This window comes from Melozone crissalis, unplaced genomic scaffold (assembly GCF_028551555.1).
Source record: "Melozone crissalis strain CALT ecotype California unplaced genomic scaffold, PUWL_Pcris_2 ptg000027l_1, whole genome shotgun sequence".
NCBI lineage: Eukaryota > Metazoa > Chordata > Aves > Passeriformes > Passerellidae > Melozone > Melozone crissalis.
In genome coordinates this window covers 52,748,847-52,893,025 of record NW_026535805.1, presented here as the reverse complement: position 1 = coordinate 52,893,025, position 144,179 = coordinate 52,748,847, and the positions used below count along the sequence as shown (strand labels likewise).

General features: G+C 40.7%; 1 protein-coding gene across 1 annotated transcript; it reads left to right on the top strand.

Annotated features, from left to right (window-relative positions):
• Positions 1-55,771: 55,771 nt before the first annotated feature.
• Positions 55,772-135,748, top strand: PTCHD4 (patched domain containing 4). Its single transcript, XM_054279883.1, has 3 exons — positions 55,772-56,323; positions 80,514-80,994; positions 133,970-135,748. The coding sequence occupies exons 1-3, from the start codon at positions 55,898-55,900 to the stop codon at positions 135,601-135,603; spliced, it is 2,541 nt and encodes an 846-aa protein (XP_054135858.1). The 5' UTR covers positions 55,772-55,897; the 3' UTR covers positions 135,604-135,748.
• Positions 135,749-144,179: the final 8,431 nt, after the last annotated feature.

Genomic DNA, 144,179 nt, shown 5'->3' with positions numbered 1-144,179 from the left:
TTTGGGGGGGAAAAGGCAATTTAATAAGCAGTTTCTGCAGCTCCTGTCACAGGAAGGAAACTTTGGCATAGGAAAGAATATACTGTTCTTCACATATTTTCAATCATGCAAATTTTACTGAGGAATGTGGTCCTGTGCTGAGTGAGAAATAGATACCCCTAGATGTGTTGAGAAATGATAACATTTAATTTCTGACATGAGACGCTGTATTAGGAGAAATAAGAACACCTGAAGCAGACAGGCAGGACAAAGCTGCTCATCAACAAGCCAGTGAAACACAAGAAAGTGGGGCGGTGTTCTTGAAGCCCAGTTTGGTGGGCTGTGCTCCTCATCCTGGCAATGGTCCCTGAACTGAAAGCCTTCTCACAACCCATGAGCAGGAAACAACAACTATACAAAGAATTTGAACAGGTCATTGTCATCAGCGGTAGGGGCACCTCAAGATGTGCTTTATCTTATCCAAAGAGCCAAGACGCTCATCCCAGATGCAGCACTAGAGACCCCAGGAGAAGGGTGAGTGTCCCATTTGGAGCAGCTGCCCCACATTCGGAGGGGTAACGTTAGGACAGATTCCCCCCACTTCCAGAGGCGAGGGGGATGTAGGCACTGCACAAAACCACAGGAATCATCCAGCACTTGTCTTTGGTACTAATTTGTGAAGCCTCTTTCTCTGTTTGTTTGTTTGATGAGGCTCATTAGGGGCTAGTTGAAGGCTGCCAGCTCAGACTGCTGAGCAGGCTCTCAGCTGTGCTGAAGAGGCTCCATTCCAGCCAGCTCCACGCACATACCCAGGCCGGATGTTTGCTTCCTTTCATGATGCTTTTCTTTGTCTACTTGATTGTGGACTTGATTTCTACAAGTGCTATAAAAAAACCCCAACATTCTTAGTCTCAGCTGGATTCTTGCAGCTGTGGGGAAAGGAGGAGGCAGGGAAGCAAAGACTCCATGTTTCCAAGAGCCAAAATTCCTGCTCCATAATTTGTGCTGATTGCTGTCTGATACTTAAGGAAGGAGTTAATTACTGTTCCAACTCCATTCCCTTCCTTCTACGGTACTGAACAGCTATTTTTACTTGTGGTCTACCTGTTTAGCGTCCCGTTTGTGCTTGCAATAAGAACACACTTCATTGTCTTTCCAAATAGGAAGCCAAGGACTCTTGCTTTAGCTTCAGGGCTATAATGTCAAGTACTTGAAGAACAAGGAACATATGGAGCCCAGTTATCCAGTCCCCTTTAGAAGCAGTAGGTGCCTCCACATATACACAGTGTTACAAAGCAGAAGTAAAATTTACATGGACATGTGTATTCAGGTGCTTTCCCTCCTCACAGGCGTATCCTGGGAAGCAAAAGGATGCCAAAATTTGGCACCAGCTTTGAATTACAGGGGGCATAATTTCCCTGGTGGCAAATTATAACCCTTTCTCTTCAGCCTTTTCCTTCATCCTCTCCTACACCCTCTCCACCATCTTTTGTAGAGTTTCTAACTTCTGGCTTGTTCTCCAGCACTTTTTCTATTTCTGTTCATTCTCCTTCTTCCAGGCCTTCACCTGCCCTTCTGTCCCACCCCTCACTTTGCTGTTACTTTGGATCTCAGTCCCATCTCTCCATCCCTGGGGTTCAGGCTGCCTTCTCCACTCTCCTCTGTCAGGCTGCCAGCTGCAGGGAGCACTGAAAGCTCAGGAGAGGAAAATTCATCATCTCAGTGCTGGAGCTGGCCATGTGCAGAGCCCTGAAGGAGCAACGACCACAGGTGAAAGTCAGGCTTTGCTCTGAGATACTCTGCACACAGATAGGCACGACCCCTGCAGTAGGCCCAAACATCCTTTACAACAACAAAAAAATCAGCTTTAAATCAACCCTAATGAAGATCATCCTAATAAGAACTGGAAGTTTAAAGCATGGCTGATTTGGCTTGGGTTTTCATAGGAAGGATAAAAAGTGTGCTCACAGGACGCTTCCCAAAATCACATGCACACACCAAATTTTGAATCTTGCAAGAATTCTCTGTGCAACTGTTGTCATATTTGGTTTGGTTTCACATTTTTTTCTGTTTTTTTGGTAGGAAAAATCCTGTATTACTTTCTTTTTGCTTTGGAAACACTTGATTTTTTTTACTGAGCCTTCTGTAGAAAAATCAGCTTGACAGTTACACTTTTTCAGACATGGGTAAATATCAGCAGAAACCAGCAATTCTGGCAATCCCTTTAACACTGGAAAAGCAGGTCATTTTTTCAGCAGGCAGTGGCTGTGGCTCCCTGTATGCCTTGCCACAAGGTAGAATGAAATCCTGATTTCCCTGAAAGCACCTGACTCCTCACATATAAACAACTTTTTCCTAAAAATTAAATTGATATCTGTATCTTGCACATATAGGGAAATGAGGAAAGCCCAGCTCAAAGAAGATGGGCCCAACATTCTGAACCCCTTTGGAATAGACAGATACTGGTCCCACCTGACTTGGAGGAGGAAAGAGAAACTGTAACTTCTCTGATATTTGGATTTCATTATGTGGCAGCTGGTAGAGTCCTCTGAAATGAGTTTTTCTTGGAAATATAATAAAGTAGAACTGGAACATAAATAGAAACCATGAAAAAATATAAATCAGAAGGCACTGAAAATGCCAATACATTAAATTTTCAATTTAATCAAAGTCATGGGTCATTTAATGCAATATGAAGAAAAAATATGGAGAAATGAAATCATGGCAGTTTCTTATGCTGCAGTTTGTCTAAAAGACGCAAATTATATCGACATTCTGTAGATCTCAAGTTGTTTTAAACAAACTGACCCACCCAATCTAAGGCATGAGGGATTGTTTGGTCACTATGAAAAAAACCCCAACAGTTACAGGGATGTTTGCCTTTTCTTACAGTGTGTGTGGAGTCCAAGAAAGTGCATGACTCCCAGGAATAAACTTCCTTTGGCATGGCTCAAATCTAAACCCCATCTAAACACCATCAATATATTTCTGCTGATTTTGGTATCTGTGGTATTGGCTACAAATGAATTAAGCTCTGAGCACTGCAACAGCAAATGTTTGACCCCAAGGCTAAGGCATGGTATTCTTGTGAGCACTCATGAAATGCTTGGGATCAGGAATGGGCTTCACTCTTCTGATTCCCCCCACTTTATCCTTTTTTGGCAGGTTTTCTGTGCAAAAGTGCTCAAAAACTTGAAATCATATTTTGATGCTGTGGTAGGAAATAGGGGAAAGTATAAACTTGCTGCAAGACCTAACAACTAGTCATGGGAAAAAAAGGAGAATAAAGTTAATGATTCATCTGAGTTTAGACTGCTAAACTGGAACACAGATGCATCTGGATTTTAAATGTAAAGGATGTAAAAAAGATGACTCCTGCCCCATATGATATTCTTTATGGTCATTAAAAAACCAAAATCATAGAATTGTTTGTGTTGGAAGGGACATTAAAGAACATTTAGCTCCAACCCCCTGCAATGGGCAGGGACAACTTCCACTGGCCTGGGTTGCTCCAAGCCCCATCCAACCTGACCTCAAACACCTCCAGGGATGGGGCATTCACAAGTTTTGCTTTTTGTTTGTTTTCCCCCAACAACAGCATTCAAACCAGCTCCCTGCAATGTTTGTTCCATGTCTGCCTGGGGCAAGCCACACCTGCATCCTGCACAGAAATTCTGTGTGGAGGCAGCTGCTGCAGCAGCCTTTGCTCCAGCTTACTCTGGGCTTTGTTTTGCACTGAAACGGGAAAGCCTTGTATCTGCTTACCTCATCTAAAGCCAAGCTCAGAGTGCATTTGATTCTGCTGCTATCAGGGTGACTGCTGTGACTCTGAGGCTGTCACATCAGAAATCACCCATCCACACTGCTGATCCTTTACACTGATGGAGCGTAATGCACACTCCCTTCCCATGTGTTCAACCTAACCATGGGTTTGCTGTTCCTGAGCAATCAATGAAACACAGATGATAGATAACTCTTTTCTGTCTCATTATTTTCCAGGTTTATCTCTCCAAGCCTGGCTGCACACTGTAAATGGCAAACACAGCTACAGTACTAGTCAGCAGTGGAATGTGATGGTTCTGTCCTACACTATCTAATTTAAAAACCTGCTTTCACCCTTGGCAAATCTCTCAATTAAAATCCCAATCACAGCTTTTCTTGGCTTCTGGGTATCATAGGCTCAAGGGAAGAAACATAGTTTTCTACTAAAAAAATCAGGTGATGCTTCATCTCTGCCCAATATATTACTCATGGAGAAAAAAAAAAATTGCATTAAAAGAAACTCGGGCTTCTTAGAATGAGGAAATTCAGAGCTTGCAAAGATGCCACTCTGTATTTTCAGCTCAACAGGATAAAGGAATTGGACGTAAAATAAGTACCTTTTTTTGCAAATTGTACCAAGATCACTTTAAACAGCTAAATAACTACAATTATAATTACAAAGACATTATTTTCGGGTTTTTAGGGAAAAAACAAGGCTATGTAAGAATGAGGTGCAACAGACAGACTAGTTCTTTCAAATTTTTGAACATTTGGATGTGATTTGTCATTGTATTTTGTGGATCAAGGCATGCTGGAGGAATTAGGTTTCACTTATCTGAAACTTCAGATAAGTTACTGATTTTGTTCTTTAGCCATTTTTAAGCTTGGGTTTTAACATTCTACATTTTCAGCCACACTGAGACAGGGGTTAGGTGAACATCTGCCAGTAGTGCCACAACCAGTATTGGTGATTTTGAGTAGTGACTGGAATTGGAAGATTTGCTGAAAATTGTGAGCTTAAATAACAACAGAAAAACCAAAACATAACAAAAATAGAGTTATTTTCATCTGTCCTATTTTCTTAGGCATTCACATTTGCAAACTTTTCCATGCATCAGTAAGAGCTAGAAAAGAACTTTCTCATGCATTAAAAAAGAGAAGCTGAGTTTCCCATGTTCTAGGAGCTGGGACTGCAGAAAGGACAACAGAATAAATTCTGGGAGTTGCAATGTTCTGTAACAGAAATAGTTGGTGGGAGTTGAAATAGCATCACATTCCTTTGACTGCATAACTTTGATATTTAAATTACCTTGCTGCATTCTCTTAGTCTGAAAACTGAACCTTATGTAATTGAGAAACAATAATCTAATATCATAATAGAGTTTTATCATGGCCATTAGCCAGCATCTCCAGTGGAAATAAATGCCTATTATTAGTTCAATCTATCACAAGATCTTGCAGCATTTAGGACATTCCCTTGGGTCATCATTGCACATACCTCCTATAGTAAATCTTAAATTGTGACAAATAATGTCTTTTTCCTATGGATAGCCCCTCTCTTCTATAGCTATTTGTCTTGCAAAACATAGCAGATTTTTTTATGCAGCAAGGAAAATGGTGGCTAATGAATGGTAGAAAAAAAACTAATTTATCCTGTTAAAGCCAAATCTTTGTTTCCTGTTTCAGTGTGGTTTAGACGTGCAGAGAGAGCATGATAAATATTTTATGTGCAGGATCCAGCAAACACACAGTGATAGGATGCTGCCATGATAAAAAGAGGTGTTTAAACTTAGAGATAGATTCTGAGTCCAGCTGCCACGAAGCAATGCTTACTAACACTGGAACAGAATTTCCAGAAACCCTGGATAGCCCTGGCATGTGCACTCTTCTCCTCTCCTTCACCCTCCACCCTGACAAGGTCTCAGATGCCCTTCTGTTCCTCCTTAGAGGTCAGCTGGCCAGCAGCACAAGATCCTGAACGTGCCCTTTCTGCCACAGCTGCAGCCCCAGCTTGCAACCTGCCTGCAAAAGGACATTTGCCAAAAAGTTCTGTGCAAGTTGTTCCCACCAGGAAAATCCCCTACAACCCCAGCTGCATCCAATTCCTCACCGTTAGAGCAGAAATTTAACATCCCTCCCACCCTGCTTCCTTCAAGACCTTCCCACCAGGTCCAGCAAAGACATTCTGACACCTGGCACAGGGAAAGGCTGGCTGCATCCTCCCTGCCCAGCAGGACCCTCCTGCCAGCCACCCTTGAGAGAATTACTGCTAATTGCAGCAAAGAGCTTCCTGCTCAGACTCCTGCCACTGAACAGACCTCCCTGAGCACTGCAATCCTGTCACCTGGCAGTAAACTCACCTCTCCCTCCTGGCATCACCAGCTGACTAAATGGAGTAAGGACACATAAGGCAGGCTGTGCATTTGAAGCAGTCTTTGCAAAAGCAGATCCCTTCCCTGACCAAGATGTGGATATTTGTTTTGGAAAACATGGTGGCCACTCCAATATCAGGATATTAGGAAGAAATTTTTCACTCTGAGCATGGTAAGACACTGAAGCAGGTTTTCCAGAGAAGCTATGGATGCCCCATCCCTGGAAGTATTCAAGACTGGGTTGGATGGAGCTCTGAGCAACCTGGGATAGTGGAAGGTGTCTGTGCCCACAGCAGTGAGATTGGAACTGGATGATATTTAAGGTCTCTTCCAACCTAAACCCATTCTATGTTTCTATGATTTTATGAGCAAAAATTTCTCCAGGCCAAAAAAAACCAACTCCATGCCAAGTCAAACAACAGGATAACTAACTCTGAGTTGCTGAGAAATATGGAGTGAAAAACACTGTACCAGTGGGTGAAGATGGTGCATTCCCTTACCCTCAGTGTAGTACTGCGTGACTGCTCTGTGGGTTGAGCATGGTGGGTTAAAAGGAAACTCACATGTTCCCCCACACAGAACAGCAATTCCTAATGCACATTATGCAAGAGTGAAGGCAAGTGGCAAACTAGTGGAAGTAAAATCCATTTTGTTATGACTCAGTTGGTGGGAGCAGCCTGGGAGTCAGCCAGAGGTTAAAGATGGATTTTCCTCTTAAATCTGCTCAGCCTCAGTGGTGGGGCTGGATCAGGAGCAGCTCACTTCATGGTCTGCAGTGCCTGCCCTACTGCAGCCTCTCTCCTCCTTCTCCTCCTCCTCTTGCTCCCCTGACCCACCCAGCACTGTCCCCTGAGCCTGTTCATTGTCTCCTAAGGAAAATGCAATCTCATTTTCCTTTTCCTGCTGGTTTTGCCATTTATTTGATGTTCAGCACTGAGGAGAAGACCAGGGGACAAACTCCTTCCTTGCTGCTGGCTCAGAGCCCTTTAGGGAAACCCAACAATAGCAGACCAAATCCCATGGGATTAGGATCAGCAGAAACCCTGCCTGGGCATGGCTGGGTCCCTGCCCTGTGTGCCCTGGGTGTACCCAGGTGTGCTCCTGCACAGATCTCCAAGGCTGCCAGAGAAACCCCAGGCACAGAGACTGAATACAACATTGAACAGCTGATAAAGCTGCACAAAGACTGAATACAACACTCAACTGCTGATAAAGCTGATTCTGCTGAGCAGCCTCCCTGTTCCTCCCCTTTCCATGCTGGCTCTAAAAGCCCCGACTGCAGAGGGCGAATATAGAAAAATGCAAACAATTCTGTGAGCAATTTTGATATTGCCGTAAGTGCTGAAAGTGTCATTAACTGATCCAATGCTCTTGGATAGTAATTTTTGTCTTAGAAAAAGGCTGTTCTTACACTTTCTTTTTCCACAACATTTATATGTCTCAATTTTCTGCAACAGCACCTTAATTCAGCCAATTTAAACATTAACTTCTAGACAGGGTTGAATTATTTGCAGATGAAATAACACATAAATTGCATTGGTTTTTTAGAAGACAGTGCAGATACCAAATGGTACTTTTGTTCTAATAAGAAAGTCAATTTTCACTAAAAAGTGAGTAGCCATTAATAAAACAGAAAAATCTTGGGAGAACACTGCTGCTGGTTCTAATTGTTTTCTCTAGTAAATAAAGTGCACCCCCATCATGATGTCAGATGCATGACATGCTCTACCCTTAGGAAAGACACAAGGACTATTAGTGGTACAGTGGTTTATATCACATGTCAAAACAAGAAATTATCATTTAAAGTAATTTTTTAATAGAATATCAGACATCCAGATACTCTCAGAGCAAAAAAGGCAGAAATAGAGACTAGAAATAAAAGTAAATTGAAAAACAAAAAGAAAACCAGAAGGGAATATTAATATACTTTGAGGGAGGGAAAAAAGGCCAGGAAAATGCAAAGCAAGCTGAGGATTTTGTGTCAGCTCTATATGGCTCATATTTGGTAACTGAGAGCTTATTCTCAATTAGCACTCTGTAGTCCAGTGAAAGGCTAGATTCTCACTTCAAGCAATTAAATTAATCCTCTTTTTTTTTTATTTTTGCACTTGTTCTTTGTTTCCTTAAGTGCACAATGTCATTAATTGGTATCAACCCAAATTGCTTGTATCAGCTCATTCATCACTAAAGGCCACCAGCTTTCAATCCAATTCCTTTTCATTCACTGTCCTGGTGTAGTTATCTTTCAAGAATACACATTAATTTGTGCTCAGCTAATGTTTGGTTTTTGAAATATGTTTGGATGTGTGTGCAGTGTCAATATTTGATGAATTTAATCAGGAAATGCAAAGGTGGATTCATTGCCTGAATCATTAGACTTAGGGATTTTTTATTCATTAGGCATTTGTACCCACACCAATTTAAAAAGTACTTGGTCACCACACAGAGGTGATATAACATTGCTGGCAGGACCATTTTATTTATTTCAACACTTAAGCTAAGCCTAGTGCTTCCAACATCAGCTAAATTCCTTGATCCAAAGCCATCAGGCCCATGAAAATTATAATCAGCTATCTCTACCCTCTCTAACCTCCTTATCTCCCAAATACATTGTTTGCAGATAAGGCTTTTTTATTCTTTAAAACAAGATGCTAAAAAAAAAGGATTTTTTTTTAATTTGTCTTCCATTAGGGTAAAGCTCAGCCAGGCAAAGATAATGCTCAAACTACTTAAAATCTTGGAAGTGGTTTTGTTTAAATTCTTAGAGCCTCTTATATAGCTTGGCCTGCTTTAAATGTTTAGAGTGATTTAAGCCTCCTACAGGCTCACGACTGAAACAGGCACATGTATGCACTACTCATGGCATTTGTTCAAGGTCATTGGGAAAATTCACTTATTCTTTGTTTCCACATCATTTGGCTCAAGTCTCTTGTCAAACAATAACCCCAGAGTAAAGTGATTAGAAGAACATGATTAGAAACATGGTGAATACTGCTCAAAATTCTTGCATCCATTAGTGTCTCGCTTGAAAGAACTCTATCTTGTAGGTACAATAAAAGAAGCCTGAGATCAGTAGAAGAACTGTGTCACATAAATCTCTGCATCTGGTGGAAGAGGTCCCTGCCCATAGTAGAGAGGTTGGAACTAAATGATCTCTAATGCCCCTTCCAATCCAAATCATTCTGTAATTCTGTAATTCTAGGACCCGAAAATCCTTCATGTGTGAAAGAAAAAAAAAGGTATACGGTAATAGCTTTCAAATTTGAAACTACTCTTTTCAAAAAATACAGTTTTGAGCTCAAATTTTCCTGTCATATCTTGTAGGAAAACCTGTAGGGAAACTACCAGAACTTTGCCAGAGCACTAGGATGACCCTCCTTGGGCAGGGAGAGTGGAACACACCCACTGTTCCCTCCCAGCCATACCCATTCTGTGACTCTGTGATACAGTGAAATTGCAGTCAGAATCTAAATTCTCAGGATTCCTTTCAGCTGTTTTATTCCTTTAAGAAAACCTTGGCCTTCGAGTTAAAATCCAGCATGGGGAATTTGAATCTGAATAGAATTTGCTGAAGGATGACAGAAACAACAGGAATTCTGAAACAGTAGGGTTTAATGAGAGGGTTTGCTGGGAGACTCCAAATCCTGCAGATGATTGGTGAGTAACAGAGGGCATGTTCAGAAATTATGCTTTCATGTAATTTTACCATTTGTTCTGGTTATCTAAACAATGTAGCTAATCTTAGCAGCCAATATGAGCTCTATGAATTTGTATCTTGCACCTTCAAAATATCAAAAAGCCATTAGATTTGAAGCCAAAGAGCAAATGTAAATATATCAGATGTAAATATTTCAGATGTAAATGTTGCAGTCCATAACAATTTCAGGGCATTCTATGCCATGGGCTCAGAGCATTTGTGAGTGGAGGTCAAATCTAATGGCAGCTGCACTCTCCTTGTGAGATATCCCCCTGGTTCCAGCTTTCAGTCTGGGGTGGGAATGACCTTGTTCTTGTTTTGAAGAATGTATGCTGGCTGACTGCTGCTATGCAGATGATGGCTGGATGAAGGAGGAGGAATAAATAGGATAAAGAACAGAGTATGGAAAAATAGAAATGTGCTGTTCCTTCTTTTCCTCCTACCTGCAAAGAGCAGCAGGGGAGCAGTAAAAAACATCTTTGTCTTCTTGCAGAAATAGCACCAAAAGCTGTGCAGCTGCTCCTGAGCTAAGTCCAGTCTCTGAATAAATCTTGATAAATCAAGGAATTACTTCTTCAAAGTTACATGCACAACACTTTTTATTCTTGGTGATCCCTTTTATTCTTCCTTCAGAGTGTCTGCCACCATGGGGGATCTGAGTGCATCCCTCCAGCTGAGCAGAACTCACCCACCAGACCCCTCTGCATTGGTGAGTCCTGGAGCAGGCCAGCATTGACAGCTGAGGCGGTGCTTGGGCCCTGGCACTATTTAATTTATTAATGCGGGCAGAAGTGAGAGTGCAAGAGCTGCAGGCAGCAGCTCACCCTGGCTGGGGACACCCCTGGCCTCTGTGCCAGGCGTGGGGCTCCCACCGGTGTCGTTACCTGTGATCCCTGGTGGCCCCGGTGTGCCCAGCCCTCAAACCTCTCTGCCAGCAGCAGGAGCCCTCCTGGACTCACTCCTATGAGCTTGCCAACTCCCACAAGCAGAAAGCTGTTTTATAAACTGCAAATCAGCAGTGGAGAATGCAGTCACAGTTTATCTGCGCTGCCTCAAATGTGTCACTTGCTGGGCTGTAGCGAGGGAACAGCTCACATGGCTGAGTGGAAGTCAGCCAAACTTTCCCTGGTGGTGTTTTAGGGCTGGATGGGTTCTGGGCACACTGGGATACTGGGAGGTGTCCCTGCCCTTGGCAGGGGAGCTGGAACTGGATGGTCTTAAGGTCCTTCCAACCCAAACCATTCCATGACTGTACAAAACCTGCCTGTTTCATACCAAAAAAGGCAGGAGAAGCTTTTCTTCTCCTCTCTCACTCCCTCTCCTTGGAACTCTTGAAAAACATTTTAGATGTTATTTAAGTGTAAAATAACTCAAATGCCTCATAGAAGCAAGTCCTTTCCTCTTGTGATGTCTCAGAGCCAAACTGCAGCACCTCCCAAGATGGTGCTTCCATTTGGGGAAGGGTCTCCTGACAGGATGGGACATCTCCATGGCATCAGGGCAGGCTCTGGTCTGCCCCTCCAGAGCCTCAGCAGAGACACTCAAAACAGGGACCCAGCCAGGCTTTGGAGAGTTTGCTTGTCATTTTTCTTCTGTTAGGGTGACAGGAGCAAAGAACAATTGCAGCATTTTTAGTCCAGCTGACAAATTACATGTTAGCTCAATTTAGCCTAAGCACAATTTCCCAATCAAAGTCAAACCAAAACAGCCAAACAGGCTTATGTTTCCTAAAATTCATTAATCCTCTTTGTCTTTTGCTTCTCTATAGATTACTATTATTATACCACGTCCTCAACCAAAGAAAAGAACATGAGTTTTAGTTCTGTTTTCTGGTTGTATAGAGTTTTATTTCCTCTTCAAAGGTGTCTACATTGCAAGGTTACAAATATTTAATTAGCGAATGAAAATTCCAGGGACTGACCAAATGCAATTAAGCTATCCAGCTCATTTAAAAACTGGATGTGAATTTAAATAAGGCTCAGCTTTGTGGAAGCTGCCTCCCTCTGATGGACATTTTTGGTTTGGATGAAAACAAGAAGAGACTAATTTCTTACTAATTTCTTACTAATTTCTTATTAATTTCATGCTAATTTCTTTCACTCATCTCTGCTATTAATACAGATGTCCAGTCACTGTCATTGACAAATAGCAGGGATGTTGGTTTTTTTCTAAGGCTAAAAAATGCCAAAAAATGTCACAGAGAATAAAGGAAGAAGAGTAGGATCTAAGACATGTTTTGCTTGAAATCTGGTGTTGATTCCTCAGGGAGCAAGATCCAGAATAACCATCTGTGTGAGTGGGGAGATGCCTCAAGCTAATCATTATGTGATACCACATGGAGAAGTGGCTTTGAACTCCCAGATTGTTCCAGTTTTTAGAAGCTCGAGGCAGGAAAAGAGGTCCATGGGATCCCACACCTGGAGCTCTCTGCTGGAGGTGAAAATTGTATCCATAATTTAAAAGAATTATTCTCAAAGAAAACTTCAGGTTTTCTCTACAAAGAAGTATGCAACAAAGACTGTTTTGGTTATAATAATTCTGTGTAGGCAATTCCTATTATTTTACCATACAGATGAGGTGAAAAACTGCCCTAGATTTCAATGCCCAGAATTATTTCTGACTTTCATTTTATTAATGTATTATTTTCATGTATTTTTAATGTAGTGACTTATTTTTTTTTCCTGTGAAACACTTCAAGGACTTAGAACTCCCCTTTTCCCACCTGGTAGGAAATTCTATCTCATAGATTTTGAGTTCTTCTACCCTCTTTTCTGAAGTTATGGACCTCCTGAAACCTGCTCGATGGGAGAAATGACGACAGGACTAGTTTGCATCTAAGTTTTCCACCTCTGGAGGAAGTCCTTATTTAGTTTTCAGGTAGAAGATAGAGGAGGTAGAATTAAAAATTATGTACAAAGAATCACCACTTGACTTTTGTGAACATCTTAACTGTAGAGCTGTGAGTAGATTTGTTCATTTTCACATCTTATTGACCAACATACTGCAATGTCAAATTCTTGATGCTCACTGAGCTTAATCAAACCAGTTGTCTGAGGGCAGGAACTGGATTCATTTTGTCTTAGAAAGATAACCTAGTGAACCTGCCTGGCAAATAGGGGGATTTCTTCGAAGTCCAAGTGTCTCCCTTGGTAAATTTTAATGGAATCACAGAATGGTTTGGGTTGCAAAGGACCTTAAAGGTATCTTTTTCCAAACCCCCTGCCATACACAGGAACACCTTCCACTAGACCAGGTTGCTCAAGGAAATCCCCATCCAGCCTGGCCATGAACACTTCCAGGGATGGGATTTTGAATTTAAATACCTGCCTCCATCAAGATGTTATAAAATTATACCTGCATCTTCCTAAACTCCTTGATTGACTCTAAATTTTATTTTCAAAACCCCTAAGATACTGGGTGTCCATCTATGCCTCACCTTTTCCTTCTGTCAGCCCAATTCCTCACAGGCAACACTTGCAGACAGTGGAAGCACTAACTAAATCACAGGGGCTGCCAGGTTTTCCCAGATCTCAGAGAAGATAAATGATGCTGGGTAGTTCTTCTAGCTCATAATGCTTCTCATCCGCAAAGCATGCAGCTAATATTAATTCAAAACCAGAGAGATTCATGCAATAAAATTCTGCTTATAGACACTTCCCAAATCACAATAGAAAACATTGTTAGACAAAAGCCAATGAGGCAATGGCTCAGCCATTACACACATTGGAGATGTTTCCTAAATGCATAACTGCTGGATTGTTGAGGAAATTAGAGTTCCAACAGCCAAGGGATCATATATTTCAGGGCATAGTTAATTTTGCACTTGCCCTTGGAGACATTAATTTTAGATATGCAGCGTCTGTGAGCCTGCATTTAAAACCAGACACTTTCAAAGTATCTGCAATGTCTCTGACGTCCTTTAGACATTCATTTTAGGATGAAATGAACCCATCTAAAAAGGCCAGACTTCTCTTCACTGAGAGACAGAGGTGGGCTAATCAAAGGTAAGCATTGGAGACAACAAGTGTTGTCAGATAAATGCTCTTAGAAGTACAGTTGCTAAAGCCTAGTACTGTGCTGGAAGTAATTGTCCACACATTGTCCACAATAAATACATATTTTTCCTTTTGTATTTTTTAGGGGTTTTTTTTTAATCTTTAAATATTTTGTTGGGTCAGGTTTGTTTTTGTTTTTGTTTTTTTTTTTCTATAGTTAAGAGATCTGGAAGACTTTGCCTATATAAGTGTATAAACTGGGTTTGGGACTTGGGATCAAGTCCTGCCTATGAGTGCCCATGCTGCTTAGTGCAATGTCCACGCCAAGCATGGCCCATGGCAAACAAAACTCTCCCAGACATTGAAGAGGCCTGGAGCAGGGAACAGCATCAGCCAGGGACTGTTCCCAGTAAGCAATTTGGACTGGGGATGTGGAGAAGGGAGGAGATTCACCCTCTGACCTCAGTGCTAGAAAAAGATCCTTGGCTAATTTTATTGGATAGTATAAACGTGGGTATTTAATCCCAAAATGTCGGAAAGTGTTGCTGAATACTTGAGAAGAAAAAAGCCCAAATGGCTTTGACATAATATAGGAATTTGCTCAAGTTAAGGTGTGGGAGTGGTGGCACAGGATTATGATGTGCCACAAGGCCATAGTTTTACTTCTGGCTTGGACAAAGCTCTTTCTTTTCCACTCTCTTGCACAATGCAAAGACATGGAACAGGCTTGTGTGCTTTGGGAGGATCATCAGTCAAGTATTTCCGAGGAGGAAATATTGATTTTTCTTTTGAGGCATGATAAAATGAGAAGGTTGGAAGTGGGCTGGGTGGTGTGATGCAATGTCACTCACAATTCCTTCACCTGACACCCAGTGTCACAGAAAACACAAAATGCATGCTCCCCTTTATTGGTAAATACAGGTTGGAAAATCTGTATGAATAAATATGAGTTGCTATGGGCTCTTCACTCATTTAGTATCTTCCATGTTTTTGGGATCACCACCTTTATTTATGAGAAACGAGAAAGCTGTAAGATTCAGATTTTAAACTTTCTTTTCACACATTGTTTTTGACAGCTCAGATGACCTGATTTCCTGCCACCTTCCTGTGATTTCAATTCGAACCTGAGCACTTCTAGAAAAAAAATTCACTTGGATAAGTTTGCAAATAATTTTGCATACTTCTCTATGTTTTTCCATATTTGCATGATTCCACTAATTTCAGTGAGTACTCACACAGCTTTGCAAACTTAGGCACAAATTAATTAGGACCAGAGCTCAGCTCATTAAGTGCTCCAAGTGATTTATTAAAGTTGATGACACTGTGATGCAGTTTCACAGAGCAAGATGAAAAACTCAGGAGGCCTCATGGATACCTGGGCCAGTACCACCCAGTGGTTTAATTCAGCACCCAAACTTGTCTGCTTAAAGACAGCTCTGTTAACAACAGCCTGCTCTGTGTTGCTGGTGAAGGAGGAACAGCAGTATCCTGTAGCATCAGCAAGATTCAAAGAGCATGCAAAACAAGCAAAGGGACTTTGCTTGAATTGTTAATGAATTATGGAAATTCCAACTTTATAGAAGGAGCAGAGATAAAATGGATCATTCTCACAACCAAAGAGAGGAGAAAAAGCTGAAAACTGCATTTATCAGAAGAGTTGATTCTGCTGCTGAGAACATTTTGCCAATGAAAAAATGAAATGCCACGAATTATGGAGATTGTTTAATGTATGTGACTGCTCTGAATAGAAGAAGGTACAAAGGCATGTCAAAAGAGTGGGAAAATTAGCAGCTGAATTTGGCAGCTAGAAAGGAAAGAGGGCCATGTGAGAGTCATCATGACAGAATAAACCGGTAAACAGCCAGGGAGGGCTGAGACGTGGTTTGATGCAGGAAGAGAAGACAGGATGTGTGTGGTGAAAAAGCCTCTCAGAAGAATGAACACAGAAATTGTGCCCTGAAGGGGCTGGGAGGTGTGGGAGAAGTCCATCAGAAAGCTGCAGGTCTACAAAAAAAAATGTGGCTAGAACAGACCTCATTGGGCATGGCTGAAATTAAAAGATTTGAATTATTTGGGGTATTGTTCTTACAATGGTTTTGATGCAAGAACACTACCTTGTTTTATACTTTCCATAAAAAATAAGTTTTAGCACAAATTCTAATACCACCAGATGTTTGCCTCAAAGTTAAGTCTTCTGTGTGAGGAATAATGTTATGCTTCCTCACAGAAGTAATAATGTGATAGATTTAAATCCTTCTCTCCTTTGTAGCCAGACCTTTTGTTGAAGCCTCATCCCCATGACCTACCACAATGTTCCTCCTTGCGCAAGCTATACCCCCAAGGAATTGTAAGCCAGCCATGTAGCTGAGTTGGGAAGAGGAACAGGAGGCTACTGACCCAATATTCCCATGGGACACTATAAAAATAAAATCACTGAGTTCCAGGGCATTCGGGTTTTCAACTTTGCAAACTTATCTTTAAGAAAAAACCTTTTATGGGAAAAATAGCTTTAATTGGCAATCCAGTCTTGGTAAAAAAAAAAAAAAAAAAAAAAAATCAGCATAAATTCCGCAGATATTTCTGGAAAAGAGATCTGGCAAGGTAAGAAATATCAAGACCCAGGTGGTTTGAAATGGGAGGAGGCTGGAGTTACTTCCAGTGGCCAGGTGTTGTGGTTGATCAATGAGATGGAAGATGATGAAACCAGTGGCAGTGGGTAAGCAGGGCTGGGGAGGAGAAGAATGAAGAGGAGGAGGAGAAGGGGAAGGGAAAAAACTCAGCGTTTCATGTAGTGGACTGGGTTCAGAAGAGAGGGTGCAGGGAAAAGAGCTGTGAGCAAACCACTGTAACTTGAACATGGTACAAAGTGCAAAAGATTTTTGCTTCCTTCTCTTTGCTTTCAGAAGCCAGATGATCCCACATCTCCAAGGCACCTAATCAGAGTTAAAAGCAAGACATTGGGGAAAAAAGAAAAAAATAAAACCCCATAAATTCCATTCATGGATAAACAAAGCTATACCCTCCTGTATCCACACATCTATTAGTGTAAGTATTTAAATTGAATTAATGCTTTGGTCATAACTTCTCAGTGTGGCACGAAAATAATTCAAATGAAGGGGTCTGCAGAGACATCAAATTCCATTCTCCCAGCTGTGTTATGAAGCTTAAAGATGGTTACATCCATAGACCAAGCATAGAAGTTTGCTAGATATTTATTCCTTATCTGTATTTTAGAAAAACGTGCCTTTTTCTTACTCTCACAGAAAAAGATCTTTGTGTCTAAGTCTGTCAGTGGGATTCCTCTGAACCTAAACCCTTATTTTATAGAACCATTTTTATTCATAATTGTAGCTATGGGGCCTGATCCTATTTTCACACTAGAAAATGCAGTCGATTTCAATCCAGCCAGTCGTGGTCAGACTTCTGTAAATGAGATTAGAATTGAGCCTATGTCAAACACAGTAGAGCCAGAAAAAGATTTATTTCTCTCATTGAACTCTTTGGGTGAGGATTTGTCCAATTAAAATATATTATCTATTATACTTTGGACAGCATGACCAAACTAAACTAACACTTAAAACTGGATGTTTGGAAGGGACAGGTTTTTCTTTTTCAACATAAGACCATTTGAGAGTTTTTGTTGATCTGGGAACTTTTTTAAGAGCCAAAGACATAATTTTTAGGGCAGGATGACCTGCCCTAACACCTTTGGCAAAAGGCCTGGGCTGTTTTCTGAAGAAATGAGTGGATGTTGTTCTGCAGGGTGTTCTGAATTTGAGGCTTTACACTCTTTTGTAGTCATTGGTGCATTGGCTCAAAAATTTATTTCATTCTCATGCCTTCAGGAGATCTGTGTTTGTGTAGTGAGCAGGGGCTTGTTTTTACTTCAGGTTTGGGCAACTGATCTGCCAAAACTTGGCCTAATCCCTGTTGAACAGTAATCAAATAAACACCCTTCTCTAGCACTAATGAGCCAAGAGATGCAGTCAAAAAAACCAGCCTCACCCACAGGAGTGCATCTCCCATCTTACCAAACACCTAAAACTTACCACAGTAACTCTTGCAAACTTCCAGTGCCACCCCCAAAATGTCCTTGGGTGAAACCATCTCAGGCATGGTTTTCAATAACTGTGTCTATGTCTGCCAGCAGTTTCCACAGAGGATTCCCTGGAGCCATGCTCCCACTGCCAGGCCCATTTATGAATTTTCTTGTTTGACCTTGAAGATTTCCATTCCATCTCTGAGGGAGGTGGCTGCTGTGCATCCCACCATTTATGGGATAGTAATGCCTGGACAGTCACAGTTGGGGTCTGAAGTATTAAGTGTCAATAGGTACCTAAGTGCCTAGGGAAATCCAGGAGACATGATTAGTTTCAAGATATTCTAGACACCCAAATATTTTTGAGAGTTCAAGAGAGGTTTTTCATTATTCGTTTAGTCTATGTTGACCTTTGTTACTTTCCCTTGGCTTGTGCTCTGTTCCTTCCATTTCTTGAGGTCTCTGTGATGCTCCAGACATTTGGCTCTGTCTCTCAAGAGACACAAAAATGCTGGTCCTATAGTTCTCCCCTGTCTTTTGCAGATCTCTTCTGCTTCCGCTGAAGTCTTAAAATAAAATTCCTTTTCATTACACTTTGGCATCAAGTTTTGGATATGATATTAGGATAGTGGCAGTATTTACCAAAACTATAAAAAGAACATGAAAAATGATGTGATGAAGGAAGAAGATAAACAGGAACACAATACTCCTTAAACTAGACCCTTTTAAACTTAGATATTGCATTCTAAAGGTGCCAGCAGTGCAGATAAAAAGGAATCGCATCAAGAAATGTGAACCACAACTCCATTCAAAGGACTGCTCTGTAATTAGGTTTTTTTCCTCTTGGCAGACTCACTGAATAACTGTTTAAAGAACCACTGATGGCATTGGAAGCATGGATCCAGAGCCCTTGCCACCACAGCACCATGGTCATCCTGAGACCCCTCTGCAGGGTCCTCAGGTCACATCAATGCGCAGATACCCACTCTGAAAGGCAGATTTTGGTGTGAAATCTGTCATTCTTTTGTGGATCTAAGAATAGTTAAAGAGGTCACTGAACCCCAAGCTCTCTGCTACCTATTCTAGCTGAGAAATGATAAGTGATCATTAAAGCAGTCCTAAATCCATGCCAGTGCAAAGTGAAAGAGGTTTCATAAAGAAAACCTCTCCGTCTTTTCAGTCCATGTCTCACTCAAGTCAATTAAGAACCATTTTTCAGCCCAGGGTAGGAAACAGCTCTTGAGGCGGAAGGGGGTGAGTGATGAGAGTCACCTCATTTACTGCTCACACAGAGCCATCTGAGAGATGTACCTCAGGAAATGACAATTACTGCTGCCAGCTGCCCCTTACAGGGCAATTTCATCACAGTTAGCATTTGCATAGGCAAATATTAATTATTTATATTTAATGCAGCTTCAACAAAATTAGTGGAGCTTTTTAGGCTGTGCACGGTGACTTCCAGATTTGAGCTAGAAATGAAAGAAGCCAGGAAATATTGTTGGTGAGAAATACAAATGGACACTACCTGTGTTTAAATAGGATACATTACAGTATGAGTAGGCATTCATTATTAGTCATATTGCATACTTTAAGCAGTATTCACAGGGAAAATTAGTTTTAGACAGTTTACATTCACAATTCCATGTTTACTTGAGCAGGCAGTTAATGCACTGGGAAAAAATCTCAGCTAGTGTACCTGTGTTCAGAGGTGAATTTTGGGAGCTTTCAGGATACCTGGGAATAGGAGCCTCAGCCTAATCACAAGCTCAGTACCAGGGAATGGCAACCCAGCATAGAAACCTTGTACACAATCTTCTGTACAAGTACTTCTCTGCACAAGTTTCAGGTGATTTTTGTATTAAATAATTTTAATTCCTATAAAGTAAGTAACTGCAGACATTGCCTTTCTAAACAGTTAAAGCAAGTGCATCTTATTCAAGCTGACTTTCTGATCAGTGTGGGAAAGGACCCAACCCTTTACTTATTTTTTAATATTCTTCCCACATTTTCTCATGCTCTTTATTTCCTAATAAGTAGCAGCTCTTCCTTGACATTTTATCAAGCAGTTTTCATACTGTTTTATTAGATGTTATGCAGCTGAAATATTGAATTATACTAAAAAAAATGTTTAAATGATAGGCTTGATACACTGCAGATGCATCACAAAATTTACTTGTAGAATGTAGTTAAGTGCCTTTAAAAAACAGAGAGCTAAAGCACAAAACTAGTCAGCTCTTCACTGTCACTGAGAAACAGGGTTCCAGAAATACTTTATGTAGGGGCCTGGTGGATGGGAGACCACGTGGTCCTCCCTGGGCTGAATATGCATCCTGCTTTCATTGCTTGGGGGATGAACAATGTGGATCTCTATTAATCATAATAAGGATTGCAATAAATCATAACAAGGATTCTGTCCCAACCAAGGAGTGAAGCAAATTCTGAATCTGGGGCTGAATGCAGAGACAAGTTAATTCATCAGAGAATTGTCAACAAAGAATGTGCCTTAATCTTAATTACTGGTAGACCACCATGTTAGAGCCCTGAAACATGTCTAAGTGCTAATACAAAGAGCAAACAAGGTGTCAGCATGGAGTGAAGTGCTAATCTCCTATCCTGAGGTGATGCTGGATGCAAACAACAATTCTGCCTAAATTTGCAGGCACCTCAGAGCTGTCAAGCTCTCCTTGATGTGCTTGCCCCAGATGTAACATAGGAGGCAACCGCTTGAAATTGTTGGGATCTTCCATACCGGAAGCTTTGGGATCTCAGGATCCCATGGACATGGTATTTTTAAATTTGTCTTTGTGCATGAGGGTGAGAACATTCAGTTTCTTGCACTCAGATAAGGTAATCTGTACAATCTTGTGGTCAGGCCCCTTGAGGGATATTAAGACAAATATAGCTGACAATCATCAGATATTGATGATTTTAACATGTGGCAGAGCTGTCCAAATTCCCTTTATAATAATGGATAAAGGATTAGATTCTTCTAAGCTGAAATGCATTTTAAGACAGATGTTACATGATTAATTTCTTTAAAGTCCAGAGGAGGTCCCAAAGATGATCAGGGGGCTGAACCATCTCTCCTACAAAGACAGGCTGAGCTTTGGCTAATTGAGCCAGAAGAGAAAGCTCTGGGGACATCCATTGCAACCTTCCAGTTCTTAAAGAGAGCATGTGAAAAAGAGTGAGAGAAATTTTCTATACAGGTAGATAGGGATAGGACAAGGGGCAATGGCATTAAACTAAAAGTGGAATAATTTAGATTAGATATAAGGAAGAAATTATTTACTCAGAGTGTGGTGAGACCCTGGCGCAGGTTGTCCAGAGAAGCTGTGGCTGCCCCATCCCTGGAAGTGTTCCAGGCCAGGTTGGATGGGGCTCTGAGTGACCTGGTCGAGTGAAAAGTGTACCTGCCCATGGCAGGGGGTGGAATGAGATGATCTATAAGACCTCCTCTAACTCAAAGCATTCCTTGAGTCTATGATGGTTTTGTTCAAGTGAGAGAGTCTCCTTGACCTGTGATGCCGAGTAAAGTTTTACAAGTTATCCCAAGATGAAAAATCCATGAATTTGAGCATATTAAGTGCCTGACCTATCCCAGACACCACCTAGAACTAGTTTCTGGGCACATTTAAAAATGTTTATTTAAGAAAAAGTATGAAGTAATCAGTCAAAAACATTCTGTGCTTCCTTGCCAAGATCTTTACCTCTAAATAAGTGCCATCCTCAGCAGTGCATTGTCAATGTCATTTATTTCTTTGTCTAATTCCTATGCCAGAAACTTCTCTATCACTTCAGATCTTCATCTTCAAACATATTCAAGCAATCTGTCTTTTCCTATCAATTTCTGCCATCGTTATTTCCCTCTTTTAGATATTAAAGCCTGGAAGCTCATGCAAAGCAATTATTGCTCTTTTTCTAACTTGGCAGCTTTTGTCTGTAGTTCACAGTGTTTTCCTTTCAAACTTGTTTCCTCCCAAAATTTTTTCCTTCTTACTGCACTTCTTATTTTATTTTTGGTGCCTGTGAGATTTTCCTTTCTAAGGTGACCTACAAAGGATTTTTTTTTAATTGGACTTATACATTGTCTCTTTCTGGAATACAAAGATATTCTTTCTTTTTGTTTGTTTATTCATAGCAATTATTTTTTCTTGGCTATTTCAGGAATGTCAGTGCTGGCCTTTTCTGATTTTTCTGGATGCTACTTTGAATCTTCCCAAGGACATTTATTATTAGCTCTTACATTGCAGCTGACTGGATATGGGTGTTGAAAGTTTAATCTGTTATCTCCATAAAATATAATTACTTGTACCCACCAACCTTGAAACAAGCCCATATTTATATAAAAAACCCTAACTATTTCTTAGTGAAAGCAAAATTTACTAGCTACCTCATGCCTTCCAGAACTATTCTCCAAAACTGCTTGCTTCATTAGATATATATCATCTTCTTCCCTTAATCTCAGCTAGGCTTTCATATCTATGAACATGTGCCTAATATTAATAAAGTAAAATCCTACACCCTCCCACTCCCTGTCCCAGGAAGAAACATGTTGTACCTGATTTCCTTCAAAACTTTCTGAAGAAGATTTCACTGACACTGTGTACTTCTCTTGTTTTCAGTTTCTTACCCCAATATTAGTGCCTGAAACTGGTTCAGGTGAATCAAATCTGGAATGCCTATTTCTCTTCACTGAGCGTGAAGACCAGAAACTCCTGCAAAAATACAAATTGCATCTCAAACACAAATAGAATTGTTAGGCTCAAGGCCTTGTTTCCATCCTCGGTTTTCCCTTCCCCTTTCCCTTTCCCTCTCATCCTTCCTGGGCAAGGTTTTGTGGTTCGCACCAGACCACACCCCGTGCCAGGTACACCCTGGGTTTTGGCCTCTGTGCTCTCAGGAGCAGCAGGTGACTTTGTGTGACCTTGAAAGCTGCACACACAGGTTATGCCTGGACCCACAGAGATCACCACAAACAATTTTTGACACTGAAATTCTATAAAACCTGTGGCCAAGCAGTGACTTCTGCCAGCCCTTAGGGGATGCAGCTTGAGCTGGAGGGTACCCCTGCTACCACAACAAAGCATCACCCAAAAGAAAACTTCCTCCAGTCCCTGTCATTTACATTTTCCACAGCTGATTTTAAAACATATTTTTGTGACTATCAGGGCCTTTATACTTATTAGCTGTTCTTGCTTCCCAGGTTTATTTTTTCACTGGTGGATTCTCTGTGTCTCTTTTTGCAGTTTGTTTTATTACACTGCGTAGACCCAGATCATTTACTCCTCTCTTAAGAGCAAAATCTTTTTCCATGTAGACCTGAGTAATTTCTCTTCCTTGGTGATGAACAGTCAGGACAGTATTAGGTATAAGTCCTTTACAGGGCCCTTTTGCAGGGCCATTAATAAGAAATCCCTCTAAACGGATACTAATACTTAACAGATAGGAAACTGCGCATCAGGAAATTCACAGAACTATTTCACTCTGTGAAATATCTCTCCTCAAATTTTGCTATTATGGCTTTCATCATAAAACCATTTGGGTTAAAAAAGACCCATTAGATCATTGAGTCCAACCACTGAGTCTGACTGTTGCCATTTGCTGGAATAAAGAGCAATCCTGTGTTAAAATAAAGAGATCTGTGGTTTGAACACCAGAGAAGAGAAGTAGCTGTTGAATCGTGTCCTCTCCTGCTGTGGCCAACAAGCTCAATGACAGAGATAAATGTGTGCTGGCAGGGTTACTGGATCCATATTTTAGGCAAAAATTGAAGCCTCACTTCTACAAAATGCTGACAAGGCTATCTAGAAAGATGAACCATTAAGTGCAGGATCCATCCTCCCTCCCTTATCTGCTGTGCTGAGTGCTCTGCAAGGTGATATTTCACATATCAGTGGAAAGATCCATCTGATGAAGTTAGGAAAGTCTTCTGAGTGGAAAAAAATACCCTAAAATGAATTTCAGCCCTGTGTCAGTGTTTTAGGTGTTCTGTTGCATCTCATAGACCACCAGGCACTTATGTACTGAGAAATGTGCTGATTTCCTAATGCACTGAGCCCCTAAATGTGAACTGTTGGATGTATTTGTCTTCAGCTCAAGCTGAATCCCACCTTCATATTTGGTCAGCTGAATCCCCCCCATATCTCTGTCCTTGCAAGGAAAGGCTGTGGGCTGACCTGAAGGTGTGGAAGCAGGACAGGAAACTAAGACCTCTGTACTGGCCCCTTGGAGGACATAGACACAGTCCCTGAGACCAAAATATTGCCATTTGTTATTTCTTGATTACTTGGTCCTAACTGAAAGGAGCACATCATTTGTTTTTATATAGCTTAAAAAATATTTGTGAGCAAGACTCTGATTACTTTAATCCTGTCCATTCTAAGAACAGGTTGATTAGAAAATCACTTATTTTGTACAATAATTTATTTCTATTTTACCTTAGAGATTCATCCATCCATCAAGAGCAATTTCCAGGTTTTTCCTACCATTCCAGGAAATCCTGTCTGACTTGAAGTAAGTGGTTGGCTGCTAAGTGATGGTCACTTGTAGATGTCAGCACTTTCAGTCAGATTTCTGAGTGATCAGCTATTTTGAAAATTAGGCACATTTTGTCTGAAGGAGTAATTCCTGTTTCCTGTGCATGAGATGCAATATCAGGATAGTCACTGCACTCCATGTTTCCTGTGTTTTTATCCCTACACCCATTTTCATGGAGGAGTTGGCCACATTTCATATGTGCTAGCTGTTCAATGCTGGTAATGCTGATATTAAATTATTTGGAAAAGGCAAACTTATTTCACTGTTTAATATCACATTTAGGAATGCCCAGAGGAAAAAGTCTGGGGATTAATCTAAAGAAGTATCTTGATTAAACCTTTGTATTGAATTAGAGTGGATTGGAGCTGTAGGGCTGATACAGCCATGATTTTCCAACATTTCCCAAAGCCAGTGTCCTTTTGTGCTGCCTGCTGGGTGATTCTTCAGTATTATGCATTACCTTCAGTTCTATTTAATTTGTTCCCATACGAGGGGTGTCTGACAACGACAAAAAAGTGCTCTTAAAAGTGGAACCATTATAGTATCTTCTTTTATTGTCTGGTGGCTACACTGTGTTCTATTACATTACCTGAAAAATAGAATGTCTCTTCTCTTATTAGATATAGGGGAAAGATGGGCACTGTATTTTGTCAGAATTTACAGCAAGTGATAGGGGTAAATGAATAAAATATTCTAAGTCAGTGTTTACCTTGTGTCCTCCTTTGCTGGCTATTGAGATCTCTTCAAATTCTTTCCTTTTATATAACAACCTTAGCCAGAAGCACATTTTTCTTTTTTTTTCCTGATCTTCATCATTTTTTTAGTGGATGCTGGAACTTATGACAGTGATTCCAGGTCTTGCAGCAGATGGCAGTTTTCTGAGAGGGCTGGCAGAAGGATTTCTCTTGCACTCCCTAAAATGAGGCATTAAATTATTGGGTGGCTGAAGTTGACCCTGAAAATCTTCTAAAATCAACACTAAGAATTGTTTACTGCTCTGTTCATGTGTGTGGAAGTGAAGAAGTTCTGTGATGGAAAAATCTAAATCAAAAACCAGAATTGCAGATTTCTCTACTCAGAAGTTTAGCCTTTAATGCATGTATTTGTCTCCTGTTTCCCAGCAGGGTGAGGAGATCTTTCACATGAAAGCTGCCATAGGAAAACCAACCTATGAATGAATAATTCACATCTATTACTTAGTATCTATTACTAGCTCTACAAAAAATTGTCCAAATGGAAGAATATAATGGTCTACATCTCTAAAGGAGGCTGGTAGTTTTAAGGGCCTAATTTTCAAAGTAATTAAGGTACCAAAAATGAAGAAAATCCCCTTAGAGCCATTCTTGACAATTCACAGTCAAGTCATGTATCTTCTTTTTCTCATGATAAGTTGGTTTGTTGTTTTTTGGGGTTTTTTGCAAGCCTGAAAATCAGAGGCAACTTTGGAAGTTTGTGGCATTTAGGAGAGAAGGAATTCCATTCATGCAAAGCAAAGAAAAATTAAACACTCCTCTATAAATGAGCCCTAATCCATCTCCCATGCCCAATTAAGATGTCAATACATGTCTTGCCTGACTTATGTCTCGTTCAAACTTGACATTGGTAAAACAGCATTCCTAATCTCCACCCCTTCCCTGAAGTTGCATTCTTCTCTCCATTTCAGTCATTCTGAAAAATAACACTATCACACTCATCAGTCAAGCTTATCATTTGGGCATATTTACACAGATGGATTTCTCTCCGCTGCATCAAGCTGTTTCTAAATCTCACTGACATTTCCTGACAAAAAGCTGCAAGTATTCTAATCCATGTAAGGAGTTAAATTGTATCCTGGCTCTTACCGCCTGATGTCTCAAGCTTCAATAAACATAGTCCTTCCCATTTCCTTTTCTCATCTCTTCTGCAATGTCTATAAAAACTAGATAACATTCAGATTAGGTGGGTTTTGCAAACTACTCCCTGCAACATCCTCAGTTTCTTTACAGCTGCTATTTTACTTATCTATTAGAAATTACCTGCTTAAAGAGTTTTGAAGGAATCACTTTTTCTTTTATCAATGTACAGTAGCTGTAGAAACTTCTGTAAGATTAAAAAAAAAGATGGCTATTACCTTTAAATAAAATTATTGAAACCATTTCTAATGGCTTTTAAAAAATACATTGAAACAGCTAGCTCAATTCTGGCCAAATATCTGAGTAATCTTGTGAGAGTCATCCCCATCTTTATTGAAAATAATGACCTGAAATAAAGGTAAATCTGAAAACATTTGAAGCTATCCTTCTCTATAGGACTCCAAGGCACACATTTAAATAGGATCAGTGTTTACCTCTCATCTTTACTGAACTGATAATTTACTTTATTCCAGCTTGGTTATTCTACAAAATGAAGCTAATACCTTCTAATAATGTCTGGCACAGAATACTGTGCTACTTGGACATGTTTACATGAATTTTACATAAATTAATAAGTAAAGTAATGGTGCCTGTCACTGCAATATTTATCATTACTTACTGAATTGCAAGTGCATAGTTTAAAGGCCACAGCTTGCTAGCAGTGAGAATCTGCGCAGGTTGCTCAAGCAAATGCAATTTTCTCTGTGATTTTAGTTTCAGCTGCAGCCTAGTGGCCAGCTGCATCAGCTGTGATTCAGCTGTCAGCAGAACAGAGCTGTGTCAGTGTAAAGCCCCTGCAGCCTCACTGCTCTCCTGGGCTGTGTCACTGGCATCCTGGCCAGTCCCATTCACACAGGTACAACTGACTGGGGACTTCTGGGGAGCTCCTGGAGGGAGGTGCAGGAAGGCACGGGTGTCCCACAGGATCTCTGTCACCTCTGCCAGGGCCAGGAGGGAATTTCAGATGTTCTGGTGCATCTTGATGTAAGAGTTGTGATGAGTCTCTGGGTCATGTATAAGCCTTCCTGTAGATGCCTGCCATAGCTGTGAATTGAGACTGAAATACCATCTGAGATGTCTGTGTTAGCAGACAGACTGACAGACAGAGGGGAGAGGGACATTCCCTGAAAGTCAATCAGCTCAGCTTAAGACACAGAGATTTAAATCATCCCTGAATATGCCCTGAAGATTATTTCATCCAATTGGCCAGGCTCAGAAAATGCCATAACATTAGATTTACAAAGTGTGTGGAAATGATTGCAGTCTCAAAATGAAAAAAAAAAGAAATAACAAGGAATTGGAGCTCAATATGAGCTTTAAGCTTTACTTAATGTAAATCTATCTGCTGACAGAGAACATGGATTAAGAGGGTGGTTCATCAGCACTGAAAGCACATGACCCTGTCACAGAAGCTGCAAAAATAGCTCCTAAGGGTCGGTACAGATCAATCTGAATAGTCTGAGGTTGTGTTTTAGAAACATCTCTGCATGTGCCAAACCCCAACATAGTATTCCTGTATTTAATTCTCATTGTTACCATGTACTTGCAAATAGTCCTTCAGAACTGGGGCTGAGGTTGAAAAGAAATTAGAGTCACCTCACAACCCAGTCCTGACAGACTGAAAAGGTGAAAAATCAACCTTAAGGACTTTATTTCTGAATCTACATGTGCAGAATTCGAGGATGAGAAAAATACCGGAATGAGCCCAGCAAGCGGTGGCAGGAATTGGCAGCTGAAACAAACCCAAGCTCCAGGAAGGCAGTTAAACTCACTCCAGAGGAAAATGTTCTTACTAAGGAGAGCCAATTCTCCCCAGCTTTTTGTTTCTTTATTTTCAGTTTGCCTGTTTGCTGCTGTAGCCAGTATAGGAGAGGTGGCACATCCCCCAGATCCCAGAGTGCTTCCAGGACATGGTTCATAGGAATATAGATAGAGTCACGGGAATAAGGTTTCCTTTGGCATATTTCCAAAGTGCACAGGCTGGCATGGTGAAGGATTCCAGCCTTATGAGGGGAAGAAGGTCCTTTTTTTTGGTTATCTTCCACATTCCCAACATCCAGTGCAACACCCCTACATCTGCATTCAGCCTTATTGCTCAGGTTTAAATTGGCTTAATTAGTAGCATTGATTGAAGTGAGGATCATGGCAGTGGGGAAAAATTACATCATAACTTTTCATAATAATTTTTTTTGCTAATTTAATTCTGAGTTGTTAAACACTGGAACAATTGTCAAGGGTAGTCAGCCATGGAGTGGATATTGTATGAAGCTTGGGCCAAGTTCTACCGTACCCCAAGCTACTTCTAATATTAACTGAGGTACTTAGGAGAGCAGAGAAGAGCAAAATTTGAGGAGAGGTAGTAGAAGAAGAAGTGTTTTAAACCAGATGAGCAGCTTGTTGAGACTGATGCCTGAGAGCAATTCCTTATGGCTGCCTGAGCTGGAGCCACCCTGGATGCAAGTCAGTGCCACGTTGGATGCTGAGCTGGTCTCAGCTGGCCACTGGGAGGATGTTTGCAGCCATTCAGAGCTTACATCATCCTAAGATTTTGACTTGGTGAGGTTTTAGCAGATGATTCCCTCATAACTATAGATTGCACAGTGTCACTTCTTACTTATGGACAAAATCACCATGACTGTGAGTTTTTTGAGCTCTAGCTTCAGCTCACACATGAAATGTGCCTGGGGCAGGGTCTAGGTTGGCCACAAGTCTCAAAGAGCAGAGGAGATAAAAATAACCAACCCATCAACAGACTCTCTTTAATTTGCCTTGCATTTAAAGTATCTGTTCCAAGTTATTTTAGCTGAGAGATCACATTCAACAAGCAGAGCTGAGATTGCATTACACAGTTTATCACACCCCTGAGTTTAAATCAGGAGTAACACTCCCTAGTGCTTATCATGGCCACTGTGCTGCATATAAAACCTACCAAAGCCCCTCCTCCATGAAGTGAAGGGGATCCACACAAACATCAGCAATCAAGGTGGTAGACCCTCCTGTGCCTCAGTGCCCAGGTTATAGATATAATTACAGCTGTAATTTAGTTATAATTATATAAATATAACATTACATATCAATTAAATGCACTATAGTGTATAATTATAGATGTATAATAAATCTGTATTACATGTATGATTTTATCTGTGCAAGAAAGAGTGTAAATATAAATGTATATAAATGAAAATCATACCTTATGCTCTTTCATGAATAGGTAAGTACTAAATCAGGTCTTGCTGTGTATCTAATGAAATGCAAATAATGTCTCCACCAGCTTTTTATCAACTTACCTACACACTTCCTGTGTGCTCTGTTCCTGGAGGGACAACCGTGTGGATGTGGGTGTAATCTCCACAAGGTGGATGGCCTGCACTGCAGCGTGCAGCAGTCCCCTTCCCCAGGGTTTGCTTTTTGGTTATGATTTTCTCTCTGGATAACACAGGAAACATCCTATTTGAGATTCTCAGATACTGCTTCCACAAGGAGCAGGATTGCAATGTCTCTATTTCTCCCAGTGATCCCTCAGGCAGCTGCAACACCTGGATGTTCCACATTATGCAGACTGCTCTCTGTAAAGGGCTGGGATAAATGATGAGATTCAACTGCTGGGGGAGTAACCTAATCAACATACAAGGTCACATTCAAAAGCTTGAATGTTGCTTCCCAATTAGAGCTATGTATCAGATGGAAGGCAAGGGATTAAATATTGATGATTTTCTTCACTGGGTTAGTGATTTTTTTCAGGGAAGCAGTTGCAGTTTCTCAGCCTATATCCATGTGCCAGATGCATACTTCCACTAGAGTTTTCTTTTTTTTTTTTCATTTATTCATTAAGAAGAATAAATCTGAAATAAAATTTGAAAAAATACCCTGCAGTGAAGACAAACTCAGAGGTGTTTTGTTCTGGTTTTTTCCTCCCCATTATTCTTTCACATTCTGGATAGAAATGGCAAAGGTAATTAGCCACATTCCATTTCCAATTAGCCCAGTTTCCTGATCCAAATTCTGCTCTACTGATATCATTAGGGGTTGCATAGACACTGCAGACCAGATTTAAGTTCACACATGTTCAGGGCAGTGGGTACTTCCAGGTGATGGGCAGGGTGTTTGACAGGAGATGCTTCTGGATGAGATCCAGAGGGAGCCTTGGTGCACTGAAACACCTGAATCTGACCACTGCGAGAAATGTTCAGGACAAGGGGCTTGGATCACTGGCACTGAATAGATCTTCTTCCCTCTTCTGCTTATAAAAAGTGACATGGCAAAATATTTCAGTGACCAGAAGAGGTTTTCAAGTGCATCTTTCACAATGGCAGTTTCAGGGCTGTAGCTGTCACCACACTGTGCAGCCAGAGCCCTCTGTGCACCATTTCCCTATTTAGTGAATCACCCAGAGGTCTGGGTTGGAAGGGACCTTTAAAGGTCCTTTGGTCATGAGCAGGGACATCTTCAGCTACATCAGGTTGCTCAGTGCCCTGTCCAACCTGACCTTATTTGTTCCTTACCCTTTTACCAATGATTCATTGCCTTCTCAGCATCACACATTTGTGCTGTGGAAGAACTGGGTGCAATTTTTCACAGATTTGTAGACTCATTGCACGAAGGCTCCAGAGCAGTTTGAGAGTTGGAGAACAGCTCCTGACTACAGATATTGGCATTTATTCGAAAGTGTTTCTTTTCAAACTGAAATATTCACTCCCTCCCCCAGTAAAAAAATGGTCCCACATCACCTGGTCTTATCACAGAATTACAGAGTAGTTTCTGTTGGAAGAGTCCCTTAAAGGTCATCCAGCTCAACCCCTCTGCAATGAGCAGGGTCGTCTTCAACTGGACCAGTCTGGACAGTGCTTAGACCCCCTTGAATATTTCCAGGGATGGGACATCCACCACCTCTCTGGGCACCTGTTCCAATGTTTTACCACCCTCATTGTCTAAAAATCCTATGTTATGCCTAATCTAAATCACATATCTTTCAGTTTAAAACCACTACCCCTTGTATAGCAATAGACCCTGATAAAATCATTCTTCTAGGCCCCCTGAAAGCCAAAAAGCCCATGGTAAAGTTTCTCTGGAACCTTCTCCTCTCCAGGCTGACCAACTCCTCATAAAATTATCTGAAGGCAATGAAAGGGGGAAAAAGAACCCAAACTAACACTTTCATGTCAAGGCCATGAAGTCCATCCTGCCCTGAAAATACTTTGTTTGCCAACTGCCTTTGCTGAGACTCTTAACCTTTCTTGATCACTGGATATTTTTGCTGTAATAACTGCCTCATTGTATAATTAATTTCACTGGAGAATTCATTCGTACAGTCATTGCTTTGCATTTTTCAATAATTAATTCCCTGCAAGCAGGTTCATATTTTTTGTATATTCCCTGTAATAGTCCTGACTTCTCTTTAAGGTTACTGAACCAATCTTCTCCCCAGACGTTCTCTCTGTCCTTTTCTTGTCTCCTTCCTCTGCCCCTGAGTCCTGCAGCACCCTCCAGTCCTCACACAGCAATGACAGTCTTTGTTCCTTTCTTTGAGGGCAGATGAACCCAGTTTCAGGATACACACAAAAATTAAAATAAAATGAATCGTGGACAGATGAGGCAGTTACAAGGCTTTTTGGAGAACCATTCAAACTGGCTAACTCTGATCTTGGCAGTGGTAGGGCAGTCCCAGGGCCAGCAGGGTGGGCTGGAGGTGGCCAGTAAGGGTTTGTGAGGTCTCATGCTGAGGACTTCGAGGACTTCAGAGGACTTTATGAGGTTCCAACGATTTGGAGTGAGTAAAAGGGCCTGAGAGGAGATTTCAAGGTGCCTAGTGGGAGAAACGTTTGATGAGGCCATTTAAGGGTGTTTTGGAGGGCTTTTGGTAAAAGGAGGTTGTTTCTCTCTTTTCATGGGGAATAATAAATAGAGCAAGTTTGGCAACTCCTGGGAGTTTCAGGAAATATTCTGTGTATTTCTGGGTCATAGCACTCAAGTCTTACTCATTTTTGCTTTGTTTCAAATGTTGTCATTCACAAAATTTGTGTTTCTTCCCAGGACAGTTGTTTCTCAAACACAACCTTGATCTCAATACCTGTTTCATAGTTTCACAGAAGGTGATTTCTTATTAGTTGATATCCCCACATTTGAGTTTTCTGATCAAACAAATCAATGTTATAGGGCAACAGTGCTTTGGGGTTTTTTATCTGTAGATACATGACACTGATCACTGTTAATAACTAAATGGCTTCTTGGTACAATTTTGGTTTTGCAAAACTGATCCTAACTCCAGACTTTTTAATCTTATACTGGAGTTATGCCACTGTTACACAGAATGGACTTGTTATACCCCTTAGGTAGCTACAGTTAGTGAGATGGATCCTCCACACAGTCTCTTAGAAGAACTTCTTAAGTGAATTTTTATGCTTCCAGGTTTGTAAATTTGGAAATATTTAAATTATTAGAAATATTTTCTATTTCCTTCCTTTTTTTTTTCTTCCAGGTAGAATTTCTGCCACAAAGCTTAATTACTCTCTAAAGAAGGTGAAAAAAGAAAACTCAAAAAAATTAAACCAATGTATTATCTGGCTCCTTTGCTCAGTCCAGAGGACACAATCCAAACTTTCCCGATGACTTTCCTTGCCTTTGGATTAAGTTCTGACCACAAAGTTTGGGTTTCAGGCACGTTTCTGAAGCACAAAATACTGTTCAAATCACCAGCCCCAAAGGGATCTGTGCTTCAGGGGAAAGCAGGCAGAGAACAATTAAATGATGATATCTGGATTTGTCAGGCTTATCGAGACTTTTTGTATCAGAGCAGAACTCACATCTTAACATGTCAGGGCTCATCTACCTTAAATAGTCCATGATATTCTAAATATTAGGTTCTAAGCTGCATCTGAAATATTATCAGTAACTATTGTTAGAAAAGTGATACATTATTTCAGGATTAATCCAAATATCTCTGGAGTTGTTAGGAGCTTTACTTTAAATACATAGGATTGGAGATACCCCTGATTAATCCACTTTTAATCTGCTGATTTCATGGCCTTTTGCAGCCTGGTATGGGTTCACTCAACCCAAAATCTGCAATGGCTAGAAGCTATTAATAAAGGCAGCATGACACTGACTTTGAATTATGAAATCCTTTTTCCCTGTGCAGCATCAGAGCTGGCTTTTCACCAGTCATGACTCTGCAGCTACTCCTCATCTCAGGGTGTGGACACTGGAGGAGCTCAGGTGTGCACACAGACCCTGGGCTTGGCTCAGCTGGCCACAGCCTGGTGCTAAAAACACCAAAGCTGTGGCTTTAATCCCCACATGGGCCATTTGCTTCAGAGCTGGACATGGTGATCCTTGCTTGTCCCTTCCAATTCAGAATATTCCATGAATTTGTGAATAGATCAGAACCTTGGCCCTGTTGGAAGCACAAAACCTTTGCTGTTGGAGCTCCTTATGCAGGCACAGCACATCAGGATTAGCACATTAGATGGACTCAAGATGCTCAGGAACTGTGCCCTTGCTTATCTCTCATTAAAACAAGATTTAATATGAACTTTATTTGAATACATTAGCATACATATATTACCATTATGTCTTAATATTTCATCCTGAAAACATATTAAGATGGCTCTATATGGGAAATGAGTCTCTGCTGGATGACATTTGCCTGCATAATGCATTCACACAGGATTCAAGCTTTCCCTCATGCCTGCCAGAAGAAGGTATTGTTAATAACATTAAAATAAAATTTTAAAAACTATGAAGACAGAGGTGTACATGGTTCACTGCCATGGAAAAGGAAATGAAATTTACAGTTCAGAGAAGTTAAATTAAAAAAAAAAAAAAGAGATAAAAATTTAGGTTTAACATTTCACTATGAAATGACAATTCCAAGTTGAAAAAGTTATGAGTTATGTGATATATTTGTTAAAATTTTAATTCTAGTTTAGAACGGAAATATTTTGGAAAATTTTTTTCTAATTGTGCAAATCTCAGTGCTTCCCTCAGGACTGAATCTCTCATTTGCTATTGCACAAATATTATGTACAAATTCTGGCAAAGACTGTGTCTTCCATTGGAGAAAAGAGAAAATATTCTCACTTAGATCGAGGTCTTTCCACACTCAGTGAATGCCTGAAACAGATCTCCAGCTCCCCAGGATTTCTTGCTTCTTCCTGCAATAACCTGTGTCCATGATCCATGTGCCTTGTAACACTGACAAGAGTTTCTCCCATGAAACCCATTCTCCCATTACTTTGTGAACCAGTAATGGAATTAATTCTGATCATTAAAATCAAACCTTGGAGTGCATCCTAATCATGGAGAGTAAATATGTGCAACTATGCTTTTCTTGTCATGTCAAGGAGATTTTTCAATGAGATTGAAACTCTAAATTAATGCTCTTGACAAACCCTTATCAGCTTTAATCTGAGAGGACTGCAGAGGGTTTATGCTCAGCCATCTCTCTCATCAGCTGCTGCTGTAGAATTTACAGGCTCCATAGGTTTTATCTTTCTTATATAGAGATAAATGTAGACTCTATAATGATTATAAACTTTGGATGAAGTTTTCTCCAATAGAGGAAACTTGTGGTTTCTTCAGCAATTTTGAAGCCCTGCTGTTTTCAATAAAGAATTCTATTCTTCAAAGAAATGGTTTCATGAGAAAATCTGCATTAAGACTAATTCCATTTGATCATATGTTGTTTTTACAAAGCTGCAAATTCCAAAGAAAATTCATCTTACTTTTAATTTCTGTACAGCTTTCAGGTCCAATTGTTCATTCTTCCTACCACTCAATCACACTGAGTCCAGGAAGAGCAGCTGTAACCTCCAAGAATATCAACATATGTTGCAGTTTATTTATTAAAATATCCCAAACAAGCACCTCCCCCCCAGAAAACCCCATAGCTATTTACTTCTTGCTTTAGTACCCTTCCATTTTAGTGGTAGCTTAATAAGATAATTTTTTGGAAGATGTAAAGAAAAATTACATTTTACACTCTTTAAGTCATTCTCCAACATTTATTTCAAGCAGTCATATTCCTTTCCCTCAGTTTTCTTTCTGTCTTACATCTTTCTGCTCTTCACTTGCTGTCACAAGACAAACTCATGGGATTGGTTACAGTTATGCTCAGCACCAAGTTATGAGAACATATCATGCTTACATTTTTGGCTAAAATACCCACAAAATTTTACATCTGATGTTTTTTGATATGTACTGGTCTGTGAAACTTGGTGTTAATGCAATCATGCCAAAAAACTTAAAAGAAAACAGAGACTGGTGACTGAAAGCTGAATTGTTTCCATCCACAACGGCCTGCATCACATATATCTTGTATAATGTACTGGGCTTTTATTTAATGCACATACTCTTTAATGTTACTGGAAAGTTAGGAAGGACGAAAAGGGAATGTGTTTCAATGTTGGATTCCAGCCAAAATTTCTTTGGCACGTCTGAGTGAAAAAAGAAACACTGAAGTTTTCAGAAACCTTTTTTAAAGAGAGCTCTTTACCAGAAAAAAAAAAAGAAAAAAAGAAAAAAAATTAAACTGCCTTAGCATATTAAAAAACACTAAACAATTTAGGAGTGAAATCTTGACTTCATTGAAATCCCTGGCAAAACTCCAGCTTGTTTCAATGAGACAAAAGTATTTGTTGTAAAAATCTCTGATATGGAAGATTTTGGCTGGTGGAAGTAATTGCAGATGATCTGATTGGACAAGGAACAATCAATTAAATGATGTGGGATGTCACAATGTTCAGCAGCCCACTGAAGAAAACAGTCTTATCCTGAAAGATTGCAAATATCAAGTCAGGCAGGGTTCACTGTAAAGAACAAAGTTAGACTCACTCAAAATTTGTTCTGCTAACTGAAGCCTCTTCTCTGAGGTTGTTGAGGCTGAGATTCATCTCCAGTTTCATGCTGGCATGAATTCCTGAAAGTGTTTAAATTGCTAATAGGATCAGAGGGAAGCTGGTCAAGCAACCTGCAAAGCAACTTGACTCATGCTACACTCAGTGTCATGATTCTGTTCCCAGTCACTCAGGGAGGAAAGCAGAAATTTCTGCTCTGGACAGAAATTTATCCCACTGATTTTCAGACGAGATGGACTGTGCTCCCCTACAGGCCATTTGTCTCCTCATTGACCTCAGAGGGAGCCCAGAAAATGAAAATAATTGATCTTAGACCTCCAAATTGTCTTTCAAATAAAAGAATCTTGTAACAGAAAGGCTTTTGCAAATGTTTGTGGCAGGCTGGCATGTCAATCAAATTGATCCCTAATCATCACAGACATCTACTTTACTCCAGGAGCTTCTTGGCAGACAGAGGATGGTGATGGGATAATAGCCCAGGGAAAAATTTCTGGCTAGGAAAAATAAAGTCAGAAAACAAGTGGCAATGAAACTTTGGGATCAATGAGGTGCTTGAAATTTCTGTGGAGGAAAAACATGTGAATGTTTATACCAGCCTTGAGCAGCACCATCATCATGTAACATCATAACTTATGCATAAAAACATGTTTATTTTAAAATAAAAATAAAGGGGAGCATTTAAATAAAAATAAGGGGCAGAACTTACCCCTCTTGGCATGAGGCTTTCTTTTGGACATCTGACTCCTACTTAGGCATGAATCCTTAGTGTGCTTCAGAAGGGAAGGTGGCTGAAAATAGAATCATTGCTGTTTTAAAAATAGGAAAGCTATTAAAAATATGATGCTACAGCTTGAAAAAAATAATATTTTTATAAGTAAAGGCTACTGTGAGAAAGGCAATTCCAGGAGTCTAGCTTTCACAAACTAGAAAATGACAGGCATGTAGTGTAAAAAAGCTATGAATTTAGAATTGGAGATAAGGAAAAAATGTAAATTAGATAAATGCCTACCTTGCCATTGGAAAACAGGACAGATATTTATGTCCCTTTTGGTGGCTATACATAAGTATTATCTGATATCTATCAGGAGCTGTGCACACTTGCCAGAGTCAGGCAGGACCACAACGCCCTTAGTGCCAAACTTTCCCCTTGTGAAGGTACAGTTAAGCAATTTGGAAGTTGTCAAATACCCTCTACTTTCCTGAGGGACTGGAAAGTAGAAATTATGGAGTCAACATGGCAAGATCAGCATCTCTGCAAGCAGGAGCAGCATGAAACCCTAAAGAGAAGAGACTGTGAAGCTGCCAAATTAATATCCACAGCCTCCTTACCAGGGCTGCACATCTCACTAGAAATTCAGTCCCTCAGTGGGAAGGGAAGTCTTCTTGTTGAAACCAAAAATATTGTCTCTGCTTCTAATAAACATCCAAATCCTAAGAGTAGAGCTTATGTTCTCTGGGTGGAGGCTCACAGGAAGCCTCTATGAGGGGTTACAGAAGCAGGAAACTTAGGCTGAAGGCAAAGCAAAAATGCAAGTTGTCAAACTGGAGAAGGAGCAGCTTTGCAAAGGTTCATGTCAGATGATGAAGGAGGAAGGAATTTCTGTATAGACACAACCATGCATTTTATAAATGAAATTGAGATAGATGGTCAAAATGCTGCTACAGACTCTCAGCACCCAAAAATTTATCAGCTTTCTACCCTGGGAACTGAGTCTGTGGATGTTATTAATTGGCTACAAATGGCTGTGGTCTCTGCTTTTCATGGATTCCTGTTTATTACAACAGGAGAAATCATCACTAAGGCTAATGAGAGGGGTGGTCTTCGGGGGTCTCTGGATAGAGAAATTATCAATTCTTCTAAAACTGTACTCCCTTAAGATACTGGAAAATCTCTGTAGTTTCTTCCAGAGAGCACATATTTCTTGAGTAATTAGCAATCTAGAGACAGTAGATTGAGTAGATTTCACTAGATCCACAATTTAAGAAATGCTTGCTAAAGAGGTTTTTTTGTTTTGGTTTGATTTTGTTTGTTTGTTTGTTTGTTGTTGTTGTTGTTTTGGGGTTTTTTGGTTGTTGTTTTTTGGGGTTTTTTTTTTGATCTGTTTGTTTTTTTGTTTTGTTGTTTTTTTGTTTGTTTGTTTGTTTTTTGGAAACACTACAATTCATTATGGCAAGAATGAGCATAATTTGCCTGTTGCACTGGGTCGGTTTTGTCAGGGACCACATCTTGCCAATCTCAGAATCTTGTATCTTCATGCAGAAGTAAATTGATGCAAATTAACAACATGTTCTGTTTACATTCTATTTTAAAATTTCATTTCTGGGCACGTGGTTAGGGTGATAATTCCCCCTAAGATACCTGGTGCTACCAGGTTGCTCTCTTATTTGTTCCCAGGCACAGCAGATGAATTATTAGCATCCACTGAGAGGCTGCAATTCTGCAGTGACATCTTGCTCCATGCCCTTCATGCATGTAGCTCCAGAGTAAAGAAGGAAATAGGTCCCCTGTCCATCCTGCTGCAAGGACTTTCCCCACTTCTTTGCCCACTCTGATCCGTCCATGAGCCTTGATTCAGCCCCATCACCTGTGTGCTCTAAGACCTGCCCTGCTTTGCTCAGAGCCTTCATTGGTGTGAAGCTGGGAATACCCACAGAACTGTAAATTCAGTACCAAAATTTGCCTAAGGGATAATGTCAGTGCAATACAGTGCTGTGACAGGATAATGGTCTCCTGGCACAATAAAACTGCCAAAAAGAAGCCAAGCAGTTTATGGATAATAAATGTCATACAGAGGTAGATGTTTATTTTCAGAACATCACAAGCCTATTATCCTGTCAGACCCTCCTGTTTCAATTTCTTTATTTCTGTTAGAGTAAACGAATAAAGAAAAGTAAAGAACGAGGTCTCCTGCAGGCCAATCACAAGCTGGTTCAGCCTGAAGGCTCCAGTAAGGCATGAGTTTACTTCAACTTACATTTTTTTGAGCAGCTGCCTTGCTCTGGTTCACTGTCACATAAGCTTCAGTTGGACAGGAATCCCCCCGTCTCTTCCAGGGGTGTTTGTGTTCCAGTCTTCCATCTCTCAATGCTGTTTAAACTTTCAGTCCTGTTAATTTTCATTCTGAAGGGGGGTACATGTGGCATGCACATTTTCTGGAAAAATCCCTTCACCCAGGATTTTTCTCCTGGGAAGCTGAGACGCCTCAGAGGAAAATGAAAACAATAATTATCTCTTTTTCTTCTCATCTGTTTTACTCATGTGGAATGTGTTTGGAGATTGTTTATCCAACAGTTGATTGTTTCATTGGTTTGTGGTGTGAGTTGTTTTTACTCTTTGGCCAAACAGTGCCAAGCTGTGTTGAGACTCTGGAAAGAGTCACAAGTTCTCATTATTATCTTTTTAGCCTTCTGTAAGTATCTTTTCTGTATTCTTTAGTGTAGTATAGTTTAGTATCCTTTAATATAATATAGTATCATAAAATAATAAATTATCCTTCTGAGAACATGGAGTCAGATTCATCATACCTTCCTCTGTCTGGGGAAAATGTAAATACAATAGGCACATAGAGGGGAAAAAAGGAGAAAACATTTGTCCCTGTGTCACACTGCTAGCATCTGAATCAGCTTGGCAGAGATGAACATTAAATGGTCTTTAGAGGGGGTAGATGAGGGTTGTGGGCAGAGTCAAACAGGATGTGTTGATCCTGTGGGTATGATCCCCCTGAGCTTCTAGAAGTAAATAATGGCTGTCTCCATTTATGTCCATATTGCAAATAGATGTGTGTTGAGTAAACCCAAAGTCATCTTTTATCATAGAATCACAGAAATCACAGAATGGTGTGACTTGGAAGAGACCTTAAAGTTCCAAATCCCCTGGAGGCAGGGACACCTTCCACTGGACCAGGTTGCTCCAAGCCCCATCCAACCTGGCCTTGGACACTTCCAGGGAAGGGGCACCCACGACTCTGGGCAACCTGTGCCAGTGCTTCTCCACACTCATAGTAAAGATTTTTTTTGACATATGTTCCTTCAGATGAGCATTTTGCACTGTTTACTCCTTTCTTTCTTGTTGTTTTTGTTGCTGGTGATGGTATTTATTAATTCTTAATTATTGATATATTAATATTTTATGTTGGTGTTTACCAATTAAATAATCACTACATTACTATTAATTTTTATTAGTATTAATCAATAAACATGGTACTGGTAAAAACAATCTGTGCCCCAAAAGATGGCACAGTCTGTTGCGGAACAAAAAAAGGAAGTAGAAGAGGAGCTGGTTGTGCTTTTATTTGCTGCTGCATATAACAAAACTCAGAGCTGCTGTAGTGGGCAGGGTGTCATGAACAAGCTGTGGCAGTGTGGGTCTGGAGAGTGGATATAAAGGGAAGCAAGCAGGAGTACCCGAAATGTGGTGAAAAGGGTGTTTCCACTGGAAAATACACTGAAGTAAAGACCATCATGCGGGAAGAATGCTGTGGTGACATTTGATCTCACAAGCATTATTTATTTTGTGTGCAGCTTTCCATTCACCATCTAAGTAAAGTCAAAAGGCCTCCAGAAAAAAAAAAAAAACAACAGCATGACTAAGGGAACTCTTGGCAGTTTTCCTGTGCAGAGAATGCCAAGGGCACAATATTAACCTTCAGACTTCACTCTGGTCCCTTTCTCTTCCTTCACTGGTTTTCCTGAGATTGCTCCACCTTTTCTTGGGGGAAGGGCACTGCATTAAGATTTTTTTACTCTCCTTTCTTTATGGCTGAAAGAAAAACATCCAAGACAAAACCCCTCCACAGAGGAGTGATCTGGACATAGACCCTAATATTCCATGGACAGTAGTCTGGACTTCAGCGCATGTAGTGCCTAGGAATGACTGAACATCCAAGGATCAGCATTTGAAAACAGCATTTCAAGGGGGAAGATGGATCTGAGCACCAAGGGAAAGGCAGGGGGGTCGTGATAAGGCTGCTTCATGATTATCTCATAGTAGATGGATGCAGTTCTTTGGGCTTGCTGTGACTCTTAATTGCATCTGTCCACAGAGCCGTGTTAATTAACATTGATGCAGAAAGGGAACAGATTTACTGAAACATTCCACAATTTCTGCCCATAGGGATCCTTCCATGTCCTTTCTGACTGGGTTTTTCTTCCCAGTTGCAGGGTTGTCTTTGGTAAATAACCTGGATGAATGATGGCACCTGGCAGCACAAGTGACACTTACACTCTCTAAGAGTGAGGTCATCTCACCTGGTTCAGCTACCTTTACACAGGCAGATAGTGGCAGGGCAGGAGGAAACAGCTTTAAAGTAAGAGGGCAGGTTTAGATTAGATTTTAGAAAAAACCTTTTACAGTAGAGGATGGCAAGGCTCTCACACAGGTTGCCCAGAGAAGCTGTGGCTGCCCCTGGATCCCTGGAAGCGTCCAAGGCCAGGTTGGATGGGGCTTGGAGCAACCTGGGATAGTGGAAGGTGTCCCTGCCCATGGCAGGGGATGGAATGAGATGAGCTCTAAGGTCTTTTCCAGCCCAAACCACTCTGTGATTCTCAGATCTGAAGGTCAGGGGCCTGCTCTGAACAAACCATCAAGGAGCCATCAACAGTACCTGGGGGCAGACGGTCACATCCAAAGGCTGCTTCATCCCCATATAAAAAGTGTTAAAAGTCTAAGATGAACACTCAGGTGAAGATGTCTTTTTGATGATTATTAAGGAACCTACCTAAACTGATAAGACTAGGCACATATTTTAACAGCCAAAGTTATGTGAGATGTAGCCCATCCCATAAATGAATTTCATGACTTCCTATTGCATATTATTTCAGTATTGCAATACAAAATACGCTCTGCAAACTGAAATCAGAGGAAAAATGAATAGTTGATAAAATTATGAAAGTTAATTACATCAGATGAAATGATGGGATTTTCAATTATGTTTTTATTTCAATATTAACAGTCCTTAATATTTCATTTTAAATTCTGACACCTCTGTTAATCTACTTAAAATAAGTTGGGACTGAGATATTACTTCCATTTATATAAATAATTTAAACTAATTTCAAGACTAATTTCAAGAAGTTTAGGGTTCTTACCAAAGTTACAAAAATGTGAAATCATTTAAACTGTGAAAAGCACTGAGCAAGTAGCAGGAAGTTGGAATTTTGGAATCAAAAAGGTGGGAAATTCTTTATTTTTGTCTGGAAGGATGACATTTGCTATGGTGATGCTGTGATAAAATCTTATGGAGTTCTAAAATTATCTGTTCAATTTATTTGTATATATTGAAGTTTAGCTTCATCACAGATGCAAATCATGTCATTAAAAGCTCTCCAACCCTGCTTATGCATCTAGGACATATAAGATAATTTTATTTAACTAATAAAAATGATTTTTAAAACCGTTGGTTTCTGTACTTTAATTAAATTCCTGGATCCATGTGTAAGTCATTTGGCACCTATTGTGTAGAGAGAGAGGAAGTCAATTACATCTTTAGAAAATAAGAAATTTATCATTCACACTTTTTTCAGCAAAACAGACACAAAAAACCCCAGAGAACCCAAATAAGGATATTCTGTGTTATGCTGTATATTTTTTTTTTATTTAAATGCATACAGATAAAAAAATATCCAATATTTGCAAAAGTATGTCCCAGATTCTGCCAACCACTGAAGGTGAACATAAGGATAGCTAGATATGTTAAAAGTATTTACTCCCTTCTCTTTGTGCTTTAGGGAAGAAACCCTCACCATCCATGTTTTCCCTTTTTTTCATCTCTGAGGAGGGTAAGGTTGGAGAAGTATGATCTGCTGAAAGTTGATGAGTTTTGCATCCACAGTTCAAGACAAGGAATATTAGGAAAGTCATAGCAGGTTCCTAAAACCTTCTGAAGACAGAGGTTGGGCCCCTTCTCCACGTGGTTGGTGCCAGCACTTGCCTGTTCTGTGTTAGAAGGTCTTAGTGCAACAACCTGCTAAAGAAGTTTCCTGTTATCCCAGCCACCAAGGTCATGCAAAACACACTAATTCTTTCTTCCTTTGTATCTGCTTTCCATAAATTTGAAAAATACCATTGTGTGCCCTTTGTTCTTTGCCTTTGCATACACCTTCTGCAAGGAATATCCTCAGAGGGACCAGGGCTGTCCCAAGATAGAAAATGGGTAAAGCATGAAGAACTGAAAAGTTTGCAGAGGGGAGAGGGTTTTGGATTAGGGACAAGTCTCATGGGAAGGGGAAGGAGTGTCATATTGGTGGTGAGACACTGCACAAGTTGCCCAGGGAAGCTGGGGATGCCTCATCCCTGGGGTATTCAAGGCCAGGCTGAACAGGGCTTGAAGGTCTTGAAGCCACCTGGGGTAGTGGAAGGTGTCCCTGCCCATGGCAGGAAGGTGTAACTGGATGATCTTTAAGGTCACTTCCAACCTAAACCTTTCATGGTTCTGTGATGATTCTGTGATTCTCAGAGTATCACATCATATTCAATAACTTGGTCCTAATAGGCGAAGTGCTTCATGATCTTGGCATGGCATTCCTCAAAGACAAATTAATTCATCTCCTCTTGGCAAGACAGAGCCATTCACAAAAAAGACAGGGCAATCAGGTTGACTTATAGCAGAGCTCTGTGCAATTAGCTTTCTGAAATTCTACTTCATAATCCCTCCCCATGGGAGAGTGTGTCACTGAAATCAGCTCAGCAAAGATAAAAGAGGTTCTTCATGGGTTTCATAACCAATTCAGCAGGGCAACTTAACTTGTGGGAGACAGAAACAGAAATATTTGAACAGAAGTAAATTTGCTTTTGAAAAGTTTTGTTTATCTTTTATTGCAATTTCATTAAAGGCCATTGACAGCAAATCATGAGGTTTCTGCTGCAACAAGTTGCTCAGACAATTGTTTTCATGGTGATGATAAAAGAATATTGAAGTCAAGTCCAATAATTAAACTCAGCAAAGAACATCAGAGGAAAATTATTTACTGAGGCATCAATTCATGTCTTGTTGAGGTATGACATCTCATGACAGAACCTGCTTGTTGTGAAGTCTCTCTGATGTATTTTGAGGCTGTTTGGTGGATAAATGGCATGAGGGAAGTAGGCATTGATTCCTGAAACTTGCTGTCATGCAGATATGATTTTGCAAGGGGGATAGAGGACTGCAATGACAGAGTTCTCTACAGCTCAGGGAAAGTGCAGAGCCTGTGATGGTTTATGCCCCCTTTGGGATGGGAGTAGAAGATGACAGTCCTGTTATACCAGCCCTGACTTATCTTGTCTCCTTATGGCTTCTCATGAAGAAGCAATGGAAATGGTGCTTCAGCAAATGAAGCAGAGGTGACCTTTTCAGTACAAAAATAGAAATCAAAGTTTAGAGTACACTATAACACAGCGCTGAGGCAGGATCTTTCAAACAGCAACTTATCCTTGAGCTAGTCACTCAGAATTAAAATTTCAACTCTGGACCACACTTGCCCAAATCAAGTCTGTTTCTGGTTCATCTCTTTATAACTTCCAGCAGCACTGATGTTAAACCAAATCAGGCCTTAAGGTGTAAGCAGCAGGATTAAGTGACATGACTTGGAGACGCATTCCATATGATGTTGGACTGTTTTGGAAAATACCCTGGGTTTTTTTGAACTGTGCTTAGGTTGTGATGAAGTGAAAACTCATTCTCCCTATTTGATCATAATCATAATTCAAACTACTTGGTGATACTAGACCAAAGAAAGAGTCTTGACTAATCTGCCACGGTACATCCATTTGGAAAATGAACATGTGCATGATAATTACTTTCAGACAGTCATTTTCTAACCAGTTTTCCATCCATTTTACTTTAGAATTAGCATGACCATCTTTCTCCAGTTTGTTATTTGTAATAAAATGGCTTTAGACAATATTAGCAGACACCCTACAGCCTAATAGTTAGCAACTGCTTTTAGCTATACTGAAGCCTGCTGCAGAAGCAACTGACACTTTTTTCTTTACAAAACGACATTTATGCTCATTTCCTTCTGTGAGCTTTCAGATAGTTATTGTTTCATTACCTTTGGTTGACTGGCCAGTGGCCTTTGGCTTACTATTCCTTCTTTTTCTTTTTAAAAACCTCTATTTTATTTGCTTTATCCTATCTTATGGGACCTACCTGACATCTTGGAGTTCACAGACATCAGAAAAAAATTCCAAGATATTTTTGATTTGTTATCTGGGAATCCAATTTAAATTCATCAAAGTGTTCTCAGAAGCTCTTCTACTTTTGTTCTGCTTTAATTTGCATTCCTCTGCTTCTGGCATCACTTTTTCAGCCATGTGATTTGATCACACCTCAACCTCTCGTTGAAAATAGAAGCAAAAATGTTATCAAATATTTATAATATCCTGATGAAGAGTCAAGAGGATCCAGTCTAAAAAAAATGTTAATTAATGTGATGTACCACAGTGTTCATTCCCTGGTGGAATGAACTAAACCATCACACACCTCAGGTCTTTGGTGGGGGTTAGGATCCATCAAAGGCAGAGGAAATTGCTTAAAGAAGACCATTTTAGGGAACCACTAAATGCAAATGGAGAAGGAGGGGGGAAAATAGAGGGGGATGCATTTGTGTTATGGGGGAGGCTGTAGTGACAGTGTCAAACTTTCAAGGAATAAATGAGGTTTGTGTCAGGTCAGAACTGCCTGTTGATCTCCCTGTTCTGTACTAATTCTGACATTTCAAGATTAACAGGTTCATTTGGGACTGGGGCTTTTTTATTCTGCAGTTGCTACCTCTCTCCTTTCCTCTGTATTCCTCCCATTCCTCCCATCAAAGCTGTCTGAAAATACACCTCTGACACAGTTACTGAACGTAATCACAAAAAAGAGATGCTTTGTAAAACACAGGAAAATTTACATACAAGCCAAAGTATCTTGAGTGCCCAAGAGTTTCTAGAGGAATGTTTTCCAAAAACACCAGAATCCATGGGATGTTCCAAAGGGTGGGAAGCCTTGTCAATAATATATGTCAATAATAAACAACAAATGATATCTCCTGGGAAAGCCACAGCAGCATCAATAACTGAACTGATGGGGGGCGGGAGGGGGGGAAGGCAAAATTAATGAAGTCTAAATAAGTAAGAGGGAATGTAATTAATTAATACTAGTCACCAATATTTTACAGAAAACATCTCATAAAACAAATGCTATTTAAATTTTTGATGACTTTCCAAGGGTAGCTAATTAAGGTAATAACAAAGCTATAATCTATTTAGAGTTCAGTCTGATGTTTGACTTTTTGCTGCATAACATTTAGATTAAAAAATTGGCTCCACATCATATTTATAAGGGAAATCATAGCAAGGAGATTAAGAAGGTAATGCAGAAACCTGCAAGAGGATTTGTCAAGATGCGAAACTGATGGAGAGAAGATGCTCTTAGTAGGGTTCTGCACAGGCTCTTGCTTGGTCTGGTCTGTCCTGTATTTCTGGAAGGCTGGTTGCAATTGCCATTGGTTGGACTCAATGATCTTAGTGGTTTTTTCAGTCTTAATGATTCTCTGATTGTTCTTACATATCTTTTCCTTAGGATGGATCCAGTTTTCCTGGGTTGTCCCTCTAACCAACAGCTGTATTTTTGGCTCCCATCAGAACAGTCCTACAGTAAGTACCCAGGTTCCCAGGCAAGAAGTGATGACAGGTGACTTGAAACCCTTGTAACAATCCACCAATTTAGGTGATTGAATTTCGGCAGGCAAGATTTCTCTTTGGAGGCCTGCAGAGCACCCTGTCTATCTCCACTGACCCTGTTGGGAATTTCAGCTCTTCTTTTGGGAGGAGCTTGACACTGAGTCAGATAAACTGGATCACATCCCCTTGGATCAGTTGGCCTATATAAATTTACAGTCCCAACTGATAGGGAAATCTGTATCATTCACTCAGCCTTTCTTGCTTTTAAATTCATTATATTAGTCCAGTGCAACAAAAACCTGATACTATGCATGGGAATCACCTTTACTCTCTGTAGTGCATGTGCTGTGTCAAGAGTTAAGAGCATCCAGAGTTTTCATTAAGGACAAAATATGACCTGAATTAAATTCTTGCTTTGCCAGGAATTTAGGGCATGAAAATTGAATTTCAAGCTGGTGTAAGTGGAGACAAAATCACCGAGTTCCTGGTTTTATGAAGAAATAGCAGTCTTTCATTTTTCTAACACTCTGTTTTTCTTTTCTCTTTGCCTATGTCTTAGCTCCAGTCATTCATAATCCGCTCTTCTATTTTTCTATTTTATAGCCATCCCACAGGAATAATATGAAATATAACCAATCAGTATTTGTAAAGCACTTTGAGGCTATCAGATGGAAGGAAGTGTATAAATGCAAATTGTTACTATTGCTGTTACATTGCTGCCAAGGGACCTGCAAACAGAATCAGGTCCCCATACATTCAGATATACACAGGCTTAGTCACATCTGTGAAAGCCTCAGAAGATACAAGCTGAGGAAGCATAAGAGGATAGAAGTTTAATAAAATATGGGAAAAGGTCGTTCAGGGATTGTTTATGAGTTCCAGACTGAATCACTATTTTGTCACAGATTTTTGCTCCATTTTGCTCCTAGCATTGTCCTCAATACCTGCTTTTGGAATATTATGACTGTCTTGTCTATACTGGTGTAATCTCATGCAGCTTTTATGAAGCAATCCTCGTGACTGTGGTTAGACATTCACTTAGTGACAAGTAGGTCTCATATGATGAGACAAATTATGGCCAAGTGCTTCTTGTCACTGACTGCACATTGTTTGGGGCAGACCCAGACTACTGTCCCAGATGTTGGCATCTACATTTGATTAGGCAAATCCCATCCTATAATTACCTCTGTCAGTAGATTAAACACTGCCAGGGAACACTCCCAAGCACTGGAATGAAATCATGTATGTTCTTCAGTTTTAGAATGGTGCCTGGAATTATTCCGGCCTGAAACAACCAACACCTTCCCAATGCATTCCTGAGAGTGGCTCAGGATCCAGCACCAGCCAGGGACCACTCCAAGTGGTTGGTTTGGATGCAGCTACCCTATTCCAGAGACAGGGATATTTCATGGCTATAGACACTGACAGGCTGTGCCAGCTGGACCCAGAGTCAGAAACTGGACCCTGGCACTGCTTGGTTTACCAGGGCAGTTGTGCCCACAGCTCGACACCCATCAGAACTGTGACTGGGAACATTCAGTGGTTCACAAAAATGTGTCCTGAGGTCCAAAGCTGACAGAACATTTAGTGCCCTAATGGATCAGAGCCTTTTCAGTACCACTCCATAGGAACAACGTGGCAAAAGCAGGAAAAAGGCCACATTCCCTGCAGGCAGCTTTCAAATGCTTCATGCTCCTGCAACCACAGTCATGCTGGGTTTGGTCTGGTTTTTTGATTTTTTTTCCTGTTCGTTTTCCTGGGGTTTTGGTTGTTGTTGTTGTTGTTGCTTTCAGATTGTTTATTTGTTTGTTTTTGCTAGTTTTGGTGTGGTTTTGCATTTTTTGTTTTGGTATGAGTTTGTTGATCCGGACTTTTTCCAAATGTTGCATTACTCTGTAAAAGACAGAAAGAAAGAAACTGTGCTGATACATTTTGCATGGACTCATGACCATGTAGGTTTGCTGTTCATGAAACAATTTCTCTGGCTCTCTGTTATAAATATCTTAAAGCAATGCAACTTTTAGGAGTGATAAAGTACTTTAACTTCAGCCTCCTTTCCTAGGTAATAAATTAGTTTTCATAATTTTTTTTACCTCTTATTGAAACCACCATGCCCTCATGATGTCTAATAGCCAACAAGGTGTGACCATGTTCACAGGGGTCTTAGGATGAGGGAAGAGATGAGGATCTGACCTCCATGTTTCAGAAGGCTTGACCTGTTATTTTATCATATATATAATATTAAAACTATACTAAAAGAATAGAAGAAAGGATTTCATCACAAGGCTAGCTAAGAATAGAAAAAGAAAGAATGATAACAAAGGCTTGTTGCTCGGACTCTCTGTCTGAGCCAGCTCACTGTGATTGGCCATTAATTAGAAACAACCAACATGGGCCAATCACAGATCCACCTGTTGCATTCCATGGCAGCAGATAACCATTGTTTACATTTTATTCCTGGGGCCTCTCAGCTTCTCAGGAGGAAAAATCCTAAGGAAAGGATTTTTCATAAAAGATGTCTGTGACAACAAGGAGTTATTGTATATCTCTTCATGTCAGTCTAAAGGAGTAAAGTCCTGGATCTGGCTGCTCTTTGCCCCTCCCCATCAGTTTCTCTCAACCCACTCATCTCTGTCCTCACAGGATTCACAGCTAAGGCCCCCTCAGGCCCCCTCAGGCCACCTCCAAAACAGCAGACTGAGGGGGACAGAATTAGCAAGAAGCCTCTTAGGAGGATGTTTTGTGAAGGTGGTCTCTTCTACAAGATCTATGGTATTGCCTTTCAATCCTGAACCCACCATTGTAAACAGAAAATAACACTGCTGTGATCAGGGCATCACCCTCTGATCTGGGCTAAGGACAACACTGCCCTCCATCTTCCATAAGGAGGTGAAATAGCACAAGGCAAGCATCCAAGATGTTGTCAGACCAAGGATTAAATCCATCTATTTTCTTACTGGGATTCCTGTGCTTAGGAGAGGATTTCCACCTTCCTCTGGAGCTGGAACATTAAAAATACATTGCAGTACTTTTCCCAGCCCATTTGACAGCTCACAGCACAGGTTTGGTGTCTGTGTAAAGCCCTCACAGAGGACGTGGGGAGCAGGAGTAATTGACAGTGCCGCAGATCTCCATCTAGGGATGGGTTGTAGCAGACACCTTTGTCTTCAGAGTACTTTTCCAAATAGGCAGAGACATGAGAATCAAGTCATACGGTGACAGAAGAAATGAATATTCATTGTTTGCCTTTTATGATAGTAGGAAGCACAGCAGCAAGAGCTGAAAAGATGGGGTTTAATTGTTGCAGAAGTGATAAAGAGCACACGTGGGAATGCATTCATTTGATTTTTTTCACTCCTATGAGGGAGCTTCCTCAGTTATTTCCATTTTCTCCAGATGAATCAATATTTTCTCTCTAACAAAAGAAAACAAAGCCACAACTTAACCTCCCACCCACACAGAACATATTACTTAACTGCCTGCTGCTCCCAGCTATCTTCACAAGCTGTGTTCCTGCAGCATTTTAATTTTTCAGTCCTCTCAAGAAATATCATAACATTAACATTATGCATTTTATGATGCTTTTACTTGTTACAGATCTTGCAGTTCTTTTCTAACACTGGGAGCTTCTATCAGGTTGCAGGGTGAATTAGCTGTAAAAGCTTAGAAAATGGCAAGGATGGATTTGCAACTAAAAAAATCTAAACAGAAGAAAAATCTGTCTACATCTTTCTAATAAATGTTCAAGAGATCTTCTAATTTGTCATTAAAACCCTCAAATTTAATAAGATTTTCAGAATTAATCAGGAGGGGGAAATTACTCAAAGCATGCTCCCAAAAGCTGGATTGCCAAGTTTTTCATTTCAAAACTAAATTTGTAGGAGGGACAAAACAATCCTCTCAATGTAGAATAAAGCACCGTGTTTACACACAATATTTTTCAATATCTGCATTTCATATGTGAAAGAATTGGCCACATTTATTCAATAAATATTAACTCTTTGAAACCCTGTCTTGGCATTCTTTACTTATGTGAGCTGTATTTCAGCAACTTCCCCAATCACTCTGCAGCTCCTTAAGGAAATAAAACCCAACTGCAGGAATAAAACTTCCACAATAAATCTAAATACTTGAAAATATATCAATACATAATCCAATACTTGTTTCCTCCCATACCAGAGATTCAAAGGCTCTTTAGCTTTTGCTCTTACCTATTACCACTGCAGCCTCCTGTGCCTCTTCTGACAGCCTGGCTGTTCAGACTTTTCAGCAGTGTCTGTGTTTCTGTATAACATCTCCAGGGCCAATGGGTGCAGGTTTCTGCTCCTGCAGGGCCTGATGTTCTCCCTGAAAGGCACCTCAGTGTTTCATTCTCTCCCTTTCTTCAGCTGGAAGGGTTTTCTCAGCTATTTTCAAGACAACTACATAGCACAGAAACAAAAGAGCCAATTCAACCACAGGTTTTGCTTTGGATTATTTTCCCTGAAGGGTCACCCCTGTTCTTTCTCCTTTCTCCCCTGCTCTCACCCCCCAGTAGGATAAACAAACCTCCTCTGTCTCCCCCTTCCCATCCCTTCTCTCCCTGAGCAGTGCTGGCCCTGCTGTTCAATGAAGTTCAGAACTGAAACAAGGATTCCTAACAGATTTTTTCTTATAATCCATATTTCTAAAACTAAACTCTATAACACATAAGAGTTTTTCTTTCCCAGTTTGAGGGAGAAAATCATAAAAGTGCATGAACATGAACTATTTGGTCTGAGGTTTGTTTTACTTGTCTAATATTCACAGCCTCTGTTGCTATTCTGAATTATCCCTCTGCATTATTTTTTCACTATTTAATGTCTTTTTATACCATTAATTTTTACTATATCCACCCAGCTATTAAACCACAACAACTTAAAATCACTATGTCAATAAGATCTTTGTGCCTTTACTCGTTTTTGAATCTGCATATGGCAATTTGGCTCCTGGGCACCCAATATACCTTTTTGCAGTACCTAATCAGTGCACTTATGCCAACCCCTCAAGCCTGTTCATAATTCTTATTTAAACTCTTGTGTCTCAGTAGCTCTTTGATCTGAACACAGTCCACCAGTGCAGCCCCATCAGAGAATCAGAGGGACTGTTCCAGTCCTCCTTGCTTTAGGTTACCCTGCAAGTAAATTTGGTTTGCTTTGACTTTCTGCTCTTTTCCAAAGCTTTTTCCAAAACCATGTCTACTTTGCCTTGTGCTGTAATCCCATTATTTTCTTTGTGCTGAAACATTTGTTCCTAAAGTTGTCTCCTCTCTGGGAATAGGCAACTTCAATAATTTTCCTCAGACAGACGCGCACTTTTTCCAAGCTGAATAGCCTCAAATATTTTGGAGTGTTTTTAGTTTCTCTCTGTGGTTTGCCATTTCTCTGAGCTCCAGTCTCTGTGAACCATCACTCAGCTCCCCCAGCTAACATCCCTGACATGTCTGTTATTCCACTTTAAAGAGGATTCATTGGATGACACCAGGGAGGATATAAATATCAGCATATCCCAGCACTGTTCTCAGAAAAGGTGCTGATGCCCTGCTTGTTTCTGAGACGTACTTCAAGCTGACTTTTTAGATCCTCCATGGATTTTGCCATTTGGGATGACCAATATAATGCACTGCTCACTTTATCATCCATGTTACCTGCGGGGTAACACTTGCAGGCACCTTCAGATCAGCAGTATCTGGGCTTAAAATCAGCCTGAATTTGAAAGGCACAATGTGCTTGCAGCATCCATTCAAGTATCTAAAAATTAATCCAGTTTTACTGGCACTAATGTTGGATTACACATTGTTACTGTGTACTCCCAGGGACAGGCAGGACCAGCTGGCAGTGCCCTTTATTCTTTACCTTGCTGCTCAGGAAGGAAGCAGCACAGTCCCACCTGTCACTGCACAGCTTTCTTTGCCCCCTCTTTGCTCTGTGTTTCAGCCATGCCATGCTGGAATGCTCCACTGCAGCACCCTGGCCATTCTTGTCCTGATGTGGTCCAAGACTTCGAGAAGCTGCAGTAAAAAATCATCCTTTGCCATATCTTATTCAGGCACTAGAGGGACATGCCTGTCCCAGAGTGCTCCAGTCAAGTTGTGCTGTGTTCCTGAACTGTTCCTGTGGTCACTGCCTGATTCATTAATCATCTCAACTACACTCTGCAACCTAACAGGTCAATGGGAATGGCTTTAAGCTTAAAAAGGTGCAGCTTTAGATAAGATATTAGGAAGGAATTCTTTACTGTGGGGTGATGAGTCACTGGATCAAGTTGTTCAGAGACACTGTGGATCACCATCCCTGAAAGTTCAAGGCTAGGTTGGATGGGACTTTGAGCAACCTGGTCTAGAGGAAGGTGTCCCTGCCCATGGCAAGGGGCTGGAACTGAATGTTTTTTAAGGTCCTTTAGAACCCAAACCATTCTGTCATTTTATGATCTGGCCAAGCTCCTGAGCTCCTCAGCTCTGTGAAGAACCACTGGACAAGGCCACAGCAACCAAGAGAAGTGATTCCAGGTTTCTCCCTGCCAGACCAGCTCCCAACGCTATCTCAGTCACAGGAGCAATAAGTGCCAAGGATCCAAAGGCTCCAGGCCCACAGCACCTGGGTATCTCTGCCACCCACACCTTAGACAGGGTCACAGTGCTTTGTCAAGGGCTCTTACAGGCCTCACGGGCAAAAATTAGGAATCAGGCTCTGGATTCCCACTCAAGGTCTCCCTTCTGTGTTTAAGTACAAAGGCTCAGTAAAGCCTTTGCATTTAGACTTTATTCTCTGGGAGCACTCAACCACTGGCATAAGTATATCATAAAATAGACAAAGAGCTGTAATATGTACCAATGGAGCTTAGCATTTCCTGGGGTTATGGAGGAAGGTAGTACCTTAAGATGTGCAGATAGATGACTGACAGGTCTTTTCTGCAGAACTTCCTGCCTTAGACCTCTCCTTGTTGCCTGTAAGAACTCCAATCCATATTTGCAGATCAACTATATCTAGGCCACTAAATAAAAACAGCCTGAATTTGAAAGCCATGATGTGCTTGCAGCACCCTATCAAACACCTAAACATTAAGCCAGCTTTACCAATGCAGTTGTTTCCACACTTCTGAAAGGCTTCTGGGTCCCAAACTGAATCACTGCCTCTGCAACCTAACACAGGCCCTCCAAAGCCATCTCAGTTTGGCTCCTTCTGCACCAGTCCTGTTCATCCACACAGAACCATAGAGCCATAGCATGATTAAGTTGGAAAAGACCTCAAAGGTCATCAAGTCCAACTGCGAGTAGCAATAGAAGCATGTGTAGAAGGGGTGTAGAAGCACAAAAGGGATTGCTGAATATGCTGTTTCTTCTCCAAAACACTGATAAGTACTTCAAACTGAGTGCAGCCTGCTTTTTGTCTAGTACTGAATGAGACAGAGGCTGCTAACTGATAATTTTTGAGCTCCCCAGTTTCCACTCACCCTCTTGTTTCTGTAGGGGTTTATTATGGAAAAGCCTTGTTCTCTCAGACTTTGAGGTGTCCTTGGTCCCATCCCAAGATAAATAGTTTCTGCTTGACAAAACTCACTAAAAGGTAACAGAAATTTGGGGGAAGGGGAGACACCAAGCAGAGAGCTGCGGGTTTTGTGTTTTGCTTTTTAATTACGCTTCTGTGATTTAGAATTACAAGTTAAGTACAAAGCTCCTGCAAAGCCAGCCTGCCTTTCCTCCTGCCTTTCCTGCAAGGGGCTGTCAGCTCTGCTGGGGCTGGACCTGCTGTCCCAGCCAGTCCTGGCTTAGGCTTCCAGAGGAGCAGAGCTTTCTGTTTGGAGAGTTGGCGGGCAGCTCGCCTGCTGCAAATGCATTTCTCTGCTGCTCTCCTTTGGTCCGAAGGAGCTGCAGAATTCTCCTCCTCTTATGTAATGGTCTGCTGGTGTCTTTGCTTGGAAAACCTCTTTTTTCAGCTGGAGGGTGTCAGGAGCTGTGTCCTACCTGTCTTGGGTCACTGCTGAGAGAGCAGCTGGCCAAGGGAGATGTGCCAGGATGTGGGGCAGCAGAAAGGAGCAGCTCCTCTCCCCTTTCTCCCCTTGTGTCCAGCATTTCCTGGGATCTCCCTGTTCCTCTCAGGAGCATGGGGCAGCTCCATCTGGGCGACCCCGGGCAGCAAATGGGGAAAAGGGGAAATTTGGGCTGGGAGCTTTGCCTGGAGCAGTGTGTACCGTGTGTACCCCCGCGAGCCACAGCACGGATGGGGCAGAGCCGAGTGCGGGGGGATGCGGTGGGATAGCGGGATGAGAGCGGAGCACGGCTGGGGGATGCGGTGGGATAGCGGGATGAGAGCGGAGCGCGGCCGGGAGATGCAGCAGCCGCGGGACCGGGGGATGGAGTGAGGAGTGCGGCGCGGGGATGCTGCAGCCGCGGGACCGCGGGACGAGAGTGGATCGCGGCGGCTGCTGCTGCTGCTTCTGCTGCTGCGGAAGCGGATCGCCAAGTCTCCGGGCCGAGCTCTCCCTCCTCCAGCAACCGGCGGGGATGGGGAGGGGGAGCGAGGGAGGGGCACGGAGGGGTCGGGGGACGTTAAAATGCAGCATCATCCTCCGGCCCCGGCGAATTCTGTGTGTGCGTGTGTGTGTGTGTGTGTGTGTGTGTGTGTGTGTGAAGGGGCGGAGGGGGAGCGGCAGCGCTGCCCGCAGCTCCCGGAGCAGCGGGGCCGGGCGCGGAGCGGGGCTGCGCGGGGCGCGGAGCGGAGCGGGCACTGCGGAGCCGGCAGCGCTCCCGGTGCAGCGCCCGAGCCTCGCCGGAGAAAGGGGGGCACCGGGCGGGAGGGAGGGAGGGAGGAAGGGGAAGGGGGGCGGCGATGCTGCCTGGCTTGGGGGAGGGAGGAGAGCGGGGGGAAAAAAAAGGAGAGAAAGAGGGAAAAAAAGGCAAGGAACCCCCACCCCCCCTTCCCTCCCTCCCCTGCCCGGTCCCTTCCATCTCCGGCACACACACACACACCCGCACGCACACACACACCCCATTGATCAATATTTGGCTGTCTTGCTGCAACTTGCTGCAGTCTTTTAAAGGAGTAGTAGAGAGAGAGGGAGAGAGAAAGGGAAACTGGCAGGAAGGGGTAAGGAGCTACACATGTCACATGTGCTTTCTAAGACGGCCAGGAGCATCTGCAGGCTGGATCTGGTGGAGGATGCTGCGGCAGGTGATACACAGAGGGCTCCAGTCGTTTTTCTACAAGCTGGGCTTATTCGTGAGCAGGCATCCGGTGTTTTTCCTCACTGTGCCCGCAGTCCTGACCATCATCTTCGGCTTCAGCCTGCTCAACCGCTTCCAGCCTGACACTGACCTGGAGAGCCTGGTAGCCCCCAGCCACAGCCTGGCCAAGATCGAGAGGAGCTTAGCCAGCAGCCTTTTCTCCCTCGATCAATCCAAAAGCCAGCTGTATTCGGACTTGCACACCCCGGGGAGGTATGGCAGGGTGATTCTCCTCTCCAAACCCGGAGGCAATATTTTGCATCAGGCTGATGTGATCCTGCAGATCCACCGAGCCGTGCTGGAAATGAAGGTGAACTACAAAGGCTATAATTATACTTTTTCCCATCTGTGTGTGTTGAGAAATCAGGATAAGAAATGCGTGCTGGATGATATTATTTCAGTGCTAGAGGATCTGAGGCAGGCTGCCCTCTCCAATAAGACAACAGCCAGGGTGCAAGTGAGCTATCCCAACACTAAATTAAAGGTATGCTCTTACTGCATGCTTTTGCCAATTAAAGAGGCAGCACTTCATTTCTTGTCCTAAGCAGCAAAGAGAAATATAATCATATCTCTCTCTCTCTGTGGAAATGTGTGTGATCTGGGCTTTCCTCGTGAAGCAGCTGAATCTGGTGCCTTGCTTTGCTCTGGGCGAGGAGGGAGGGTGGGGAACTGGACGCTGCTGCCGGAGCAGGAGAAGAAGGGAGCGGAGAAGAGCCTGAGCACCTGCAGACCTTGCAATGCGTTGAAGGTTCCATTCATGGGGGGAAAGGGACAGGAGGTCGGTGGGGGGTGGAGAGCTGGTTTGCACTATCACCTTTTCCAGCCTCACTGCTGTGGTGGGATAATTTGTCTTTAATGTGGCCAGGAAAAGCTTTCCTCAAAGGCACAGTGAGGTCCTGTCTCTCCCTGCCCCTGCCAGCCCTGTAAGAGCAGCAGGAGGTTTGGGCCAAAGCAATTTCAGGTGTCCTGCTTTCTTTACCTGCATTCAAAGAAGGTGAAGGGATGTGGGATTTTTTTTTTTTTTCCTTTCTCAGTGTAAAAATTGTTAACTCTGTCGCTGATGGATGCGCTGGAGTTTTGGGATGGATCCCACCAGCTAGAGGCTTCCAGCAAAGTTGAAACAAGGTGAAAGGTGAAAGAAGTTTCAGTCCTCCTAATTAAAAGAATAAGCAATTTGGCACAAATTATCTCAGGACTATTTCCCTGGCACACAAGCGCCCATCTGTTTTCCCTCCCATCTGGAGCAATTCCGCTCACCAGGACTAACCTGCTGTGAGTAAATAAGGTACAAAGTTTGCAGGTAGCACATCAAAGAAGTTTTTGTGGATTACAGTACATCTGCATGCTCCCCTGGGCATTGCACCAGAGGCAGGATTTATTTAACAGAGTGTAACAAACTCCCTAGGATGCTATTTACTCATGGCTCAGGTCATAGGGGAGAAGACATGCTCCTCCTTGTAAACCAGAGATCTCTGGGGTTACCTCTCCCCCTTTTTCAAAGAGTTCCTTGGGGCTAAGGGACATGCTCTTGCAAGTACCAGCACTAAGATCCTGAAGTTATAATTTGTTTCTTACTGTACATTTACCAGAAAAAGATCCCATAAAGTCAGTGCCTGTTCCGAAATCTGAAGCAGAGACATAGATTGATTTTATTTGATTGTCTTTTTCCTTCAATAAAAGTGCCAGGTGGAACAGCTTGGATTTGGTCCCGTGGCTGTAGATGTTACAGTAATTGCTTTGTACAGAGTTGTGGCTGCCTGAGTGGAGTGTGTGGAAATGAAAAGGTGTCCTTCCTACTGCTGGAAAGTCCTGAGTGCAAAGAGTGCTCAGAAAAACAAGTTATTCTGGATTAAATATCCCTGAACAAATTTTATCTTCATGCTATTACTGCAGAACTAAAGTGAATCCTTTACATTTTGCTTATTTTTAGAATTAAAATTAAGGTAGTTCAGTGGAGAACACTGATAATCTAAACTAACAGTGTTATAAAGCAGCTTTATACAGAAATAGCCATCCTATCCTCTAAATCCAGGTTAATTTTCTTCTCTAGACAAACTCTAACTGATCTTATCAAAACTAGGATGCAGTGTGTTTTTTTTTTTCATTAGAAGATTGCCTACAGCTCCTCCTTTTTTTAAAGATAAAAGCAAAGGAAAAGATGATGTGGTCTGGATTAGCTACATATTGGATTGCCAGATAATTCACATACAGAGAAAGGTTTTCCTAAAACACAGAAGTCTAACTCTGAGCACTGCCAAACACCATCCCAGCATCTTCAATCCCCCAAAGGCTTGTTGTGTTTCATCTTCTGGGTGAGGGAATAAACTCCCTTAAGTAACTCAGTTTAAAGCTGGACAGAGCAGGGTGGGGAGCTTTTTGTCCTCTTGCCAGTGAAAGAAGGTAAAGCCACTAAAGCCTGTGACTGCACTTCAGATAAAAGCCAACAATTACAACTCATTTCTGTGGGTCCTGCTTTTACTGAGAAACACACTTTGCCACTATTTTCCTTCTTCTTATATATTAAGGACTCTATTATGGATCTGTGGTCAGCCCTGAACCTGGGCTGCTCTTCAACAATGGTGTGTCTGCAGAGACTCACCTTCTCTGGTCTCTTTGGCTCCAGCTGCTGGGATTAAGTTACTGTTTTGTATAAAATAATTGACAAGTTTATGTCTGTCATCTTTGCTGTCCCATCTACCAAGGGTTAGGAAGTTGTGGGCAACCTCTTGTGAACTTCTTCAAACCATGGGCAAGATCTTGGTTTAATCCCGGCTCTCAGTCTGTTTACTGACCTCCCTCTATTTGCACCTCTGAGCAAAGGCTGTGGAAACTCAGGCCTGTATTTCTTGTTTTGAGGTGTCTCATTGTGTTTAAACAGAAACATCTCAGATGCTGCACCCATTTGGGTAGATGAGTTTCTGGATGTTCAGCAAAGGCACAGAACCCCTGTGGCTGTATCTGTGAGGTTTTGTATTTCTTCACACTTGAACTGTGATATTAAGCAAAAGTTGTGGTTAAACCTCATGGAACTGCAAACAAGAGACCCAAATCTGCCTGCTCTTATTCAGCGTGGGCCAGTGTTCATCGCATTCACTGGTCCATGTCCTTGGGATTCTTCTCAGCTAAACTTTACTGCACCATTAGGACCCTGTAGGATCTTCTAGGTTGCCTCACTTTCTCAAAGGTCATGTTGCTTGGTTAATACCGGTAGGTTTTGCTCTTTTAATAATGGCCTCAAATTAAACAAAATTCTTCTAAAAACAATACTGGGTTTCATAAACCATGAAGGTGCCCCATATGTGTTTAGTTTACAGCACAGTTTAGTTTACTTGACATGGGTCAAGTGTCAAACTATGCTGCTCTGGGACACAATGACAGTGTTGAGCTGTTCCACTCCTCCATCTGGGAGCTGCAAAAACATCTTGTAGTTTTTTATTTCCCTCAAGCCTTGTGAGAAGCTTTCACTTTGTCTCTCTTCTCATCTCCTGATGGAGGCCAAATCAGTTCAAACCTCTCAGGTGAGGCTGGCTGAAGGCTGACAGGGGGTGAGTTCTTGGCAGGTTTCCCACAGGACTTTCTGGGAACCACTCAAGCAGGTTTCGGCAAACTGCTCCAGTTTTGAAGCAGCTGTTATCGGGCTGCAAAACCTGATGAAACTGCTCGGCTTTTCCTGAGGAAATCTGGATGTGAAGGACAATTGTTTAACCATTACTTGCTGTAGTGTTGGAAGAACTTACAGCCCTAAATACTTCCACTTTACCTATCCCTCTCTAAGGCAGGAACTTGGTCTCTCCACTCACAAGGAGCAGAGACACAGCATTCACATTCAGAGCACAGACTGCAGGGTGGTTTCAAATGCCTGAGATGGGTTTAAAATCCACTCTGGCTACTTAGGGGTCATTGTAGGCAAGTGCAGGTGAACCAGGCTGAAGGAAAATGCCAGCTCTCATTGCTTTGGGGACACAGTAGCCTGCTCACTGCAATCTGCAGCCCAGCCAGAGAGTGACTTGCCCAAGGTCATGCAGATAGACTGTGGCAGAGCAGGAAAACAAAGCTGGATATATGAAGTCTCGATAAAGATTTTTCAGACACTTCCTGGAGAGCATTGCTCATGCTTTCCTCAGTTTGGGACATAAAAACGATGCTCCTGTGCTTGGAGTCTGGACTGTGCCCTAACTTGCACAGACTGAGCACTCAGCATCAGTCATCAAACTGTTAAATCTCAAGTTTTGGCAAATATCAGCTTTGTTTTTGTCAGTTGAGACTTCCAGAACAGTGACTGGGCATGACTTCGGAGACAGCATGGAAAAGAGTCCACTCTGGCTTGGTAAATCCGCTTCATCCTGCTGATAACAGTGTGTGGTGTTCCTAGAAGTGAGCACATTGTGCCCCTGCCTCCAGGGCCAGAATGTGGTCTGAGGCACAGTTTATTTGTTGGTATAAACAGAATTATTGATTACCTGAGGATTACTTCTTGTCTACCATGAAATATGAGGGAAGAGATTGCTTTTTGACCCTGATTCGCCTATAACCACAGAAAATTTGCTGTCCGATTCCAGAAAAAGCCAAAAAAAACCCCCTCCAAACAAAAATAATGGAAGTTATTTCTGAACACAGTTTTTATATGGAAGGGAAGAAGAGAAAGGCATAAAAACATTTTTCAGGTATTTCATCTTTATTGTTTCTTTGTTGCTTTTCATGTTTATTTGCTACTTTTTCTGAGAAAAGATAATAACTGAGAACTTGCCTGTCTGAGATCAAAACAAATATGAAAACTGCTGGTTTAAAGAAACCTTTGTCAGCAGATTGGTTCCTGTAATATTGCCTTCAATTAATTAAGTATCAGTCATTTATGAACACTAGGCGAAATAGCAGCCAATAAAACCAGAAATCTCTATTACCACATTTGTGATAAACACATCAGCTGGATATTGAGTCTGCTCTTGCTTAAGCTGAAGCATTACTTGCATTCATTTAACATCTTGAAATCTCTAATTGCAGTTTTGCTGCTGGCCAGATTCTCAATTTTTCTCGCATTAACAGCTGTACTTTTAAATGAGTCTCACTCCATTTGCATTTGTGGAGTCTTTCTGACTGCTCTAAGATTAATCCCTCCTTATATGTCCCTGAGGGGGACACCTCTATGGGACAGAGAAGATATGCAACCAGAGCCCACCTCCATCAGAGTAGGCATCTATGCACCAAAAATATCCACAAACTGATTATCCCTCCAGTAAAACCACTTAGAGTGTATGATTGCCCTAACTCCAACGAGCAGATGCTTCCTCAGAAGCACTGAGGCTCTGCACCCATTTGTGATACCACCTGTCCCAGTCCAAGCATGTGGTTCAGGATTTTGTGAAGTGTTCTGTGGCTGGAAAAAGCTACCAAGTCAAAGCAAAATAATAAAACATGTGCAGGGAGAAGATCAGAAGAGGGAGACTGGAGGCTGCAGATAGTTTTCATCTCAGCCTTGCAGATGAAGACAGGATGGGGCAGACTGAGCTCAGAATAGCTGCTCAGTAGCATGAAAGCAAGTGGAAAATGTTTGAAGCCTAGGAGCATCTTCTGGCTCACAGATTGGGAAATTAATTTGGGGAAAAAAAGACACTTTTACCCTTCCAACTGTGTTTCCATACTGTCCAGCAGCACTGGGGAGGATTCCTGACCCTCCTCACCTGGATGGGCTGGTGGAGCTGGGCCTTTGCTGGGAGATGGCTCTGCAGATATCAGCTTTTGAGGATGTGATCAGGCATCCTGTCTGCTCAGTTTAGGCAAGAAAATGAGTGTTTCCTTGCATTTTAGGGGAATTCTCCACTCCTCCCTCTGCTTACTACATTAGGAAAGGTCTCTGCCTTGGCTCTGATAGACCAAGCATTAGGATAACACTCTTCTCCCATAAAGCAAAGCCAGACTATGAGCCCAGACTACACTAGCCCGGGAACATGAAACTGGGTTAACATGTACCAGGATAAGCCACTCCAATGTAAACAAACAGCAGAAAGGCAGCAGAGACCAAGCAAAGCAAGAACGAGTGTTTGGATGTTCTTTTTCAATTGCTGTTCTTCAGTTCAGAACTTAGTTCCTTGTCAATCTCTGAGGCACATTCCACCTTCAGCTGACCAGGGGTGTAGAGACCAAGTTCCTTGGGTGTGGGGCTCATTCCTTCCCATCCAATAGCTGAGACCTCTGGCCATGTAGAAGACTGCAAAGAAAGTGTTCACCATTGACCTTTTGGATGACCTTGGTTGTCTGCTTCCTGCCTTTCCCTCCCAGCTATTCCACTTTTATTTTTGTCAGCACTTGCAGGGGGACATGGCCTTTTGTGCAGTGCCAGGCCTTGATGTGAATAATAATAAAGAAGGAATTGGAAGGTTGTTTAGGAGGAGAGAAGAGCAAGATGCAATTATAAACCCCTTCTGCTAGTGATAATGGCTCATCCCTGGAGATCTAGAATGGATGTCATCTGCTTGCCAAAGGGAGAAAGCCCTGCAGAACTTTGCCATTTTTCTAAAAAGACAGTCCTCTGTGGACATAAAAAAATGTTTATTCCCTTTACTAACTATTTTGTTAAGGCTTGCCAATGTTTCTACACTGATGTGGTGTCTTCCTATAACAGTCATCTCTATGTTTTCCCAGAAGGTCTTTGTAGCCCCCTACTGTACTGGCTGTGTGAGCTCTTGGAGGGCTCTGAACTTCTGTCTTCAGTTTTACAACAGATGGGTATTCTTGGTATCTGTAACAAGAATTAATACAAATTCAGGTACCACCCAGCAAGGCAGGAGAATAAAATTTATTCGCATTAGTACAGAAGGCATGGCATATTCCCAGAGAGAGGGAGAGGAGAGGAGAGGAGAGGAGAGGAGAGGAGAGGAGAGGAGACCCTCATATAAGGTAGAAGTGAGAGGATGAAATTAGACCGATAAATACAGCCAAAAAGCAGTTCTTACAGTATCAGCATCCATGTGGGTACGCATTTACAGGCATATCTTAGTGGGCAAAAAATGATGTAGGTAAGGCTGAGATAGGTGTTTGTAAAACAGTAATCTAAGAGCAAAACCCATATTAAATGTCTTCAGACATTGAGATAATAAACCTCTATGCAGTGATTATTACAAAAGAACCCACCTACTGGTTTTCCCAGAGAAGTGAATTGAGTTGGGGAAACCGTGATCTCGCATTTGTATTGAAAGCTTTTAATTTATGCAGGCCCCACATTCACTGCCCCTTCACAGTGCAAACAGTGAGACGTGGCTGGGACTTGAGCTGTGAAACAGCTTTAAACACAAATGAGAATCTTCAACAATGTAGGAAAGCAGATACTCTGAGTGATGGAAAGGAGAGGGGAAGACAACGAGAGGCTGAAGGAGCAAGCTATGAAGTCTTTTATACCTCTTTTTCTCACTGTATTTGTCCTGTTCTCTGTTTTCCTACCTGCCGAGGGGTGAGGTGCTCATGTGGGGAATAGGCAGCAAAGGAAGTTCTTGGAAGTGAGGCTGTGAAGCATCCAACAAAGGGAGAGAGCAGTGACCAAGCTCCTGAGCATTGCAGAGATGATCCCATGCAGTGGCACGTGTCACTGCCCTAGCCCTGGACTCACTGGGTGTGAATTGGCCTCACTTTTACATTTCAGAGCAGGAGCTTAAGGTGAAGTGCTGGGGATCTCTGATGACACTGGCAAGGGTGAGCTGGTGGCAGCAGGAAGATTTCCATCTAAAAAGATTTACTGTGGGATCAGCTCAAGGGCAAACTGGCAATCATTTTTTTGGTGGCAGCTCTGGTATGAAATTTTGCTGAAGTTCTTTTTTCTTCTCCTTAACACCATTCATACATTGGTGGGCAATTCCTACACAACAACATTCCTGCATACCAGCAGCAGCTCTGCAAGACACCAGACAGCCTTCACAGCTGTGAGCTGGCCACATCAGCTTTTCTCCCTGGTTTTATGTTTTGCCATCAAACACTCCCTCCTCCAGTCCACTCTTGCCAGCAAACTGGCATGACAGACAGGGAGCTGCTGGGTGAGCATGAGTTGTGAGACTGGCATGTCACTAGCTGGCTAATTTGCAGAAAGTTTTGGTCTGATAATGATCTACAGCTAAAATATTAGTGAGCACTACATCTGTGTAACATTTCTTGAGTACGAATGAGGGCAAATATTTTGGTGTCTTGCAGACCAATTCTTTTTTAAAAATTATTCAAACCCTAAAGCCTGCTTGTCTGTGCTGAGGGCATCTTAGAAGGTAAAGGGCAGTCCTGCCTTCCTGCCCCACACCTTTGAAGGCAACAGACACCACTGAGACTCCTAGTGCAGTGCAGTGTAAGCAAAGAGGATTAAAGATCCATCTCCAGCCTGCCCCAGTTATTTTCTTGTGCTAATGATGGGACGCCTCGGAGACCCCAGTTAATACTTCCACAGGGTGGCCCAAACACCTGACATATATCTCTCACAACATGTAAGGATAAACACCACCTACAGGGCTGGTTCTGGGCCACTGAGCTGTAGTGCCCAAGTTTGGCACTGAAACAAGAAAGAAAAGCTTCTCTTACACTTTGTGTAATTGTTTCCACCAGTGTCACACGAGTGTTGTCAGCCTGATGGGCAGGTGTTACTCTTGCCACATGCATGGTGCATTTTTACACACGTGTCAACATCACCTAAAGGGTGCTATGATTCAGCAGTGGCCATGGAGGGTTTTGGTGCTTCTGTTCTAAATGTTGAATTACCTGGACTAAATTTTGCATAACCCCATTTTTTGGGATGGCCCAAAAATCTTCAGCTGCATCTTTTTTCTATCTGAAGTATCTATCAGTTTTCTATCTGATAAGGACAGGTTCCCACAGTTTCATTTTGACATGCCCCTAACAAAATGTTCCTGGTTTTTTGTATTAAAAGGGGTCATTCTAGGTAGTCTTTCAAAATTATTGCAAAACTCACATTATACTTTAGATTAGAAAATAAAGGAGGAAAAAAAATTTGTCACTTTAAGAGGAAATTTTTTTCTTATATTCAAACTTTAGGGAAGGAAAATCACAGCAAAATAAAGTCACCCTGGCTGAGGACACAGCCCAGTGCCCCTGCACATGAATTTACCCACCAGGAGGGTGCTCTGGCTCTTGTTAATGCAGTTTTAAACTGAAGGCCAAGGCACTGTATTAATGGGACAAGTGATTCTGGCTTCCAGTTTTCCAAGCCCATCTAGTTTGTAAAAAATTGTGCGGTTCATTAAGAAGAAAGATGTTGTTAGCAGTATTTCATTATGCAATTCCATCTCTTTGGCAGAATCTGTGACTTCAATATAAATCATCTTTTTCCTAATCATTTTCCAGGATGATTTCTTAGTGCAGATTTTAATACATTAAACAAATACATTAATAAATTCAGCGCAGAGTAGATGCAACATGGAAATATTCATGTTCATTTTTCCCCTAAAATTCACAGTTCGATTTGTTCATGTTCTTGACTCTTTAAGTGAGGTTTTATTCACAGATAAGCACAAAACATCCCTCAAAAGAGATTTCACCATGTAGACTTTTGCATCCAGATGACAAAACCACTTCTCTTCAGGAATGCCTGTAATATGTGGTAATAAATATTCTTGCAGTGGTGTTTCTTTGTTAACTAACCTTAAATTTTCCTGTCCATAACTAATTTCCCAACTGCATGTAGAAAACACTGGTCACCCTGTTGGTGCACAACAGATTTGTCATTGTAAATGGCATAGAAATTTGGGACACCCACAGAGAAATGTGAACATTTCTGAAGATTTACAAATGTCTCTCCACTCTTTTCTATCCCCAGGCTTCAAAATTAGCACAAGCATTAGGCTTTAGGTATATACCCTAAAATAAATTTCACAAGCTTGACAAGCTTAAGAGCTCCCCTGGTCTCATAAAGCATTTCATTTTTGGTTTTGAGAATTCAATTTTAAAGGAAAGGGTGACTTTTTTTTTTAATATATACTCCTAAAATAATAAAGCCTGTATCCTTACAACTTTTACCATCTTTTTGCCTTAATTATTGGATTTTGGAAGTGGGAGAAGGAGGACATCCTTGAAGGGAAATTTGTCTCATATAAATGTCAAATGCTGTAATTGCATATGATCCATGGTTTTTTCATCACAACATTCACCTCAAAAGGCAAGTTAAAACAGATCATTTGTCACTACTTAACAGATCTGAACAAAGCTCCTTTAGGAGTTATTCTGATACTTCTGTTGTGGAAAACCCGATTACATTTTAAAATAGTAGAAATAACAGAGAAAAATCAGGCAGAATGGAATGTGTTTTCATTTCCTTTAGAGCAGCTAAAGAAAAGACAACCAGGATAGGGAATAACCCAGGATGAAGCTCAAAAAACTCAGGTTCATGCCTAAACAATTTGAATTGGCTTTTCCCACAGCCTCTTCCATGAGGATACAGCAAACACAAAGGACAACATTCCAGATGTTTGGTAAAGGAGCAGTTTGGGGTGTTGGATGGTGGTGTTGGTGCAGGGCTATGCATTCAAGAATTCATATTCTGCTGTGACTTCTCCTTTACATTGATTTTTCCCATCATAAAGGAGAGCTGTGGTGCTTTTTGAGAAATTCAGAGCTGTTGGAGTTTTATGAGACTCTTCCATGTAACATCAAGAGGTCAAACACATAAAAGGTTTATAAGGTCAGTCTAACCCATTCCATGGCCTGTGCAGGATTATGACGAAACCCTAATAGAGAAATTAATTCAGATTGGCTTGGATGGGAAATTAGTCATGTGGGTTGGAAATTGGCAGAAAGATTGTAAATGAGGAATCATGATAAATGATAATGTAACAAGTTTATGGAAGGTATCTTGCAGGGTATCTGGAGAATTTGTGTTGGGTCTGGTCTCATCTAACATCTCTATTAATTATCAGGAAATGGAATTGAATTGCACAGGAGTGGAGTTCACAGATAATATTAAGCAAGAAGGACATGTCAGCAGCAGCTGAGTCACAGAATTTACACAGACAGATCCAGAGCAGTTAGAAAACTGAGCAGAAAATAATACAATTTTCTGAAGAGCTCTGTTTGTATTCTGGTGCCTAAAGGGCAACATAGGGTTCTCCCTTGGAACTGATTCATGTTAGCTGATTTCTGCCAATCTCAAAGTGAAGGTGCAGCACTTAAATGACATGACCAAGGTCAGAGACAAAGTTGATGTTGAAGTTGGAGTTTTGCAGCCCCCAGAGAAAAGGCACACACTTTTACCTCTGACTCTGACACTGCTTTGCAAGTAGGGACACTTCAGGACTTGATGTTCTCCTTCCTCCTTCACCTTCTTGCAGATCAAGCTCAGCAGGACACACACAGCTCCCTGTGTACAGCTTGAACAGTGCTTTGGAGGCTGCAGAGGATGTGTGAAAATGTCAGGGAAGCCTTGATGGAATTTTGCTTCTCTTTGTTCCTTTTGTTTTGTTCCTTTCTAGAAGGAAACAAGTCCTCTTCTGGAGTTTTGTGCTGACTGTGGATTTTTGATGGGTGATTTGATTTGGACTTGGATGATTTGTAGAAGTCTTTTTGCCATGTTGTGCATTGTTTGATTGTTCCCTAGCACTTCAAATTTGAAAATCCTCATACCCCTAATGTCACAAATTGGCTCCATTTTGTCCCTGTTGAATTTTGTCATTTCTTAATTGTATTTTGGTTGTGCCAGGGGAAAATTGTGGTAGCAGACAGTCCTAAAACTTAGTTGAACAGGATAGTTATGAAATATTCAGCTGGATCATATCCTATTTCTTGTCCAACTTGAGCATGATTGCAGAACGATTGTCTAGGAAATGGCTGGTGACGTTTGTGAAAAAAATTGTGGGGTCAGGCCATTTCTTCTCCTCTTTTTGACCACAACATCAGGGCCTTTGCTGCAGTGGGTGGGACCTGATCTGGTCTTCAGAGTCAAGTTGGGACTCTCCCAATGAGGGTCTGTGGTGGAGCAATTTGTGGATGATCATGCAGAGAGTCACGATAGCAACACATCTCTTTCCTCTAATATGAGCCCTTTCCTATTCAGCATCTAATCTAAAGTGAGCCCAGTGTGCAACCAGAGGATAGAAAGGTGAATCTGCAGGAGTAATTAATTTCAGTTTTTCTAAACATCTACATTAGGACAGGAGAAACTCACCATTCAAAGACATTAGGGACCAGAGAAATAATATTCATATTATGCATTAACCTTTCAGATGGTGAAAATTAGGTGAGGTGAATGAATGCCATTATACTTTTATTTCAAATCACCCAAAACAAAAAGTTCCATGAAATTTCTGTAAGTATGAGGATATGCTAAATCTAGAGATCTTAACAGAAGAGGCTCAAGTCAGATGAAGATTTTCCAAAAATCCTAGGGAATAATCTGTGTTTGCACTGACATGAGAAAAAACCTACCAGAATAATTCCACAGAGAAAATCCAGGCTCCTTCTCAAGTCCATTGCAACTTTTTCTCACTCCAAATCTCTGGCAGGGCTTTGAAAAACTCTTTTTGGAAATTATTATTAGACAGTTGCAAAAGAACTAAAATACATTAATCTGAATAAGGAATTAGCTCCCACTGAAGGAACTGGAATTAAATGCCATCCTTATCCAAAATAGATTGCCAGATATTGGCAGTTTATTGCAGCAGGGAGACAGAGATTTTGCAGAGTGCTCAGAAGACAAATGCTGAAATTCCATCATCTGGAAGTGCTTTACCATCTGATTACTCTTTGGCTTACACGATCAGAATTTTTCCCTAAATATTTGCTTGAAATCCAAAGCTGGCTAGATACCACAAGGTCCCACCATCTGCAACATTTTTGTTTTAGAATTAAAAGTCCAATCCTTCCTGTTCTGCCAGAACCAAAACCTTTCCAAATAGACTATACTAATACAAAATTGAAAAATCACCTTGCACAGCAGGTGATTATGAAAAACCTTTTTTGTTTTTTAACACCTATGGCATTACAGTAATTGTAAAATATATATTTGCAGAGAAAAGCTTTGATGTATTGTAAGGAAACATCTGAAATCAGTTGAAAAGATGGTTGTTAATACTAATATTATTTACAGAGAATTTCTGCATTTCTCCAGAAGTGCTTTACACAGTAATTAAATATTAATCTCACTCTGTATCTTGATCTCATTCTTAACAGCAGCACTACATTAATTTATACATCTAGGAACACACATAACCTAACTTCAAGCATTTTATGAAGGTACATAAACTTGGCTTTGGGGCATTGTAGGCTCTAGGAGGACTAAAATCCCTAAGAATGAGAATCAGTCCATTTAAGATAAAAATTGCCCTCCAGAGGTGCCCTGTTTTACGGTAGCAGTCAGTGAAGTAGTCCTGAAATTTTCACAGTAGTCCTGACATTCCCAACCTGGTGCCTTGGTTAGACAGCCTGGCTCAAGATCTCAGAGCCTCAACTGGGTCTTCTCATGCTTTGTTCTGGCTGAATAGGCACATCCAAATCAGAAACTCTCCTTGAACTTAATAAGGATTGTGTATTCAGAGTAAGGACAAATACTCAGCTGTGAAATACAGCCACCTCCAGGTATGGCACAGCTGATTTCACCACCAGACTGGGGGGTCTCAGCAGAGAAAATTAAAGAAAACTTCTGCCAGATGGCAGCAGGGAGGGGATGAGGGGATTAAATCTTCATTTTTCCATTTTTTACTTGTTTGGGTTTTTTTCTTTTTCCCTTCCTATTCGGTTTGCATAAACCTGGATTATTTCTCCAATCCATTTCACCACACACCACATGAGCAGCTGCTCCCATGCTTGGCAGGGAGGAGATGCAAGCTTAGGACAGAGAGGAAAGGGACGTCTCCTTTGGCAGCATCACCACCTCACACTGAGAAATGCAGCTACTAAAGAAAGTCCAGCACCAGAATGGGAGGATTTGTGGAGCATGGGCAGCTTCTCCAGCTGTGTGTTTGCACAGCAGGGTCCTGGGCCCTGCCAGAACCTCACTGGTGACCAATGATTATGGTCTAAACCGAGACCTCAGCATCTGCTGGACTTTCTCTGTGTCATCCCAATCCTCCACAGCACAGAGGCTGCATTGAGATAATTTTCCAGGCATGCAGACCTTGTTCAGTGGCACCCCTGCAATCTCTAGGTGAAGGGTTTGGGATGATGTAAAATTTCCTGATTGTCTCACGCTGTTGTGTAACATTGGTATATCACTGTGATGCGTGCTGTGCTGAGTGCAAGACACCCTCTCCCACAGAGTATGACTGAGAAAATACAGAAATCCAACCCTCCTAGTGTCAGTGAGCTTCCATTGTAAGAGCTCTGCAGTAATGAGAGCCAATGGGAAGCCCAAAGTGGAGAATCATAGAATTATTTAGGTTAGAAAGAACATCAAGTCCAACAATTAACCCAACACTGCCAAGTCCACCACTACATGTCCCCAGACACCACATCTGCATGTTTTTGAACAATTCCACATTGATGCCGTGGCATGATGTGGTATTACATGCCATGATGCCATGGGCTTTCCTTTTTTAAATGGGATAAAATTAAAAAAGATCTGTTAGAGGATTGCACATGACAACACCTTAGTCTCTATGGGCTACTAAGAACACAAGATTTTACCAGGAAGGGAACACATTCCAAGGTGATCTTGAGATAGAATTTAAAAATACAAAAGCTACCTGCTGATGTTCAAATGTGGGTGTCAAAAATCTCTATGAATGTACTGAATTCAAAAGTACCCTGGGTGGGAGTTAGCAGAACCCCAGCTTTAGTTAGATTTTAATGTATAAACACAGACCTACTTAAATGCCTCATTCCCACTTCCCCTTCCCAGATCCTCATCCAGCACCATGAAAAAAAGGAAAAAAAAAGAATAAAAAAGGAAAGCATCTGAAAGTAGACATTTTTTTGGCTCTCTCCAGCTAACAAATGGCCAAACTCATTAAAACCCAGTGTGTGCTGGAGAGAAGGGAGGGATGCTTCACGGTAGAGAAATTGCTGCACAATGCCAAATTCGAGAATAATAAAAAAAGAAGGGAAACTGATTAATTATCTCTTAGAAAAGAGGAATTTTCAGCTAGAAGTGTTAAGTGTCCTCAACTGTATTTGCTTTGTGCAGTGCCTTGTTATATCTTACTGAGGATAGTGAGAGTAGAAGTCCCTGCTAGGACTTGGATAAGAGCACAGCAGCATCTTGTACTCAAAGGCTAGGCTTAGCTAATCCAGCCACCTGTAAATTAACCTCAAAGCCATTCTAGCCTCAAAATCTTGCCACATCACACTTGTCTCTGTCTGATTCTCAGTTACTTCTTTTCTTCCTGCCTTTGATAGAACATTTTTGCAGTGTTTCAGTACTTTGGCTGCTGGTCCTTGGAGAAAAGAGGATGAGCAGAGACAGATAAAATTAAAGAGATGTTTGCCAACATAAAACATAATTTAAAAAGAAAAATGCACCTTTTTCTGTGTCATTATTGAAACTTCAGATTGTAAAAGCTTAAATGATTCCTGTGGATCTGCTTTACTACTCACTTTTTTATTCTCTGCTGTTTGTTTTTTAACATTTCCTTTAAATGAAGTAATAAAACCAGGCAAATCCAATCCCTTTCACTTTCTGGCAGATTTCCTTCCTATTTCTTCTGTGTATTGGACTTCAAGTGGTGTAAGGAAAGCAATTAGAAGAGGCACACAGTGGGATGCTCACAAAGCAAGAGGGCCCACAAATATGTCAGTGAAAATCTGTATTCTCTGTTTAGAATCTCCTGTTAGGGACAGTCACTGGATCCCATTCTCATCCCTCCAAATCTCTTTAGCTTGGGTTTATGGAGTATGGGATGAAGTTTTTCAAGCAGTTTTTGTCTTTTGTTTTTGTTGATGTGGAAAGAAGACAAGAAAGAAGGCTTTCTATATTTCTGGTGTATTCTGCTGTCTTTTTTTATTTAGTAATAAGGGTCTTGTTTAACTTATATCTCCATGGACCTTCAGAAATCTAAAGATTAAATATTCCCAAGAGATAGAAAGAATTTGGGTTGTCCTGTTTACTCCATTGGGAGAAATACAAGACCCTCTTGAGATAACAAAGCTGTTAAATTTCACTGGGGTACAAAGATAGCTTTAATTCATTAGTTCATTTGCTTACTTTTTGTTGCTAATATAATTCAAATCACTGCATTTATGAGAAGAATTTATCTATCTAAAAATTGAACAGTTCTATTCTTCCTCCTCCTTGCAAGCAGGTCATTTCATTTCCTTTTTTGTTGAAAAGCTGGAAAATCAACAATACTCTGAGACTCCCAAAGGCATCTTCAATCTGTGTCGTGGAAGACACTGTCTTGGTGCACCATAGTTTAGAAATGGACAGAGAGTGAAAATTGGGCTAGATGGACCACTGGTCTGTACTGAAAAAACACTTCTTATTTTTTTAACACTCGTTGCAATTTTCCTCCTTTCCTTTGAACATTTTTAATATTGCACTTAAGCTGTGGAGGAAATTGGAATTAATATAGAGTATTCATTGATTGAAAGCACTCATGATATAGATTCATAGAGACTGCCAAGCATGAGAGACAGTAAATGCATTCTCCAGACTCATTCCTGCATATGTCAGTGAGACTGTTTATATACAGTGCTAACTGTGTATATCCAAATATTGGTGCTTTATGCAATTCCCTCGAGGCATTGCTGTCAGTGATTCATTCCTGTGTTTCTCCTTGGCACAAACAAAATCTCTTGGGATGAAGAGTAGCTGTGGGCAAGACCACAGAGACCAGCACCTTTTTCTTTTTTTAATTGTATCTGAGCAGTTTTCATGGCTTAGCAACTGGCAGTGGCTTGAATGTTTTCTCAGTTTGCATAGGTGGAGAGTCGCAGCTCTAGCAAGCAATGCAGGAGCTTGGATTTCCCCCACCTGGCATCTCCTTGCAAAAGTTCTGATCTGCACTGGCTACTTTCATCATCATATTTCATCCTGAAGGATTTAGGGGCCAGATGTAGCCTTACCTTTGCTCTGGTAAGGAACAGGCTGTGAAAAGCAGAGGCTGGTCCCCAGGTTCTGCCTTGAGGGCTTGTGATCCTGGGCAGGGCAGAGCACAAACTCCAAGGTCAGTGAATGGTGAGGGGGGAGCAGGAGCTCTGTGCCTGCTGGAAACAAGAGGACAGTCATGTTTTAATATCTGACCTGGTGGATTTACACGCCCAGGGTAGCCTACGACTTCAGAAGTCCTGCTGACATGGATCTCCTGTGAAAGGTGAACTTGTGTCACCTACAAACCTTTCTGAGTCACCTACCTTTCTCCTGAGGCAGCCATCCCAGCATCCTCAGGCGCTGGGCATCCAAAGAAAACTGTGCCCTTCACCCCTGCACCCATGTCATGGGGCTGGGTGTGACACCAGCTCACCTGCCTGAACAGTCTGTGCCAAAGCTGTTTCACTGCTGTGCCTGTGTCCTGCTCCTGATGGAGGGCAGAGAATAAAAAGGCAGAGACACCAGCTGCAGCCCAAAATTATCCCCCAGTGCTTGCAGTTCTCTTTGTGCTGTCTGTGACCCCCCCATCTTCCAACACCCTTCCCACCTAGGGAGATAAAAGATCACAGCCCATGTGGGTATTGCTCATCAGCTTCAAGGACACCACCGTGTCCTTGGGGGCACGGGTGCTGTTCAGGACAGCTGGGGACTAAGCTCTGCTGGGCACTTAATCTATTCCTCTTTTCCAAAAGGAACTGGGATGGGATCTGAGATGGACTGAATGGGAATCTGACCTTGTGAGTGAAGGGATTAGTTGAGTAACAAAGAGCATGAAGACAGGACAAAGAATGAAGGGGGGTTGCAAAGGATGTAAAGATGAAATATAGTCTAGGAGGGAAGTGAAGTGAAGCTGGTGTAGGAGGGAGAGAGCTTATCTTGTATTTTCTTCCCAGAGGGATGTGCAAGGGAAGAAGAAGATGAAGTTGGAGCCTTTTTTCCTTCCCTTCTGTCCTTCCCTTGCCTTGACAGAGATGCCTATTGAGGGTGACGGGGCATAGGGACAGCTTGTCCAAAGAGGTGGTGGATGCCCCATCCCTGGGAATATTCATGTCCGGGTTGGACGTGGCTGAGCAACCTGATCTAGATTAAGATGTTCCTGCTTATTGTAGGGGGTTGGACCAAGTGACCTTCAAAGGTCCCTTCCACCTGACCACACTATGATTCTCAGAAAACCTGACAGGGTGACACTGAAGGAAGTGAGGAGCACCACTCAGAAACAGCCTGTGGACTGCCAGAAGCTCCTCCAAAGAGAAAAGCTCTCTAACAGCAGTCACACTTTGCTATTGCACCCTTATGAATTCTTCCATAATTTGATTTACTTCTAGGGCCATTCTCTTATTCTCTGTTATTTACACTACAATATATGTCTCTTGAAACACATTTCATCTGTTCTTGCTTCTTTTATCAAAAACTAGAAATCAAAAGCTGTTAAGGGTAGGGGTACAGGCCCAGAGTCATTAGGAAGAGGTGTCAGATGTTGCTGACTCCCTTTTGGGTGCTCTGTGTACTTCTCTCTTTGACTTAAAAATCACCCTAGAAGCTCATGATTTCCCTGGGAAGGGGCTGAAGGGCTGTGGGTTTGTTAACCAGCAGGACACGTCTGTGAAGGGACCGGCATGAGCCAGGAATGACAAGGCAGGTCAGGGATTTTTTAGCATAATAAAATCTGGGGTCAAGTCTTAAGTAATCTCATGCCTCTGCTTTAAGGGGAGAGAGACAGGCAACTGCAGAGAACAAATCTGCCTCTGACCTGTACCTCAGGATGGAGCAGATCATCCTTTAGATGTGCCTGACTCTTCACAATGACTATAAACCAAATTTTCTTGGCCAGCTGGTGAGCTGAGCTTCATCACTGCTGGGTAGCCAGAAATAAATGAATTCTTTATTGCAGCAGAGAGTTAGACAATTATTTTCTGGATAATTTCTCATGGCCACTTTCATACAATTCATTTTTGGTGTGTGAACAGATCCCTAGGCCATGCTCTGTCCCTGTTCCCAGCCAGACAAGGTGCAGCTCTACCTCAAATGTGCTGCCCTCAGTGTTCACCTGTTCTGGATGCTTCCTCCATCATCTCTACAGAACAGCTGCACAGCAAACAGTGCAGGAGCACCTACACAGCTGCAAGGGCAGGAAAACTGCTATATAAAAACATGTGGGAAAATGCTGACATGAATCAGCATTATGTGTTCTGCTCTGGAAAGGAATGCTGCAAGAATTTTTGGTAATTGGTGGCTGTGCAACAGGGATCGACTGGTACAAGGTCTCCAAGCATAACTGTACTAGGGACAGGAACATAAAAATCAGTCTAATTGAAGAGAAAAAAAAAATCTTCCGCTGAAGTTTTACAGTGAGGCTGAAAGGAACATGAGCAGCCCAATATGTTAAACCCTAAATGAAAGGGGATTTAAATTTTTTATTACTTTTTTTAACTTGAAAACTGGCAGCTGGCTGAAAAGCAACTTGCTTCATCCTAACTTCTGTGCTTTTTAGCATAATATTTTCTGTGACCTACAGTAGAGTAGGAATGTCCTTATCAGAGGGAGAAACAACTGCATTGATTTCATTAGGATGTTTATCACACAATGTATTTCAGCAGACATTCCTGGTTGCCCTCTGTTGAACACTTTAAGCTTTTAAGATAAAATAGCATGCAAGCAGGATGGCATGCTTTATCCTAACCTTTCTATAATGTAGCTTGATAATGATCTATCACTCCAGCTGATGAAAGGAAGCAGTTAAAGAAAAATAAAAATCGAGATAAGTTTGCTGGCTAAGGTCCTGTAGGTGTACTTGAATGAGAGTGATCAAGCAGTAGGGAACAACAGCTCCTTTCCTTGTAGCCAGGGATCTGAAAAGAGTTTTAAAACCCTCACCAGCCCAACCTCTGCTGAGCAAGGTGCTAAGGAGGTAGAAGCCATGTCCTCTCAAAAATAGCTCAAACCCTCCCTTTTTCCTGTGAGAGGAAAGCCAGAGGAGGCTGATGCCATTCAGAGCAGAGATGAATGATGGAATAATTTATATTCAAAAAGACCTCTAGGATCACCAAGTCTAACCCTTGAGTTGCCACTGCCAGGCCCACCACTAAGCCCCATCCCTCAGAGCCAACACCCACAGCTGGCCCTCCCTGCCATTCTCTGCACTGACTACAGCCCCTTTCTTCCTGACTCAGAGAGATTTTGGAGAAAGAAAACCCCCCAGCAGAGGGCAAGGCCCTGCCGAGGGCTAGTGCTGCAGTGACCACACAGAACCCCCAGCGGGAGCTGGGCCTGCAGCACCTGCACTGAAAATATTAAGGAAACAAAACAAAAAAGGCCACAGGTAATTTTAGTAGTGAGGGAGTATTTCTAGTGTCCCTCTGGGCTGCGTGCTGAGAGGATCTGTGCCTACTACTATTATCACTAGCAGAAGATATTTAGCTCAGTAGGAGCAGCTGGTTTCCTTTAACCTGAGAGGCCCTCAGCTCTGGAGCAAGTCAAACATCCCATACCACCTACATATCTTCTTAGGAAATTAAGGGTCCAAGCATCATTTACAGAGAAGTTTCCATCCTGAAACATAGCAGGGGTTTATTCTCTACACATTCATTCACAATTAGTGAATCTTGCTGCTGAAAAAACAAGGAGTTTGGATTTTCAACCACAAGCAAGGTCAGGTCTGCATTGACACAGGTGGCAAAGTCCGTCATGCTGGGGGGAAAGGAAGGTGAAGCTGCTCATGCCTGTCGTCTTAGTTCTCATTCTCCTCCCTTTCAGAGCCTTAATATGTCAAATGCCTTTGAGGCAACTAGAAAAAGAGGAGGAAGAACACAAAAAACAATTTAATAATGTCCATTGAAGCAAAGAATTTTTCTTGCCCCCTGTTTTAGATGAAATATCACATGCCCCAGCAGGTGATCTATATTTCATTGCATCTTTAAAGATGCTCAGGTCTGGAGAGAATTACCTGCCATGAGAATCTGGAAGAACAGAAAATTCATTAAAAATATCTAATATTTATTAGATATTTTTAAAAAATTGAAAAAGAAAAGAGCACATACACAGCCTGGGAATTTGAAACAAGATTCCAACCATGCAAGTGACCTTGCTAAAGTCAATTAGCATCTTCTGTTGTAGATACATGGGTATAAAATCATATATAACCAATAGTTATTATTATTACTTATTTTGGGGGGTTGTTTTTCTGTATGTAGTATCAAAGAGTAGCAGCAGATGTAGGTAAAAGTGTGAGTGGTCTGTAGTCTGAAACATCAAAATATGTTATGAAATTAAAAATAGCAGCATGCAGGCATATGCCAGGAAGGACGTACTAATTAGCAGAAAGCACCTTTTTTAATGCAGAACTATATGAAGTCTTATTCAAAACCTGCCTGGCTCTTCAGGCATCCTTTACACAAGTCATTGTGGGCACATTTTGTTTCCCAGAGCTTAGGCTTAGTTCAGGAATTTAGCCCTTCATGCCTTGTTCTTTCACTCAGTTGATCTTGGAGGACAACAGAGAACTTGAGGCAGTGAATAACTCCTCTGAAGCTCCCATGAGATTCCAAGAACAGGTAGGTCCCTGTCTTGGACTCTGGGAGGTGCTGAAATTCATGTTAGCAGCACTGGGTCTCCATTTTCCTACACATCAGTTGTCATCCATGAAATGGGGTGAACAAAAGACTGTTGTCCCCCATATTTCTTCTGCTTTCCTCGCTAAGATTGTAACCACTGCAAAGAAGCTGTGGCTGCCCCACCCCTGAAGCTGTTCAAGTACAAGTTGGACAGGGTCTGTAGCAATCTGGACTAGTGGAGGGTGTCCCTGCCCGTGGCAGGGGGTTTGGAAAGAGATGATTTTTAAGGTCCCTTCCAATCCAAGGTGTTCTTTGATTCTGCTACTGTATCTGAGAAAAGCCCCATTTTCCCAAGTGCTGTGGTGCCACATTCATGTTTAACTGCAGCAAAGGCAAAACCCCTCACTTAGATAGGAAACAATTTGCCTCCAGAAAGAAGGGAACAGACAAAATGTCCTCACAGCAATTCAGCGCTTGTGATTTCCTCAATTCCATCTGAAAGCTTACTCTCTGTTTTGCTGACATACGAGCTGGGTGCCCTATTGTACATCAGTGTAAAAAATAGCTGTTATCTGCTGTTTCACAGGAGATACAGCAGAACATGACTTATTTGTGCCTGCTCTGCTGCCTCCTTTGAAGTGTGGCCGTCGCTCGCTGCACCCTTTGCAGGGGAAGGCAGATGGTCATCACAAAGTTTCCCATAACCTTGCTGTGCCTGCTGCATAGTGAATCAATGAAACCTGAATTACAGGGCTCTGCCTGGGCTGGGAGCTGTGCTGCTACAGAATCCTGCAGCTCCTGCAAGCCTCTGAATATCAGCTCTGCCCAGACACTGAGGAAATAGGAAATTTCTCTCCAAAATTTCGACACGGTGCCAAGTGGGGACTTTTAGCTGAAAAGTTGCATCCAATGTGAGCCAGGACTGCATTGCTCAAGCCTTAATTACCAGCTTGGAAATGCACTTTTTTGTGGGTGTTTCAGTGTTAGGTGTGACCTCTCCTTAGAGAGAGTAGAAATAAAAAATCCAAACAGGATTCAAACATCAAATGCTGGGGATGAGGATTTTTCGGAGACTGAACAGCAGCAGCTGCCCCTCTGTGATAGCTGTCTCTGCTTATGTGACATTTGCAATGAGGCTCCAGGTGATTTGGGAAGCTGGCACTAGACTGCAGTTCACCTTTTGTGTCAGGTCGTGCCAGGATACCCTTGCCAGAAGCCACTATTGTGGTGGGAATAACAACTGGGAATAGGGAAAAAAATGAACTTCTGAAAAGCACTTTGTCACGTTCCCTGGGCTCTGGCAGGCAAAACTGGGAACAGTGTGAGCTCCTGCCATGAAAGTAGGCATAGGGAGAAATTTCTCAGTGGGAGGATTACCTCCTTTACGTACTTGATTGAAGGCAAGGTGAGTACATAAAACATTTTAAACAGTCTCCCAATTTCTGATATTTATTTGCTCTATGAGTCAACATGCTGGAAGACATCAAAATTTTATAAAAACCTCATTTCACCAATTTTTCCTTAGGATGGGGATCATTGCTATGAGCAGGTCTGGCAATTTCAGATAATGACCTGCATGCAGCACAGGTGCTTCTAGAAATGGGTAATGCTGGGTACAATACATGTTGAAGTGTCTCCCCCAAATGGTTCTGGCCTTTTACAGATGACTGCTTCCATGTGTACGTGTGGAGGGCAGAGCCTCTCCCAAATTCAAGCTTTTAGCTCATTCTAATAATGTGCCTAGGCAAAGGATGTTATCTCATATGAGATAACACTGCTGCAAGGTAGTTTAGACATCAATGCCTTGATCATTTTACGTTTTTATTAAATACAAGAGGAATAAATCTGAAAACTTATAATTTATGCTGGGGAGAAAGCAAAATATTATTTGGTTTACAAAAGACAATCTCTGGATTTAAAATTTTTGATAAAAGAGATTACTTGTGCTGGGATAATTTTATCATTGAGTCTTATTCCTCAATTTACAACTGGATTTGATCTTCTAGACCAACACAGGCTTACCCTGTCTTGGAAGGGGCACATACAATTATCCAACAACCAGTGGCTACAGAGAGAGGACCTTTCTTACAGGACATTTCTTATTAACTCCTTCCAACAATAAAAGAAAAAACCCAAGCCAAATATTAAATGGAAACAGATAACTTCACAGAAAAAAAGGCCTGGTCTGGTTAACAGGCAGAGGCTGAGTGGACTGGATGTGTCCTTTACTGATTGTCATGAAGTTTTATATGTCCTAGCATTTACTAAAATAAGTGAGACCAGAGTAAGGTTTATACTCTTGAAATGTATAAAAAAACCCAAATCCTGGTTAAATTTAGGTTTAGGTAGATTATTTTCTCTGTGCCACTGATATAAATCCATGAAATCTCAAATTAACAATTCAAAAAGTCTAATTTTAATTATATTTTTCTGGAGACAGAATAGCTATTAAACTTTTTGGATGTCTGTATCCTGAGGAATCAGGATTCATTTTCTGTACATTCCCAACTTCTAAAAATCATTTCTGAAGTGCCAAGAAATCACAAATCATCCAGAAATTATTCTTTATATCAAACTTTTTGTATTAATTGGAGATTTGTCATTGTCCAGCAGTTAAATGTGGAAGCTCATCCTCTCCCACGGGGTGAAGAGCTTGCATGCCACATTTTGGTCCTGGGTATCTTGGAATCCCTGAGACTGCAATGAATATCTGAGCAGTCACTGAACTGCAGCACAGAAATGCAAATGAGCCTGTAATGAGTAAGGCAGAGTTGTGGCAGGGAGCAGGGACAGATCCCAAAGCCCAGTGAGGTGAATGGCAAGGCTCCTGTTGAGTGCAGTGGTGTCTGAGCAGAGCTCTTGGCATGTCTGTGAGAGGAGACAGAGTTTATCTCTGCACCACGTCACAAGCACGATAACCACACGCTCATCTTTTCTGCTTTCTCTCCCAGGATGGAAGGAGCAGTTTCATTGGCCACCAGCTTGGAGGGGTAATGGAAGTGCCAAACAGCAAGGACCAGAGAGTCAAATCAGCCAGAGCCATCCAAATCACTTACTACCTCCAAACGTATGGCTCTGTCACCCAGGACCTCATTGGGGAGAAGTGGGAGAGCGAATTCTGTAAACTGATGCACAAGATGCAGCTGGATCACCAGGATCTGCAGCTCTACTCACTAGCATCCTTTAGCCTCTGGAAGGACTTCCACCAGACCAGTCTCTTGGCCAGGGGCAAGATTTTGGTGAGCCTGATGCTGATTCTCCTGACTGCAACCCTCTCGAGCTCCATGAAGGACTGCCTGCGTAGCAAACCTTTCCTGGGACTCCTGGGAGTGCTCACTATCTGTATTTCCAGTGTCACTGCGGCAGGGATATTTTTCATTACTGATGGAAAATATAATTCTACTCTGTTGGGAATCCCTTTCTTCGCTATGGGTAATTATTTATCTTCATAATAATAGGATTAACAGAGTTTAATGACAGAATTGTAAATTACATCCTGGGTTATAAAGTGCAGATTTTACTTTGAGTGAAAGTCTAAGTCATTTTCGTCTTTCTAAATTGATCTGTGCCTTGCCAAAAAGAAAAAAAAAAAAAAAAAGGAAAAAAAAAGGAAAAAAAAAGAAAGAAAAATGGAAACAAAACAAAGCAGTAGCAACAATAAAAAGCAAATTACATTCCTGGAATCTCAGCCAACATGAGAGAGGGGCAGTTCTATTGATCTCTGTTATAGAATGAAGGAGAAATTGTTATTGAAAACTAGTCAGCTCAGCAGACAAAATGGATATGTGTTGACCCAACTTTGATGGGAGGCCAGCCAAAAGAGTAAGTTAAACAGGAGAGTACCAAGGAAGGGCAGATTTTAACATCCTTCCCAAGAAGGGCTTTTCTTCGAGCTCTGCCTGAAGGGCAGAGTGGGAGAGGTTGGTGTGAGAATAAGATTGATGGACTTTATCTCAGAGAAGAGATTACAGTTGTGGTGTTTGCCAGGCTGTGAGCACAGGGCCTGTCAGGATCTGTGGCACACAATCCCTTGGTTTGTGAAATCCCAGATCAGCTGCACAGATTTCCTCTGCGTGGCACCCCGACAGGGGAAGGTGTGCAAGAAGAACAAATGTAATACCCAGCTCTTTAGGCAGAAGAATTGCTTTCAGTAAATTGTTTTCTGGTACTGTTTGGTTCCAAGCACTTCCAGTGCATCCATGTGGTTGATGAGCTTGCTGGGAAGTTGCATTGGAAAGGCAGAGGGAAATGTGCCCAGCTCAGCTATGGAGACAGCGTTGTTTGGTGCCCTCACATCCAAGTTTGTCAGTTTTGCCATACCATGAGTCTGAACCCCAGTGATGACGCTGTGCAAAATCTCAGTGGTGGCAGCCCAGAACTAAATATTTACATGCTCAATTTCAGATGGCAGAGAAACTTCCCTGTGACCAGAGCTCTGCATTCTTACAGATAATTTCTTAAGTGCTGTTCATGCTTCTAGTCCTCCAATCAAGTACTGTGTTATGGTAAGAGTCAACTAAATATGCAAAGTCACAAGCCAGAGTCAAGGTTTGAAAACGGGTCTTATACTTTCCTTAAAACCTCAATCTCTCAAAAGACCATATTTTCTTCTCTTCCCCTAAGAAAACTTGCATGGGTGTATGCATCCCCAACCCCAACCTCCTATTTAATCTAGCCCCTAATAATGCATCTGTGTCACTAAACAAAAGGGCAGAGCTGTGGCCTCATCAGTCCTGCTCTCAGACTCTCTGGGGCAGCTACTTGAGGTGGGAAAGAGTGGAATGGAGGGATTGGTCAAGATTCCAGAAGGGAAAGAGAGGAGTGAGGCAAAAGACCCCAAGGAATTGCACCTTTGGTTCAGCCTCATTAATATTGATAAACAAGGCTGTGCCAAAGCCTCTAACTCAGTCGTCTGCACTGTGGCAATGGCCCCTGACATGGACTGCCCTGTGCCAGCTCTTCAGATGTTGTGCATGGCTCTGTGGTGCCAGAGGAGTTGATGGAAAGAAAGTGCTGAGATGGGGAAAGGGAAAAAAGCCAGCAGAGAACGTGCCAGGTTGTGATGGATGGATCCTGACCTCTGCCAGGGGTGTGGGTTCAGGAAACAAGGAATGGAGAAAGGGATGAAGTGAAGGGGGCTCATGCTTGTTATCAGATTTTGGCAACTTTTTCCTTGTGTGTCAGGAGGTGCATATAGAAGGAGGAACCAAAAGGCACTGCCTTGCTTGTGCAGCAATTTGAAGTAAAGGTGAAAAAACCCTGAAGTGATGAAAAGCATCTTCCCAAATTGTGCATTCCTCTGTCAGTGTCTCTTTTTAGATGGCTGGGAAGATAGGTAGCGCATTCCCTTTGCTTGACAGGCCCCAGACTTGTCACTCTCAAGGGAGCTCCTCAATTTAAACCTTCTCTGCAGCCCCAGGGTGAGACACAGGTCAGAGTGTCTGAAAGAAGAGTGCCTCAGTTTCCCACCTCAGTAGTCCATGAGTTTGTTTGCTGTCTTAGGAAAAGTAACATTTATAACTTTCTCTTGTGTTTTGCTCTGTCATTCTTGTCACAGCCACTGCCAAGAGCAAAAGGAAAAGAAAAAACAACCTCTCTTGAAGTGAGATGTTTGCAAGGATTTTTTCTATAATATTATGTTTAATGCAATTCAGGTTGAAAAAGAAAGCATTTATGTAACTTCTTCAGAAATTTCATTCAGGAGTCTCAGACTGAATTGAAAATATCATTACAGAACAGCTTGCAATGCTTGAGAACTGCTGGTTATAAATATTAGACAACACTTTTACAGTTTAGTGGAGGAAAAGACAGGCAGAATGTCTTACCAAAGTCTAACTGGGTTACAATCTGCAAAGTACCATGTGCCTTTAGTCCCTTAAGGGACACTGCCACCTAATGAGACCTTGCTCTGCTCAGAATACAGCCAGGACCTCACTCACCTGGGCCCTTACTGGGCAGGGTTTTCTGCTCGACTGGCTGTCATGGGCTGATCTGACAGCCCAGAGCAGAAACAGTGAAGACCCCAAGAGTGTTGATTCTGGGGTCAATAACTCACCCTGGCCCACGCTGTGCCAGTGTCCCTTGCTGCTGGCACTGCAGAAAGCAAACAGCACATCCAATAGTAATTGAGTGAACATAGAACAAAAGGTGCACAAGGTGGGGTTTCCCTGAACTGCAAATGCCAGATTTGCAAGTCAAACTTTCAAAGTCAAGTTACTTAGACTAAAAAAATAAAAAGCCTGGGAATAACACTGACAAAGACCCTGCAAGTACAATGCAGAGTACACAGGCAGCATTAATTCTGGCAGCTCCCAACTTTGGAACACTTCAACCTGACATTTGCAAACCATCCATTTGAAGCACATTTGTTTGGTCAAAAATATGCAGTTTCTTCTAGCATTCACTTTTCAAAGGATTAATTTTAATGGAAATTTTGTGATATTCTGGGCTTGTCCTTTTCCCTGCAAAGGTGGCATGATGCAGCCATCAGAATAAGCCTGGATGTTTAGATCCGCAATTCCTCTTGCAGTGCACAGTTTCTGTAGGTTTCAGTCGGTGACAGAAGCCTATAGAAAACTGGAATGTTTAATATTTTTCTAAATTTAGACTGAGTGACCTCCATCATAATTATTTACCGTGGTCCTGCTGTGAGGGAATGGTCTGCTGGGATAAAGCACATCTCTGCTCTATTGGGGGAAGAGTGTTAGCTCAGATTGGCTTTTCTTTATCCTTGAAGGTGAAAAATTTCAGTCTTAAGTTAGACATGAGGACAGTTGTGGAAAATCCTGTTTTCTCTGACTCCCTCTTTCCAACCACATTTTCCTCAGACAGCCTTGGAAATTTTCTCAGTCTCTCATTGTATTTGTGCAGTCATTCAGGAGAAAATCTTTGGGAAGTTTTCCTGCAAATAATTCTCTGGCTGTCAGGATCTCCTGCAAACAGGAGCAAGGGAGACTGATTTTCAGCTGTTCATACCCCAGGTAAATGGATAAATGTCATGAGTTAATGCAAAGGTGCTTCTTTAGATTCAGAGCTTCCTTGTTTGGTAACTGAATTTGGCCTAAATGGTTTTTTTTTCTCTTTTTTTAGTCAGAATTTAATAACTTGCATGTGAAATCAGAATATGAGACTGTTCTGCTTTGTATTTCTCTTCTGGGACAGATAAAACTTGCAGTTTCTTCTACAAATTTAACATCAGCAGAGCTGTCATGACTGGCTGTGTTTCAGACACAAATAGAGGGTCATAAAATTAAGTTTCAGATTTTTCCTAGCCCTGGTTAGATGTTCACATCTGCCTTTTGTGTTTAGATTCATATGCAATTTCAAAGGGGTGTTATGTACGTGACATAATTATGGTTTCCCATGCCTAATCATCACTAATTAATATAACCAGAAGGTTAACTACATAATTGAGATATTATTGCTCCCATGATCTGCTTTTTAATGCACAGGAACCAGACTGATATCATCAGGGAGATAATGATTTAACTCAGCTGAGGTCCTGACTGTGTATTTTTAAGTGCAGATGTACCAATTACATCATTTTACATTGCAATTATTTTTGGCCAGTCCATGAAGTACTTCATTATATAGATTAGTGGAAATCTTATGGTAAAAAACCACCTACAATATAATTATAGTGTAATTATTCTTTTTGTACTGTAAAGTGTGAGTGTTTCTAGAAGTCTGGGTTCACAGTAGATGTGAGAAATATTCCCTGTCATTTGTAAGGCCAGACAATGGAGTCCATAAGACATTTGTGGGAACAGCTGATTGTGGCTGACACTTTAGAGAACATTAATCTCACTGAGTGCCCTACCACACATTGCAGTATTGCTGCCACTCCTGCCAGTAACCACACTGCTGGTAGAGATGTAGCAAAGAGATACAAAAGCTTTGGGAACCAATAGGCTGCCCGTGTCCAGCAGTAGCCCCATGCCTGTTTTATGAGCTCAAGATGGATGGCAGTGATTGTACTTTCAGTGCAGAATTCTGTTAAAATTTCCCATTATTCCTTCCCCAGAGTTGTTAAAATGGAAGGAGGAATCAAGGCAATAACAGACAAGACTCCAGGCGGTTATTAGCATTTCAGATAGAAGCCATCTAACCTCTTTCAGATGGCAGTTGTTGAAATAATGACTGGTGATCATCTTTCAGTAAATTTGAGATGTCACGGTATTATATTAGCAGCAGAGTCATGGAAAATTGCAAAAAAAAGTCCTAGTTCAGATGACAAATTATTTTTTTCAAACCTCAGAAGACAAATGTGAGAGCCAAAGTACAGGCTGTCACTAGTTTACCTGAACATGAGGTATCACAGTATTCTAACCTTTGCTTCAAGCAATGGACTTTCTGATTACAAATGTGACAGAAACATTTCAAGAGTGACTCAGACTATGGGTTTGTCATTTTGATGCAGCACTAAAGTAAAGTAAATCCCATATGAATCTCATGTTGCACCATCACCTCCTCTCTGGATGAGGAGCAAAAGAACAACCCTTTAGAGAAAAGGGACCTCCTGACATAAATCCCCACCCCTCCATTCCTTAGAAATTCAGTAAATCTGCTGTTTAGATGTAACAGCAGTTCATGTCTCCACTCATTCACCAGATCTTTAAGGGCTTGGAAGTACTTTGTCCTTAATTATAAAATTTCTGGTTCTGACTTTTACAGAGAAAAATGGGAATAACAAAAAAAAAAAAAATTTAGAAATTTGCCATATTTGTATATTTGTAAAGTTGATTTCCTCCTTAACATGGTATATTTCCTGTTGCAGTAGGTGGGATTGTTTCATTTCTATGGGAAAGAAATTTCATCCAAGAACAATCTTTCCTGCATTTGAGTAGAAGACTAAAGCCCTTCTGGGATAATCTGCTGCACTTTCACCATGCCTTTTCCTGCAACTGTGTCCTGCAGTGGTGATTGTTAGGGAAAGGCAACTGGACTGGGACTATCTTTTCCCCAAACACATGAGGGGAGATTATCTCTGAGCCAGTCCTTTGGGCCTTCTCACAGCCAGCACAAAGGATGCACAAAGCAGCCCAGCCAGCCTCAGTCCCAGCTGCAGGGTTTGTAGCACCCAATCCAAGTTTCCCAAATGTTCCCCTCTTAATCTCAAGTTCCTTTGCAGGCAATAAAGAGAAATAGGAAAGCCCAGAGCTATTTGGAAAATTGCTTAGTTGATGTTTGGGATGAGCTGTGTTAATCTCTGGAAGGTTTTATCCATCTCTGAAAAAGGGTGATTTCTTAGGCTTCAGCACCTCAGGTTTTGTGGTTTTGGGGTAGTAAAATAGGTTCATTCCTAGAATGGGTTCTTCAGTGGACGCACTTTTTCTGTGTGTTGATCTAATTTAGGTTGGACACTTGGTTTGGACACAAGAAAAAATTTCTTCACAGAAAGGATGATGAAACATTGGAAAAGGCTGGACAAGGGGATTGGTGGAGTCACTATCCTGGAGGTGTTTAAGGAATAACTGGATGAGCCACTCAGGTCTACTCAATATGGTGGTGTTGAGTCACAGGCTGGACCCAATAATCTCAGAGGTCTTTTCCAACCTAATTGACTCCGTGATTCCATGATTCCATGATTCTGTGATTCTGTGATATACGTAAGTTCTAAGACATAGACACATGGATACAGCAGATATGCACAGACTGCCTTGAATCCCTTAGAGATGGAATTCTAGCCCTTCTTGTCCTGTAGAGACTCTTCAAAAGGTCTCTTATCAACCCAAACGTCATCCTTCAGGGATGCTGGAGCTGCAGGTCAGTGGTTCTGAGGCTCAGCACAGGTTGAAGCATTCACCTGTGGACCACAGCCCAAGCACAGACCATCACTGCCAGATCTGTAATGACAGAGCAAATGCAAAATACATTTTCTGTGTTTGTTGCTTGAGAAAAGGCAGGTAAAGTCTGGCTTCTTCTGTCTCTAGCTGGAACTCAAGAGAAGTCTCCAAAAAATGTTGTCTGTTATTGTTGTTAATATTATTAAAACATCTTCCTCAGCTCTCCATCTGCAGTTGACAGGCAGGTAGCTGTCATTTGAACTGCTTCTATCTTGCTGCAAGCATTTCTAAAATCCTTTGTAAAAAGTCAATTGATAAAAGAAGAGACCATGATTTAAGCTAAAAAAGTCAAAGGCTGAAAAGAGTTATTTGCTTTTGCACTTCAAATATATGATTACTGCTCAATCAATACACCAGTTCTGATAGAAAAATGTATTTCCTCTTCAGATGCTTCACACATTTGTCTGAAAAGTTCTTTCTTTCATTTTTCTACCTTTTCATGGCAATGCTCATTCTTGTGACTGGTTTATTTAAGGTTCTTTATTGGATGCACATTTTCTATGTGTTGATCTCATTAATGCAGGAGTTTCATTCCTTGTGCTTAGTATGTGTCGATGCACATCACATTTACCTTTGGCTAATTTGGGCTGGAAAGGAGCTGCCTCATGGCAAAAACTATTTAGCTTCATGTATATCATCCTTATTAGAGCACTGACAAATCCAGCTTCAAATAGCACCAATAGCAATTCTACAGCCTGCCTCAACAGCTTGTTCCAGGGCTCAAAAGCCATATATTTATAAAGGTATTTCTTAAGATTTCCACTGCTGCAGTTTGCACCTATAAACTCCATGGTTTGATGGTTTGTCTGGCTCAACTGTGAAGTGTAATTTTCACAGTAGCTATGTATATGCAAATACCTTTATGATATTTTATATGTAGGGCTGTGCTTATTTAAATTTGGATATAATTTCCTGCCAGGTCCTTTTAGTTCATACCTTCCTGTGAGCTCCATACACACAGGAAGATTGATGATGGCTTCTGGTCTCTGCAGAAGAGCGGTGAATTTGCAGGAAAGAGCAGATGTGGGGTAGGCTGAGGATGTGTTCTGTGTTCTTCGGTGTGTTGTGGAAATATTCAGCCTTGCCCTGCTGCTTCTTTGGATCTGGGAAGGAAAGGTGGGCTCTGTTACTCAAGGCAGCACAGAGTGAATGTTCTAGGCTTCATCAAACCGGCTGTCTACTTGCCTTAGATACCGTGATCATCTGCAGGGAAATCCAAATTTGTGCCTCTGGGTTTTGAGCAAAAACTAAAGCCAGCAAATGTACTTGTTTTTCTCCTGTAACACATTTAGTGTGCAAATCATCCCTGGAATTCACTGTTGTGAGATATGGTTGTAGCTCAAAATTCAGTATGAATTGAAGGTTGGAATGAAGGTTGGATTTTTTACACAGCTAGCTAAAACATCTTCATTATTTTGAATAATATTGCAACATTAAACCATAACCATAAGGAAGACACATAAAAATTAATGACCATGCTAAAAACCTGGTTCAAAAATTGGTACAAAGAAATTTCACTTGTGAAGAATTTTCCCATAGCTGCCTTCTTTTAGCCTGATGATTTTCCCCTGAAGAGTTCGAAAAAGGATATTCAATAGACCACTTGCCAAATGTCCTAAATCAATATTTATCTGCTATATTCATCTGCAATGTTAAAAACTTTGCATAGAATCAAAGGCTTAAGGGGTCTATTGCAAATACCAAACGAACTAAAAAGACTTTACTCAGTATTGTATCATTTATATGTCCTTTGTGCAGCCGCTAGCTAGTTGAGCTTTTAATAATTCAGTTTTATCTTTCCATTCCTGATTCTTTTTCACTCCATTTCCTTCCCATGAAGTGACTTCTCCTCTCTGGTGGGATAATTGCCTGCAGTCACATCCAGCATGCAGGACCCACACTGGCTCAGGGCTCACTGCTCCATGAGCTGCAACAAATGAGGCAGCAGCCCATGTTACTCATGCCACCATCATGTGCCTGTGCTCCTGGCCTTCAGAGAAAGGCATTCCCAGGTGTAATAGCTGACTTTCCATGTGTTAGTCCTGCTGGATATGTACAAACAGGTCATGTTCCATCCACACTCATCTGATGGTGAGATGAGGAAGGAGATGTTATTTTGGATGCCCAAAGTGGCAGGGAGAGCTGCAGCAGCTGAAGATGCAGGCACGGGGCTGAACAGGGTGAAAACCTCAGGCCTTTGCAGCTGTGGATCACTAAAAATGCTCTTCAGTTTTTGTTCTGCAAGAGTGAACACACTGTCCTCACTGTCTTGGCTGGTTTTCAGTGAGGATAATTGCATTTGTCTCTTCCTCTGATTCCTGCTGCTGTGCAGGTCAGCTGCAGAGCTGGAGAGCCCTGCCTGGCTCCAAGCACTGTGCAGGTGCTGCTCTGGGAAGCAGATGCTGGGTTTTACCCAGACAAGGCTGAATTTCACTGGTGAATGCAATAGCCACATTACGTGGCTCAGCAGTCTCTAAAATCATTCTGAGTTCTCTGAGAACATGTAACTGTGCCTCAGCATGTTGTCCTTGCATTTTCCTGCAGTCATCCCTGGCATTTCAGCACTAGGAAATTTTTTGCTCGTACTCTATATTTCTGAAGTCCAAGGAAGAAAAGCATTCCTCTACAGCCTGATACAACACTTTGACCTGCCCTACTCACATATCCCAATCTATATTCAAATGCAATTTTCCCCTGGAAATGTTAAATGTCATAGCTTTTCCTGATGTTATGAACTCCATTGCTGTTGATATCCTGCTTTTAAAGAAAACTATTGTGCTAGCATTGCCACAAACCCATTCAGTATTACAGCATTTTTCAAACTTTGCAGAAACTCAGAAACCACAGGCACAATCTACTAGAGGGACTACTTGCATTGTTTTTTAGTGGGGAACCTAATGGCAGATAAATGCACCTGGTGATGACCTAGAGGGTGAAAAATTCTGTATTTCCCTAAGTTTTTAGCTGATATTTTTGCTGTTACTCTTGAGAAATTATCCTGCAGGGAAGACATAGCATTGCAAGAAGCTGTGTGGGGAGGTGCTCTGCATACTGAGGGCAATGAAACTTTTCTGTCCTTCTACCATAACTGGAAACTGTTTAACACAAAGCTCTCTGCTAATGCAATTTAAACCTTCTAAAACTAAGCCGGGAGACTTGGGAACAAAAAGCCTGTCTGTGCTTAGAGTAGATATCCCTGGAAAAGGAAACTGCAAAGAGAAAAACCCAAACCCATCTCAAGCCTGATCTTCTTATGGGAGCAGCTGAAGGAGGAGGCTCCAAAGGAGAGATGATGGCTGTTCTGTTGAAAGCATTACCAGAAAGTGCCGTGTTGGAGCAGTATAAAAGCTGAGCATTTTGGAAAACAATCCACCAGTGCAAATATCCCTCCCATCACACTCCCCGTCAATTTCAAGATGGCATTTTTTGGAGTGGTGACTGCTGGGCTCACCTCATCTTCTACTGCAAAAGTACAATCATAGAAGCACAGAATGGCTTGGGTAGGACGGAATCTTAAGCATTATCCAGTTCAAATTCCTCTGAAGGGGCACCATCCACAAGGCGCTTCAGGCCCTGTTCAACCCAGGCTTAACACTTGCAGGGATGGGGCACCCCCAGCTTCTCTGGGCAACCCGGGCCCTGTTCCAGGCCCTCACCACCCTCACAAGGAAGAATTTCTTTCTACCATCTAAACTAACCCCACCCCGTTCCAGTTTAAAGCTATTGCCCCTTGTCCTGTCACTACATGCCCTTGTCAAAGTCCCTCTCTGAGCAGCTCAGTGCCTTTTGTTTTCCTTTATTTGGACTTTCAATGTCTCTCCCATCAGAGCTGAGAAACAGCAAGAATTTTATCATACAGTGTAAATGAATAACCTTGGTAGGATACTGAAGCAGGGCAGGCTTTAATAATCATAGATGGAGATGTTCTAACGCTTTCTTAGGTTATTTGGAGTCAGACAACACAGTTAATGAAGCAAGTTTCAAAAGATCTCTCTTTGACCTCTAATATACTGATTCTTTCCCTGAAGGGAAAGTAATAGAATCCCTTTATGGACTATTAAAAAAAAAAAAGAAGTAGTAGAAATTTATGATGATTTTAAAATTGGTCAGAAGGTGTTAAAGTAATTGGTGGTCAAGGATAGACAAACAAGAACAAATGCATAAACTGAGCAAAACAAGGCAAAAACGCTAATCAATTTGTTTACTGTTTTTTAAAGTAAAAAACTGTATACGTGGTTCAGTTTTATAGCAATGACATTGATAACCACTTGGGATTTTTGTTCACAAGCTGAAAAAGACACTTGTCAGCTCTTAAATTTCTAGAACATTTTCAGTGAACCAGGAGACCTTTTCTTGTCTTTTGAGACCTCCTCTACCTGACCCTGTCTACTTTGCATTCCACTTCCTAGGACCTGCCACTGTATTGCCAAATGCACAGTAAATAATGCATTCCTTAGGAAATCTTATATTTTAGCTATTGAGAAAGTCTCTATGGACTTCACTCCAAGTTTATTTGAAAAGACAAACGTACTTTTAATTTCTTCAATCAGTGACACAAATGTCAATTTCATTGTCTTTTCCTGGAGCACATTGCAAGGTTTTTAATTCCCAGAGGGGATTGTTTTACCTGGCATGAGTAAGGAAAAGTGAAAGCATTATGGAAATTGTTGAAAAATAGAGACTTATTTTAACCTGCAGATCAGGTTCTTTCACTTTTCCCTCCACAGTGAACTGTTCCCCTATTAGCTTAAACAGGCAAATGGAATACACTGCTCTTATTGGCAAGTCCTCAGCCCAGGTACTCCTCAAAAAAGGTGCCTTTCAGCTTTTCTGTGAGCTTTTTCCACCATCCCCTCTGAATTAATTCAAGTACCTTAAAGTTTTCAATTCAAATATCACCAAGTTCCAGCAAAATTAGACAGTTATTTCACACAAATTCAATTGAAAATAAATGGTCAAGGATTATGTCAGTAGTTCACGAGCAGGAAACCTTTTATTTCCTGAGGAAAAAAAGTGATAACTTTCTAGTTTTCATGATTTTCAAATTATTTGCTTTCCAATCTAAAACTTTACTTTAAACTTTAAAAATTTTACTTTTCCTCTGAGAAAAAAAAAAAAAAAAAACAGAAAAAATGGCAAAAAATCAGAGTGCCAGGAAATAAATAAAGGGAAACATCCAGTAATTCCCTTCACTTTTTAAATTGTAAAAAAAGAAAAAACCCTCACATTTTGTTAGATAAAAGATTTAAGTACAAAAATTCCAACAACTTTATTTTCAAAAAACCTAGTGTAAAATGTGTTGGTAACAGATATTTTAGCACCATAAATCAAGCATCTATCTCAAAAAAATCAGTGCATTTTATTCCATAAAATGATTTTTAAATGTGCATGATATTATGGAAAATAGATCCTATTAGATAAACCTGGTTTTTAAAAATTAATCTCCATGCTTACAGGAGAAAAGAAACCATGCTGGTATAGTCTATTTAAATAATGGCAATTTGACTCACTCTTGCACAACATTTTGATACATGCACGTATTTGTACTACATTAAATCATCGTAGCTTATATTAAATATAATAATGAAATATTCAATCGTAAATGCATACTCTTCCTGCTGGAAAGACATAAATAACTGGAAAAAAATATTCTATGGTATTCAACATCTTTCCTCATGTTCTGGAATGAAAAAGAAATCAATAGTAGTAAAACTTCTTGGATAATGCAAGGTTTGGCAGATAAAAAATAATGAAAACGCAGCCCAAGCACATCGTTAAGCAGCTCATTTTGTCAACATGTGCTCCATCACAGTTAAGTGCTGGATTATGCATCTAGAAACAAAGACTGTATTCACATTTGCAAGATGAGCAATTGCATCCCCAGAACAAAAAACAATGAGATCACAGTAGATAATGCAATGAATACGAATTCCCAGTGTGCTGCTGCTGTTAACACGGGAGGAAGAAATGGGAAAAGTCTGTTAGGGAAAGAATGGGAAGGTGATATCAGTGAGCAGAATGACTTCAGGAAGATGTTGGTTGGCCTTCTGTGGGGACTCACCCAATAAAATGGAGATGCCTATCAGGTATGCAGCATCTCTTTGGCACTGCTGAGCTGTTCCTAGTGCACATTTCAAACCAGACTGGAAAACTGGAGTGCTCTGGGAGGAATGGGATGTTCATGTAGCACTCAACAACGGTGCAGGGCAGGTGGAGATGGCATAACAGGACTCCCCCACATCTGGAATCTGCAGGAAAACCACTTGATATGAGATTAAAGACACAATTCTTTCACACAGAAAGCATTTCATCACGGGGCCAGTTTTCCAGGGTTTGATGGACCCTATGATTAAAAAGAATTAAGACTAAGACTTCATTTTGTAGTGTACAGGTTAGACCTCAGGACTGTGATTTTGATGCAGAAATGAAATGTTGCAGTGATTTGGCATGTGATGGAAACAGTTTCCCCTAGGCTCAAAATGCATGAAGTTTCTGTTACAGAAGAACATAAATTTTGTCTTCTGTCTTTGTAACAAATCAGATTTGCTAATGCTCAACCTAAACTTTCAGCTTCTCAACTTTATCACACTATTCCCATTTTATGCCCGCCTTTAGGGAACTTTGGATAATTGTCTTTAGTCACCAGACTCCTACAAATATTCTTTCAGAATAATCTTATGCTCATATCTCTGTTGCATATGCATTATTCTGCAAAACTGATAATAAAAATCACTCTGCTATTTAATGGTATTTTTTAAGACTGTTACATTACAACCAAAATCCAAAATAACTTCCAAAACCTTTCTTCTTAGAAAGTTTTGATATGTGCACAAGGTCATCTGGCCACTCAATATACAAAAATGTTTGCTGTTTTGCTTCATTTGTACTCAAAAATTTCTAGCTTTTAGGCTCTTCAGAGGAGCTGTGACTCACACAACAAACTCTTCTAGGCCTACGTGTTTTCCAGTCACATGTTTTCTCAACATGTGTAGAAAATACTGGAAAGCTGTTATTGTTCATATTCTCTCTGGCTTTTGATCACATTTTGACTGAACTCATACAACAGTAGGACTTCATGAGAGGCTGTATCACAAGGATTTTCTCTAATGAAGGCATATTCCATCTCTTCTATTGGTTTCTGTTTTCATGCTACGCACTGATCTTAAACCTTTGCTCTTCCATAAACCCTTCCAGTGTTTCTACCTTTTGGCTGTCCCAACACAGAGCTGGTGAATGCTCATGAGTCTAATAAACCATGTGTTGCCTCTCAACACAGAGATTAATTTCAGCTTCTTCCCTTAACTGGTACCTTGCTAATGATATTGCTCTTTAATACCACAATATTTGCTTTTTCCTAGACATGAAAGCTGGTTTTTGTGGTTAGTAATTGCTGCACTTTATCTCTTAGGGTCAGCAGCAGGATTAGCTCTTCACATCTCCAGTTCTTTGACATCCTTTTAATGTCTTTACAGTACAAACTGGCAGTGATTCAGTGAAGCTGGTTACAAATTCCCTTCACACTGGTATGGTACCTGAGAAGGCTGAGTATTTTGGATTTATGAAACACAGCAAAGGAATAAGTCTCAGTAAGAGTTCAAACTCAAACTCTTCTTCATGGGAATTGTGGCACTTGCTTCTTAACACACTTGCTGGTTTTATGATCATCACAACCTGGATTTCACAACAGATAAGAGCCTGTATACAGAGGCTCGGATTCCAACACAGGGCAGGAATAGGCTGCTGAAAGTTTTCTCTCATCACAGCTCTACCTTTATGGCTTTCTTTTGGTAGCTTGCATTCCCCAGATCGGTGCTGGGTACTGGATTTACAGGATAACAGATTAAGTCAATATCCAAGCCATTTGGGAACCTAGTTCTTTCTGGAAATCAGAAACTGCTTCGTAGTTCAGTCTATCTTTAGAACTACTAGCAGCAGGGAGCAATTTTAAAGGGAAATAGAAATAAAGCAGCGACATCGCTTTTTGGATTTTTTTACTTTTTATCCCTGTTATGGCAATTTTACTTGCTGCTGATCACATCCTAGATATTGTCACATTATTTTCCTCCTTCCACAGATTCCTCTAGTCAGACCTTTTTTCCACTCTTTAATTTTGCCTTTTGTCCTCCAGGGTTCCCCTGATCAATGTAGTTCATAAAATATTCTTCTTTTATCCTTTCTTCCCACAACCTTAAATGCCCTTGGCTCTTCAGAATGAAACTGTGGTCTTTCTTTTTTTCTCTATTTTCAGTTACAGCATTTGATTCCTATTTGCATCAAGTGTATGGCATGTGACCACGAGCCTCCTCAAACTATTCTGCAAATCTCTTCTTTGGTGCCTAAGGAATTCAGGATAACAGTGTTCCCCCACTTGTTCTTACAGGCAGCATCCCTGTAAATCCCTCTGTGCCAGATGCCTGCTGCCTGCATTGGTAATCCCCCCACGAGGTGACATTGTCAAACCATAATCCACAGTCTCCTTGTTGCCTCTTCCTATTTGCAAACACTGTTCTTTTAATAGTCAAACACAATAATCTTCCAAGTGACAACTAAGGCCTCAGCTTATCTGTGTGGAGCAGCAGAGGATCCTGGCAGTCAGTAAGGCTGGAAGGAGAATTTGCTTCTAGCCCCATCCCAGCAATCCTGGGATATGTGCTGCTTGCTCACCCAGGGGCTGGCTTGTGGTGTCTGCCCACACCAGCTCCCAGGGTCTGGGAAAACTCAGTTTCATGTGGGAAGTGGGAGTAGGACCATTGAGGAGCACTGAAGGATCTGACTGGCCAGAAGGTACCTGGCTCTCAACTTCCTGACTCTCTTTCTTACATCTTTTAAAATTTCCTCTTTGCTCTTGAGATGATCTAGTTGGTAAAATGAGCCTGGCTGTGCCTTTCATCTGCACCTTTATTTTTGGGCCTTGAGGGGTGAAAACCTGCCATGGGCTGCAGTAGTTGTGTTCCTGTTTGTCCAAGTGGAGTCTGTTCCTGCTCCTGCAGGCAAAGTCCAGCTAGAAGGTTTTAACTGTCTTTCAGACCCCCATCTCCTCCGATCACAGGTAAATAAATGTCTAAAAGAAGGTACTCTGCTGGCTCTGAAGAACTCCACAATGGCTGTGTCAGAAAAGACTTGCTAGTTTGATCCTATAAGAGCAGAGAAATGGGAACATCATGAAATAGGAGAGCTCCTTGTACAAGAGACTTCAAAATACTTGATTAAAATGTATCTGTATTTTTTTGTGTTAGAAAAAAATATATATTGCTGGCTTTGTAGTCAGACAAAATATGTATATGGTGTACCTGAGAAGGGGTTCCTCTACTCCACCTTTCATCAATCTTCCACCTTCCCAAAACTCTTCTCAATAAATCAGTGTGGAAATGGCAGAAATCATGCCATTTTTGCTCTGGCTTCTCATTGTTATGGTTGAGTTCACAGGATAAGTCCATCAAAGTCAGTGGAATTGCCTCAGAAATTAATTTGTCTGGGATGTCTTGCAACAGATGTGCTGTTAGCTTCTGCTTTTATAAATGTTGTGCTTGTAGCACAGCCCTATTGTGTGAGATCCTTTCCAGGCTCGGAGGACCCTGCAACATAAAATCATTCCAGAGACTGAGAGAAAGGAAAACAGAAAGATTTCATCAATGCCACAGAGGAACCAGGCTTTAGAAATTTAATGTGTCCCTTGTGGCTCCCTTGCATGGTCTGGATTGGGACCACACCACCCAAGTGTTGCAGAGCCCAGGTGGGAGCAGCCATGGAGGAGGCCAGATGCCTGCTTGGGAGGGTGCCCAGGGCCTGCCACCACTGCATAAAATGAGAGAAGAAGCCACTAGAACTACTTCCTAATTTGATTTACTTGTGGGGTTGAAATATTTTCTCTCACTACACAGTGTTTGTTTGCAATAGATGCAGCTGAATTAGGCTGTAATGAGGCCATGGGTTACTTGGCTGAGGAGGGTGTTGCTGCAGAGGTGGAGGTGCATTGCACCACTGAGGTAGAGCTGTTTCCTTCACGCCTGGCTGTGAGCCACGACCAAAACTCTGTCAGGAGGACTGAGACAGCTGCTCTAATGCTATATATGTCTATACTATGCACTCTGGGACCTCCATTCAAGGGCAGATTAACATTTAAAGAGGATAACGAAGGGTAGCAGCTGGCTCATCTGCTCATCTACACCCAGGCACACTCACCCAAAGAGCTACAAGCAAGAAAGAATAACCATATTCACTTTGGAGAGCCAAAATGATATTGGGAAGGTCAGTCCTGCTGGAAATACCTCAGACACACTAAACATTGGCTGATAAAGGGGAGTAGAGGAAAATTCTTTTACTCAATGAAAAGATATAAATAAGCAGGAGATAGCCCTGGTGCCAGCAGAACTGCTACAGGGACCAGCTTCGCCAGAAAAGCATCAACAGCAACTGCAAATAGTTTAAAAATCCCTAGCTGATATCAGCATGCTTCTACTCAAGTCTCTAACTGGAGTCACAGAATAATTGACCTAGGCTGGGTTATAAGATCAGCAATGTCCTGAAGAGACTTGCACTGAAGGAATATTTACTGTCACATATGTGGGCAGAAAAATCACACCGATTTCTTACTAGAAAGTTGACATATGGCATTTCACCGATAAACGAGCATTTATAGGAATGGAATATGTTCAAGGTGAGTTAAAAAGGCTGAACCTTTGTAAGAGAACTCTCTTTTTCATCTCAGGGATAGGTGCAAAGTGCATCCAGAGTCACCAGTGGGATGAGGTCCCCAAGGGAGTAGCATACTATGGAACTCTGTCTATCCAGGTACCAGAGATTTGTTGTATTTTACCTTAAAATACACAGTTCCACTGCCATGTGCCTTCACACCAGGCAAGGCACTGGTCCCCCAGGAAACACAAGCAGGCAGATTTGCACAGCTGTTCCTGCCTCATGGAGTGATTTTATGAAGAGACTCTTATTTTTTGGCTTAGTGGCTGCCAGCACATCTGGGACAGACAAACAGCAGCCTTCATTGCAAGACTATTGATAAGGCTTTATCCTGTTTCATCCTCCAACATTTAAGTAAGAAAAACCTCCAAAGTTACCACTTTAATATGGATTAAATCCAGATTTGATCCTTTAAGCATGGGTTTTTTTTGAGTAGATAAGGAGGTTTAAACTTCTGGGTTTTTTGATCTGAGAACTGAGCCTGAGACACAGGACAAGAAACTATAAGGTTCTTTATGCTCTTCTGCCAGTAAAACCTCCTTGTATGAAAATGAAGCATCTACCTAATTGGGAGAAATTAAGCTGAAAAATATTTTAGTTGAAATTGTGTCCTTGAATGGGTGAAGATATATTTTCAGAAGCAGCTTCTATGATGACACTGTAGTTATGATGAGACAATAACATTGCAGTTAACTTTAGGACAATTTTCATGTCCATTTTTCACATAACTGGCAGTTCACCTACATGATGGAATTATCACATTTTTTGTTATTTATTTCTTGCTTAATAAGCCCAGTTTGTGGCATAGAAGAAGTAACAAAAGCATTTCAGTCTAAAATAGAAGTATATGGAAACAACTTAAAAATTACAACATAACAGAAATGCTATTACCCTCTACAAGCAGTTTTATATAATGAAGTGTACAACCATGAATGCATATTTAGAAACTTTTGAAGTAATCATGGTTATGAAGTGGTCACATATACTGGCAGGTCTGATGCGAAACCAAAGCTAGGTATCTTAAGTATTAGTGGGTCTTCCTTCTGAAGGAATTTCAGCTCCATGGTCTGTGCTCAAAAGCTGCAATTCATTAATTCCTATTTATTCTAAATAAAATATTCAAAAATATAGATTATTTTATGGCATCTTTCTGCTTTGCTCATCTGAGGGTTTATTATAATTTCAGCTTTAGCTTTCTGTCCTTCCAACATGCCCTTAACTCCAGTATAAAAAGGAACAAGCTGAAAGAAGGAATCTTTGACTTATGATTTAAAATGTGAGTCTGATAATTAATGAATTACAATAGAAACATTGCTGTCTATTTTAAGCCAAATTAAATAAAGAGGATAGAGGGATCCTTTAATAACAATAAACATGGAATTCTAATTTCTTTTTATGCTCTGTGATCTCATACAAAAGATCTAATATAAATAATTGCATTAGATGTCCTATTTTAGGAAAAATGCGTAGCTAGTATTTAGGAAGACTCTTATTGCTCTGATTTATCTATTAATGAAGCAAAACTCAGTTAATTACCTAATTTGCATGATATTTTCTATCTACATATATGCTGGGATGAGCACTGGGGAGAGGTTTTGCATCAATCCATTTTTAATAAGCTAATGAAGTTGGCTGGGCTGACACTGCAGATCCAATCGCTGGCTGGTCTCCTTTTGCTGGACTGAGAATTTGTGATCAAGGTACACATCAAATGAGCTTGTGAGCTGAGAAAGCAAGACCTTTCCTCCTCCAGGTCACAGATCCTGTTACTGCACTGGATCTGTGAATCTCAGGAGCCTGTTTGATGTCCCACACTCTTGTCCCATGGCCTTGAGTGAGTAGAATATTGCAGCTTATAGATTCCTGTCCCTGCCTGCTCCTCTGCCCCATTGCTCTGAGGCAGGGCAGGACCCTGAAACTGCCAGCCAGAGTCACTCAAATCAAGGTAGAAAGTGGCAGGTCTGCTGTTGCTTTTGCACCCTTTTTACATCCCACCTTCACGCTCTGGGGTGTTTCTCCCCACTCTTTGTCTGTCCCTACTCTTTTTCAACCTGCCTGTCCCACCACGATCATGTGCTTGCTGTTGCTGCATCTGTGTGTCTGTCAGGAGCTGCTGCCTCCAGGAAAAAGAGACTTACACAATTTTCCCTGAGGCCCTCCCAAGCCCTGTGCAGCAGAGGGTCTGATTTGCCATATAAAGCAGATTTGTACAAGAATGCATCCTCTTTGACATTAACTATTTAAAAGCAGAGCATTTGGTTCTAAACCATCTGGTTGTCCAGGCTGAGCCTGCCATGGCCAGGCAGAGCAGTACCCCCAGAGAGTGGGGTCTTCTTCCCACACCCAGGTGAGAGTTGGAAATAATTTTGAGTCCCCATTGATGTTCTCTTGTCTGTGTTCTTTGTCTGTGTAAGAGAGAGAGTTAAGGAAAACAAGTTTTGTGTACAAACTAAACTCTGCATGGCTAAAGTTGAGAGAGATTAATTTCACCCTCGGGGCTTCTGAAATACTCTCCCATGCTCTGTGAGATAAAGTGCTCATTCTGGAGACTCAGCTACAGCATAAAAGTTACAACCAGCTAAAAAAAATATTGTCCTAATTACACTGGGTCATATATCAAAATATGGTAATTTGAGTGATGAGTCACTAAGACTGCTGAGGAAAAAGAAGTTTTTACTATTAAAAAAAACTGGTGAAGTCTGTGTTTTCTGGTTTTAAAGCCATCATTGGGAATAAGATAAAACTACATTGGCTTTTGATTGAATCAATGCAATTTTGCTTGATTTTAATCCATAATTTAAAAAATACTTTTGGAGTTCTATTCAGATTTTTTTACCTTTGTGTCTAAGATGAATTTTAACAACTAACATGAGGATTGAAGCTCAAAGAGCAATTTGAGCTCCTTATTATTCAGGACAGAAATATTGTAGATCCAGTGGAGACTGGTAAATGCCTTCATAAAAGTTCATCTTAGCTATTGAAAACTTAGTTTTATAGACCAATTAATTATCTTAACTCTTTTTATAATTGCTAGTGACAATCAGTTGCCCTAGAAAGTGATAGATCCTATGTATTTTACCTACCTAGTGTTATGGTGAGGTGCCTGTCTCTCAGCTGACTGTAGTTAAGACTCTTCAGACTGATCTAGACCAGAGGCACAACTTTCAGATCTCTAAAATCAGTGAAATTATTCCTACCTAGACTGATGGAGTAGATACATTTCCACATACTCCTTAATTTAAAACTGCATTGTGTTTAGAACTAAAAGAATATATTTTCACTCCAATATTCTAAAGAACTCCATTCAAAGCTGAGGGGGGAAAGGGAAGAGTGATTTGTTTGAAATATTGTAGAGGAAGAATTATGAAATCACAGGTTGGCAAGACATTGACATTTCTAGCTTGTTGATATTAAACACAAATGTCATTTAGAGATAACACCTGCTTGAAAAATCGTGCAAATGGTGTTGTTTAATACCAGTGGAAGCAAGCATAAAACCTATTAACTTCAATTAGTATTTACATCAGGACACCCATAGTTCAGTGAAATGCCTCCCTTAATGAAAGTTTTAATACTCATGTTAAATATGACAAAAGTCTCCTGAAGAAGAATGGGCTCAGCACACAAGTAATGGTAGTGCTGAATTAAGGTGTTTTGGACAACACTAGAGGACAGGAGAACAACGAAATAATCATTTTCATCAAGAGCTCATTTAACAGACCAAGCATATGCCTGAAATGCCTCCATGGGGACTTGCTTTTACAGTCAGTGGGGAGAAGGACACAGCTACAAAGGTCAGCCATCCCTTTATGGCCTCCAGAGGATACAGAGCATCTGCTGCTCCTTTGCTGCAAAGGACAAGGCTGTCCTCATCTTGGACATCTCACCCAGGGGTTCCTGAGAGGACAGGGTGCCACCCTCACCAGCAAATGTCTGTGCCAACATCCCTATCATAAACATCTGGTCTCATTTTCCTGTTTGGATGGAGAGATCCTCCCTCAATGTTTTTACCTGAGCATTTTTCTGGGCTTTACCTCCAGCAGTGTGTGGCCTGAATAACCTGGTTTGTACCAGATTGTTGTTCTGCAACTTCTCTGAGCATAATGTGAGATCTGTGTAGCTTTCATGCTCATGATACCATCCTCTCATACCATGGCATGTAAGCATTTTAAGAGATAAAGATACTTCCAAATACAGGCTTTAAATAGATCTTGGCTGCATAGAAAAATGTTCTGCCAGTCTTGGTCTCCCTTGCACTTTGCAAGGGAGGACAATGCCAGCTGACAACAAAGAATGAATACAAGATGATAAAAGTCTCAACTCAATTCTAAGAGTAATTGCAAACTTTCGCTATTTTCTAAATGCCTTCCTGAGTTTAGTCCAATTATTGCCTGTGGGCACTTTTGATATTTTGATCCAAATTTCCTAGTTGCCAGACAGACAATGAAGCAAGTCTAGATCACAACAAAAAGGAAAATGTAATCCAAAGGATTTCACTATCAGCTTAACTATTATTATAATAACATAGAATGAATAACACAACATAGAGAGATAAAATTCTGCAGTAGTGCTTCCCTACTGTCCTTCTTATTTTAAATTCCAATGCTCTTGAGGAGAAACACAAGAATTTCCAGTTCTATTGGGCTGGAATTTCCAGCTCAAAGTAGCACAGAAATGCAGGGGGGAGTTAATATCAATCACTCTTGGTTTGACAAAATTACCATGAACTCATCTCTGCTGTTTTACCCAGGTATTTTTCCCTGAGCATTATTTTCAGCCCTGGTGATGTTCTGATGGACCCCATTGCCTCACAAAGCACAAGCTCATGGATCTGATCACTTATATCAGCACTATGTCCATATATGCACCAGGATAGCAGCACTGCCAAGTATGGTGGGCTCAGTTTTGTAACCACAATGCTGGAAAATTACACTGTAAAAACAGGTCATAGAGAAACTGTTGTAGAATTTAATAAGGAATCAGCTGGTGATTTAAGAAACTTACTTTCAGGAAACAGATATATAAGAACAGAAATTAATCCCTTAAACCTCTCCTCTCCTCTCCTCTCCTCTCCTCTCCTCTCCTCTCCTCTCCTCTCCTCTCCTCTCCTCTCCTCTCCTCTCCTCTCCTCTCCTCTCCTCATATTTTTTTCCCAAACATCTTTCTCTGTTATCTTAGAAATCACTGTAAAAATCACCTCTAGGAATAACAGCCCAGGCATTCCAGAGCTTAAGCTCTGATCAAGAGCCAAACAATGGGATTCATCTTTAATTGCCATGGGCAGCACCCTTAGTGGAACTAGATGTCAAAATTTTAAATTCCCTACTCAGACTGGAATTTAGTTACTTAATCCAATGAGATGGAAAAAACGATCTTAAAATAGAACTAACTATCCAAACACATGTTTATATTTCTGAGGATAGAATAAGGAGATTTTTCATTTGTGAGAGCTTTGACATTTTTTTCTGCAGCTGAATCTGAGCTCTGACAAAGTAGGGACCTGGTCTCTGCGCTGATTAAATCCAGCTAATTTCACAGCATTGGCAGAGTGGGGCTGAAGGTCTCCTGATGCAGTAATGGTGCTTAATCCACTCCCAAGAGGTGGAATAGTATTATTTCAGGTTTGCTGGAGGCTGGGTGTTTTTGTGAAGGTTTTTAATGCCACATTGAATTGTTGTGTGCTGAGAGATCCTTCCTCCATGAGGAAAAGCAGCTGACGGTGGCAATTTTCAGGCAAAACTCTTTGTAGGGCAGAATACCAAAAGCACCATTGTGTTTTTCTGATGTGACCTCCCTACAAGGACAGACAAATTCTTGCATTTCTGGACCCAAGTGAATAAAGCAGGAAATAATGAAAGACAAAAAAAACAAAAATTTCTCATCTTCCTTGTGCCATTTCTTGCCTTAAATCCATTGAATTTGGTGTGAACCCTCTATTCACAGCCCTTTCCAAAAGCACAGACAAAGATTTTTTTCCAGATGGTACCCAACAATAAGTGAAAACATTCGAAAATGTAGACTGCAATCTTATTATTCCCCAAGGACACTGAATTGGGTCCAAGAGAGGAAAAGAGTAACAGGCAGAGAGTGGGGGAAGGAATGTGACCATGAGGAATAAACACACTCATGAGGAGGGGATGGGAGCAAGGAGAAGCCTGGCAGCATGTTGAGTTCCTGTGAGTTTGTCAGAAATGACACTCCAAAGGAAACTTGGCTCTTGCAAAGAGGGAAAAAAAATATACCAAGCAAAATAAAATAGAGAAGGAACTTGCATAAAGAGGAGAAGCACTAAGCCAAAGGGAAAGGAAAAGTTTATTTAAGAGCAGGCTATGATACTTGAAGAGATAGAGGTGGAGGTGATGACAATGAGGAAAACACCTTCCAGGCTTCTCACCATGTCGGAGCCTGTAACACTGACAATCAGCAGACACATGCTGAAAACCTGAATCCCACTGTTGTCATCACTGCTTGGATGATTCTCCACTTCCAGCACCTGTTGGTACAACCAACCCCCCTGCAGACCTTGGGCTGCAGGGCTTGGCTGAGGCTGCAGGACATCCCTGTCATTGCTGGGAAATGCATTTCTTCTTTCTGCTCTGAGATAATTTCTCATTCACTCCTACTTCCACAGCATTACACCCCATTCCTCTAATGATTGCACAGTCCTTACTCAAACAGAAAGGCAACTCTTAGGAACTCCATCCCTGCACATGGGGAAAAAAAAGAAGATAAAGTTGGTGTGACCAAGTGCACATGCACATACTCTTCTGATATTTGATATTGCATTACCTTTGCCTCATTTTTTATTTTCCTCAGAGCATGATACAGAAACTTCCACCTTCACTGGGTTGTGAAGACAGAAACTCAGCGGGAACAGCCTCCAAGTCAGGCCTCTTTTTTCAGCTCATGGCTGGTTTCCATGAGATGGAAATGGATCATATGTATTCAACACCTTCCTCTGGTGCACCCTGAGGCTCCACCTGCTCTCTCCTACTTTCAGACTCTCATTTGAGATTTCTGCTTGCCCAAGGCTCCCTACAGCCAAAAGCAAAGAGGGATACCCAGCAGGTGTTCCTGATCTCAGTAACCACTCTCCCCAGTGATTATAAGGAAGAACCAGTGCAAAAAAGTACTAATATAGGTGCCTCTTAATTGCCTAAAATGGTGTGGAGTAAATCCAGGGAGCAGCCTGTAAACTGAATGCAGAGGTTGTAGAGATACTGTCCCCTCCCCATCTCTGGGCTGGTGCTAAACTGGATGAGCCTTGCTTTGAAACCATGGAACACAACAATCACCTGTTAGGTCTGGTCTCTTTCAGCATTAACCATCCCTTGTTACTACATGACTAGTCACACAAGTGTCTGGATCCTGTCTTCCTTTTTGCTACTGGGTTGCTATTTTCATAACAATTTCCACTGTGACTTCTTTTTTCAATGAAAATAATTCTGTTAAGTTTTGCTGGTGGCATTTTTCAGACACAGTCAGCTCAGGCTAGGAGAAAATAGGCAGAAAAGAGATGATATCTTTCACAGTGAGACTGAGTCCCTACCACTCCTGGCAAACTGTAGGTGGTTTCTTATTCTTTAGTCTCTCTAAAATGTTTTTTCCTCTACTTTTGAATTAATGAATTGTGTACAACTCTGAGCAATGAAGCTGGAACCCACAAGACTAAAATATGAGAGAAAAGTCTCATCTGAGCTTTTCTGTAGAATTCTGTGATAATTACACTCAACATCATTCACCACTACCTGGGAATATTCCATAATTTATCATTTCAATCTATTTCTTTGTTGACAGTTTTTGCCAAAAGGAAAAAAAAATCTGTGGGTTATTTATTTGACTGGCTTAAATAGGAATACTTCTAGTTAACTCTGTAGGGTTCAGTTCTCAAACACCATTTGAGGGATCTGGTGCTCTTTATCTCTCATGGAATAATGTGTAAATACAATGGACTAAAAAACATCTCAAAACACCTGTGGTCTTGCAAAACAACTGTTATTTGCCTGCCATATAGTCAAGTAACTACACTAGCACAATATTAGTACAATCCTTTATTTAGCTGGTAATATTTATATCCAATTTTTTTTCTCTTTTTTCTTTTTTTTCTTTTTAATTTTTATTTATTTATGCCATACTTTGAGGAGCCAAGCAAAAATTTTACTTTTGTTGAGCTGAAAATTGCAATGGAAGTAATCACATAACCTTAGCTGGCCTCACAAGGGAAATTATCTTCTCTCTATTTAGTGCTAGTGAGAACTTGCCTCATTTGATTGTATTGTGCTAATTGAGGAAACCTAATTTAAGAAAGCTGGTCTGTAAAATCCTGCTACTTTCTTTTAACTTCAAGGTGTTGATGTTTCTCCTAAGAATGAAGAAGGCACATAAATTTTTGCTGTTGTAATTTTATAATGGATGTCTCTGGCAGGTGGCACATTTTAACAAGGTTGAAAAATCCCCATGGGCTCAAAAGAAGAACTGAGAACATAGCAAACATTTCATAAGGAAGATAAATTCAATATACTTAAAAACAGAGGAAAACTTTTTCCAGTAGCCAACCTATATATTAAATGCTTTTATTCTCTGAGGTTTTTAAAACAAAACAAATCCCAACCATTTTAAATGTGCTTGAAAATATTTTTTGTTTTCCTTCTATGTTGTTTTTCATCAATGTTTTTACCTTTGGTTTCCACCATAGACATAGTCAAAGAGTTCTGTACAGGTTACTAAAAATGGCAGAGTATTTATATTGCCTAAGGGATGTGACAGAAGAAAATCACCCCTTCCCTAATTCCCATCAGGACAGACTTATCCTTCATAGAGCTTCTACTATGACTGGAGACCAACTTTGAATAAAATGAAGCTGAACCAATGGAGGTCTTTTGCACAGGAGCGAATCCGAAGTAATTTAAGAAATTGTAGCAGATGTACTTGGGTTTAAGACAGTATAATTGAAATGACAATTCAGAAAAGTATTTAAGCACAGGCATAACTCCATCTCTGTTCATGCTTAGCTTTAAACATGCATTAAAATCCAATCACTTAAACACATGCTTAAATATTTCCCTACAGGATTCTTTCTTGAATCCCATCCTAGACTCTGAAGCAATGTTCACACTTTATGATGTGCAGTATATTTAAGTAATGTCACACTTCAGAGGCATTCAGAATGGGAAACTTAAACTAGTTAGCGACATTTTAGAACAACCTTTCTGTTTATTATGCAGACTTGACTTGTGTCTCTGTGATTGAGACCATTTTAACTTTTCTACTAAAAATATAATTCAAATTCCTTATTTTCTCTCAGACAGCTTCAATTACTTCAGCATTGGGTTTTGAACTCTTAGATCTGAACAGTACCATGAAAGATGGTGAGGAAAATCAGGGACTATAAAAAAGATGGGGGCAGATACTTTATAATTGGACAAGGAGTAATGGTTCTGAACAGAAAGAGGGCAGATTTAGATTAGATATAATGAAGATGTTTTCACAGTGAGGGTGGTAAAACAGTAGAATTGGTTGCACAGGGAGATGGTGGGTGCTCCATTCCTGCAAACATTCAAGGTCAGGTTGGACAGGGCTCTGAGCAGCTTGATGCAGTTGAAGATGTCCCTGCTCATGGCAGGCAGATAGATTAGATGACTCTTAAAGATCCCATACAACCCAAATGATGCTGCATGGCAAACAATGTACATGGAATTTCAAAGCTCTGTTGGAATACCTTTTCTAGTCCAAAGTGTTACCTCTTGAGGTTAGCCTCAACTTTTGTTCCACATCCAAGCATTTACAAAGGTCTCTCTTAAAATGCACACTATGTAAATTTTTTTTTCTCAGACTCTGAACCACAAGATTTGTGATACTTTTAGATTTCAGATCTTGCCTACACATCAGTCTCCACAAAAACCTCTTTTAAGAGACTAAGCTCTTTAAGATCACCCATTACAGGGAAGACAATGTCAAAAAAATAATCTATACCCTGTGTACTGTCTAGCATGATTAAGGCTTTGAATATTATTTTGAAGTAACAAAGCCATAATAATTATAAAATCACTTCCAAATATTTCCCAATAAAAAGGTGTCCTTATATCCACAATCTGGAGGGTCTCCTTTTTTCTCCAGTGCCCAAAGGGAGAGCAGAGGTGATAATTTGGAAATAGATTTCCTCTTTTCTTGACTGAAGATAGGGAAGATGACCCAAAACCTCTGATGTTACCTTTGCTATGGACTGATCCATTACTGCAGTAGAGGCATCTCCATTTCCAGCTGAGAAAGTGTGACATGAAGTCAGGCTTCATTATAGCACTTATGGAAGGCAGTCTGGGGAATTTGCATTTATGTTCCCTCACTTTTTTCTTTCAAAAGCCTCACTGGTCAGAAAATAATTTGTTCAAGACATTCCCAGCTAAAGAATTTCTACATGACAGCACAGGCTTTTCTCCCCAAGGGTAATGCTTTTTTGACAAAAACTAAAGAGAACAATTTCCTCTGCTTTTCAGCAAACACTTGATTTTAGACAAACAAAAAAACAAACAAAACCCCCATTTTGATTGCGAGACATCTGAAATCTTAACCAATCTGAAATTAGTTAAAAGTTCCAACTACCTGAAACTGGAAACCATAAAATAATTAAGGTTTTCTTTGAAAAGTTTAAACCAAAATATGAATTTTATGATGGAAAATAACCTTTTTTTTCCACTGACCCTGATAATCAGAGCTGTTATTTTTAGGCACAGCTTCTAGAAATACTGTGCAGTTTTATTCTGAATGAGATTTGCTGTGGGTGTGCAGCTGATTTTGTGGAAACACATCTACTGTGTTCACCTACACGAGTTCAGAGAAAAGTTGCGTAAGAAAAGAAAGTGGGATGATATTTCTTCATGCTTCAGGCTCTTCTACACCCTCACATTTCTAAACTGATGGCACTGCTGGTGCCACTACCACAACACTGCAGCTGAATACTCCTGGCTATTTTTGCAAATTAGATTTTTGTTTAGCTTAACATCAGAGAAGAGAATTTCCTCCTTCCCCCGCATTTGATTCTCTTCAGAAAACACATATTATAGTCTTTGAGCTATAAAGAACCTATGCTAATGTATCTCTAATCCTGACAGATGTCTTGGGACAATATTTCAGTAAAATATATTTACTGCCAAATGGCTTTTCAAAGGTAATGGTCCGTTGTTAAAAATGGTATTTCATGGTAATTTGAGTTCTTCCTGAATTTAGGACACTTCGCCATGCAAGAATATAACCTCATCAGAAAGAAAAATGAATTGCTGTGAGTGGTATCCTGCTTTAGTTTCCATTTTCCATCTTCTTGCCCAATACAGCTTGATCTGGTTTGCAGGAGAATCATACAGTGAAACAAATGTTGATTAAATCTGAGTGTTTCCCAAATCCATTTTTATTAAAACTTGCAATGTGTTTTACTGGCATTATATCTGAAAGAGAAAAGCTTTGGGGTTTCTCTGTCTCCTCTTTTAAAAACAAATATTGGCAATCTGATCCAAGAGAGTGGGAAAAGGGGAAAGCACAAGAGAGGCCCCAAAGGTTTGCTTGCCTCATGTGACACAGGCATATAGGATTTGTACCTTGGTATTGGCGGGACGTCCTTTGTCACCTCTGCTTCTCTCAGATGCCAACCCCTCAGGTAAATGTACAGCCTTTTATGATTTGAACTCATCTTAAGCACACAACCACTCTAAGATGCTGTAAATTTGTCTCCAAGATGAAATTCAGGTTTAGACCAAAGTAAAGGCTTGCAGAAAATATGAAAAATAATGTTCCTTCACATCTCCGCCTCATCTTTGGAAAGATTGAAAGGAGATAAAAAAAAACATTCTTTGATCTCTTCTTTTCCACAGCTACAAATCAAGCAAAGTCTGAGTTTTCTGAATTAAATTTTTCAATTTATATTTACTTTTTTTGTTCTTCCTGATATATACGAAATTCTGCCAATGTTTGCTGACCTGACAGAAATGCTTTGCTGAATACTGATTGAAAACTTGACTTCCAGACGCTTTAGTTAAGATGGAGTCTTCTTTTATTATAAGGCACACACTACTTTAGAAAAAAAATTCACCTTAGGACAGTGTCATCTTGAACCAAGAACTTTCTATTGTGATGACAGCTTGTTCTTCCTTAGAATGTGTTGCAGTAAGGACATTAATTAGGCAATGTGACGTGCAAGATGCAGGAGGAAAGAGGTGGAGAATCTTCTTGCCTTTTGAGGAAACAGGCTGAATGTGTTCACTTTCTCTGAACTGCAATAGTGGAGAGAGGCAGGCAGCAGGGGGGAACATCACCCATAAGTGAATAGGCTAAAGAAACATCACTTCTGGCACCTGCTGACTTCTAATACTGCTAAGAGTGATTTCCAAACATGTTCACATAGTCCCAGAAACCAGTGGGCCTTTGGATATTCCAGACACCTGGAACAGGAGATCCAGTTCTTACCTCCACAAATTTTAAATGTTGTATAAAAAAATCATGACACGACGAAAAACCCAACCACACTTGTATTTCCTACTTGACAACTGCTGCTGCCAATATTAACTTCTTATCTTCTTTAACTGCTTCTGCTCCTGATTTCCCTAATCAGGAAATATTCATTTTGCATGTTTTCCTCCTCCTGAGTAGTAAATCTACACATGGAGAGCACCTGAGTCCCTCTCCTATGGCAAGTCTGTCATGGTAGCCCTGACAAGGAAGCTCAAACTCCAAGTTGGCTCTTCCAAGAAGAAAGCTTTTATTTCTGTGAATGGTTTCCAATGGTTGAACAATTCAAACAGTTCATCAATTTGAAATTATTCAGCCTGGTGCCAGGCCTGGGAATGAAAACATTCCAGGATTCTTAACGCCAAGCTGATTGTTGGAATGCATGGCTGTAAGCTAGAAATTTCACCTGGCAGGGAGAGAACTTCACATGGGGCTTCTGCTCCAGAAGAATACCTGATGATGGGGAACTGGAGAGGGCCTGTGGGGTTGTCTGGCACCCCATGCAAGAATTGCACAGGACATCATTGCCAGACCATGATATCTGTATGAAACAATTGACAGAGTCCATTTGCAATCAAGGAAAGGAAATCATGACCAACAAGGGAGGAGAAAAAGGTGAGAAAATCAGATTAATGAACCAGAAGAGAGAAAGTGTGGTATTAAATGATATTTGCATCTCTCCCATCTATTTTAAAGGATAACAGGCAACTCCATCCATTGCAGGATATTGCAGCCTCAATGAAGAAGAGTTCGTTTTGTCTTTTTTTAAATTCTGCAAAGGGGTAGTGTATTAGCAAAGATGTTTATGGTTTGCCCATCCAGCAACATGAAAGCAAAACCCATGAATAAAACAAACATCTTCTCTAGACCTTCAAGCCAGAGAGAAAATGATTGTCAGCCCAGGAAAGGTCATTAGACATAACAAAACCACAAAACCTCAAATATATTTGGATATCTTAACCCACTGATAGGTGAGGGTTAAGTTTCTCTGTACCTTAGAAGATTCAGGAAAAAATTTGAGCCTTTTTTATTCATAAGACATCTCTACCAATCAGTTACCCGGAGGAAAAAGCACAGGACCACTGAACTGCATTAATTATTTATTCTGACAGTCTGAACAGGCAATTGAATTGAGATAGCTTGGGTGTCTCTGTTGACTAATAGGGGAGAAATATTCCAGAGTTTAAAGGCAAAGAGTGAATTGAGAGTGACTATTTATTAATACATGGTTGAATTTACTACTCCAAGGAGAAGTTTATGTTACAGCTATTTGGTTCTCATCTACAGAAAAGAATAATTTGGGAGGGCCTTAGAATTGTTACACGGGCTCTGAAACGTGAAAACATTACGATAGTAAAAAGTTAGTGGGAAGTTCCTGAGGGCGAATAGATACGATGTACATTGATCACAATTCCTATAAAAAGTACAAACTAGAAAAAACAGAAAAGAAATAAGGTAACTGGATAAAGGAACTTTTTTTTAATGAAAACTAAAAAATAATTACACAGCATAAATAATTTATTATCACAGAAAACCTGAAAGACAGCAGATTTATACCGAGCTTGTTTTAGTCTGGTTTTGTCTCTTAGTTTCAGTATTATGATGCCAAATAATTCTTGCTGAGCAGCAAAAGCTTTCTATAAAAAAAACTAGATGGCAAAATTGAAATTCTGAAATTCACAGAAGCCTGAAGAAATAAAGGATGAGCTGTACACAGTACAGCAGTCTGAGGTGGTTCCCTCAGCAGGTCATTGTAGGTTCTCTCTGTAGTCAATGGGATGAAATATGCACTGTTGAGTCATAATTCATCTGTCCTGATTTAGAAGCCTTACTGCGCTGAAATGAAAGCATTCCTCTTTTGTGGATAAAAAGTGTCTAAACAGTTCACAGTTCATCTGTGTTTAGATGACCTCACTCCACATGTTTTGTAAATGCATGAAATTCCAGAGAAGAAAATTGAGTCAATTCAATCCTAAGTAGAACCTATATGTAGCAAGGAAGCAAAAAAAATTAACAATAATTTGTAGCTTGTATTCCCATTCTCTTAGTTTTATTTATCTTCTATCTCTGGAAGCAATGGCTGCATCCATAGCAGTTAGCAAGACTGTGCCACTGTTTATTCTTTATCCTGGAGGCCAGCTGGCATTATCTGACAACATCCATATGTTTCAATTCTCCTAGCCTTCAAAAGAGAGGGGCCATATCCAAATTTCCTATTGGGAATGGTTCCTGGCCTATAATACATCCTCAGCTGTGCCTGGGAACGATTTATAAGAATGTTACTTGGCCCAGCTGAAACCTCTCTGCCAATCAGAAATATGGCAAATAGTTTTGGGGTGTCCATTCAAGGGCATTTTTTAATGTAATGATATAAAGGTACCCTCTGAAAATGACTGCATAGCACAGCTTTGGAAACCCAGGCTACAATGACCTGCAGCACATTTCAATAGAGACAGCGGCAAAAAAATACCTCAGTGCATGTTGGATTCAGCTCTGTGTTATCTCGTCTCCATTTTCAATAAAATATAAGAAGATAGTTGGGAGCTACAAGGAAGCTGATAATATAGTGAGAATGACTGACAGCTAGTGCTGATAAAGGGGAATATGTGCTGGATAACCCAAGTATATATGAATATAGGGGATACAATCAATGGGATATGGGCATTAAAGTGATCACTGTCAAAAAACTGAAATCAAAGCAGGCTGGAAGAACAGAAAATGACTATATTATTTATTTCTGATCTCTTTATATAAGACATGAATCAATCACAACAACACAGAGCTACACTTATAGTTTCTTTTTTATGTCAAGAAGAGGATAAATCTGGAGTTCTACGGTATTGCACATTGGCAGATGAGCAGTGAGGGGTCCAGTCTAGCAATGGATGTGTCCTGACAACTCAGGGCCAGCCTCACTGGGAATAGGTGGAATAAGAATGTCACCAACCACAACATGAACTAAATATCTTGATCCATCTGGAAAAATAGACTTCAAGAAGATTGGCAAGGAGATTAAAATCCAGATTGAGGAAAAATGGACAAGACCGGGATTGTTATCACCCACCTTTCCCTAACATCATCAAGATTTTTAATCATACAGTAGGATTATTGCATAATATAAGCTTTCTTTATAGAGGAATAGCATTAGAGTAGAAATTACATTTGAAAATGAAAAAAAAAAAGTAAAAATTAGTTTTACTCTGGGACTCTAGATGTGTATATATCTTATGTGACAGAACTTGATTCAGCTTCTTAAACAACTTGATTCAAGGTAAGGCTCTTTTGGTTCCCATTGTATCAACAGAGGTCAAAGCTGGGATTCGGTTGTTTATTGCATATATCTTGTGCAGTTTAAGAAGCCCTGGGATATATTCTGTCTGGCCTTCAGCTGCCAAAAGAAAAGGACATGAAGAAACACGTTTCAAAGTATCTAAAGTATTAGTGACCATCTGCATTTCCACCACTGGATTTCATCACTAAACAAACAAACACAGTCAAATGCAGCTTTTCAGCTGATCAAATGTATTTCGCTTTTCCACAAATGCATCCCACTTTCAGGACTCAGGGCAATTTTCCATGAGTATGAATTTTATAAGAGTATTAATCTAAAAATCATGTTTGGGTACCTCAAATACTCCAGTCCTGGACACCTATTGTTGGGCATGTGAATGGAGTTCCTTCCGATTTTGTGTAACCGTATGTTGCCAAGCAAGAAAATGTCTCCAACAGCAAGCCTGCTGAAAATTATTTCCCAAAGGTTTGAGAGATTACCCCAAAGAATCTTGTAAACATTAGCAATTATTCCCTTAGGACTTGTGGAGGCAGGCCCCAGACGATGGGACTAAGGAAACATAATACTTACCTTTAAATAGCAGCATAATCAGAAGGATCCAGAAACTTGTAGACTGGCCAGCCTAACTGTGAAAGCCACAAAGACAGAGAGGAAGGTTGTTGAACAATTAGTTTGCAACCCCTGGCTAGATAATAAAGTCATAAGAAAGCGTTAACATGAATTTGTCAAGAACAGGTCGCATGCAATAAATTTGATATCCTTCTCTGATGAAGAATGTGATATCATATCATATATTTTCGTTTTCCCATAAAAAAGAATGCCAGATCATTAGTCCATCTTCATGTGGTTTTTTATGTCTTGCATGTGTCAAGTGCCTCTGTTTAATGTGTGGCACATTTCTCAGGAAAATGTCATATTTTTAATTGACAACCTGCAATAATTGCCATACCTTGACAAGAACAAAACAAGACAATCAGATCAGAACTTATGATGGAAGTATTGCCACCATAAGAAATTGCTCACATCCTTGAGGTATTCCCCCTTTTTGAATGACATTTCTACACCTGTGTCTATCATGGGTAATGTCTCCCAAGTAATAAAAAACTGCTGCAGTCAATCATTGATGTTATCAGCCAGATTTCCCCAATACCTAGACTGGTATTCAGAATGCTGTGATCATTAAACTACACTGATATCAAAGAGGTACAGAGGAAAAAACAAAAATTCTTGATTTACAGAAAAAACCCCACAACATTCAAAAGCCCCATTTAGAGCAAAAAGAACTATTCAGTAAAATGACTCATGAAGAACCAAAATCCTGAGGATTTAATTTGAAAGTTATTGACTAGAATTTGTAAAAGCCAAAAGCCTCACTCTTAGTGCTTTTCTGTTAAATGTACTATAAGATAAATGTCTACAATGTTCAGTGTTTTTTCCCACCTCAGAATTATCATGGTGGACTTTTCAGTATGGGCTTCTAATCTTATTCTGTTACATGAAACCTGCAGCAAATTATAGGTTGGCTTGCAGTAAATTTTAAAGCAGATAAAAAGATGCTTAAATATTAAATTAGCTTGGTGCACTCAACTTTCTCTGCATGTAGCCTGTCAGTGCTTCTTCAGCAGTTTTAGTTTAAAGAAATTCTCAAGAAAATTGTTACTGTGACATTTATGAAGTTGAGTGTAAAAAATTTTCAAAAGTTTCTGAGGGAAAATAGTCAAATGTCAATATGTCTACACATGCATACATAGTGGAATTTTCAAAATTGTCTTTGAGGTAGAAGGAGAAATTACTTAGATGTCTATCCGTTGGTTCAGATGTCTACATACATTTTTAATTACCTCTTTAATGTTAAGAGTGACTAAAATGTCATCTCACCTAGAGTAATCAGCCTGAAAATTAAACTTCTAGACTCCCTCAACAGTTGGTGATGTGAAGTGGGTGTCCCTAGAGAATCCATCCCACCTATTTTAAGATCCAATTAATCATCTCTTTGTCTAAAGAAGAAGCTCAGGTGCCTATCCTTGTCTTAGTGACTTTGAAGACTAAACAACAAATATCAGGACATACCATGTGCATCCTTACAGACAAATCAGCTGGGGGTAGAAACTGAGGGACCATTGGCTGGGTCCCTCCTGTTTTACTTAATTATGGACTGAAAAATGATAGTGAACAAGCTGAGCATGGCAGATGTTGGAGTAGGAGTGTGTGTACTAAAGTACCTAGAATTCATTTAGAAGGGTTTACTGAGGCTGTTCTCTTACAAAGAAATGTCTAGGTTCTTCTCACATTTCTTTGAAAAGTCTACCAACTTACATTTAATCACCCAGGGATTTTCTATAGAAGTTCTTCATGCATTTGTAAAATTCAGGCTCAAGTTGGAGCATCTCAGTTGGAGCATCTCAGCTTTGAAAAACTTGCATCCAACTCTCCATCCCTTTCTTGCCAGAAGAAGACAAGAAGAAAAAGAGAATTGCTTTGACATAAAATGTTCAATTTGGCCTGAATCCCTTTCTTAGAGTCTTGGGGAAAAAACAGCAAAGGAAATGAAAGAAGCTCTACAATAACAAATGATGAAAAGTATCTCCATCCTGTCAGTAGATCAATGGAAAGAGCACCTACACTTGCTTAGATCCAGTTCCAGCGTTAATTCCCTGTCTGAGAGAATTAGTGCCCACGTGGTTCACAGTCCCTTCATCACCAAGCAGCAGAAGCATTCTGGGAGAGGCTGTGCCTGTCCAGGCACTTTTATTCTGTCCTGGCAATATTCCTTAAATCAGCGATTGATTTGAGATGTCACTGGATTTAGTCCCAGATGAGTGACATAGTCCTCAAATGAGACATTCTCTGCTCTCTTACTTTGTCTCATCTGCCTTGATTTAAACATTTAAAGGCACTTTTAAAGCAAACTCCTAAGAACATGAAAGAGAAGAGTTATGTGTTTCTACAAAAAAATATTTGGACTCTGTAAATTTACTGCAAACCAAACTTTATGGAGCAGTACAGTAGCTTGTACTAGCAATGGCATGGCCAGCATGAGCAGATCAGTGACTGCACCCTGTGCTGGGCACTGGTGAGGCCACACCTCAAATCCTGTGTTCAGTTTTGGGCTCCTCATGGCAAGAAAGACACTGAGGGGCTGGAGTGTGGCCAAGGAAGGGAACGGAGCTGGAGAAGGCTCTGGAGCACAGGTCTGAGGAGGAGCAGCTGAGGGAGCTCAGTCTGGTGAAAAGGAGGCTCAGGAGGGAGCCTCCTTTTCACCCTCTACAACTTCCCTCTACAACCTTCTCACCCTCTACAGCTCCCAGACAGGAGGGTGGAGCAGGTGGGGGTTGGCAATAAGGCAAGAGAAAGTAGCTACAAGTTTCACCAGGGGAATTTTAGATTGGATATTAAGAAAAATTTCTTCACTGAAAGGATGGTCAGGCATTGGAACAGGCTGCCAAGGGAAATGATGGGGTCACGTTCCCCAGAAGTGTACAGAAATGTGTGGATGCAGTATTAGAGACATGGTTTAATGGTAGACATTGCAGTGCTGATTTAATGGTTGGACAATCTGAAAAGTCTTTCCCTACCCCAACAATTCTGTTATTCCAGAGTCAGATATAAAGGCAAAAATTCAGTCCTGAAAGAACAAAGATAAAAGAAAATCTCACCAAGATTTATCATTGTTCTATATTTACTCTGAAATAAGACTCTCTTTTTAATGCTGAATAATTACCAACAAGGCTAAAGAAATTCTTTATTTTAATACAAAAGAGAGGTACGTGGGAAGGAGACATGAAGACCAGCAATAGAAATTGATGCATACAGCTACAATGAAAAGGTTTGCAGTTATATAATTTTGATTATCTGTTTTTTCTAGTCAATATTCAAGTCAAATTGTACCTGTCAGGTTAGAGTCTCTCCAAAGTCAATTTTCAAGAGATAGTGTTTGTGAAAGAGATAGTGTTTGTGAAAGTGTAAACAAGGACTCTGGCTAAGTAACCTGAGAGAATAGGCTACCTTGACTTAAGTATCTTCTATAACCTCATTTTTTAGTTTAGATTCTTCATTCTTGTGGTCCAATAACTTAAAAGTGCTGCTTTCTTTAAATGAAAACTTGTGATTTCCATCAGAAGTTTGCCTTCTGTTTAAGGCAAGCTCTGGGCTAACTTAATCAGCATTAATTATTTTCCTCTTGGAGACAAATAGGGGTGACAAAAGTGAGATCATTCACATGCAATTGTGGATTAAGTTTCCTAACAAGCTGCAAGAACCAGGGGAAGTCACCAAGTGCCGGGGCATACCTTTCAACTAGGGATTGGACCCTGGAGAAGAAGAAAATTACACCTGAACAAACAAATCTGCAAAAAGAAATTGAGACAGGTCTGTCAACCAACTATGCTAAAAGAAAAAAAAAAGGAGAAAAAAAGCCAATATAGGAGAATAAGCATTTTGGGTCTTGTTCTACTTAGTTCATACCTGAGAGCTCAGAAACAGACAGAGGAGATGTATGAACCCATCCTGCCTACATCTGGGCTGCTGACAAATCTGCCTGGACACAGCACCTCCCAGTCTGCTGTTCCAGAAGTAACAAAATCTGCCATCATCGTTGTTCTGTTAGTGATAAAGGCAAAGGAGAATTTTCTGCAGAACTGTTTGTGAGAAAATTAATTGACAGCAGGCTTCTTGGCAGTTTGCAACCATAACATTTGTATGATCTGCTGATGCCACAGTTTTATTCCCTACTAATCAGATATTGCTCTCTTTACTGTGCAAGGGCATCTCTTGTAGCTGTTGTTGGCATGCAGAAGGCAGACCTCGTAACAGCAATAATTCCACAACATCTTTCTGTCTATATGGGCACATATTGTCTCAGAACACTCCATGGAGACAACCCCAACACACCACAGCCAAAATGTGACCATCTGCTTGATCACTTCATGATGTGGAAATTCAGCTTTGCCAACCATTTCCTTGGATCCAGTACAAATCCCTACCTCACCAAAGGAGCCAGTTCCTCAGAGATAATTGTGGACTTTATTTACATGTACCTGGATTGATCCCACCTGGCATAAATGAGTTGTCAACATCTGAAGCTCTGTCTCCTTGAGCTTCCTCTGGGTCAATGGAAGGAGACAGTCACCTGTAGATTTCCAGATAGACAAGCTATCCAAGGTTGTCCTAGATTTGAAGGACAAGAGGGATAATATGCGCCCTGCACATGACAAGCTGGGGGATGGTACACCAGGATTAGAGGGATTCAGTGCTATCTAGGACCCTCAGGTTGTTGCTCTAAGCTGAGAACACTGGAGAACACTTAGAGAAAATCAAAAATCTTACAGAAAGAAGCCAGAGTCTCCTGAGGTAACAGAAGCCAAAAGGAAAATATCAGGGAAATATCTCTAAGGAATTAAGTGCTCAGAAGTGTTAGGAAGTGTTAGGAAGCCCAGCTGAAGTGTCTCTACATGAATGCCTTTACATTCAGCAAAAGTAACAAAATGGAGAAATTGGAAGCCACCATGCTGTCAGAAAGCTGTGACCTAGAAGCCATTCCTGAAACTTAGTGGGATGAATCGCATGACCAGAGCATGGCTATCAGTGGCTAAAGGCTGTTCAGAAGACACAGGGGAGGAAGGAGAGATGGAGGAGATGTGGGTCAGGTAAAGAGACAAGATAAGCCCCTGAAGTTTAGCAAATAAACTTCCAGCTCTTCAAGAATCTCATCCATACAACCCCACAGGAAACTGTGCCGAGGGAGCAGAGCAGAGCTAGAGGATCTCTAAGGATTTCTTCCACAGAGCACAAGACCTGGCAATCCCCAGGAGCAAGAAATTAGGAAAGGAAGGCAAGAGACCAGCATAGCTGAGTGGGATCAAACCAAAAGGCAAGAAGAAAATGTACGGGCAGTGGGACAGTGGGAGCAGAGCCAGGTGTCCTGGAAAGATTACAGGACACACTCAGTTGTGTAAGGATGGGATGAGGAAGACCAAGGGACGCCTGGAGCTGAACTTGGCTAGTGACACAAAGACTAACAGGAAGGGCTTCCACAGACATGTTGGCCAGAAAAAGGTCAAATAAGGCATAACCCCTTGACAAAAAATGCTGGCAAACCGGTAACACCAGGCCAGCAGAAGGCTGAGGTACCCAGCAGCATTTCTGCCTGAGAAAACAGCACAGGACTGCAGTGATCTGGTGCTAGAACAGCAGAACTCCATGTCCATGGCTATGTGAAGCTTTCATCTTCCTATTTAAAATGAAAAGATATTTACCATTAGCATTTCATAGGAAATAACAACTTTAAATCTAAAATGATATTACAAACGTGCAGATTGTGCAGCAATTTTTTCAGTGGGAACATTTTATGGGAACATTTTCTGTTTTCATTACTGCTTTTCTTAAAAAAATACACTTCAAAATCATAGAAACAGAGGATGATTTGGATTGGAAGAGACCTTAAAGATCAGCTAGTTCCAACCCCCTGCCATGGCCAGGGGCACCTTCCACTTTCCACACAGGGGATATTTTACAGACCACAGCTAAAACTGTTTTAGGAAAAATAATTTTATTATTCCTTGCTGAAATGTTTTTGTATTTTGCCACAGTATTCTGGTTTGTATTTAGCAATCTTTTAAGCCTGTACTGTGCAGTTGGAGCCTTATGAATGAAAATATCATTATAAGAACCATTTATCAGCTTGAGAGATATAGACTGAAACGGTACAAATTTCTGGCTCGGTCTTATAATGATAACTCATGACAATATCTAAAATCATTTTTAGTTCTTTAAAACTGAAGGGAAAGAGCAATTTGCTATGTCATCGCTGGGATAAATGGGCAACATTCTCAGAAGCAATCAACTAAAATAAACTGATATATAGGTTCCTGTAGGAGGCAAGCAATCTTAAAATCTCTTTCTAAAACAAAGCATAACTTTCCATTCTGTCCCACACTTAAATTGCAGTGGTTTACAGATATAGTTCATTTTATATTTATTGTTATTTGCCTTTCTGAGTAAATTCAGGGTAGTGAGAGCACATAGTGAAGTGCTTCTCGCAATGCTTTGCTGACATAAAATTAATAAAACTAAGCATTCCATAAGATCAGTGATTCATTGGGAACAGCCAGCACCTTGCTCCTTGCATAGATTATGACTTTCTTTCTTCTGAGCTTTGCAAGCAAAACCTTCTTTTGTTAGCAGACTTATGAGGCTGCTTCTTTCCAGATTTTTTACATCTCTCAGTTACATGTACCAAGCTATTAAATGGGATTTGTGGTCTGAGTTTGGGGTATCTCTGCCTTACTCCCATTGCAATGATTGACAATGCAATGTTTTAAAATGTATCAAAAGCACTAAAAAGTAAGGGTTTGAAGTAGTTTGATCCAGCAGTTTCCTCATTCCCCCTTTGTCTTTCAGAGTGTTGAGCTTCCTTTAAGGGGTAATCAGACGTTTTAGAGAGGAAGGACAACTGGAGCAGAGTATCAGATGGAAAGAGGCAGAGATCATCTCCCCAGTTCCTGTTGCCATGATACTTTTAATGGTCAGAGAAATTAATGAACGCACACAGTAAAGGCAAGTGGGAGTGATGGGCTCAAAACAGCAGAGGGTTTGGTCCTAAAGCAGTCGGGACACCCTTGTGTCAGTCACCCTATAAAGTAAAGCAGCCCCTGGCCCCATCACCAGCTGAGGGTGCTTTCAACCACTGAAGCCATTGCTATAAAAATCTGTTAAATCTGTTAAAAATCTGTTACTATAAAAATCTGATAAACTGAATGAGCACACTGTGTTTCTGCAATGTCCATGGCTATGTGAAACTTTCATCTTCCCATTTCAAATGAAAATATACTTATCATTACCATTTCATATGAAATAACAATGTTAAATCTAAAATTTAAGTTTATAGATGCCCCCCCCTCCAAGTTTATAGATATAAACATGGTAGCTCAACAGAACTCAGAAATTCAACATCAATGTGATTTTTTGCACTTGCAGTGGCAGAACAACATCACCATTTGGCTACAGTCTTTACTAGAAAACAGAACAGAGCCAGGGCTGGGACTTTCTATACAATATAAAATTTTTTGCATGCTCCCTGGCATGCTTTTACTCTGTCCATGGCACTTTCCCAAATAATTCTCAGGTGCAAATTAAGGTTTGTGCATGGCCACTCTGTTCTAAAGGCTAAAGGAGTAACATACCATAGTTTACATGCTTAGATTGCACCAGCTGGCCTCTGTGGCAGAAAATTAACCCTAGAAATAATTCATTAAAATGGATGCAGATTAGAAATCTCCAATGACCTCCATAGGGATGTATGTGCAACAAAAGATTCATCAATGTAAGCACTACTTCTTCAGACTCCTTGATGCGCTAGGGGAACATGTGCTCAAACTATTCTCATGTTCAAATTTTTTCCCATTTGAAAATATGGATATTCAAAATAATAATGGGAAAAGGGAGGGCAACCAGCTGACTCACTGCTCCTAGTACTCCGAGCAAAAACAACTCTCCCCAAAACAGAAAGGTGTCTCATATATTGTTCCAGGACTAAAGCATAGCCTTAAATTCTCAGAGTTTAGCCAGAATAATAATTAAGTGAAAAGCTTAATGATCATCCCTCTGGGATGGACTGCTAGAGGTCAGGTTTCAGATACGTTAATGAGCTGCTAAATGCTGCTAACTGGAAGAGGGTTTTTTTTAAGTCCTGCACAAGCCAACCCACTCATGTTTTTCATGGCAACACTGAGCACATCAGATGGCTATGGGAGTTTTGCCATGAAATGAAAGCTCCTCTTATGCTTTATTTACAACCATTGCAGCAGAGTTTATGAAAAGCAGCTTGAAGGTGAGGCCATGCCCTACAAAACTGAGAAAGAGCTTTTTGGTCTAATTCCATCTTGTGATGGAGTCCTCTGGTCAGTGATTTGGGGAATGAATCAGAGCCATGTAGAGTAGGAGTCCTTCACCGGTGACAGCCCTGACTCGTGGAAAGGCTGAAAAACAACATGGGAAGGAGTCAAGGGCTCACAGGAAAAGCAGAAGTTGTATTATCTTAAAAATTGGGAAAGCAACATATTTTAATAAATGTCTATGAGTTTGCATGCTTTACTTCTTCTGTGTCTTGGTCCTAGACCAAAGGTATGAATTTCCAAAGACATATACATTGATTGATTGATTGATTGATTGATTGATATCAGGTTTTAAGCATATAAATAACAATAAAAATCCTGTGCTGCATGAGGACAGCGAGGCTGAGCAATGCCATGGGCTTGCTGTTGGATCCTTCTGATGGTTCAAAACTAGACAGTTTAAAGCTAGATAGATTAAAACCAGATTTCTTTTTGCCTCAAGTTCCCTGCCATAAAATTGGTGTAATACCCACAACAATCTCACAGAGGTCATGGCATTCATTCATATATATAGTGCATGAGGGAATCAATGCATGCACTGCTATATCATCCTACACCAAAATAATCAATTTTTAATCATTGCTGTGCACTGGTGCCAAGGGTAAATGGGACCTGAGACCAGGCATTGAAAGAGGCAGGTATTTGTGTCAATTCAAAGCTAGGTTTCTAAATGGTATTGTTACAATACTAAAACTAGTAAAGTAAACAACTTAAACACCAGATTTAAGGGCCTGATGAGCTGCACAACTTTAAGTCATGCTTCTCATGCATTTGGATTTTAATGCAGTTAGCCCCATGAATACAAAAGAACATAAAATCATTCAGACTGACTCAGGCCAAAGGGTTTATCTAGCTCAGCATCCTATTTCTGATAGCAACCAATGGCAAGTGCTTTAAAAATGGGGATTTCAACAGATCAAGCATCAAGTCATACTCTCCCAAAACACTCCCCAAGGCTCCTGCTGCTTCTAGGCTCATTGACTTGTGTGTCCAAATAAGTTATCTCTGACTTTAATGACCCTTTCTGGGCAATTTTCCTCCATGAATGTGTGCAAGTTCTTTTAACTTGCTGAATGGTCCATATTAGTGTTACAGGGGTTTGAACCAATTTGATAAAAGAGTAGCTGCAAGCTGTGGAGCAGCAGGCAGAGCATCAATGTGTGTTGCAGTTTTCATTTTTCAATAAAACTACATAAAGAAATTTAAAGCGAATTCTTTTATTCCAGTCATCAGATAAGTCATTTCTTTTCTCTTTGGTTAATTTTGCTTTTAACCCCTTGTCTAATGAGAGGAAACCCTTAGGTCCAAGAAAAGGTTTTTGGCTGTGAAGAGGAATGCTGAGCACCTTTATAACCATTTGGTAGCTTGTCTGAATTAATTCCTGCATCTACAGCATTGCCTGTCACTGCTGTCTGATAAATAATATATATGTAACCTACACATCCTGTATTGGCAACCTGGCTAAATTTATAGGGACACACTGGGAATATGGGAGAGGGAGAGCGTTGCTGTGTGAGCAGCTCAGTTTGTGTTTCACAGAGCAGGGCAGCAGCCACAGTGCTGCATCAGCTGCTTGGCAGTTGCCTGTGATCTGGGGCAGCCAGATGTGAGGATGTAAGGATGCTTCCCAGTCTGAGCAGTTCCACTGGTGGGACAGCCTGATCCAGAGCCCTGGTGCTGCAGTGATCCCAATGCTGTCCCAGGCTTGGCAAGAGCAGTGGAGCAGCCTTCTCCCATGCTCCTGTGCAGTGGAGGAATGGGGCTTTTTGGGAAGGGAAAGGGAGATTTAATACCTATTTTTCAAGTTGCTGAGTCAGTCCCTGTACTTCCTTCACTCCCAGCAAACAGAAGCAAAAGGCCCATGTCACCTCCCCCTCTGCCTTCCCATCCCTTTTCTGAAGTAAACAAATGTCAGCAAATCCTGCACTAACAACACTGTTAAAAATATCACCCTGTCAGCAGACAGGTTCTTTCCCTTTGTCTGAAGCTCTCTTCATTGCAGTAAAGGTGTGCTGTTACATCAAGATAAGCAGTCTAGGTGGAAATCTCAGCGTCCAGGGGAGGAACAGAGACGTGCTCTGCACTACAGTGTCTGCAGCTAGAGTAATTTCCAAGTAGGAATCATTAGTGTAGGAATTTGACAGGATTTGACCTGGTAACTATCAAGGTAGAGGCTAGCCCTGCTTTACTCAGCTGGAACTTGTCCCTGGGGTAGCAATTGAAAATGAGCTACTTCAGCCAAGACACAGCACTCACTCTCTTTAGTGAGTTTCAAACCAAGTTAACCCCAGCACCTGCTCCACACTCAATGAAAAGATGGTGCCCAATTAGATTTTGGGGATGTATGGAAAATATTCATGATCAGAGTGTCTACATCCCTTTCAAAGGGAGATAAATCCCCACAAAGCTTTTCCCAGGTGATTTTCCATCTGTTTCAGGAAGCGGATGTTGGTTGTTACAATGAATAATTTCACTGGGGAAAGTTGAAGAATGAACTTTTTCTGCTCATTGCTTGTTATGTCAGGAATCTTGCAATTCAGAGACTTCAGATTGTGCAGACAAATGGATCTTGTCACTGAAAGGTAAAAGTTTCCTCCCTTCACAACTGGGTCCCTCCACTAATAACATTATCATTATACACTTGACTCGTGGATAAAACTCCAGGAATTTGTCCCACTCTGTTCAAGCAGGGCTTCACTCTCTTCATTTGCTCAAACTTACAAAGGCACAGGTTATTTTTTGGACACATCTTTTTTCACATCTATTTACTTCTCCAGTTATTTTAGCATTTTTCTTTGAAGAAACTGTTATTGCTCCATCTTTGCCAGAAAGCAGAAAATGACCAAACATTGTTTCTATAATAATTCAAGTACAGATTATTTTTGCTGGATTCCAGAATCTACACTTGATTGAAACATCTTCCTTTCTTGAGTCTCACTGATACTTTATTCTTTTGGATGTTACTGGATTATCAAATCCAGGTGATAAAATGTTCCTATCCATGCCACAAATTCATCCAATGCTTTTAGCCTAAATAAGTGCACAATAAATTCATTTAAGACTTGATCTAAATTCATTATCTTGTCTTCTATATGTCACTTAAACTCTCATCAATAAATAGAAGTTCCTATATGTGCAGTTCTTGCTTACAATGTTCATTAAAAGGCTTAAATCAGAAACAGCAAAAGCATTTTAATTCATTGCTAAGCACAGCAGAAAACTAAGCAGGATCTCAACTTTATGTACAATCTGCAAAACATATACATTAGCTCAAACGTAAATCTCCCTTAATGAGGTTAAATCTCCCAACTATTAATCACATCCATTGAAACATTCTCCATGTTCAGCTCTATTTCAGTGCAGGGGTGTGCTATTTAATATTCCTGTTCCTTCAAAAGAGAAGAAGAGTCTATGAAAAATTGTAAAATTCTACCTTAAAATGAACTGCAGCAACCTTGAATACAAAGTGTCATTACAGTTTAGTTAGAAACATGTTTGTGTCTGGACTAGCAACTCTTTGGCTTATCTCCAGGGCTCATCCTGGGCATCTACCCAGGGATGCTTATGGAGAAGCTCTGGAAATGTCTTTTGAATAAGAAAGATACAAAACTGGATAAGATTCAAAATCAGAGATGCCAAATTCTTGTTAGCATTAATTATTCTTAATTTAAATCAAGATCAAGGTCCCTCTATGGTGGTCTCCGTGTAAACAGGGATAACAGTGTTTGCCTCCAAAATGAGAGACAGAAACTGATGAAAGATCAAGGATGTGCCAGAGGGATGTGATGTGTAAGTAAATGATCTCCATGTGATTTAGCTCAGTTCCCATAGTTGCTTACTTATGTTTGGGCTTCTATGTGTAGTCCAGGACATTTATATCGAGTTGGATGGGAAAGGGTAGAATGAGGGGGCTGTCAAGGTCTGTGGAATGAATTACCTGAAGAGGGAATATACCAGAAAGGAGACTAAAAGAGCATTAACCACCACTTGTAATCTGTGTTTCCAACAGAAGGGTGTTAATCTAATTTATATCTTAGGAGGTTTCTTAGGAGGTTGGAAGGCAAGGGACAAACTACAGGTGTGACTGCTACATCCTTACACCATTTCCTTCCTGTACAGGTGTCTACAGCTGGGCTATGGCTGAGAAGTTGGCAGAATTTCATGGGAGCAACGTTAGGCTGATACTGACCTTTTCTGAAATGCAATTATACAGCCAACTGCAGACAGAATCAAATGTTTGCCTCTCTGCTCACTGCTCCTCAGCCTCAAACAATCATGGGGCTGCTGTCTGCCAGGCTTCCCCAAAATGCCTGTCAGGAGACCAAAGCTTTTATGTTTTGGTCTCATTGGAAAGTCTCAGAATTATTTAAAAAGCTTTCAGAAGTGCTCATGCAAGCAGAAATAAATGCAATTACTCAGAGTACACATGAAGGAATAGTCTGTATATTTAACAGGAGTGTCCCATGATGCATTGCTACTTTTTACATGAGGTTCATATTGTAATGGGGATGCATCAAAATTTGGAAGCTGGAAGAATTTACAAGTTCCAGTGTATGGCAAAGTGGCCATAGTCTGGCAGAAATATTTTTAAGGAAATCAAAGTATCTATTATATAAAACTGACTTTGCTGCTGATATTTGTGGTGGATTTAAGTGCATTTTCTGTGTTTATCAGAAGTGCTAAAATCTAGCAATAATGAAATCTCTTGTGCAGCACTGGAGATTTCCCTGAGGTCCCTGTCACTAAGGATGAGGGCTCAGCTGGCCGAGGTTTTATTGCACTTGGTTAAATATTCTTTCTATAAAACCCAGCTTTAAAATGAGACAATTTATAATGATAGAGATCTGTTACTTAAAAGAAGAATTCTACCCAGAATACTTTTCAAGACAGAAAGGCACAGCAGAGTGTAAAACCCCTCTGTCAGCATTTCTAAACAATCTGGTTAGAGAAGAAATTGTGCATGTAGTGACCTCACAGGAGAATGGACCTAGAAAGGATTTAATTTCTCTGTTTAAATGCTTTTAAATATCATGAAATACCACATACCACATGAAATAAAGAAGTATAGGTTGAGTGAAAACAAAATTTCTGCAGGAGCTTCAGCAGGAGATCTTGACTGGACTTCATTTTTTGCTGCAGTTGCTGTAAGCTCTGTGACATTCAGAAGATGTAAATACTGAAAATTCCTATTGCTCAAGGATAGTCCTCCCTTTGGACAATGCTACTCATCAGTGCATCACTGCCACAGTTAGACCCTCTATCCCCAAAGTCTGAACTATCCCAGGCATTTTACTGGCAGGATGAGGTCTGACTTTGCCTCTAGTGGGAGATTCTGGAGAAAGGGAAAACCTGAGTTTATCCCCTAAACCGTGAGTGGTTTAGTTCCTCAGCTGCCTCATCAGACCCTCCCAGTTACCGCTAAAGCAGCACAACAGCCAAGGCAAAACTAAGTAAAGAAGAAATTGTCAGCAACCCAACTGTGTGAACAACTCAATTGCCATCACTTTACAAGTACCTAGAGAGATGTAAAATTAAAACAATTTTTTTCCTACCTACATTTTAGATTAGTTTGAAAACATATTCTCTATTTTTTCCTTCTCCTTAATCAAGCTGGGAATTTACTCAGTGTTGTGGTTAGGGTCCACTTCTTTGCTGGATGCATTGTTCTGAGATTTACCTTTGTGGAATGGGATCTAGTTTAAGGTACACATTTCCTACTGCTACCTCAAGTATGACCAAGCTTCAAATTTTCTCTGCCTTCTTCATCAAAATCCCTAAGGATTTGCTGACTCTTCATAAAGAAATGGTTTAATAATTTTTTTCTATTGCTTCTTCCCTCCCTGAGATCCAGAGAGTCCTTGGCGACTGTGATTAATTTTTTTAATCTCTGTGCTTCAGTTTTTAAATGTAAGTGGGGATACCAATATTAATGATACTACTATTAGTGATTTAGAAGAACAAAAAATGCATCCTACACTGCAGTATGTTGAGATGCAAAGTTGTTCCTCCATAAAAAAAAGTGATGATGTGAACCTAAACTTTCTAAAATGGGGTGTATTTTCTAATCAATAAACGTGAATAAGAGAGTCCAAAGAGCCAGCAGCCTGGTCTAGTAGGAGGTGTCCCTGTCCATGGCATAGAGTTGGAATTAAATGGTCTTTAATGTCCTTTTCAACCCAAGCCATTTAAAGATTCAATGATTCTGCACTTCAATATGCTCCTAATGATCATGGCCCCTGCTATTATGGGGCATTGATTAGATAAAACTAGACAGGTTTTTCTAGGACATTAATTGCCTGTCCCCTGTGGAAAAGAAAGAAAGAAAAAAAAAAGGTGTTTTCCCCCTAGGTAAAATAATGTAAAGTTTATTTCCATTGGATCACAGCGAAGAATTAAAATGTAAAAATATATTTCCTGTCCACTACTATGATTTAAAAGAAAGCTGCCTCCTCATCCTTTGTACACATTGCAAGTTATATGTGTGACTGTTAATGAAAACTGAGTACAATACTTGAATTTCTCAGTGGAGAAATGCTGAGTAATCTGTGCTATGGCACTTCTAAGACATTTTTTGTTTGTTTGAAATATAATGTACAGGCCAAGGTTATCACCACATTGACTGCTGTCTCCAATTGCAGCAAATAAACTTCCTAATGCCTTGATTCAAAAAAAAAGTGCAGAGTCATCCTGATCTCCCTTCCTAGAAAGTTTACAAAAGCTGGCAGCAGCCAGCAGCTCTCCTTCCAGCAGAGCCTCATGGCCTCAGACTGGGGTACCAGCGGCTGTCATGAGGAGTGATAAATGCACATCAAACTCCTGTCCAAAAAAGCTGACTGATTGTGACAGAAGGAACAGCTAAATGCTGAATAGGCATGATTTGGTTAAGAACACACTGAAGACAGATTGTTTTCCATGCTTAAAAGGTCCTAAGCATTCTAAGCAGAGATAGGTATGATGGTACTAAAGAAAGAGACCTCAGGAATGTGAACAGAATCTGCCTCCCAGCACAGACAGGATGTACCCAGCACCTACATTAACATTTATTAATCTGCCCTTTAGACTCGCAATGAAGAAGACTTTATCACCTCCTAGATTGTGTGTTCCAGAGTTTAATGAAGCTTAAAGAAAACAAGAAAGCTTTGTTTTTTCTGATATCTAATTTAATGGTTTTGGGGGATTTTTTTCCAAATGAAACCAATGATTTCTCCTTCTCAAGTAGAAATGAGAAAGATTTGATTGTTGTCTGTGTTATACCTTTTTTTATGTTGAATGTTATTGAGTCTTCACTGGCATTCCAGTCTATGAGGGGAAAAAAATCCAACTCAATCAGTTTCTCTTTAATTTTCATGTACGAATAACAGGGTATTGTTTGCTGGTTTTATTCTCCAAAACATTCAGCCTATTTTGTACCATTTTTTTTAAATGTCATCCACAACTGAAGTCTAGAGCTAGGTGATTTTAAAGGTCCTTTCCAAAACAAATCTTTCTATGATACAATAAAAAAAAAAATCATGCCTCATTTCAAAACAGTGCTCCAGTCCTCCTTTTTGAAGATGGATTCTTTGCTTCTTCTTTCCATTCTTGCTTCTTCTTTCCATTCTTCTTGGACCATCCCATCTACATTTATCCCCTGAAATGATTTCTAATTGTTCAGAGATTGCTTTGGCTTAACTTTTAATTGATTCATTTCTCCAGGTTGATTGAATTTAACTCAACCAAGTTGTCTTTAATCTCTCATTTCACTCTTTTTGTTTCTGTCCCTATTCTCCTCCAGCTTATCTGCACATAATTAATATTTTGCTCTTAAATTTGAGGCAGAAAAATGCATTATTTATTTTCGTCTTCTCTGCAGCTTCCCCTTCTTGTTCTCCTACTCTCACAAATAATGGACTAAAAATTTCTTGTCTCCTTTCCTTTAAAGTAGTCATAGGCCATTGCCTGTCCAGCAAATCAAAAATTGCTGTACTTCATTCATGTCATGTTAGTACCAGAGAAACTTTGCAGTTTTGACCCAGAGCCAAAGACCCTCTGAACCTTCCTAGAACTGCTCAGTGAACTTAACTGCACTGTCAGTGTTATTGTGGCATTAGGAATGAGGCTGAAGGAACAGAATTTTATAGAGTGACTATGTTGTCTGAATCTTGAGAACTGTCAGAAGACATTCAGGAAAAATGGATTTGTACCCTTGTTGGGACAAGTGAGTAGACCTGCTTACCTGGGGAGAGCAACAGAGGCTGACTGGGAAACTTGGTATCAGACTAATGACATAGGCAAACCAGTCAGGCAAAGATTTCCTCTTGTGTCAGCAAGGGAATTACTGTTCTGTATTCCCCAATACCTGTGTTTGTGTGATAGAAGTAAAGATACTTGTAAAAGAGGAAGAAATGGAAATTTAACTTTAACTTCTGTTAATAAGAATCATAAGAAAATCAGTGCCAATTTTGATACTCAAAAAATCTACAAATATCAATACTTTTTTTCCTTAAGATAATATTTGTTCTACTTGCAAAAAAACCCTAGAGTTTAATTAGAGTGTTTTAATTTTAAACATTATCACAAGTTTGACTACACACATTAGTGCATACTCTTGCCTAGCTCTTCACAAATATGTTTGACAATAAAGCCCCTCTCTATTATTTATTTTGTAGTTACCCCAAGGTTAAATGCACTCAGGTACTCATCACTGAGAATGTGATATGTAAACGCTTATAAATTGATAACAATAAAAACATGGCAAAAACGCAACTGTGAACACAAACTTGCAGGAGGGCAGATAAGTGAGATTTTGGAATAAGGAGAGAAAAGTCCATATTATTGTTAATTGTTGATAGAGCTGGTAGAGCATTGCTTCACCCATTCCAGTGCTGGAGTGCATCCAGGGAAGGGAACGGAGCTGGGGAAGGCTCTGGAGCACAGGTCTGATGAGGAGCGGCTGAGGGAGCTGGGAAAGGGGCTCAGCCTGGAGAAAAGGAGGCTCAGGGGAACCTTCTGGCTCTGCACAGCTCCTGACACGAGGGGACAGCCAGGTGGGGGGTTTGTCTCTTCTCTCAGGTGATAACCAATAGAACCAGGGGAAATGGCCTGGAGTTGCTCCAGGGGAGGTTTAGGTTGAATATTGGGAAAATTTTCTTCACAGAAAGGGTTGTCAAGCATTGGAAGAGACTGCCCAGGGAAGTGGTGGAATCACTGTCCCTGAAGGCATTTAGAAGATGTGCAGATGTGGCACTGAGGGCCATGGTTTAGTGCTGGGCTTGGCAGTGCTGGGTTTATGGTTGGACTCGATGATCTTAAAGGTCACTTCCAGCCTCAATGGTTCTGTGGTTTCTGTACCATTAAATGAAGCCATGCCAGGACATGGGCCCTTGAAGTGGCAACCAGCCTGGTCCACAACCTGCAGGAGACTTAAACATTTGCTACAGTCATGTAAACATTGCATTCAAGTCACTTGATTCTGCAGATTTATTCAGCTGAAGGAGACAATCCTTTCTGCTTGATGGCCCAAAAATGACAGTGTGCGAGGCAGCTGTGCCTTGAGAATTTGAACAACTCACCCTAAACTTACCAGGGAATTCAAGGTCCCTCCTGAGCTGAGATGCTGGCTCATAAGAGAGCAGCATTTCCACACAGGCTATTTGCTAGCTGCAAGACTTCTGTACCAATGTATGTTTATCTTTCACTGGGGACACTGATCTGCAGTAGAGCAGGTAACATTCACAGAACCTGACAGTTTATGCTGTAATTCTCCCTGCCTAGAACGGCTGTCAGGAGTCTGCTTTGGGCAACATAAGCAGCTGTATGAATCCAAACAATTTAAATCTAAAGACAAACTCAACAGACCTTTCATTGCACACGCTTGGTTATTTGCAAGTCTCCTGTTGTCATATTTCTGGGTTTGATCTGAGAAAATTTGCTTTGTGTCTGATTTGGTTCATGCAATTCTTCTACTACAGTGAGTGAAGGCTCACAAACAGAGGCAGAAACATCTGCAATCTACTCCTACTTCTTTTTCTGCTCATAGTGTGTCTCCTTACACTGGCCAGAATTTTCTCAGGGCTAGTGAAGAGAAACTTTTCACTTTCTAATGCAAATTCAAATTTGTGGTTTTAATTATTTTTTTAAATTGTGTATATATTCTTTTCAACATACACATTTTACGAGTATGCATATATGATATATAACTTATTTGTTGAGCTTTTCCATAAGATCAGCTTCAGCTTTATCATTCTGTCACAAAATTTAATAGCTGTAGACTTCCTAGACTGTGATGAGTAAAATTAAAGTAAGTCTGTATTAAATTTTAGTTTATTAAAATATCATGCCCCAAAAACACTTATGAATGGAATACAAAGTCAGAACCTGTCATGAAATACTGACCAGATCTGACTTTTCTGAATGTCCTCTCACATGAGCTAAGAGAACTTCTTGTCACCAGGAGGAGCTCTGGATAGCAGAAAGAGACACAAATATAATCACAGAAAATAAACCCATATATTTTCTAGATAACGAATGTGGACCAATGACTTATCCAGTACACTACTCTCCATCATCACCACCAGCATGTCAATTTTCATAGTGTAGAAATTTGCATGCTATCATTAAGAGTTCCAATTTCACTCAGTAGGCAGAGAATCATGATACAAATTACTCTGGTTATTTGTATTTACAGCATAATTTTTCCTTCATTATTTACAAAGAAACAAGGTGTCCTATTCTTGGTCACAACCACTCATTTCTCAAATAATCCCTTTAATTTATACTCTTTGGAAGAAAATGTTACTTGTGTTTTAAGTTTTTCAAGTTGAATCACTTAAACCTTGAAAGATGTAATAAGATGAAAAAAGGTATTTTTAAAATGAACCCCAGACTCGAACCAAACTTCACATTCTCCTGTATTTGCAGTCCATTTGGGAAGTAATTCAATGTCCACTAAAATCAACTAGTATCTTCATTTTTTTTCTGAGCATGTAGAGTCTTAGAATGTCACGGCTGTTAATTTAAGCACCTGCAGGTGAACATGTTCTTTAGCTTTAGGCAGACATTTAAGAGTTTTCCATTTGTTTAACTGGTGACAAAAACATAACAAAATTTAGCTGACAACCTTTTTTTTACTGCTGGAGGATGAAACACCTGGGGGATGACTGGACCCCCTATATTTATGCACGGATACAAACTTTGTTTTCTCATTTCAGGTCATGGAACCAAAGGAGTGTTTGAACTTCTTTCAGGATGGCGTCGGACCAGGGAGAATCTGCCCTTCAAGGACCGAGTAGCAGACGCCTACTCAGATGTCATGGTCTCCTACACCATGACCAGCTCCTTGTACTTCATAGCCTTCGGCATGGGGGCAAGCCCCTTCACCAACATCGAAGCTGTAAAAGTCTTCTGCCAGAACATGTGTGTCTCCATCCTGTTGAACTACTTCTACATCTTCTCTTTCTTTGGCTCCTGCCTGGTCTTTGCTGGCCAGCTGGAGCAGAACCGGTACCACAGCATCTTCTGCTGTAAAATCCCCTCGGCAGAGTACCTGGACCGGAAACCTGTGTGGTTCCAGACCATGATGAACGACGGCCATCAGCACACTTCCCACCACGAGACCAACCCGTACCAGCACCACTTTATCCAGCATTTCCTCCGAGAGCACTACAATGAGTGGATTACCAACATCTACGTCAAGCCATTTGTGGTGATACTGTATCTCATCTATGCCTCTTTCTCCTTTATGGGGTGCTTACAGATTAATGACGGAGCCAACATCATCAACCTTCTTGCCAGTGAGTCCCCGAGCGTCTCCTATGCCCTCATACAGCAAAAGTACTTCAGCAACTACAGCCCCGTGATAGGCTTCTACATCTATGAACCCCTGGAGTACTGGAATGGTACTGTGCAAGAAGACCTAAAAACACTCAGCCAGGGGTTCAACACCGTGTCCTGGATTGAACAGTATTACCAATACCTTCGAGTGAGTAACATCAGTGCGACCAACAAAAGTGACTTTATCAGCATCCTCCAGAGCTCCTTTTTAAAAAAGCCAGAATTCCAGCACTTCAAAAATGACATCATTTTCTCCAAAGCTGGAGATGAGAACAATATAATTGCTTCTCGTCTGTACCTTGTGGCCAGAACTAGTGAAAACACACAGAGGGAAGCGGTGGAACTGCTGGAGAAGCTGAGGCCCCTTTCTCTTATCCAGAGCATCAAGTTCATTGTGTTCAATCCTACTTTTGTTTTCATGGACCACTATGGTTTATCAGTAACTATGCCTGTCCTGATTTCTGGTTTTGGCATTCTGCTGGTGTTAATACTGACCTTTTTCCTGGTTATCCACCCTCTGGGAAATTTCTGGTTAATCCTCAGTGTCACCTCAATAGAGCTGGGTGTCCTTGGCTTGATGACCTTATGGAATGTAGACATGGATTGCATTTCTATACTGTGCCTTATCTACACTTTGAATTTTGCCATAGATCACTGTGCACCCCTGCTTTATACATTTGTATTAGCTACTGAGCACACCCGAACTCAGTGTATAAAGAACTCCCTCCAAGAGCATGGGACAGCCATTTTGCAGAACGTTTCTTCCTTTCTTATCGGGTTGGTCCCCCTCCTCTTTGTGCCTTCAAACTTGACCTTCACACTGTTCAAATGCTTGCTGCTTGCTGGCAGTTGCACACTTCTGCACTGTTTTGTTATTTTGCCCGTCTTTCTAACCTTTTTTCCACCTTCCAAAAAGCACCACAAGAAAAAGAAACGGGCCAAAAGGAAGGAACGAGAAGAGATCGAATGCATAGAGATTCAGGAGAATCCTGATCATGTTACAGCAGTCTGAAAGGCTTAGAAAAATATAATAGTATATTCTCTTTTTAAAAAAGCATTGCACAGAGATGCAGGGAAAATAGAGCAAAGATCTCAGCTGCTTGTGCTGGCCAGGTCTGACAAGGCAAAGGAAGATCAAGAAGGGGTATTCATGACACCTCAAGGTGCAAACTTTTTTTAACAAAAATAATGAAAGTGAAATAATCTCAAATGTTTCCTTTGAATCCTCATTCTCCACCTGGGAAGAGTCTGTTGGTCATTAAGTGTTCCTGAGTCTCAAACTATAGCTCTAATGGGAATTGCTTAATATGTCATATGTAGGACTAAAGCTAAGGTGAAAAAAAAGGGTTGCCATTAAGTAAACACTAGGGGGAAAGGCAGATTTGTTTGAAAAAATTGTCCATGGAAGAGAATGAAACAATATTTCAAATAAGAAAAGGTTACAAGACCAAGAGAGATTGAAAATGCCATGGTAATTTTTTATTTTCTTGAGCAAGTTAGTTAAGATGAAACCTATGCACTTGGGAAGTAAATGTTTAAAACTATCTAAGCCAAAGTACTTCCCAAATCCAGTACACCTTGTATATCTGTAACACCACAATTAGAGCATTATTGCAAATATGGATGGCAGAAGGATAGAAGTACTGTTTATACAGGAGAAGAAACAATCATAGCCATTTGGAAATCTAACATGTGGTTCCTTTAAATGTGACATATCACTGTTATCCCAAGAGGTCACAGCTGGTAGTTAATACCATACACCTATTCTGGTAATTATGAATTTCCCCTTGAATTAACAGATCTCACAAAACTAACCCAGGCCATCATCACTGCAGCACTCTTTGCAGTTCCTGCAGTGCAACACTTCTGAATCCTATTTTATCGGTGTTGACATTAAATACTGAATATTAATCAAGCAGGAGCTACAAACGCAATGATGGATTGCATTTCACAGGCACAATGTGACCGTGTAGCAGCTGAGTCAGCTCTGGAGCACCTGCACAGTCTTAGCATCATATATTTGGTCCAAGGGATGAAGGGATATATTTGCTGGTCCCTGCAATATGCTGCAGGAAGTGGGATTTTCCCCTTCTTTAAGGAAAATATTATACAAAAAATATATGCCACACACTAAAAAAAAACACCTTGTAAATGTTTGCATGGGGTCAGATCAACCCCTAGTTGTAAGAAGACAGACTGGTCCCCTGTGGGAAGGGGAGGGGAGGGTAAAATGTCTTTTTTACTGTTATTATTATTCCTAAATATTTGAGTGTTGATCATCTGCAACATAAAGCTTTGTTATGGCAGTTAAAATTTCACAGGAGAGTGCAGTAAATCCTCAGTTACTATGTGGCACTAGAAATTGTACTGTAAAGGACTGTGAATGACTTTCTCTGCTTTGTAAACTATTCAGCTTAGTAGCCCAAGGGAAGGGATGAAAACAGATCTAGCCATTTCAGTTTGCTCTTGGCCCAGTTCTGCACTGGAGCTTGCCATGTCAATCTCTCCTTTCAGTATTTTAAAAGGGCTTGCTTTCTACTTTCTGGAATATGGTCTAGCATCTCCTCCATGAGCAATGTCTTCCTGAACCTATAGTATCCATGAGGACACTATGTAAAGCTATCACTATATGAAGTGTCTATGTCTACTTTGTATTACTTGTGGCTACCTTTAAAAGATAATCTGGAAGCTATTTGCCTTCCAAAATGTGTATACATGTCTATTTGTGGCTGATAACTCAGTCTCAAACCTGCAGAGTTTGCTGACAAGGAAATGTACATATGTCTTACTAAAAAGCTCTCTGCAAGATGTTAATTCTTTGCTCTGTGACATGTCTCACCTCTTCCTACTGTTTTATGGTTAGGAAGAGACAGAAAAAAATCACCTGCAGTACAAAAAAAAAAGCCATTTGAATGCCAGTTCTAATGTTCATGAGCTGCTTCTGCTTCCAAGGAATGCAATTTCACCTCTTCTCTATATTTTCTGTACTTTGCCATTATCATTTGCCAAAAAATGACCTCTGTGTTGTAGGAGTGGTCAAAACTCCTGATTGTTGGAGAAAACTTTTGAGTGCAACATGTCTTAGAGAGGGAGAAACTTGCTAGACAGGCAAAGCTTCCAAAGTTTGACTCTAGATCAAAAATTCAGGGGTAGCTAGATCAAGGTTACTGGTTTGACCCAAAATGTTCAAGGGCCAGACACAGAACTGAGATCTAAATAGTTCAGTAAGGTTTAGAAGAAGGGGATGTTTTAGTGTTGGGTTATGGGTCAGATGTGTTTCTAGTTGGGAAGTTTTTACTGACTTTGATTTGCATCTTGATGACATTGTGCAACATCCATCCTATTTTGAACAATCCATTGTGAATGTCAAGCTTCCCAATCTTTTCAGATTTCCTCCACTGCCCACACAAAACCTGGATTGTTGCAGCACTGTGACCCTTGGTTATCACTTCTGGAGGTGTCACCTGGGAAGTTCCTGGTCTTCTCTTGCACTGCCCAGATGTATCCCAGGGATGTCTGTCATGCATTGTGTTGAGGGAAATAGCACTTTCCAAAGCCATCAAAGCCAGGATTCATCTCATCTAACTTCAGATATTAGCAATGTAGATATTTATATCTCAACTTCCTTTATGGCCATAAGAGAGTGACAGACACTTCTGATCCATTTTACAGCTGTATATTAGGAGTAAATGAATCACACTTTTAAAAATTCAGATTTCTGTCCACTGGTGATCAAGGAAGCTCAACAACTGGTTCAAACACAGACATCAGCAATGCTATCTCATCCAGTCTTGGGAAGATTAACCCCACTTAAAATAACAAAATATCAAGAGAAAGAGAAAAGATTATAAACATGCCTCCCAAGCTTCAATTTTAGCCATAAATTCCAGGAATAACTCAGCCCAAATTTTATGTTTTGCTTATGAAGTATTATGCACAACAAATTGTTTCAAAAAGTGGAATTCCCATAGCAGAGTATAGTAAGCCAAGACACCAGAAAATGTCAATATTAAAGGTGGGCTCACACAAATGAACAAGAATTTGATGAAGTGTCAAACTAAGTCCTCTCAGTGTCATGCATGTGCAGTAGCACTTGTATAACAGGTACCAAGTATATAGATTACACACTGGGACTAGATGGTTTTTATTTCTCTGTCGATGCAGGAGTGAAGCAGAAAACAAACCACATATTTCATGGATGTAATTTTGTTATTTTTTTCAACCAAGTTCCACATCCACCAAAAAAGAACCAGTGCAGCCTTTACTTCTGCAAAGAGATCAGGTTCTGTGGAACAAGGAAAACTGGAATAATTTTGGGATGCAGAGTCCATATTTTTAAATTCGTTCTACTAGTTTTTGTTTACTTTTCTTGCATTTTTTTTCAGTACACTATATCTTTTTCTACAGCATCTTTTCAGCCCAACTGGAGCTGCATAGCACCTGTGAAGAAAGTGCATAGCTCATGCCAAGCAATTTGACACTCTGATAACATGCTGCATATTGGATCTTCATTACACACCTTTTTCCCCAGTTACCATAAATCCCCTGCAATACTGTGCATATTCCTTTAATGTCTGATTTTATATATGGTCTAGATAATCTTCCAAGAACCTTGTGTGCATCTCCTGCTTGGTTTGGTTTCATTCCCTCAAAATATATTGCTTTGAATTTATTGTTGAGATAACTCTGTTGAAGTCAACAGATTCATTGCCATGATATATTTGACTTTGCATGTCTCCTATCTGCTAAGAAGTGATGCCATGACAAATGAGCCTCTTACATTGTTGGTGTGCTTGTTGAACAAAATATCTGTCTATACTCTATAGCCATAATTGCATGCTGCACTTGGGGGGCTGCAGTGAAGATTTATTTTTTTACACTTTGTTCTGTGGGCTATTTTACTCTAAATCTAATAATTTTTTTTCCTCTTTTTAATTAGAGTTAAGTCTTCATCTTTGTAGTCCAGTACTTGATGTAGGTTTAAATTAGATTTTAGGAAGAAATTCATTACCGTGAGGGTGGGGAGGCCCTGGCACAGTTTGCCCAGAGAAGCTGTGGCTGCCCCACTCCTGGCTGTGTCCCAGGCCAAGCTGGACAGGGCTTGGAGCAGTGCAAAGTGTGCTGCCCATTGCAGGTGGTTGGAACTAGATGGTCTTTAAGGTCCCTTCCAACTTAAACCATTCTATGTTTCATAGATTTATTGCCTAACAAAGCAAAGCACTCTTTAAGGTCAAGGTAGATATGGATGCATGACACCTTGCATGCATAATTTAAAGAGATTATCTTCAGGGTTATTACCCTCAACTTTTTACTTCAAACAATTCCTATTTAGAATGTAACCTGCTACATGTTAATGTCTATTCAAGTTCCTTGAACAACTCTAGTTTTGAAATTTTCTCCGATGGGAAGGAAAAGAACCAGGGGGGAAGAAAGAATACGCAGTTAAGTGGTTGTGTAATCAGAGTTCTTTTTTTCCCCAAAGGCTTTCACTGCTCTACTCCTAATTAAGTCACACTGAGTAGCAACTCTAGCATAATTAAGATTTATTTCAACGTAGTTATTCCATATTTCACTATGACAAGAGCTTGGCTTATTGTCTTTATGCAAGTACCATGCTAAGTCTCTGATTAATTTTTCCGTAATTATAAACTTTAATAAGTTATTTTTCATTGCAACACTAGGTTTTTGAGTACTTCAAGCTCCCATTTGATCTCCTAGGAAACAGTGTAAGGAAGCAAAGTTAGGCAGTCAGTGAACAAGAGATGTGTTGTAGTGTTGGGGAAATTGGATTCTTCACAAAGAGGCAGGCTTCAAACAAACAGTGATACTCAGGATATCTGAGAAAATTAAGGTGAAGTGGAAACCAAGTGAAACGTTGCTTGGAATGTAACCAAATTATTATAAACAGATAAAGCTTTGATTCTTCTTTCATAACTTCTTACACAGGCAAAAGGCATTTGAGCAGGAAAGGAAACTGGACATGGAAAGCACCTCATCCATCACCTAAAATGATTCTTTTCACTGTTGTCTTGCATAAACAATCTCACACACCAGGTTAGTACTGGTTGTTCCACCTCAGCATGGGCCTCCCCATGGCCTGTTTTCCATGGAAACAAAGGAAGGGATTCCATGTTTGCTTTCACAAACCCTTGGGGAGGAGATTGAGAACTGCTTCCTTGCCTGACAGAACTGAGGGGGTGAGAGCTGAGAGATGCAAGTACAGGTAATTTCATGCCCCACTTGCTCTCCCTCTGCCTCCTCAGGAGCAGCAATACTCTCAACCCCTGGTACCAACCCCAAGCTCAGTGCAGGAATTCATAACTTCTCCAGGAGTAACTTGGAATTTGTGACCACAGCAGCTCACAGGCTGACACGAGCTGGTACACCTCTGACTAAGAAGAGTTAAATGGCTTTTTTTAGAGATGTTCTTTGAGAGATTCCACTTGTCACTACAGAGCCCCACACAACACCTCACCTGCCCAACACTGGAGTGGTGTAAATCCTTCTTCTGATATGGCAGTCAAGTAAAAGAATTTTCTGGAAGCTTTTATTTTTGATCCTAGAGGCTTTTCCTAAATGCAATTTTTTAATTTTTTTTCCCCTCAACCATTTCTTCATCTCTTTCTACTTCCTTCATTGTTTAAAAGCAAAGGTCCCAATGTGAAATTCGGATGCTCATCCTACCCATCACAAAACATCATTATCCACAAATTTGAGGTGGGTTATGGATGTTCAGGTCAAACACAGGGATCAGGATTTCTTGCCCACACTGGCAGTCAAAACCCCGCTGGAAACAAGTAAATGTGAAGCAGTTCATCTTTCCTAGCTCTCTTTGTTTCCTCTCTGACATACCAGTGTGTACACAAAACTATTCTCACTTTTCTCCTGCTTCCTCATTAAAACAGAGTTTCTTTTTCCTGCTCCCTGAGGCTATCTTCTTTTTGCAGCTCAACTTATTTCACACTTTATTCTTCTCTGGGTGCTCTCAACCTCTTCAAAATTTCCCTATTTATTTTTGGAAATTCTGAGAGCATAACTCTGTTGAAATAAAAAGAAGATGTTTCTATGCTTCAAAGTGCAGCCCGTGGTACAGACCTAACTAATTTATAACAAATCCCAAATACCAAAATACTTTCTTCAGACAGAAAAGTGTCTGTAAGAAAACTCGGGAAAAAATTAAGCCTAAATTTCCATTTTTATGAGGTTTTTAGCTCATAAATGTCTACTTTTTATTACTTTACTGTAGGCATTTATTTTTCAGCACACTTTTATCCTAGAAATGCCTAGTTTTTCTCTGCTTTTCTGTCTCAGCAAGAAAAATAAGTGGACATTTCTTCATGACCTCTAAAAGAAATTATTGCCCCTGCATGGAACAATTTTTTCATCAAATTTCTGTCCAGAGCATATTTTCCAGCACATTAATTGTACAAATCACTGGAAACAAGTATTCTAGTGGAAATGCTGATACAGCCTTAACTACAGAAAAATGACTGGTACTTCAATAGCGTCCTGCTTAATTCCAACCCCTCGGCATCAGCCTGCTGGATATTCCAGGCAGTATTCCTTGCATGGATTGATAATCATCTCCTTCACCATGTGGGCAACATCAGCTCATCAGAGTCTACCCTGCTTACACAGCAAAATCCTAAACAGATAAGCTTAACTTTTGCTAGAGAAGGGAAATATCCCAGGGTGAGGCAGGGTGGCAGCCCTCGGCTCTGAGAGTGTTTCTCAGTTTCCCATCCGTGTGTTGGATTTTGCACTGAGCTGCTCTGTAAAGGACAAGAAGCATCACTTTTCTTTCCATAAGCCATTTGAGAATAGGATGTGAAATATTTAAGATTTAGTCATGGATAGACATTTTTTACATGGGAATTTGAAAAGGGATGTCAATCAAATAGAGTAAAAGTCCCCATGAATAGAGAAATCTGAGTCCACAAATTCTTGCTATTCTGACTTGATATTTCTCTGATCTTATTTTCTTTCATCAATAAGGACTGAACTTTTTTCCCACTTGCCACATTGAAGATAATCCCTGACCTACAAAAACATCCTGTTTGCCAGAAACAGACATTCTCTTGGAGGAAATCCCATTGGTTTCAGCTGCATGTCAAGGGAGATTTTGCAGGATTTGGACAGCAGTGGTTAGTATGTACCTCCCCAGGCATAAGCCCTCATTCCCAACATGCAGACCCAAATACTAAATATGTAGGATTAATAGAATGTGTGATTTTGCCTCTACGGAGAAAGAAGGGGTCATTGCAAAATCCAGTTCTACATTCACCATAGGTGGAAAAGCAAAGAGTGGTCAAGGAGTCAGCCTTGCTATCACTGTACCCTTGTGAGAATTTGAGAGAGCTCATCCAGCTGTGAAAGCTTAAACAGGGACAGCATCATGCCCTGAACAAGAATTTGTTCTTTACTCACTACCTCAGAGAGCCACACTGCTCCTGAACGGCATCATGGAGCCTGTCCTAAGTCCTGGTTTTAAAGTTAAGTACAGAACTTAGGGTGCAACTTCTTAACACCAGGTTTTGTAATGACACAGGTATTGGAATTTAATCTTCAAAGCCATTAAACATCTAGAGAAGTCCCTGGCACAACTGTGCTCCAGAAAATCAGCTCTCTCCCCAGCAACCCTGGCACAGTCTGGGTGCTGGCATGGCCCAGGGACAATTCCCACCAGACAATTTAATTGCAGTCACCCCATTTTTAGACTACAGGACTGTTCTACAGTATGGACACTGACAGACCACATCAGCCTCCTTCGCGGCTGCAGAGAAATACTGACATTGCTTGATTTATTCTCAAAGTTATAACTTTAGACAGCAATGCAGCCTATGTTCATAGTGGTATTTTACATCTGAAGATCTTCATCTGGCAAAATACTCAAGTAAATGATTTAGTTTAATCAAATTCTAAAATCTCATGGACTGGAACATCTTTAAATTTAAGCATGTGTTTAAATACTGAGCTAAATAAAGATGCACTTATCTCTGTGCTTCAAGTTAAATAGAAGTTTTGCAGAAATAGAAGCCTTAAGAAAAAAGGTCTTTTTTCCCATAACATACTAAATTCTACAATTATAGTAGCAATTTCACAATATGTAGAAAAACTGTGCCAAGCACATATATTTTTCAGGGTTTCAATTTCCCTGATGTAAGACATCTCAGGGACATTTTAGTGATTTGTTACAGTCATACAACACTCAGGCAAGAACAAAGCCTTGCTGAGCACTTTTTATGGAAAAAAATTAGCAAGATATTTGACTCAGAATGAGAATACAGTATCTTACGATGTTAAAGCTCATTTCTAAAAGAAAAAATGAAACTTTTCATTTAATTTAATTCATTATTTCTTTCAAGTGACTCACTAGAGAAGTGCTGAATATGTCTTTATTATGAATAAGAAAGGAATTGCTCAATGAAGTTAAATTCAGCTTTGCCAATAAAACTACAATAACACCCCACATTAAAAAAATAAAATAAAATAAAATAAAATAAAATAAAATAAAATAAAATAAAATAAAATAAATTTTAAAAGGCTTTGTGCCTAGTGTAAAATTTTTCATGGCATCATCTATTGCTT

What these genes read in the sequence shown, in the direction of transcription:
- PTCHD4 (XM_054279883.1), top strand. Translation starts at nt 55,898, where the DNA reads ATGTGCTTTCTAAGACGGCCAGGAGCATCTGCAGGCTGGATCTGGTGG. An exon ending in GAGCCGTGCTGGAAATGAAG is followed by an intron (nt 56,324 to 80,513) that starts GTGAACTACAAA and finishes TTTCTCTCCCAG; the next exon opens with GATGGAAGGAGCAGTTTCAT. An exon ending in AATCCCTTTCTTCGCTATGG is followed by an intron (nt 80,995 to 133,969) that starts GTAATTATTTAT and finishes TTCTCATTTCAG; the next exon opens with GTCATGGAACCAAAGGAGTG.